The sequence below is a fragment of the Chrysemys picta genome, chromosome 12 (genome assembly GCF_011386835.1).
Source record: "Chrysemys picta bellii isolate R12L10 chromosome 12, ASM1138683v2, whole genome shotgun sequence".
NCBI lineage: Eukaryota > Metazoa > Chordata > Testudines > Emydidae > Chrysemys > Chrysemys picta.
The window spans coordinates 55,951,118-56,090,936 of NC_088802.1; the positions used below are offsets into that span (position 1 = coordinate 55,951,118).

At 50.4% G+C, this 139,819-nt stretch overlaps 4 protein-coding genes across 29 annotated transcripts in view; 2 read left to right on the forward strand and 2 right to left on the reverse strand.

Annotated features, from left to right (window-relative positions):
• Positions 1-1,566: 1,566 nt before the first annotated feature.
• GAA (alpha glucosidase) lies at positions 1,567-20,413 on the reverse strand. Of its 5 annotated transcripts, none has more exons than XM_005283000.4 (20): positions 20,274-20,413; positions 18,997-19,638; positions 18,581-18,726; positions 17,629-17,794; positions 16,697-16,793; positions 16,255-16,374; positions 15,659-15,777; positions 15,304-15,435; positions 14,408-14,518; positions 13,816-13,929; positions 13,552-13,636; positions 12,805-12,922; positions 11,520-11,653; positions 9,774-9,925; positions 8,113-8,261; positions 7,719-7,860; positions 7,259-7,357; positions 5,444-5,608; positions 4,044-4,196; positions 1,567-2,700 (listed from the first exon to the last, which is right to left on the reverse strand). In XM_005283000.4, exons 2-20 carry the CDS (start codon positions 19,579-19,581, stop codon positions 2,641-2,643), a joined length of 2,847 nt encoding a protein of 948 aa, XP_005283057.2. In that variant the 5' UTR covers positions 19,582-19,638; positions 20,274-20,413; the 3' UTR covers positions 1,567-2,640. The 5 variants fall into 5 exon arrangements, 4 of the variants coding, with proteins under 4 accessions (XP_005283057.2, XP_042696867.2, XP_065419856.1 ...); XM_042840933.2 differs by lacking the exon at positions 20,274-20,413 and adding an exon at positions 19,940-20,059; XR_010591939.1 differs by lacking the exon at positions 7,719-7,860.
• A 1,038-nt stretch (positions 20,414-21,451) lies between these two features.
• CCDC40 (coiled-coil domain 40 molecular ruler complex subunit) lies at positions 21,452-46,850 on the reverse strand. Of its 2 annotated transcripts, none has more exons than XR_010591938.1 (21): positions 46,585-46,850; positions 44,348-44,420; positions 43,147-43,275; positions 40,671-41,051; positions 40,024-40,195; positions 39,229-39,416; positions 38,607-38,690; positions 38,301-38,520; positions 36,945-37,102; positions 35,118-35,240; positions 33,506-33,627; positions 30,886-31,129; positions 30,564-30,746; positions 28,730-28,975; positions 27,753-27,966; positions 25,482-25,651; positions 25,035-25,126; positions 24,136-24,283; positions 23,261-23,449; positions 22,307-22,465; positions 21,452-21,777 (listed from the first exon to the last, which is right to left on the reverse strand). XR_010591938.1 is itself a non-coding variant. In XM_005283136.5 (21 exons), exons 1-21 carry the CDS (start codon positions 46,638-46,640, stop codon positions 21,529-21,531), a joined length of 3,573 nt encoding a protein of 1,190 aa, XP_005283193.4. In that variant the 5' UTR covers positions 46,641-46,850; the 3' UTR covers positions 21,452-21,528. The 2 variants fall into 2 exon arrangements, 1 of the variants encoding a protein (XP_005283193.4); XM_005283136.5 differs by having other exon boundaries at positions 24,136-24,256.
• A 1,229-nt stretch (positions 46,851-48,079) lies between these two features.
• TBC1D16 (TBC1 domain family member 16) lies at positions 48,080-89,930 on the forward strand. Of its 18 annotated transcripts, XM_042840934.2 has the most exons (13): positions 48,274-48,410; positions 52,915-53,021; positions 59,335-59,574; positions 61,600-62,230; positions 80,353-80,550; positions 81,418-81,565; positions 82,561-82,728; positions 83,409-83,557; positions 83,954-84,088; positions 85,276-85,462; positions 87,054-87,233; positions 88,199-88,345; positions 89,143-89,930. In XM_042840934.2, the coding sequence occupies exons 3-13, from the start codon at positions 59,397-59,399 to the stop codon at positions 89,386-89,388; spliced, it is 2,367 nt and encodes a 788-aa protein (XP_042696868.2). In that variant the 5' UTR covers positions 48,274-48,410; positions 52,915-53,021; positions 59,335-59,396; the 3' UTR covers positions 89,389-89,930. The 18 variants fall into 18 exon arrangements, with proteins under 18 accessions (XP_065419860.1, XP_065419862.1, XP_065419857.1 ...); XM_065563785.1 differs by lacking the exon at positions 52,915-53,021 and having other exon boundaries at positions 48,226-48,379; positions 82,564-82,728; XM_005283004.5 differs by lacking the exon at positions 52,915-53,021 and having other exon boundaries at positions 48,243-48,379.
• A 45,160-nt stretch (positions 89,931-135,090) lies between these two features.
• The window catches only part of CBX4 (chromobox 4), a 6,309-nt gene continuing 1,580 nt past the window's right edge, over positions 135,091-139,819 (forward strand). Inside the window, exons 1-5 of one of the 4 annotated variants that reach the window (XM_005283009.5) lie at positions 135,091-135,300; positions 135,419-135,462; positions 136,294-136,359; positions 138,081-138,147; positions 139,127-139,819. The exon at positions 139,127-139,819 is cut by the window's right edge and continues 1,580 nt beyond it. In XM_005283009.5, the coding sequence (XP_005283066.1) occupies positions 135,232-135,300; positions 135,419-135,462; positions 136,294-136,359; positions 138,081-138,147; positions 139,127-139,819 (939 nt within the window). In that variant the 5' untranslated portion in view covers positions 135,091-135,231. Of the gene's footprint in view, positions 135,301-135,418; positions 135,463-136,116; positions 136,360-136,469; positions 137,804-138,080; positions 138,148-139,126 lie in introns of those variants that run through there. The other 3 variants (XM_042840931.2, XM_042840930.2, XM_005283010.5) reach the window with 3 other exon arrangements.

Consider the following 139,819-nt stretch of genomic DNA (forward strand, 5'->3'; position numbering starts at 1 on the left):
GGGGGAAATATACTCCACAGGAAGCAGGATAGCTCAGTGGTTTGAGCATTGGCCTGCTAAACCCAGGGCTGAGAGTTCAATCCTTGAGGGGGCCACTTAGGGAGCTGGGGCAAAATCAGTACTTGGTCCTGCTAGTGAAGGCAGGGGGCTGGACTCGATGACCTTTAGGTCCCTCCCAGTTCTAGGAGATAGGATCTCTCCATTAATTTAATTTAAAAAAATTTAATCGGTGAAAAGCTCGGGCAGGGAGCCAAGGAGCCCCAGAGAAAGGTGGTCAGTGTTTTTTTTACATTCTTTAGTGCTTCTGCACAAGGGCAAATGGCAGGAAGTTGAGTGGCTGCACAGGAAGGATTTGGGGAACAGACTGGTGGCTGCTGTGAGTTCAGTGACCGCATGTGCATTACCTAGCTACGACTCCTGACGCAAATTCATCTCCGTTATTACACCCGCACCCCCAGCACTGTGCCTTCACCCTCCCAGCGAAGAACCCACGTCCCGGCAACTTCCATCCTCTGCGACCCAGGGTGTTTGTCTTGTAGACTAAGGCCCTTGGGGTAGGAACTGGTTTTTCTCTCCCTCTTCACCGTGCTGAGCACAACGTCTGCTCTGACAAATGAACAGGAACCACAGTACGGCTCCCACAGCACTGGGGAGAGCTTAAGGGGATATTTAACCAAACATTAGGAGCTTAGAGCCTGATCCACATTTGGCTTTGAAATATCAGATGCCCGGTGCTGCCAGCTGCAACACGAAGTTCAGTGCAGACTCTGGGTGGATGTGGGTCAGGAATGCAGCGAGCTGGGGGGATTTACGTGATGAATTCCACTTCTTCACCGTCAGAGCGAAGCACCCTCTGGGCTTTTGATCCTAACGTCCCTGTGTGTGTCAGCTCTCTGGACTGGACACGCGCTGCAGAAACGGCCCATTCGGTGAGAAACACCTTACCAGGCAGGAAAGGAACCTGTTAACAAGCATGGGCTACAGACGGCATTTATGTTTATCTTTTACCTGTAACCTTCTGTTGCCAAACCCTCCCACTTGCTTTTATTTAAATCTTTAGCCCAAGCTTTGGGAAATGCACGTCTAGTTGGGTTGACCGTAGCCCCGCCTAAGTGCCTTGTGCTAAGGAGGGTGCTGAACTGAGGCGAAAACACAAAGCTGAGCTGCACTGCTTCCATGGAGACAGCGGACCAGTGCACACTGCGGGTGTCCCGGAAGACAGGGGACGAGGCCCGCGGGTGTAACAACGTGGGGTGTGTAACGTGGTAGTCTGCAGGGGGAAAGAGCGAGCTCGCGGAGCGCCTGTGCTGCCAGCAGCCGGAGGCTGGGGAGCGGTTCTCCTGGTGGGCAGACAGGGCTCCCTCCTGCTGTGAGCATGGGACAGCGATTCACAATAGGCACCTTGGGTACGTTGAAAAAAATGCTATATGTGGGGCCAGCTAGGAGAGGACCGTCCTGGGGAGAAGCCAAGCATCTGCCCCAGGGAGCCTGGGGACCAAGTCACCTCCTGGCACCAATGAACCATCTGACTCCACACACAAAGTCCGCACGAGCCAAGGTCAAAAGAACGTTCACGGTGGCCCTTTATTAGCAATAAATCCCCCAAGAAGAGCAGGAACTCCACTGCACAGTGACGAGACCATCCACAGCCCGTCCGTCTGCGCTTCTCTAGGCCAGGCGGACTACGCCCCACATCCAACACCCAACGCACAGACACAGCAGGGGAAGGCACCCCCCCATTCACCCCAGCAGTGGTTCTCAACCTGCACCCCCTCAGCACACAGCTGTGGCCCACGTGACATCCCCAGGGCCATACAGGTAGTATATTGGCTGCAGCCCACAATGGTAAATAGCTTGAGAACCACTGCACCCCAGCAAGCATCCTCACAAACGCATTCTGGGGCAGGCCCTGCAGCTCTCAAGCCTTAAACCAAGGTGTCTCCTTTGCTTTCAGACCAGGAGACAGACCCTCCGCCTGCCCGCAGCAAGCTCCAAGCTGCACACCCCTTTGGCACAGTGCAAGTCCTGTATTAACAAGGGTCCCAGCTCTGCTATCCTCACAGGGGAGACAGTCACTGCCAAATGCAGCTGGAACCGCTGCCTGGCTCCCACACCGTGTTCGAGCCTCAGGAAGGTGAATGGCTTTAGAAACTGCAGCCGATTGTCTTCGTGGACGCTGAGCACTCCGCTTCCTTCCCTTAGCGCCTCTGCCGCCCACTTGGGAAGTGATTTGAAGTTTGGTTCCCCTCCTCCTCTAGGCCCCAGCCCTGCTCCATTGACGTGAATGGGAGTTCGGCCATTGGCTTAAGCAGTAGCTGGATCAGGCCCCCAGTGCAGAAGCAGCCAATACACCTGTGCAGCGCTTCTGGGGGCAGCTGTGGCAAGGAGCTCTCGGCCGGTTCTGCAGATCCACAGCCTTCATCTAAGCACCCAAGAGCCACGAACTTTCAGCCCCAGAACAGCCGAGGTCAGCTAGAAATGCGGCCAGCTCCCCCGGACCTCAGCCCTGCCCCCCGCGGTCACAGGACAGTCGGCTCCTACGGGGGAGGCAGCATGGAGCAATTGCATTGCATCTACTGACTACTTGTTTCTTTCACCAGGGTGCAGAGGAGCAGAAACAGGCAGGCGTCCCATCGTGGCTCAGGACCAGGTGACCATGAACTGCTCCCCCATTGGCAGAGAGAGCGGGATAACCAGGATCTGAGGAGACAAAGGGGAGCTCCCTGTCAGCGACAACACAACATCACAGCCTCCGGGGGCGGGGTGGCTGGTAACAGCTTGTTTGGGGACCTGCTCTCCATCCGCAACAACTGCACCAGGGCAATGTGAATACCCTCTGCCCCCAGGAGGGCACACCCCGAACACTGCCTTGGGGGAGAATCCTGGAGATGCACTATCTATGGGCGCAGGGGGTGTAATCGTCCTATAGAGTTCTAGAGAACGCGCCCTGTGGCACACTTCCAGCCCCTAGAGAAGGCATCTCATTCGCTGCCGAGATCTTCAAAGTGATTCCCAGAGAACCCTTGCTCTCATCCCCCTCAGCTCTCGAGGCCCCCTGTGACGAACTGGGACTGTTCTTAATGTGTTCTTTGAATGCTGAGTGAGGAGTATTGACCTGGGAAGGTTGCAGGGGAGTTTTGCTGGGACTGTCTCCATTGGGGATGGGAGACTTTCCTTGAGGGAAGATACCTGAGCACATAACATGAGAACCATGAGGGGGGTTGGAGGCCAGGTGACACCTCTGCCCGGGAAACTGGACAAAGGCTGGGGGAGGAGCCAGAGCGAGGCTGAGTAAGACGGCTGGAGGGAGTTTCAGTTTGGAGCTGGCTGGGAAAATGGAGGGGAGCCCAGATGGGCTCTGGCCTCCCAACGGGGCTCTGGCCTCTCTTTCCCGCGCCCCCCCCCCCCCCCAAGATGGACCTAACTGAGGGGGTCCTCTTGTCTGTACCGGCAAGACCTGTCTTGGACTGTGTTCCTGTCGTCTAATAAACCTTCTGCTTTGCTGGCTGGCTGAGAGTCATGGTGGATCGCAGGAAGCCGGGGGTGTAGGGCCTTGTCTCCCCCACACTCCGACAACCCCCCCACAAGGATCCCCACATCCCATCACTTCCACAGCAAACAGCAGCAGCAAGGGTGACCCCCAGTAATGACACAGCATCAAGACCGATTCTGCCACATGCTCCCTGGGATCTCCACGTCTCCTCCACCCTTTCCAGACCCCTCCCCTCCCACCGAGACTCCCGGGATTCAGAGCTGGAGGGGCCCTAGATTGTTCTATTCCCCTGAGCTTTGTTCAGGCCACTTTTAAAGAACTCTCCCCCACTGCACCCTCAGAATCCAGGCTGACCTCGCTCCTTGTCCCTCTCCCCCCAGCAGCAGCTCCAGCGCCAGCTGCCAGAGCAGGTGCTGCTCTGAGAGTGCTCTCCCGGTCCCCCAGCCAGAGCAGGCAGCCTCCCCTTTCCAAGGACAGGAACGAGACGTCTATTTTGCAGCCCTCAGAATAAGCACAAGAGCAACGAGGCAGGAAGCGCAGGTGTCTTTACCTTGGTGTCTGCGTTGTAGGAGAAATCGGAGACAGGGATGCCGTTAGCTAGAACCCTCTGGGGCGGGCCGGGGACACCCAGCACGGTCACCTCCTGCAGCAACAACCCGTCCACCTGGCTGTTCACCCGCACCAGCTCACTCAGCAGCGCACCCTGCAACAGAAGGGAGAGTTTGTCCCCCCAGGTACGGTCTCCAAGCCAGCTGACATTCCCCCCACAGCCAGGCTGGCTTGTACCGGGACTCCCTCCCCATCTGACGCTACAGCAAAGTTCTGAGGTGGAGCTGGTGGGTCTCCTGCCCAGGTGTCAGCGTGACATCAAACCCAGGCCAATTTCCCTGGAGAGTCAGGCAGGAGGAGCATGCCCTGATCTGTGCTATGTCACTCAGCAGGCTCCGCCTTCTTCTGGGCACAGACCCTCCTGGGGGAGGGAGGGAGGCCCACACCCAGCCCGAGAGGGAGGGATGGTCTCAGCAGCTACGCCATACGAGATCTCGCACTGGGGTAACATTGCTCCGTTCCCCCCATCACACAGTTTGTGGCCCTGCCCCAGGGCCAGACACCTCGTACACAAGATACCCTATTTATACGGCTTGCTGTAGGGGGCCTCATTCTCCAGGACGGGGACATCCCAGGGCACAGGGACAAGCCAAGCAGAAGGAGGCTCTATCACCAGGTACTTTCCAGGCGTCTCACTAACCTGTGGTGCTGGCCAGAAATGGAAGCCAGGGTCTGAAGTAGCCACATCCACAGAGCCTGCCTCCGGCTGTGGGAAAATCCCAGACCCGAGTCCAGCCTCAGCGGCTTCCTTTGATTTTTCTAGTCTGCAGGGCACAGCCAGCACCGCCGGGCACCGACTGTTCTGGGCTCTGCAGCCATTAGGGAGTGGCAGAGTCCTTCATCAGAGTGAGGAGACAGGCCGTGCCCACGTCCCTGCTGTGCCATTCAACAGCTGCCTTGCCAGGACAGCCAGGGAGACTCAGCACCCGGGTCGGGGAGAGGGGACCAGCAAGTGCACTCGCTCTCTGGGAAAACTCGAGAGAAACCACCTTCTGCTTGGCTGTGCCGAGTGCTTCGGAAGGGACGGCCCCTGCTGGGAACAGCCCCCCCCCCCCCTTTCCAGGTACAGCTGGGAGGCGCCAACTCTCCTGAACTATCATCTCGTTTGCCCAGGAGACTCGACTGCAGCACCTCGTGCAGAAAGCACAGCTCCCAGCAGGCAAGCCAAGGCTCAGGATTTAGCACTTCATGGTTGGGCTTCAGTCTCAGCAGGCCGCACCTCTGCGGTACCCCCCAGGAGGCCCTGGAAAGCTCCCTGGTTCTCGCTAGCAGCAGGGCACCATCCGCATCCCCCAGCACAGGGCAGACGTCACTCTTCGCATCCCTCCCCGCCAGACTCACGTTCGTGGCCAGGAAGAGGATTTGAGTGTAGTCGCCCTTCTCAAACGTCAGCAGGCTCTCACCGTCATCCCAGAACAGGTCGCCTCTGGCAACCCCAGCCACGGTCAGGGCCACTACCAGGGCCATGCCCTTCTTCCGGCTCTCGGTGGTCGTGAGGCCAGGCTCCTAGGGAGATGCAGCCAGCAGTTAGAGGGGTTCCCAGGGATGGCCTCAAGCAGCTGCCGGCCGGGTCCCGGATATAAATGGTCCATCTCCTGCCAGTCACCCCTAGGTGGGGGGTCCCTCACTGCCTGACCCCAACGCACCCAACTCTCCAGACGGGGCTAGTGTAGCAACAGCCCCCGTTTATAACAGGCACTTCGGGACTCCCAGCCTAAGGAAGCAGGGCAGGTCCTGAAGGTCAGGGCCAATGTACTTAGCAATTTGGTAGGCAGGAGGTCCTTGGGGCATGACCCGAACTGCATCCCCTCCTACGAACCCCCGGCATTGCCCCTCCGGAGTTCAGAGCTGCAACCTCAGAAAGCAGAAACGCCCTGGAGGGAACGGCCAATGAGGGGGGTGCTGCTCACCAGCAGGATGGGCGCCCAGTCCTGAAACCATGACACACTGGTCAGGATGGGTGTCACTAAGAAGCCGAATCCCTCAGCGCGGCTGACTGCCCGAGGGCGAACCTGCGGGCTGACACACCCTGCCCAGGGCAGCAGGCACAGCCCACGCAGCAAGAACCGATCGAATCGCATTCCTGGCCCATTTAGCAACTCACGCTTGTGCAGGGAACTCAAATCTGTGTTTGCACAGCTTATCCTGCAACCTGCAGCGTGTCACGTGGCTGACACGAAGCAGCGTCTCTACCCGGAGCTGGCGCCAGGCTAAGCAGCTGACATGCCCTTTCCTCGGGGGACATTTTAGAAGCTGGCACTGGGTAGTCACGTCATATCGCTGAGTGTGCCAGGTGCCCTGAATAACTTCCATTTTCCCCACGCTGGTACTAACAAGCAGTGTGACAGCAAATGGCCCCGAACAGCATTCCCGGGCCAGAGCCCACTGTCCCGTCAATTCAAAGGAAAGCCCGGGGGACACTCTGTCCCCAGTCTGGAACCTCTTGCAGATGCCCGGTCTTTTGTCCTCCATCTTCCATCGCTTCTCTTAGCCCCAGTTACACTCAGGCCTCGTGCACTCTGCCACCATGGAATCAGTGCCAGACCCTAAGCTTTCAATTCAAAGTTAGATGTTTCTAGCCTTCGTGGTTGCAAAGAGTTTTGGAAATGTGAAACAGAAAGCCTGAGTGAAGACAGATTGAAACCACAGCTGAGAGTTGTTAGCTGCCTCATTCATCTCAACAAGGTGTTGACTCTGAAACCTAAGGATGACTGCCATGCAAAAGCTTAACTATTTCATTAAGGCTCATTTTAGCAAGAAAGCCTTGGATATTTTTGCCTCACTGCCTTTTATGATACTAAATAATTCCTCCCTTTTCTCCCTTCCATTTCTTGCATGCTGGGATATATAGCAGGACTCCTCAGATTTAACTCTTAACCTTCTCATAAGAATCCCTCCACCTGTCAGGCCCTTTCTCTGACACCATTCTGATCCCTCATCTTCTGCAAACATCCCCAGCCCTGCAGTTCATAAGCTGACTGACGCTCGAAGCTGCGTGCACCGTCACCAGAAAACCTCAGACACAAGGTGCAAACAGGTGATGGAAGTCACACCACCTGTGACTGGTGCCTCAGCGAAGGGATTGGGGAACCGGGATTACGCTGGAGGGGGAAATGGTTACTTGTGCCACATGGCAATGGTTCAGAAGAGACTCACTTGCAGAGGTAGGATGTGTCCTGCCCGCACATGGACGTTAATGGTGTCCAGTGGAGCTGGTAAAAGGACCCATTGGCCCTTGCTGTGGATGACGGAGCCCTGAAGAGCAACAGATAGAGAGAGGAAGTCATTACACCCCATGGCACAGCTCATCAGCTAAGCCCAATCAAGCCAAACATCAGAGGCCTTGCGAACGCTATGAACAGGGAGGTACTTGGCATTCATGTGGGGATGGAGGTTCCCGGGAAGCCAGCAGCATGCAGGGAAAGCCAGGCCCAGCAGGAACTGCACTAACAGACACCTTCTGGGATGTGCTGGGGGAGCTGCGCAGTTAGGAACGGAGGGAGACGAGACCAGACCGGAGTTAGCTTACAGCGACGGCGACACACCCAGCTGTTTGCTGGTGGAAGGCCAAGAACCCACGTTATTCCAAAGAGCACTGGCTCTACCGCGTACTTACTGCCATCAGGTTATACCAAGTCTCTATGGGGAAGTAGCCGCTGACATTGGTCTTCCCTGCCTCTAGCACTGGCGTGATGAGGAGCCCTGCTCCCCACATGAACTGGCGGTCAACACTCAGGGTGTTCGGGTCTGTGGGAAACCTGCAGAATGGATCCGGGTGAAGCATGTATTCTAACACCGAGTACACTGCAACTTCAAAGCCCATCCCCCCCCCCGCCCAGGCATCTCCTGCTGGGGGACGACGACGACTGGAACAGTGGCAGCTGTGCTACGCCAACCCATGCACTGGACTGAATAGTGGCATGTGCCAATCCCCGTGCCATACCCCTGGCCCCCGATCAGACACCCAGACAAACCCATCCTCCCTGCTGTGGGCCCAGTAGGCTGCTCACTCCAGGAAGAGGGGTCGTGCTACCGTCTCCCCCGCAGAGTGGGCCTTGTGGAAGAGGGTGTAGAGATACGGCAGCAGCGAGTATCGCAGGACGAGGGCCTTCCTCATGGCCTCCTGGGCTGCAGGGCTGAAGGCGTACGGCTCCTGGGGCTACGAGAGAGGAGGAGTCCAGCTGAGAAACTAGGAGGGTGCAGGCAGATCCCACTGTAAGGATCAGGCCTTGTCCTGTAGCCATATTGTAAAGCCCAAGGCCTTTGTCTGCAGCCATGTTAGGAGAGCCGCAGCCATGAGCGGAGAAGCAGGAAGTCACACCCTCACATTCCACCTAAATTACATTAAAACACTGTCAGATCAGGCTGTTAGGAAGGAAATCCTGTCCCAATAGCACCTACTATCACCAGATACAGAAACAGAGCTTAAGGTGGTTAAAGAAAACTCAGTTTGACAGCATCTAAATCACTTATCAATAGTTGTGGTTGTGAAATCCTCATTTCTTTATTGTTTTGTCCCCTCTATCTATGGTTTTTCTGTATGGTCGGTCTGCTTCTTTGATTGTTTCTGTCGGTTACATAATTAATTTTGCTAGGTGTAAATTAATTAAGGTGCTGGGGTAGGATTGGTTAGAGAATTTTGTTAGGATTGGTTAGTAAAATTGTAGTAAAATGATTGGTTAAGGTACAGCTAAGCAAGACTCAAGTTTCACTATATAAACTGGGGTCCAAAAGGAAGTTCTTGGGAACTTCCAAGATCAGGACACAGCCCAGGATCAGAGCTGCCAAACCTCAGCATCCTGCTAGCACCATGCAGAAGCAGGAGTCCCCGGACGACTTGATCCTGACTGGCCAGCAGGCCAAAGCTCATCTGCCTTATTGGGAGTGGTGAGCATTGTGCATGTAGCGTGTGCAGTCTGGTTTGGTAATGGTTAATAAAGAGAGGTTTAGTAGAAGAATACTGTGTAAGGCTCTTTCACTGGTAAAAGATCCTGCAAACCCACAGAGCGTAAGGTTACCCCCTGAGCCCCAGGAACAGGGTAGGGGGGGTGCCCTAGAGCATAAGGTTACACCCTGAGCCCCAGGAACAGGGTAGGGGGGGTGCCACTAGAGAGCGCGAGTAACAGAGAATTTTGTGCAGGTAACAAGGGGCAGAGGCCCGTGTTGCCCAGTGGTCCGAGTGCGGAATCGAGGCCCAGGAGAGGGGCAGGGCCTCAAAGGTCACAGCACGTCAGTGACCAGGCCGGCAGCGGAACCCAGATCTCCTGAGTCCCAGTCCTGAGATCAGCATCAGTCCCCATTGGCTTCCCAACATTTAATGTGAGACTAGCATGGAAACACTCTGTGGAGGAGCCCTTCCGGGCGCCTTATCCAACAGAGCAGCCACACAGGGCAGCCACACAGGGCACAGCCCTGCACCCCATCTTTCCAGGTCTCCTTTCGGCCACACACATCACACACCTTGCCACGACTCGGTTCTGTCCCCCTCCCTGGTCACACACACACACACCCCCGCCCCCACCCACACACACACACACACACACTCCTCCAGCTCCCCGGAATCACCACTGGCTGAGAAGAAAGAACCGGGTTTTGCCAGAGGAGTTGAGCTTGGCCATGAGATTCCCTCCGGCGCTCCCCGCACAGGCCCCGGGCTCCTGCCTGCCCTCACCTTGCTGCCGTGGTCGTTGTGGTTCCGCATGAAGGGATAGAAGGCGCCCAGCTGGGTCCAGCGTACGCACAGCTCCTCAGAGGTGTCACCCAGAAAGCCGCAGATGTCCGCCCCGACCAGCGGCACCCCGTACAGGTTGAAAAGCAGCACCTCTGGGAAAGGGGGGACAAAGCCTCTGAAGCATGGAGAAGAACGCCGTGATCCCGGGCAGGCTGGAGGGGACTGGTGCAAATGCCCATCACTCCCCCTTCCCACAGGGGGACAGAACCAGAGATGACACATGTGGTTGTGGCACATCAGCTATGGGAATTGGCTGCTCTCAGCCACCATGCAGCTCTCCCAGCTGCCAGTCTATTAACCCAAGGAAGATCAACAGTGGGAACTGCCCATCTTGCTGGTCTGATGGTGGGGCTGCTGGGGAGAGACCCACCGTCCCAGGAAGGGGTGAGGGGAAGACAGAGAAGGAGATGGAGAAGCTGCAGACAGGGCCCCAAGCTCACGGCTCTAGCAGAAGGTTGTGTCACAGGAGACAACATTCTGGGTCTCCGGGCTGGCTGCCTCTGGCACGAGACACATCATGGGGCAGAGGGAGAGATGAGGATTATTGGGGGGCCCAGAGTTAGGAGAGGAACTGGCAATACTGAGTAGTTCCTCTCCTCCCTGCAGCCTCAGAGGAAAAACCTTTCATCAGGCAAATTCCCCTGCAGCCGGGTTCTCTGCATACAGCCCCAGTCCACCATGCCCAGAGGGTATCCATCATACACATCCTCTCGCTGACCCAGCTCTGGGATACACAGCTCCTTCCACATCCTCCTTCCCTGAACAAGATAGAGGGGATCCACCACGCTCTCCAAAGGGGCACATCACATCATGGCCTGGGAGGAGCTGGGATGGCCAGGGCCCCTTTAACCCCATCTCCTCCCTGGCTCTGGGAACACATCCTGCTTGTGAGAGCCCTCGGTGAGCTCGACCCTTGCTACGTTAGCACCAAATCCACAGGGCATGTCCCAGCCGCTCCGCCACGCGTCCCTGGGGCAGGCTGCCCAGTTCAATGGGAGCAGAGTGAATGGAGCAGGGACAACACCCCTGACCGGGAGTGCGAGGGGAAGGAGTAAGGACAGCAGCAGATCCCAGAGAGGGGAGGTTCTCGGGCGCACATCAGTGCTCGGAAATCCCAGTGACCAGTGCAGATTGATGAACCCAGGCAGCCAAGACCCTGTAGTCTAGGAGACAGGCTTCCCCTGGGACTTACCTCTGCAACTGAGCTCTGCTGTGGCAGGTGATTTCACCACATGCCCATCCCTGCCTAAACGGAAGGGAGCTGCTCGAAGGGTGCTCTCAGCCAGAGACCTCGGCTTGGCCTCACTTATTCTCTTGGCCTGACACAGTCCCATCTGCCGAGCCCCAGGGCATGTCACAAGTCCCCTCCATTTCCCCCAGCCTTCCTGGGGCAGGCAGGCCGATGGCAGGGGGTGGTGTGGGGGGGTTATGCTTTGGAGTGGTGCGCCCTGCGGAGGTTTACTGGGCATAGATGACTGCACCTGAAATGCAGCAGGAAGGCACCTAGAGATTGGTGCTAGGCAACATCAAGTTATTAAATGACTGCCGAGCTCCCTGCACAGGGCAGGAGGAGCAGGGGCTCCCGGACGCTGTCAGGGGGTTAGCGGACACGGCGGGGAAGGGAAGGGGCCTAGAGGGATCAGGGCAGGGCTGTGGCACAAGACACCTGAACAGTGACGGCGATACCTGGGATAGAGTAATACAGCTGCTCCCAGCTGCTCCGGACGTCCCCAGTCCAGTGGCCAGCGAAGCGGCCGTGACCCGCAAAGGTTGACCGCGAGATCACGAAAGGACGCTTCCCTCGCACCCTCACCAGCGCACTTGGGGAAAGGAAACAGATGAGTCAGGCCAGCAGCAGGAGTCTCCCAGCTCAGCACAAGCATCTGTCCCCTCCCAGCACCCAGCGCGGCTCAGCCGGCGGGGGACAGGGATTCGGCCACCTACAGCACAAGCCCCTGCCAATGGGGCAAACTTGAGACCCACCAAGGCAGACGCCCTGTGTAGGGCGTGCAATGGACTCACCTCTTATAAACCTGCCCAAGCCCCGTGGAACCCCGGGGTGCAGGCAAATGGCGCAGCTGCTTGCCAACAGCTCTCAGCCTAACACATTGGAGCCAGCCTTACCCAGGGCAGGGGATGCTGGCCAGGGGAACCCTTTGCAAGCTGGGCCCTTGGCGCTCCCTTCTGTCCATCTCAGGAACTCAGCTGACAGCTCCCCAGCCCTGTAGGAGGGCACAGCCTGAGCCCGCTGGCTCCAGCGGACGCACGTCAGCTCAGAGACAGCCAACGCTCTTCTCCACGGGCCACCGGCTCTGGGACTCAGGAGATCGAGTTGCACAGCACCCGAGAGGCTTGAAGCAGTTAACATGTCCCCCTAGTGTTGGCAACTCAGAGTGCACAGGACATTTCTGGGCCTGTCATGCCAGGGGAGCAGAGGGGCTTGGGCAGATCTCAAGGCAGGGCAGGCTGCGGGGGAAGCAGATCAGCAGAAAACCTGCACAGTTAAAACGAGGACTTCAGACACTGGGGGAAACTCTCCCAATAAATGGACCAGGAGGCCAGAGGGCTGGGAACAGCTCCTGCCATACCTCCACCCATCCGGCCTCCTGCCACACAAGGCCAGAGCAATGGGCCACAGGCCAGGAGTGGCCGGCAGCTAATGCTGCCGTGGGATGGGGAAGCACCCATAATGCATCTGGCCACTTGCACAAAGCTGCAGTGAAGCGTCTCTCCTGGGCCAGCTGGGGGCACATCACGGCTGGCTGCCACAGCTTCCAGTCAGTGAAAGGCCGCCGCTCGAACCAGTCGCACCTGCAGTCAGCCCTGCAGCAGCAGCCCCGGGAGCCCCCCGCCCCGAGGTCTCCCACGGGCTGGCCCCCAGCACGGAGCAGATTCCTAGGAGCCAACCTGCCGCCCGCCCGCCCGCCGCATTGTCCCCGCTTCAGGAGCCTGCGGTCAGTGCCAGACGTACTCGTGGGAAGCGACGGCCTCCGTCAGCCCGTACAGACTGTGGAGGTTGTAGTGCGAGGACAGGTACTGCTGGCTGGAGGCACAGATGGTCCCTGCCCGCAGGCTGCCCCCCAGGACACCTGCAAGGAGAGAGGGAACGGATGAGTCACAGGGCTCCAGGCAGCCTGGCCGGAGCAGCCCTGCGCCTGCAGGGAACACACCCTGGCGGGCTGAGCACGAGTCCTCAGCCCCCACGCCGCTTCAGGGGTGCCAGCACCGTGCGGCCTCAGGCCCAGGGGGCTCCTGGCAACTTCTGAGGGCAGCTGAAGGCTTCTCTGGCGCCCCGTTCTCCTGCAGATGGGCACGTCGCCAGCAGGGAAAGGGGAATTGACCGTCAGCACTCCTAGGGCTACAGCGGCGCTTTTGCAATGACTGCCCCAGGTCTCTGGGCTCAGCCTCCAGCTGCCTGAGCCGAGAGAACAGGAACCAGCCTGGACTCTGCGAGTCTCCCAGCTCAGCCTCCCCGAGACCCGAACCAGGTTTGCGTCACCGTGCAGCCTCCAGCTCCTTCCCTGCTCTTCTGCAAGGGACGCCCGCGTCTCCTTCACACACAGGCTTGGTGCAGCGCCGGAGAGCGGTGGGCTGCGTACTCGGACTCCTCCAGGACGTTAGTTCGATGGCAAGGTCAGCTGCTGCTGGGGTGCAGGGACTCCAGGCTCTCTTGCCCCCGCATTTGCCAGCAGAAGGCTCTTTGCCCGCAGTTCCTTACCTGGCACATAGGGTGGGTTTTCCAGTTTGTTGTTTGGGCAGCCGTCCAAGGAGCCCGCCACGAAGTTGGATGGCTCGTTCATGTCCTGGCAAGAGAAGGGACTCTCGTCTCTGGACCAGGATGCTGGCAGACGTGCAGGGAATCAGAAGTATTGTGGATCCAGCACCACACACCCCCACCCTCCCCCAGGGCTCTGGCTCCAAATCCCCAACCTGCTCCAGGTGCCCTGGGTCCCAGCAGGGCCGAGAGAGGGAAGCCACTCACAATCCACATGCCGTCGAAGGGCACCTGGTCATGAAACTCCTGCACCATGTCGTGCCACCACCGCTGAGTCTCTGGGTTAGTGAAGTCTGGGAAGACGGTCGGGCCAGGCCATACCTGGGAGGCAAAGGAAGAAGCAATTGAGGGGGCTCAGTTACTCACCCTCCAACCCTATCTCACCCCACGTTCCTGGACTCGGACACCACTGGAGCCACACTTGTCAGCATGACTCTGGTCATCTAGACAGTCTCCAGCCCTCTCCCTCTCTGCTCACTGACTGCTGCCCTCAGTGCCCCATGCACATGCTAAGGAGAGTGGAACGGGCTGTGGGGCAGGGTCAAGGGCCTCCAGGGATGGCAGGGGACACGTTCCATGAGTTCTGAGAGAGACTCCTCCTCCCTGGGGAAGAAGGTCTCTGCTTTGGCTGGGGACACTGGGAGGTGGCCAGGGCTCCACTCAACCCAGAACACAGACTGGGAGGTTTGACACCAGTGGGACATGGGCTCTGGGCTTTAACATCTTCATCCACCCCCCGGAGATCCCCTGGTTTCAACGCCGACATTGACTCATCTCCCGCTCCAGGCCCAGGACTCACTTTCCCAACCAGAGGCTGCCCTGTCGCATTTCGGATGAACACCCCTCGCTTCAGCCCATCGTCGTAGGGTTTGTAGCTGCCGGGGGGCCCCGAGCTGCTGATTGCTGGATCCTGATGGGGAAGAAACGTGAGCAGCTAATGGATCGGTGAGAAGGGGAATGAGAGAAACATCACGCTCTCGGAGAGAGACGAATGCGATTCCCCAGAGCCTGTGCGTCGGTCCCCAGGCGGAACCCAACCCTTGGTTACTGCACAGCACCGCCGAAGGGCGAGACAGGCGCTGGTGAGCAGAAGGCCCGGACGGAGCCTGAGGACATGGTGCAAACTGAACTCAAGGAACTGCTGAGCAGCAGGTTTCAGGGAGGTTACCAAGTTCTTTGCTTTACCAGGGTCACTGCGTGACTCACATGCCGCAAGCGAAGCACAACCCACGTTCCCATCGTCTGCTTTCCTTGCCTCGGCCTGGTCTTCAGAAACAGGATCAGACCAACAACTGAAGCTAACTCCTGCCAGCTACAACCACCCTCCACACACCCCGGGCACTCCGTGCCATGGACCAGAACAAGCAGCAAGGGAAATGGACTCTCAACAGGGCATGGGGAGAAGAAGGGGTATTTCAGAGCTGGTTTACTCCACGTTCTGAGGTTCCACTGGTCCCCTCTACAGGGGCATTCAACCATCCCCAAAAATCGTGTGTTGGTGACGCACCAGCCTGAGCCCTGTCAGCCAAACCCAAGTCACCACTCGGGCTGCGGCACCTTTGATTCCCAAATCCCCACAACTGAAGGGGAAGGTGGCAAAGGGAAGACACGGTGTGACGGGGCAAAGAGCAGAGTCCTGGGGCCAACCATCCAGAGGTGAGAGAACAGGGGGCTGGCGTTCAGGGCTTCACTTACCACGATCATGACGTACCTCCGGCCGCTTCGGTGGAACTCCCGCACCATGTCTGGATAGTCCTTGAAGTTGTTCTTGTTGAAGGTGAAGTCTCTCTTGGCGTCTGTATAATCTAGGTCGTTCCATTGCACATCCTGCAAAGGCCGAGACCCCAGTGTCAGAGAGGGACTGGGACGAGCCCCAGCCACACACCGCCTGGCAACCCACCCACCATGGCCACTCGGCGGCGTCGCCCTACTCCCCACCCCCTTGCTGTCTGGCTCAGCACCTGCCTTGAGCTGGCTCGTTTCATGGCTCCACAGCAAGAGGTGCTGCTGCCGGGGGACGCAGCCTGTCCCAGAAGAGAACCAGACCTACCAAGGGGAACCGTGCTGCTGTCATGTTCTTCACAGCCTGCCGGGTCGCAGCGGTGGAGGAGTAGCCCCAGCGGCACAAGTGGAATCCCAGGCCCCAGTAGGGGGGCATGAACGGGTACCCTGGAAGTTAGGAGGAAGCAGATTTGAGAGTAGCCCAGATATGTGGAAACTGATTAAACCCAATTCACTCGGCAGCCTCTGCTCCTGCTACCCTGAGAGCAGGGTCCTGACTGACGGCCACCCACTGGCACCTGCCTCCACCCACAGCAAGCAGCAGAAGGGACACAGTGGCCTTCAGAGCCAGTGATGTGGGCCCTTGCCCTCCCCAGCGTGCTCAGGGGAACAGCTGTCGGGATGGAGCTGGACTTTGCTTTAGAAGCCGAGGCCCCAGCATGGACAGTCCTGATGCACTGGGCAAAGGAGGCAGCAAACTGTTTACCAGCTGTGAAGCCGCTCGTGCCCTGCACAGGCTGCCCAGCCCAGCCAGGAGACTCGCAGCTCTACTGTTCGCTCCCAACAAAAGCAGCATCAGGGCAAGGCCCAGTTCCTCTCCCAGAGGCTAGAGGAGCAGGAAGGCGGCTCCTCCCAACACCCTACCGATGACATCCAGGTACTGCCGGACCACACTCTTGGGGTCAGGGCCCAGGAAGACGTAGAAATCCAGAATGCCGCCTGTTGTTCTCCACGTCAGGGCCGGGCTCGGCTGCAGCACCACATCTGCAAGGCAAACACGAGCAAGCTGGCTGAGAACACAGCCCGGGAGCATCGGTCCAGCCACGTCCAACAACAGGTGCCTTCCCCCCACAACCACGAAAGCTGCCGAGACCAGCAGCCAACCACACGTGGAGCAACTCCCACAAGTCTCCTGGATGTCTCTGCTCATCCGCACGAGCCGTGGGCAGGTGTAATGACACAGGAGGAAATGCAGTCCCTGAATCCAAGCCGCTGACCTCAAACCCCTCTGGGGGCTTGTTAGCCGGCCGGCTTCCCCCAAGCCGTTCACAGTAAAGGCAGGAGTGGCTGGTAGCAAGGCACGTACCCATGGCGTTGCTGTTCAGCAGGAAGACTCCATGGGCCAAGCCTCCATCCTCCATCACCAGGTAGAACGGGTGAGAGCCATAGAGATTGACGTGAGGCTAACGTACAGCAGAGCGTATAGTGTCAGTGATACTCGGGCAATGCAGCAGCCGGCCCAGCCTCCCGGGCACACAGCTGGGTAGCTTCACATCCCCGATTTTCAGGGCTCACGTGCTGGGCAGTCACATCGTGGTGACAAAGTCAGGGCACCAGTGCTGGGAGCTCCCATGGCGCCAGCCACACATCCTGCCCTTGGATTCTTGCTGCTCTTCAGTAGCAGGCCGCAATGGGGATTTATAGAAAGCCGAGCGAGCGCTCTGTGCGGACGCGGCTCGTTCCCCTACAGCCCCAAACCCTCCCTGCTGGCTATAAAACACGCTCTTAGCCCTGGCAGCAGGGTGAGACTCAGGGAGCGTGTGACACGCGGGACGGTCCCCAGGCTCCCTATTGTACACAGCTGGGTTGCTGGTAGGTGGCACAGAGAAGTGAGCTTGCCCAGGGAGAGATCCCCCGAGGGACTGGAACCAGGGGCCCCCAACCGGCTGTGAGAAGCATTAGGCTGATGGGGCCAAGCTCACCTGCATTTGCAGGAGAAGAGACACTCCTGAGTGTCTGAGAGCTGAATCCAGGGACCCTAAACCCTAACAGTGGGAACAAGAGCACCAGCATCCCACTGCCAGGCTGGGCGCCAAGCGCTATCCCACAGAGCTCAGGCTTGAGAGAAACTTAAAAAAATGTAACATTCATTTGAGAGTAAGAGACCTGGAAGTGGGGTCGAGAGAAACGCATGGAGCTGACAGCCCATATTAACACTGCAGGGACACTCACAATGGGCCTCCGGCCTTCCTGCCAGGCCCTGCATGCGAAGCTGAGTCATTACTAAGCAGGACTTACCGTGGGCGCCATGTCCCGATTCCAAAGGGTGACTTTGGTCCAATTGACGTTGAGGGCGAGTGAGGTCAGGTGCTCCCCCAAGCCAGAGATGAAATGGGAAGGCAGGGAGGTGGAGATCTGGAGGAACTGGTCAGCAAAGAAAAGGGGAGCAACTGTGGTGTTCAACCTGCCAAAGAGAAAGGGAGACTCCCTGAAGGCAGACAGCAAATCCCACAGGGAGCTGACCTAGGGAGGCTTGCTTAGAAGCAGCTCTTCCACCCAGACAGACCTTCAAGCCGCCACATGCTAGACACCAGGCAGAGGAAGGAGCCTCTAAGCCGGGGAAACGGCAGCTACTCGGGAAAGGAGAAAACTGAAGCTTCCAGCTGGAATCGGGTGTGATCACAGGCAGTGCAGTCATTTCCCCAGCTGTGAATTGGACAGGGGGAGCAGCAAAGGAGTGGGGAGCCAGGGCCCCAAACCCCAGCTGAGGCCTAGAACCACTGCCTCATCCCGGGCAAGGCATTGAGTCACCTGGTGCCTTGGTCAATACAAGCGATGGATTCAGGTACGATGAAAACAGGAAACTCACTGACAGCAAGATGCTGCCTCTGCTTCCATCACTTCATACTGGCACCTGGTCCACAAAACCCAGAGAGCTGCCCTGTGGGCCAGTTCCTGATGCCAGTGGAACCGCTTCTTCCCAGGGCAGCTGTGGGATAAGAGGCAGGTACGGCTGCAGCTGCCTTTCTGTCTCTTGCAGGAGAGTAAGTCAGGTGAGGTAGCGACAACACAAAGCCAAGGACCAGGTGTCCCGGGGGTGCAACGAGAAGGTTACTCTGATTATAGCTGGGCAGTAATGACACTTCCCACTTGTAGCTCCATCCCCACCTTTGGGGGTGGCTGGGCCCAGGCTCCGGAAGGGGGTGGGTCAGAGGGGAATATTTTGTTACAGGAGGGTGGAAGCACTTACAGAACCTGCCCGCTGGATTCCCTGAAGACCATCAGGCCAAAGGGGTCAGCTGAGAACTGCACGCGGTACAGTTTAGAGGCGATTTGGCCTCTCGCTTTTGGGGTTTCAAGTGGCACTTCATAGCGTTTGTTTGCTGGATCCCTGAGCTGTAAGAAAGGGAGAGACCGAGAGAGCTTCACAGACTGGAGCAAGTGACAATTCATTATAGTAAACTATGGGATTGACCCAATGGCTTGTAGGCGACCAGTCACCCCGAAGGGCAGAAAACCCAGCTCCGAGAACTGCTCAGCAAGGGAAGTAATGCTTATGGACTCTGGGCAGAAACTCACTGTTCTGCGCACACCCCTCACCCAGCACCACAGCTAGTGTCTCTTGCAGCCTGAGCCCCATTGTGGCTGGCTAAAGCACCTACTGACCGTGAAGTGGAGCCTGCCCTCCGTCTCAAACACCACATCCAGCCGCAGAACCATTATGTCTTCTGGGAAGAAGGTGGGCACAGTACGGGTCAGGCGGGCAGTGTAACCTGTCTGGGTGGCACTCAGGTTCTCCACCTTGTAACTGGGGTAGCTGGTTGGGAAGAAACACCAGGGCTGCCAAATCGCAGGGCCCCTAGAGGAAACCGGGACGTAGCAGCAGCCACGAGCCTCACACTCTGCTCTGGAGAGAAGCTTCTCAGGTGCACAGTCAAACCGGCTGTCTGGAGAGCGGTCACAGCGCAAGGGCCCTGACGCAGCAGCCCCTGGGCTCTCCAGGTGCCCTGCCCACCTCCGATACCACGTCCGCCCTTCTCCATTAGCGCTACTGGATCGGTGGGTTGTCTCTGGCCCCGGGGGATCTCCGAGGCTCGCGGCAGCCACAATGACTTCATGGACATTGAAGATGGTGTGTAGGGCAACTGTTGCGAGCAGAGCAGCAATACTGATGACAGACACCTGCAGCACAGTGCAGGAAGCCTGGCAGCTGGGGAAATTCTCTGCCTGCTTCAGTCTCACTGGGGGCATTGCGGGGCTGGTGAGCAAGTGCCCCTCCAGCACAGGAAAGCCTGTCCAGGCAGCCAGCTAGATGGAGACAGGGAGAAGCCCACGGTCAGATTTTACACATGAAGGTCTAGTGGGAGCCTCCGAGTGAACAGAATAATCAAGCGCCACCACATCTTCACACAGTCAACCTGTGGAACTCCTTGCCTGAGGAGGTTGTGAAGGCTAGGACTATAACAGCATTTAAAAGAGAACTGGATAAATTCGTGGAGGCTAAGTCCATTAATGGCTATTAGCCAGGCTGGGTAAGGAAGAGTGACCCTAGACTCTGTCTGTCAGAGGGTGGAGATGGATGGCAGGAGAGAGATCACTTGATCATTACCTGTTAGGTTCACTCCCTTTGGGGCACCTGGCATTGGCCACTGTCGGCAGACAGGATACTGGGCTAGATGGACCTTTGGTCTGACCTGGTACGGCCGTTCTTATGCTCTTATGATGCCAAGGGCCCCCGCACCAGGGGTCTCTGCCCCAAGTGCACCGGGAGGCAAAACGGCCCCGTGCCGGCAGGCGAGGGAAGACCAATGGAGGCGCCCCCCGCCCCACCCCACCCCTGAGCCCCCCCATCCCTGGCAGTGGGGGAGGGGAAGATGTCCCCGCTCCCCTGCCCCGAGCCCGGCTGGGCGGGGGGGGGGACCCCGCTTCCCACAGCCCCGTACCTGGGTCCGCTCCCAGCTGCAGGACGGGGACGGGACCGGAGCGCCCCTGCGGTCACGTGAGCAGCCAGTCAGCTGGTCCCCGGCCACGAGTCACATGACGGGGTGGCCCCGGCGCGCCAATGGGACGGGCTGGCTCCGCCCCGCCGGCCCGGGCGGTCTCACGGCGGGGGCGGGGCCTTGCCCCCGCCGCCCGGCTCGCGCTGATGACACGCAAGTCACATACCCCCGTGACCTCGCTGCCCCGGGTTCCCACGCGCGGCGCTCAAGAGCACGTTATCAAAGGCGGCGGGCCGCATCATCCACAGGGTGCAAGTGGGGAAACTGAGGCCCAGAGCGGTAGTGATTTCTGCACAGCCAAGCAGCAAGTCACTAAAACAAACACAACACCGTGCCAAGGAGATGCCAAGCAACCCATTGCAATGAAATGAAAGGGAAATCTGAAATGGCTGAAGATGCAGGGTTCATTGCCTCTCTTTCCTAGACAGGATTATGAAAGAAGCAGCAGTTAAACACAAGTCCAGTCCGCTTAGAAAAATGTGCATTTCCCCGCTGATGTCCCTCTGCTTATTCTGATCGGCAGAGGCCATACCTCACTGTTTCACCCTGTCATAAACTCCCTAATTTAGGGGCACTACCACTAAGCAAAGCCATGTGGATTTGGTTTTGCAACTGGAGCTCTTAAGTGACGTGCTCACACTGATGGGAAAGGCTGTTGGCAATTCACTAAAGAACAGTATTCTGTATAGAAGGGAAGTATGAACAAGATTAGAGGATTTTCCACGTCATTCAGGAATGTCTTTCTAGGCCCTGTCTGCACGCATCTTCCCTTTCCAGCAGCATTCATATTCCATCTTCAACTTTGATGCAGCTCAAACCTGGTGAGCTGCCCAGATTTGGCAGAAAGTGCTCTAGGACCAGTCTGTCTCTCTGTCCATGGAGAAGACTATGCGACTTAACCCCCTAAAGCTGGACTTGCACCTCTTTCCCATGTTCGAACACCATACACAATTATATCAGTGGTTGGCGCTAAACCAGCCTGTTGTCTTGGAGCAGACAGAAAAGCCAGAGACTGGAGCAGGGCACACGTGGCTGGAACCCAAGATCTCAGAAGCAGATTCCAACTGCTATTCATTTTTCTGTTACTCCGCCTCCAACATCCAGGAGAGTGACAAGAGCAGTAAAAGCTTATACTGTATTTATTTGTGAAAATATTTGTCAAAAGATACTGTATTCAGATCTGGCTCTGTGCTTCTGCCTATTCTGCTTCCTGTGACCCAAGCCTGGAGTCCAGGGCTTGGCTGAGGCAGCACAGCACCCTCTGGTACTGAGGGTACTCCTGCTGAATCTGATGGATAATGACATTAACGGTGTGCAGCCGGTCCTGCTGTTTCTGCTGCTCCTTCTGCAGGGCTTGCTGGGTGCGGCAGAGTGGGGTGTACTTCCCGTCCTTCACTGCCTGCAGGTGCTTCTGACGAGTCTGATAGGCCACAATTTCTGAAAGGTTCTTAGAAGAGCAACAATGAAAACTGCATTAAGGACACCTGACTGAATAAAAGGGAGCTAGGAGAGTAAGGAGGACTTAATCAAATGGGGGAGGAAAAGTGACTATCACATCTTGAAATGGGGGATTATTAAGAGGGACAGCTCTGTGAAGTCCTGTTGTAACTACTCATGTGGGCATCCCCCATGTTGAGTGTTATATATAAATGATCACAACATAGCTTAGTGAACCTCCAAATCAGACACATGCATAGAAGGGAAATCTTGCAAAGACAGAGCAATTCTGTGAATTTTAAAAGACAAGGGAGGTCAGTCGGGTCACACCACCCCCAGAGAAAGTTCTGTCTCCCACACAGATGAGCTTTGCTCTTATTGTTGAGACTTCCAGTTCTAGAGCGGAACATGAACATGGTGGTGCTCAAATATCCAGCCTGAGCTGGGTACATGTGGTTTGGGATGAGGTAGAAAGGCCGTGTGGGCTGGCAGCACAGGAAAATAACACATGCAATGCCTGTGTATTAAAGACACCTTACCCAACGTTTTTTGTCCTGAAGCCGCTCTATGTCTGCATCAAGGACATCAGTCTCAGCCTGCAAACTGGAGATCTGCTGCTGCTTTTCCAGAAGGCTGATGCTGAGAGATTTCTGGGTGTTCTCCAGCTCTGTGATGCTTCTGTTGCAGTCTTGAGCATTCTAATGAAAGGAAGGGAAGGAAACTTGAGATTCTGCCTCTGCAATGCCAACTGCATTGCCAACTGATCACCTGAGAACTTCTCCCTTTCTTGGACATTTCAAGGCTGTACTTCCTTTAGTAAGTATACTTTGTGGCCTGAAGGCTCAGACACTCACACAGCCAGATGCCCATTAGGCACACTGGGCATTCTAATGTTGTGCCAGGAAAGGTGACAGTCCCCTGGTGTTTCGCTGCATTACCAGGCAGTGAGTGTGTCTCCATGCCTGGGGGCACATTACTGCACTTTTCTTTACACTACCATGAAGAGAGGCAGATGGCACAGAATATGCACCAAGCACTTTCCTTCCAAGCACTTTGTATCCCAACCCCAAGCGATTAAAGAAAATAGGATAACTGGGGAATGAGGAGCAGTGTTGAGGTGTTTGAGTAAAAGTCCCATCAAGTTCTTCTAAGACAGAAGGTTAGTGGGTCTGGCACGTGATCCCCCTTCAGGCAATAGCAAAAAGCAGATGATCTTCAGAGCTACATGAGGAATACCATAGAATCCTGGAGACCAACATGAGTTTCACCGTGGCCTATCCCTAGTGTCCTCTTCCCCACTGACATATGTCCACAGCACTTGCCTTGCCATCTGGGAGAAAGGTTGGCTCAGTGAACCTTGCATGACATCCTCCTTGCATAGTCTGATAGTAGGTCATAAAGCAAAGTTGATGTCAAGCAGTATCTGACATGTTTCGAATTACAAAGCGAGTGCAGAAAAAATCAGTTCTTATGGCCCCTCTCTACCTGCTCACCTTTTGGGTTTCCTTGATTTTCTTCCGCAGCTCCTGTGTCTTGTGGTGGAAGTCGCTCTTGGTGAAATGTTTCTTATCCATTTTGCTCTGGCCCTCCCCCCGAATCATGATGGTCTCTCTGCGGGAGACAGCGGCCTCCATGTCTCGAATCATCTTCTCCTGCTGCTTTGTCAGCTGGCTGTAGCGGACCTGCCATGTGTGAGGAGAGAGAAACTCTGAAGATCCCCAGTGGTCACAAATTACATCTGATAGAAGACTTTCAGTGTGACAAATTCCAACTACCGAGACAGGACACATTTGACACACTGGCCTTGACAGCCCAAATCTTTCAACAAAATCCTGCGCCAGGTTTGTACAGCATGGATCTGGGGGGCAGCAGACTAATAACTGACTCCCTATCCGCTTGCCCAACACAATCTTCTGAAGATTTCAATGCAATAAATTCATCTAAATGCAATAATAAGGGAAGGAGGGTAGAAGTATCCTGTGGGTGGGAGAGGAGGTTGCTTTGGCAGAGAGAGAAACACTTCTCTGAATCGGTGCATTGGTGGATGTAGTATTCCGTAAGTGCTGCTGGGCCACCATGTAGTAAGATAAACACTATCCTGTAACCCTTCCCGGTCAGGTCTACCTTTTGCTGAGCTCCCCCATTGCTAGGCTAACGCAAGGAACATGGAAAGAGGTGTAACAGCATGCTGAGCTAGTTCAGTCGCTGGACAGGTCACGGGAAGACACCGAGCCCTGACACTTCCCGGAACCTTGGAGATAATACTTCCCCAAGTTATCTCCTATCTACTGTTCGATGTTTCAGCATCTCCTGCAAAGCTGGTTAATCTCCTTGTGAATCTCCGCTTCCCCCTCCCACCTTGGCTCACCTGCATCCTATGGATCTCTGTCCTCATGGCTCGGATCTCGCCTTGCCCTGCCTCTGAGTCCACTGCAGCACGCATCTCCTTGGCCAGCTGGATCTTCTTCTCCCATAGCATGATCTGATGCCTTCAAGGACAGAATGGGAGGGGATGCCTTTGTATGAAAAAGAAGGGGTCACCCTGCCGCTTGATTCCCTTGTATATGTGATGTCACACTATGGACCCCCATTCTGAGTCCAAACCTCAACAGTCCAGCAGGAAACTAAGAGTTCACTGTATGGAACATGACCCATTGGTGCCCTCAATGTGAGAGTCCATCAGGATTCTGCAGGTCAGAAGTGCCATGAGAATGGTAGAAGTCGGGGTTGGGATTGCAGCATAGAGGATTAATGCCAACATTTGTTAATTCAGCAGCTTTGAAAAATCAGGCCCTTTATTTAGGGGCCTACTGTGAAGTCCCAAGTTTGAGAATTTTGGATTATGTAGCTACCTTCCTCTGGACAGCCATTGGGCTTACATCACACCACTCCCTACTGAGTTTTCCCCTCTCCCCCACACACTCAACACTGGCAGCGTTCTGCTGACTAGAGGCCAAGCACTAGTGAGAGTGGAGACCACATTACTTCTCATTCATCGACGGGAACAGGTTGCTGTGCAGCAGTATGGGGAAGACTGAACAGCAGTTACTGTGACTGTACCTGGCCTGCAGAAAATAAATGATAGACCCTTAACCTTCTGGGTTACAAAAAGTTATAGGACTCGTCCCACCTTCCCATCCAAGGTAAAGGGAGCATGTCAATCTGACAGGACGCATTTTCCCCTACAGCATTAGGGCAGGAAGGATAATGCAGTTGCATGACAAGGGAGTTCAAACAGTGGCATAAAACAAGGTGTCTGGGTCTCACTCTGCTTCCACCAGGCTGTTTAGGAGTCTCTCTTTCTCCTCCTGCAGTCGGTCCAGCTTCTCCTGCATCTCAATCGACTCTCTCTCGGCTGCCTAGAGTTGGGAAGCAGAAATCAACATCACTGTGTCAGACTGAGAGGCGCTGGCAGGCTCACTGCTTGCCTCTGATCTTCCTGCCTCTTTTGGCTGACAACCCTCCCCACAACACAGGTAGAATTTCAAACCCTCCTGGGCTATGTAAAAGGAATCATTGTCTCTGCACAGGAACCTAACTGGGACAGCCTTTCTGTGCACAGCTGTACATTTCCATCTGGTTACATGGTCTGTGCCATAGGGGCAGCAGTTAGCAATCTCTGACTGTCCCCTGCAACACCGTGCCAGTGGGAGCTCAGCAAGATTGCTGTGTGTCAGGCTGTGTCTAGGAGACGAGGAGCAACGCCTTCCCTACCTTGAGCGAGCGGACAAACTCATTTTCCATGATGGTGTTGCCATGCTGCAGCTCCTCCGAGTTGTGGCTGTTCTTGTTGATTAACATGTTGAGTTTCATCAAGTCATTGGCCATGTTCCTCATGTGGCGTTCAATGTCTTTCTGCTCATTCTTCTCCTGCTGGATTTCATCTTTCCAGGAAAGAGATGGAAAAGATTTTAAAAAGTGAAAGCAGAGAGTTCTTACCAGGGCACTGGGGGGTGGGGGAGTTCTGACAGTGTAAACAAAGCTACACTTGTAGCTACCCACTCTGAAAGTCTCCATGGTCTCTGACAAAGCCACAAGCCTTTCCATAAAGCCAAAGCCAAAGCCAAATCCATGTTTTGAAAATGGTTATGATGAAAGGAGGACTGGGATGCTAGAATTGCTATAATCTCAGGGTTGGGCACGTACCAGCCATCTGTTAGACAAAAGGTAACAAACATGCTGAAGGTCTAACTGATCACCATATGTGGAGTCAGGAAGGAATTTCCCCCCAGGTCAGATTGGCAGGGACCTTGCAGGTTTTTCGCCTTCCTCTGCAGTGTTTGAATGTGGGTCACTTGCCAGGATTATCTAGCTATATCTTGTGACACCCTTACTCCCCAATATTCACCACTGTCATGTAATCAGGATATGTTTCGTACAAATTATGTCTTGTGAGGTATCATTCTAAAGGTCTTCATCTGCTAGATAGTAACATCTCGTTGGATTGTATGTGCTATTGTCGTGTGTGAAGTTGTGAAGTGTGGCTATGTATGTGTTACTGAAACATATTGCGAGGTTGAGCACCCCCAAGCAGCCTTTCAGGTACAACAGTGAAAAGGCCAAACAACGTTACTGGCTCATTGAGGAAATGCACAAGCACAAGGATTACCCCAGGAACTGTGTGCGACACAAACCTCTCAGAGATAGCTCTACACAAGGGGAACTGTTTGACCCAGGTCACAGCAAAGGAGCTTTCCAGCAAGTGGGAAGAAGATATAAAAGGGGGACAATGACATCATGAGGGGACCTCACTCTCCCTGCAACACCACACCTGGAAACACCTGAGGGGCCAGGACTCAACTGTGGGAAATGATGGTCCCAGGCTAGAAGGATCTTTAGCCTGTGTATGAAAACCTGGAAAAGCCAAGACAACTTGTGCCTTAAGAATCTGCCAGCCTGTTTATCACTCAGGGTGAGAATTTGCTAATTTATATCATATCTACCTAGTGTGTTAAGCTCAGTTTGCGGTTTTTGTTTATTTACTAAGGTAATCTGCTTGGCTCTGTTTGCTATCACTTATAATCACTTAAAATCTATCTTTCGAAATTAATAAACTTGTTTTTGTTTTCTCTAAAACCAGCTTGTGGAATTCATAACTGGGGAGGCAAGAAGCTGTGCAGCTCTTCCTCCACCTTGAGGGAGGGGGCGAATTTCATGAGCTTACGCAGTGCAAGACAATACAGTTTTGGGTTTACGCTGCAGAGGGGGAGTGCCCTTGAGGGCTGAGCAATTCCCTAGCTGAGTCTTCCCATGCAGAGCTGATTTCAGTGTCTGTGTCTTTCTGCAGGTGGGGGTGTCCCTGCCTGTGTGGGCTGGAGGAGGCTTGAGGGCCTGGCTCAGCAGGGCAGTGTAAGGGAGCCCAGGCTGGTGCAACACGCAGGCTCAGTGGTACCCCAGTACATCGGGTGGCACCCCGGAGTGGGGAGTAACCCGTCACATATCTCACTTCTTTGACGTTGTTGGGGTCTAGGGCACTGGTGCACCTCGGTCCCTCCTGTGCTCTGCCTGTGGCATATAATAGTCTAGTCTCCTGGAAGCCGTGATACTTTGGTCTAATTCAGTTGCTGGGTCTAGTGTGCAGGTGCTGGGTGGTGCTGGTGGCCTGTGATACACCAGAAGTCAGACTAGATGATCTGGTAGTCCCTTCTGGCCTTAACCTTTATGACTCTATTTCCTAAGAACAGTAACATATCAAGATGGTCACTTGGGGTGCGATCCCGCAACCTTTCCTCTTACCTAAGTACAGGCTGCAAGATCCAGCCCTTAGTGGGGATACCAGACTGCTCAAGTGGCAGAAGGTGCCTGGCTTGTAGCCCCAGATACACTGTATTGCTCATATGTGGCACTATGCTTGCAGATACTGGAAATGTTCTTTGTTGAGGGGTTCTAATATTACAAGTTATTGAACCTTCTCTCCCTTTGTTCTCTGGCAGTGCGTCCCGCTCGCTGATTAACACCGCCAGGAGGATTGAGGGAAACACTTACTTTCCGTGCGCACTTTCTTCTGTTGCATGATGGTGATCTGTTTCTTCAACATATCCAGGGAGGCCAGCTGCTCTTCCCGCTCCTGGGTCAGTTTGACCAGCTCTTTCTGCAGCCTGAGCCAGTACTTCTGCAGTGTCATCACCTCTGAGTTGTATTCATCTATTTGCTTGGTCAGCGTGTTGATCTCAACTTCCAAGGGTCCCAGTTCTTGGCCCTGTAAAGGAAAGAAGTTTAGTATTAGTCAGACAGAGAGGCTACTTACTGTGGCATCCCTGGGCCTTCTGGAGCGCAGCACAGGGATGCCTGAAATGCTCATTTTGCATGATGGAATCCAAATGCTTTTCCAGCACATGGCTGCATCAGCACTGCTGCTATCTGAGTTCTGGGATCATGTGAACAGCTTCGGGGGTTGCTTCTGGTTGTACAGAATTCGTTTCTGTCATGCATAAGCAGAGAGAACTGTGTATGGCTTCCCTATCTTTACCCTCCTCCACCCCCTTTCTTGTGTTTAGATTGTAAGGGCACACCCTGAATGGAAGTCCCTAAATGCACCAAGAAAAATCCTCATCCCATAGATTTGCTCTTAATCAATTGTTGGATTATTTCTTAAAATGACACATTGTGAAGCTGGGATTTAATTTTTGCATTAAAACTAATCATGAGTCTAAACTGGGGACTTGCTCACATCAGCAGCAGAATTCAGCAGCCAGAACTGGGGTTATCCCCATTTACATTTAGTCTGGCCTCCCAGGAGAGGTATTGACCAGGGCTGCTGCTTTGATAATTTTTTAGGGATACAGATAGTAACACAAAAATCAGCACAACAGGCATTCTGAGTGCATTGTACAGGATAGACACAGCCTCTCGTTACTCACCCATGTCTATTACCTCTACTACGCAGTTACCTTTATGAACCAAATTTGTAATCTCATCAAAGAATGAAATGAGGTTTGGGGGATTAAGCATAAGGGACGTACCCCCAACTGGGAAATCATCATCTCCATTTTCTTGTTGAACAGGTTGACGACCCCCTGCTTGCGCTCGATCAGGAGATTGCGCTTGGCGATCTCATTCTCACTGCGGTTGATCAGGTCATTGATATTTTTCATTTCCTTGTCCAGCTCAGAGAATGTCTTTTGGAGCATAGAGAGCCTGCAGTTGGTGTGAGTTGTGTCCAGAATGACCTGGGCTGTGTCATTCTCAACTTTGGAAAAATGCAGCTCCTAATAACATCAACATCAACAAAAGCATTGTCATTCAGCAGGAATCCACTTCTTAGTATTGTAAACAGGTCTGCAATCCTGTCAACGAAATATGGCTAAGAGAGGAGCACGTCTAGTACGTAAAGAATGGGACTGGGAGTCAGGAGACCTGGAGTCTATTTCCAGCTCTGTCAAATGTGCTATGGGGCTTTGGGCTAGTTACTTAACTTCTCTGCGCCTCTCTTCCCCCATCAGTACAATGAGGATAATGATATTTACCTACTTCCTAGGGATGATGGGAGGAGTAATCCTGAAGTTCTTTGAGGGAAGATGCTAGAGAAGGCAAAGTTTATCATCATCATCATCCCTAAAGTTATTTTCCCAACCTATATGCCTCAGTTACATCTGGCCAGACAGACACAGAGATGCAAATAACTACAGAAGATCCACTTGCCCTGCATCTATCTTGGAGTTGCCTGCATGTTTCACAATCAAAGGCAGCATTAAAGCTTTCCAGGAGCCCAAGGATTGCACCTGATGTATAGAAAATGGAGTAGAGTGAACAGAAAAACAGGGCCCACAGAAATACAAGTCTGAGCACTTGCTGCTACATTCTTGATGTGACCACTAGGTCACTCAACTCAGGACGGCACACTTCTTGCTGGAACTTGTAGTCTCTGTGAGCTGCACCTCTGTATGCTGATGAGGGCAGCCAGATCGTAAAATGTCATGCTCTGTGCTTTGGCCGCCTCTGGTTCACTTCATTTAGAGAGTGGGTCTGCTGTATTTCTCTCCACATGGAAGAGCATGCAGCCCTGAGTCTAAACATGCCCAGGGTGCATCACTCTATGCCATTCTCTAAGCCGAACATGAAGCCAGTACCTGCTGTACAAGATGGCAGTAATATTTCTGTGGCTAAATGATATTCGGAAATCCTGCAATATGATCCTCAAAAGGCAGCTGGGGAGGGAAGAGCTGTTAGGCACATCTGCACCTGGAGGGGAATTCAGAGAAGCAGCATTTTGCTTTGCAGGCCCTTCTACTTTTATGCTTAATAGGAATGTCCCCTGCCCTTTCCACAAGACCTGAAAACTTGATGAACAGTAACAGAGATCTCTCATATTTCTAGAGTACCTCTCATCCTGAAGAGTCCTAAAGTATTTCACAAACCCAGCCTACAGTTTACAAGGGCGTCACTTCACCCGCCGCTGAAATACAGCCACTTGTAGGGTGAAACTGCAATTTAACAGCACATGGCAACATAATGCAACAGCTTAGGATTGTAAGTAAAGAAGAATCCCAGCCATTTGAAACTGTACGAGAAATGTAATAAGGCAAAGGGAAGGACCCAAGATAGAATTTGGCTAGAATGCGACATAGTCAAGGACAAAGCCCTGTCCTCCTGGCAGTAACTGGAGCACTAGGAACACAGGGAATGTGATGGAGCGTGCTTTAAATGGGGTCCTTTTTTTTTTGGCAGGGGAGGCTATCTATTGGCGGCAATGGCCTTTGGGCCATGCTTGTAGTATCCTGGAGGGAATAAACACAGAATGTGTCTCTCTCTCCTACAGGTCAGCTCCCATCAATCACACAGAAACAGATGCCATACCAGATCCAGCTTTCTCTTATGAAGTTTAGCAGCCAGTTGGGAAAAATATTTTGCCGCTTTGCTGGACATCAGCTGATCCTGCAGCTTTGCCATGATCTGATTCTCCAACTCCTGCCTGGCTTCAGTCTCTTTCTCTATTTCCTTACTGATGGCCTGCAGCTCATTCATCCGAGCAGCTCGGTCCTGAGAGGAAAAACACGGAAACAGGGCTGTTAAAAATTGCAGGCTGTAGGGATTTGGGGAAAGTGGATGGAAATTTACAGGTGACAAAATATCAATGTCTGATTCAAAAAGCCTCTTCTCCACGGGTATCTGGTCTCACCGAGTTGGCCCTGCTGAGGGCTTGCTCTGTCTCATGTAGCGTGCGGGTGTATGTGCTGTATTCAACTTTCAGGGCATCCTGTTTGGCCGTGCACTGGGCAATCAGCTTCTTGCTCATGTTGGCATCATTCTCCGAGCGGTTCAAGATGCTGGCAAGCAGCTCGTTCCGCTCTTCCTCCTTCGTGACTGACTTCTTGTAGACTTGGATCTCTGTCTCTAAGGACTTGAGCTGGTGCTTGGACTGCCTGCAAGGCCAAGGAGAAGACAGGAGAGTGTCATGGGGATTGATTTACGCACTGGATAGTCAACTCCAAACTCCTGCTTTCAAACAGGCTGCTGCAGAAATGAGTAAGTGAAGAGCAAGAAAATCAGACAAGTTGATTCAGCACTGGGGCTATCTGTGTTCATTAAAATCACCCCACTGGAAATAAAACCAATGCACCTAATTTTTTGGATAATTTTGAATAGCTCCTTGTGCTCTAGATCTCCCAGTCCTGTTACACTGCGGTTCAGGGGATGAGACCTCCGGGCTTGATCTCAGCCCAAAACACCCAGGGCCAGTTCAGATGGGAACACAGAACTACTGGGGCACCAGTTCTAGGAGTGAGAGGACAGAAGCTCCCTGCATGGCTCTCTAGCACCATGCTCCAATTGGCCCAGAAGGGACACTGATGTGAGGAACTGCCTTCAGTCCTGCCTGACCAAAAGGATAGGCATAACACAGGTTCTGTTGGGGAAGGGGTCCTTTCAGGCCCTCAGGTACCCATTGGTATTGGAACAGGTATGCTCTTTTTCATGATATTTCCCCCTCTCTTTCCACCAAGCCCATGCTGTGATGACCCAACTGTTACTGGTGGCATCATGTCATTTCCTTGCCAATAAGCTACATTCCAGAGGATGTCCTTATGGGAAGGGTGAAGGAGACCCACAGCCTGGATACACTGGGAATGGATGGGTCACCACCATGCTGGGAAGTTACACTAAGGAGAGAGAAAACAAAGAAGATGCCAGTATATGGAGAGAAGCAGGCAGCTCTCTCACTTATGGGGAGCTGGAGGAGGTGGGAATCACAGATTTCAGCAGCTGAGAAGGGAGCATTTTTCTTCTCTGCTTGGCGTGAACTGCTTCAGCAAAGCTGTATTCTCACAGGAAACAGCAGTGTGTGATTCTGAGAGACATCATACATATTTACTACAGATTGCACCTAGTTGACTGCATGAAAACTAACCAATTTTGTCACAATTTAAACATATTTTGTATATCATCAGGAGTATTTTAATATACATTTAGTACATTTTATGAAATACTTTACCACATACTCTGTGAAAAACATATTCTGTTTCTGGGTGGGTTCTATCTAGCTGATGAGTGCCGGGAAGTAATTAACTTGGTGACAGTATTTCTCTCTTGTCTGCCCTGATGTTCTGTTGAATTCCTCACTAATTTCCCCCTCCACAGTCATATGGATGCAAGTCATGCATCTCTGCAGTTAAAACAAACTGCCTGCAACCCCACTAGTAGCCCGCAGGCTTGTGATAAATCAAATAATGTTTCACAAAGTTCCTCTCTACCTTCCCCACGCTGCTGAGCATTTAGCTGCCGGATGAACAGCTGGGTTACAGCAGACTGACCTGTCAATCTTAATAGGATCCAAATACTCAGCAACAAAGTCCATTTTATTCCCACTTCCATTCCATGTTTGAATACCGCCCCCCTCCCGACGGTATCTGAGTACCCTGAGTTGGGGATAGAATGTATTCCACTTCAGAAGCCCTCTCCGTTTCCCAAGTTCAGCCGTCATTTCCTTCCACACAATGTCTTCCCACAGGCACATTTCATTACACAGGTACCAAGCTACTGAAACTAGCAGAATAACCAACATCATAGTCAAGATGGAGCCTTATAAGTGGCTGGCAGAGATGGGTGTTTGACCGTGGAAACATCCTTCTCCCAAGCCTGATGTGGAGCTTAAGGGAAAGCAGACAGCGTCAGCATGTCTCCCTTGCTGCAGTGTGAATGTGACAACACAGAGCTCTTGGCAGATGGATGGAGAAACCAAAAGTCAAAAGGAAATGTGTCTATAGAAAATGAATTCCTTTCAGTTCTTCTCCCTATTCTCCTCAGGAAATCAGAGTAGAAAAGTATTTTGCTGATTCATGCTCCATTGGGCAAGTTTTAGGGCTAAAGAAAGAACGCACATTCCCTTCGACACCAAAGGTCGGGATTTCCTGAGGAATGGGTTCTTGCCGAATGTCATCACATCGTGACTGCACATGACCTAGGTAAATCTTTCCTGATGCCTCTTCTTTTGTCCTGGGAAGTCCTGCAAGGGATAGAGTGAAATGCAAACCAGAGAACTCTGCCTAGTTATCTATTTCATACCTTTGAAGGAAGATCATGCTGTGAAGGGAGAAAACACTAACAAAAAATGATGCTCCTTACCGTAAATGACCCTTTGCCTTTCTAAGCTCTTCAGAGCAACAGATTTATCCTTCGTTTAGCGGACTCTGTACATACAACACTATATTAACAATAACCTTGACAGCACTCTTTTCTCTCTCAGAATAACTCCCATCCAAAGTGTAGCTACCCTTTTTGTTGGCCCACTTTCAGAGCTATACCTTAGTGCCTCCTGCATGGCAGAGTAGGCTTCATCTCGTCGCTTCATCCCAGTCAAACTGCTATCCCACTGATGCATCAGTTGCTTCTTCTCCATGTTAATAGTTTGTATCTCCATACAAGCCTGCAGAGAGACACCACTCTGAGATACTGAATCAACACTGGGCTGGGGTCTCACACCTGCATTCCATCCTCACTGCCCACTTCATTTCACAATACAGCTGGGAAGAAACAGCTCAAAATATTCACGCTTTGTCTTCTCTTGTTTTCCTATGTCCCCTGCTCTTTCTTTGACTCTTTGTACCTTTACCCTTGTAGAGTAAGTGAATTAAACGCATTGGCTTACATCTTGTTTTCAGCAAACAGAACGAGGAGTACTTGTGACTAACTCCCAGTCTTTATTCAAGCCTAATTTAATGGTGTCCAGTCATTATACAAACTAAAAACTATTTCCCCATGCTAATCTTTCCCTTACTGTTACTCACACCTTCTTGTCAACTGTTTGAAACGGGCCATCCTGATTATCACTACCAAAGTTTTTTTTCTCCTGCTGATAATATCCCACCTTAATTGATTAGTCTCATTAGAGTTGGTATGGAAACACCCATTTTTTTCATGTTCTCTGTATATATATATATATATATATCTTCCTACTATATTTTCCACTCCATGCATCTGATGAAGTGGGTTTTAGCCCATGAAAGCTTATGCCCAAATACATTTGTTAGTCTCTAAGGTGCCACAAGTACTCCTTGTTCTTTTTGCGGATACAGACTAACACGGCTGCTACTCTGAATCTTGTTTTCAGTTACTCTAACAACTTCACTGTAACCAAAAGTGCAATTTATATCATTATGTACATGAACATTTTTTGCAACATTAAGGTCACAGACAAAAATTGCAGAAAGGAAAAGAAATGCAAAAGTCAAGGCCCCAACAGCAACATGAACTCAGCCTTGTCTCACATCCTGTGTGTCTTATGGGATACAATTTACAATGCACTGTAAATGGTAATGTATTACGCTCCAGATTGAACATGAGAATCCAGACTAGAAAAGGTCTATTGTGCTAGCACAGTTGGGTCAGTGCCTCTGTGCAGCGTATTGTGATGGACTGGTAGCACTATACAGCTATTTACATTGCGGTAACACTTAGGTGTAAAGCTAAATATAATCACTATGTAATACTTGGATATTGTGCTACTATGATGTACTGGAGAAAGATGTGTAATTAATATGTAGGAAAATGGATGTCAGAGATTGGACCTGGCATGGAGTTGCTCTGCTGAAGACTCATCCTATCAGTCACACCTGATGGGTCTGATTAGCCCCAATCCAGGAGCACAGAAGGGGTGTGTGTCTCCCTCCAAGGTAAAGGAACTAAGGGGGTGAGACAGGAGGTCTTGCAGGGGGAAACCCTACAAACAGCCAACTCAGGATAAGTTTTATTTGTTGTTGTTCTTAAGACCATAGGAAACCCTTTATTCACACAAAGGGCAGGGGTGTGAGATTTTGGACTCGGGGTGTGTGTACTGTGTTAAGCGCAGGGTGGAGGACTCTGGCCCATCACAACATGTAATATTAACCACACATGAAAAATATTGTCATCTCCTACCTCACTCACTGCTTTTCGTGTTATTTTGGTGTCTTCAGCCTGGGCAATAACTTGAGCTTCATACAGACCAATCTGCTCCTGCAGTTCATTGAACTTCCTTGTTAAGCGGTCTACAAGCAGATCCTACAAAAATCAGACCACAACAGATCAGCACAAATACTGCAAACAATCCCAACCCTGACACCATGAATTCAGCAAGAATCACATGGGGGAAGCAGGGTCAAGTGAGGGTGTTGCATTAGAAGTGGTGGCTCTCAGATCGTCACCATCCTCACTAGTGAGTGCAGTGCCATGTGACGACAGTCATCTCCATCTCTGCTGAGTGGTCAAGATTGCTCAGTCCATTGCACCACTCTGCAGAGGATTCATTAGTCCATTTATATTCATCAGTCTCATATCAAGGAAGAGCGTCAGGTCCAAAATGTCACCTAACTTCTATCTATCTAGGTTATTACACTGTGCCCATCACCATGGCATCTGATATCTTAAAAGGTAATAATTTAGAAGAAAATGCCCTCTAAATAGCTATCAAAAATCCACACTCCATTGCCACTGTTCACAGAATCCTACAATATTGATTCTGCTGCAAGAGGCAGTCATCTAACCAGCAGAGGGAGCATGAGTTAAAACGAACGGGCCAGCTATATTTTGTGTTGCAAAATCACTTTTCTGAACTCATCATTGTTCAGAATAATCCCCCCGGGGCTTGAAAATAAGGTGTCTCCTCACTAAACCTCACCTTCCTCCTTTGCATGTCTGGATACTGGGTTGTTACTATAGAGATACTCAAAGAAGCTGTGCTGTGGTTTTTGATTTTTTTTTGCTGTCAGGAAGGTTTCTGGGATTTTTTTTTTAATTTAGAGGAAAAAATAGGCGAACAGAATGTTGGGAATCATTAGGAAAGGGATAGATAATAAGACAGAAAATATCATACTGCCTCTATATAAATCCATGGTACGCCCACACCTTGAATACTGCGTGCAGATGTGGTCGCCCCATCTCAAAAAAGATATATTGGAATTGGAAAAGGTTCAGAAAATGGCAACAAAAATGATTAGGGGTATGGAACAGCTGCCATATGAGGAGAGATTAATGAAACTGGGACTTTTCAGCTTGGAAAAGAGACGACTAAGCGGGGGGATATGATAGAGGTCTATACAATTATGACTGGTGTGGAGAAAGTAAATAAGGAAGTGTTATTTACTCCTTCTCATAACACAAGAACTAGGGGTCACCACATGAAATTAATAGGCAGCAGATTTAAAACAAACAAAAGAAAGCATTTTTTCACACAATACACAGTCAACCTGTGGAACTCCTTGCCAGAGGATGTTGTGAAGGCCAAGGCTATAACAGGGGTCAAAAAAGAACTAGATAAGTTCCTGGAGGATAGGTCCTTCAATGGCTATTAGCCAGGATGGGCAGGGATGGTGTCTCTAGCTTCTGTTTGCCAGAAGCTGGGAATGGGCGACAGGAATGGATCACTTAATGATTACCTGTTCTGTTTATTCCCTCTGGGGCACCTGGCATTGGCCACTGTAGGAAGACAGGATACTGGGCTAGATGGACCTTTGGTCTGACCCAGTATGGCCGTTCTGATGTTCTTATGAATTATTTGATTTAGAAAATGCACATCTAAGGAACTACCTGGTATTTGCAAACAAATACAATCTAAGAATGGAAGAGGGCAGACCATATTTTGTACCAATCTTCCTAGAATATGTTCTTTTAGCATTCTATATGACAAGACAGCATTTCCCCAAGGGACTCTGAACTCCAATGACATAATTCACAGCCTCATTGTCAGACTTGATATTTGCCCTATACCTGTTTTTTCTTCTCCACCTCAGCCTGGTTCCTGTCTGCCTCAGCCTTCTTCACTGCCCGTTTCATCACAGAGATGTCGTCACGCACATCCTGGTCCATGTTCTGCATATAGAACAGACGCAAGGCCAGGTTTTCCACCTCGGTCTGCATTACAGAAACTGGGGAGATAGGTGGAAAGGTCAGTTACAGAAGAGGATTTCTGCAGCATGTACCATACCAGAGCTAAAAGAGAAAGAAATTAGGATGTGGACAGAGCAAAACCCCTAAACTTTCCCCACCCCCAAGTCATATGACCCTCTCTGAGGTGGGCATGGACATCAGTTCCTGGAGCAGAATTCCTGGGGAGAAATTCCCCAAGAGACTTGGTAAGTGCCCTCAATTCCCAGTATATCCTGTATCTCCACAATACTGAAATAGCCCAGTTAAGTTCACTTCCTTGACTGTAAGGGGTTGCCATGCAGAAGATCGTCATCTGATGCACCAGGCTGTCTAATCAACTAAGGATCTGCAATCTTCACCAAAGCCGCAACAGTCCCAGGCAGAGGCCTCAGACAAGTATAACTAGCCAAATGGTGGGAAATGAGCTGTGTTGAATATTGGAAAGCCATTGGAACAACTTACCAAACGTCCTGGTGAATTCTCCCTCACTGGCAATTTTAAAATCAAGAATGGATGTTTTTCTGGGAATGGGAATGATGGAACGGATCACTTGATTAAGCATGGATCACCTGACGATTACCTGTTCTGTTCATTCCCTCTGGGGCACCTGGCATTGGCCACTGTCGGAAGACAGGATTCTGGGCAAGTTGGACATCTGGTCTGACCCAGTGTGGCCATTCTTATGTTCTAAGAGATCTGCTCTAGGAATTCTTTTGGGGAAGTTCTCTGGCCTGTGCGATACTGATCAGGTTAGATGATCACAATGTGGCCTTAGAATCTATGAAAGCCTATTTGCCAGGAATGGCCTTTGTTCAAAGGAATCCTTTAAAGGGACAGAAAAGCATTTGTTTTATGACAAAGATGGGGGTTATACTGGTAGAAATTATGTCAAAACCAAGACAAGTATTAGGTACATCTATAGTGCTTTGAATATACATGGTGCTTTACAGATATAGAATAAAAAATGGTCCACACCCTAAAGAGCTTACAAACTAACCAATTCAATTGCCAAGCTATGCTACAGGAGGCCTAACTGGCGAGGCATACCAGGTATTCTTGGGTTGATCTTTTCAGTCAGCGAGCCATTCCTGAATGCTTGGGCTGATGTTCTTCAAACCACTGTTCGACTTACGCTCAACCTCATTTGTCCTTACGTGACTAGAATAAGGAAAGACTAAGCAAGAGCACCTTAGTCACCTTTCTTGCGTTCATCCTCAGTGCTCTGACATGTTTTCTTGTACAAATTTCTGATGTCCTGCAGCTCCTCCTCTAGCTGCCGACGCACCATGGCTATCTGAGAATATCGGTCCTGGTTCTTCTCCAGTTCCATCTGCAGCCGGGCCAGCTGCTGCTGGACCCCATAAAGGACTATTCCCAGATCCTCCCTCTGCACCTTACCCTGCTTTGTGGCCACCGTCTGCAGACACAAGAGGAGATGGGTCAATTCACACCAACTTGGACAGGGCTGGAATACTGTGGGAAATCCAAGGAAGACTACTATACCAGCTCCCGAAGCTCCATGGTCACTTTTTCCATCTGTTTACTAAGGTAATTCTTTAAGGCAGCTTGGAATCTTCTCATCAGGGGCTAGAGAGGGAAGGAAGATGATGATAGCATCCTTATAACACCTGCATGAATAAGTTATCCAGGAATATGTGTCAGGTATAACACTGCATTTTCACCTCTGGAGACTTGGGTTCCTGTCCTGAGCAGGCTGCAAGTGAAATGGGTTATGCAGATTCAGCCTTGAGCCTAGTGGACATTTATTAATATCATAAAACAACCACCTAGTTTGGCATCACTAGTCGTTTCTGTTTAGGTGAGGCCCAGAGTCTTTGGAGGTCAGAAGTGAAATGAATGGCAGAGCTGTGCGAGGGAAGCTTGGACAGCACTTGCACACCAGCTATAGGTCCTTCATTTTCATGAGAACTGAAGTTCACCAGATTTTCCCATTGCTCTAATTTACTACAGAGGGACCAGATACCATACAGGAGTCAGAACTTTTGTAAAAAGGATGTATGACGTATTTAACCTAGAATGCAGCTAAATCATGGCCCACTTTGCCTCCCACTTTTCATGGAACCCTCGATACCAGTGATGAGTCTTGAATTTGGACTTTTCTTACATGTTCCGGGTCCAAGACAATCAGCTGTGTTTCCTCCTCCGATTCCTCACTGCCCTCTATTTCAGCTTGCTCATCTGCATAATGTAGACTTTCATTCTCTTCCTCACTGCCAAGCCTGCTGAGGTGCTGGTTAAACTGCTGAAACGCAGCGTCTGAATACGGAGAGGAGATGGCTGCCCCAATGTCACCTGTGCTCGGACGACAAAGAGCAGGCATCACAGAATGGGAATTCAGTGCATTTAAAGGTATTTTAAGATTAGCAGAAGTCCTGATAAGGGGAAAAATACCTAACAGAGCCAGCTTTCTTTGGAGTTTTCGATTGCCTCACAATGTCACTAGCACACAGAAAATAAATCATAATAAAAATATACAGTAATTCTAACAGTGAGGAGGAAAGTTATTATGGAAAAGATTTAAGAACAGGCTTAGTAGTAGCATCATACAGAGGTTAAACATAAGGATTAAGGCTTGTCTACATGGAGACACGCAGAAAAATTAATCTGAATTAAAGGTGTGAATTTAAAGTGTGAATTAAAATAAACCAAATTAAGGCCACTTTAATTCTGAATAAGAGTGTCCATATGGGGGCTTCATGTTATTTAATTAATACACTTTAAATTCACATCTTTAGTTAATTCGGATTAATTTTTCTGAGTTCCCTGTGTAGACAAGCCTTTAGATTCGATAGTGTATGTCCAACTAGATTCACATTTATTGGGAGAGGAGAAAAAACTGGATACTGTATTTGAAAGCTGGCTGCCAGGATAGTACGATTAGTAAGACACTGACTGATACCTGACTCAGCATGAATCTCCGTGTGCACTGATAATGCAGACCTCTGGGTGCTAGCTCCTGAGGACGTGCGGGATCTGGTCCAGCTCTCTCTCACTGGCTGCTCCATGTCAGGCAGTTTGGGAGGAAGATTATCCACTTCCACTTGGTCTGAGGAAACCTCTTTGGCTTTTTCCTGGAACATAAAGGCCATCGTATAAAATCTGGGCTGTGAAAGGATCTTCATTTTAACACAGTTTGCTACTAAAATTCTGCTTATCTTTGTCATCACAAGAGAGGAACAATGTAAAAAAATAGTCAGCTATCAAAACAGTCTTGCTGCTTCCTGAGGAAGCTGGAAAGCAATTAAAAGGCTCTAAAGTTATCCCACTGATATGCCAGCAAGGCTTTATCACTCATGGTGATGGGCACTTTAGAAACGCATGCAATAATAAACTAACCCCTTGAATTTTGTCAAGAGTTTTTTATCCACCATGGCTGGTTACCAATTGTCTCCTTTCCAATTAGCCTCTCTCTTGCATGATTCATCCAGTGGTGTATGTTTACAGTACTAGAATTGGTTCAACAATTTGGGAATGTAATGTCACAAACACTGAATTGTAGGTCTTGTGAATGAGACACTCCCTTAGTTTAAATTCATAACCAATCACCTCTCCAAAGATGACCTCAGAGACCACCTGCTCCATGGCCCCCGCAACCTCCTTCTCTGTGGCCCCCGCGACCTCCTGCTCCGTGGCCCCCGAAACCTCCTGCTCCGTGGCCCCCGCGACCTCCTTCTCCGTGGCTCCCGAGACCTCCTGCTCCATGGCCCCCGCGACCTCCTGCTCTGTGGCCCCCGCGACCTCCTGCTCTGTGGCCCCCGCGACCTCCTGCTCTGTGGCTCCTGAGACCTCCTGCTCTGTGGCCCCCAAGATCTCCTGCTCCATGGCCCCTGAGACCTCTTGCTCTTTTGGGATGAGTCTCTCTCCTGGGTCCTCTGTAGGCACAGCCTCTCCCTCTTCCTTGTCATCACTGTTCTCTGGCTGCATTCCCTAGCACAGATCAAAACCAGAAAGTAGAACACAACAAAACAATATTATAATGGTCCATGTTCTTTACTAAGGACTATTACTACAGTGCTTTACAGCTGCTTTGCAGTGTCAGTGCACAGGAAATGAATCTAATCTGACCACATCTAGTATAACAGCAGCGCCTGCTAGGACTACAGTGGCTAAGGCCCTGTCAAAATTTCCATGAGAAACTTTTAATTTCCCATATTTGTAACTCAGAAGTGAAAAATCTCTCTTTAGATTTTACCGAAGAAGGTAGTTTTCAAAGTCACATTATACCCGACCGAATCGCTTTGTTTTCTTTCTGTCTGTCTCTTTTCAGACTGTTCCTTTTAACGAATGCTGTAAGTCACTAGGTTCTAAGATTGTTGCCCAGGCCTTTGTTATCACAAAACGAGACTATTACAGTGTGCTATAGCTGAGGATCCACCTTAGAGCCATCCTAGACTGAAGCTGGTGCAGAACACAGTGGCTCGCTTACCAAGTGGGGCATCTTACTGGAAGCAAGTGACACTGGTGCTCCAGGATTTGCACTGGCTGCCTGTTGATCTCCGGGTGGAATTTAAGGTGTGGGTTATGACTTAGAAAGCCCTAAATAGCTTGGGACCAGTCTGTCTGAGGGATCGCCTCTCTCCCGGGGCCAAACTTCCACAGCAGCTGTGATCAGCAGGGAGCCCAAGCTGGATCTCTCTGGTTATGAAGAGGTGGCAGCTGGCAGGGCATTTTCTTTGAGTGTTCAGGACTATGGAACTTGCTCCTAACGACTCTTACAAACAGATAACCTACGTAAACAGTTAGGGCCTGATTTTCATAACTGCTTGGTGCCTGCAGCTTGCATTGACTTTCACTGGCATCAAAGATGCTCAGTACTTCTGAAAATCAGGTCCTTAGAGTGGTTTTGAAAATAAAAGAAAACAAATCGGAGGATTCCTATGTGGACTGAGACAGCCCAGTAAAATGTCTAGTGTGAAATATCATTTAGCGCAGAAGATAAATATGAATAATCTGTACGTTCTATCTCCCCCAATAAGTTAATATTTACATTTATTTTCTTGCAGTCAATTTATTATGTATGTTTGTAACATTGTAAGCCAGGGGTAGGCACTCCAGCTGATTTTCAGTGGCACTCACACTGCCCGGTTCCTGGCCACCGGTCTGGGGGGCTCTGCATTTTAAATGAAGCTTCTTAAACATTTTAAAAACCTTATTTACTTTACATACAACAATAGTTTAGTTAGATATTATAGACTTATAGAAAGAGACCTTCTAAAAACATTAAAATGTATGACTGGCACGTAAAACCTTAAATTAGAGTGAATAAATGAAGACTCGGCCCAGCACTTCTGAAAGGTTGCCGATCCCTGTTGTAAGCTATATATAGGCAATGAGCCTGTTGTACTTCAAATAATCAATGGCTCCTATTTTGAACGTGGATTGTGGATGAAAATTCTTTAATTACTGTATTACAGTAATGAGCACTCAGATTTCCATACCAAAATACAACTCTTAGGGCCAAGTCCTGCAAATTTCCAAGCAGCAAGATGCTTGAGGTCATCACTTTAATAAGATTAGAGGCTGCTCAACACCTCACAGGATGAGGCCCTTACTAAATAAGAAAGCTCCATGCACAGATTTATCTTTATTTACGATGAGAACTTTGAAAATGAAAAGGCAAAATCTATATTCAGTGGGAAACTCAACTTTCACCCAACAGACACAAACTTCTCTCCAACATCCACCAAGCAGACAGGATCAGAGCATGTGAACCAGTTTCCCCACTGATAAATTGGGGATAATGGTGTTTATCTTTCCTTTAAAAGTGCTCCAAGATCTACAGATGAAAAGTGCTGTGTCAGAGATGAGTACAAGCTAAGTTTTACAAGACTCTCCTGGAAACTGGAATGTAGCCAAATTAAGCTTCCCGTGGCCCCCCTTTCATGTCCCCGATAAGATGGCAATAGTTTCTCAATTTTTTGCTACACTGGAATTGCTTCGTTAATGATTTGTGATGTCAAAGCATTGGACTGATTGTTCTGTAGATACCACACGTTCCTAGGGAGAATTCATAAACATCCACCTCTACAGTCGGAGGCTCTGGGGATTCAGGTGCATTGTGCTCTGCTGGGTTGAGTTCCATTCCTGGCTCCTCTGCTGAAACACCATCTGCCTCTTCCTTTCTGGTATGGCTCCTCTCTGGTTGCACCACCTAGCATACAGCAGAAAACATTGGAACAACTGACTGTCTCCAATCAAAGTTCCCTATTATGTACTGTACTACTCCTCACAGCACTTTACATCTAGTGTAAGGAAATGCTCTTAATATTGAAGCATCTGCTAGTGCTGCAGTCGTTAGAGATGTAGTAGTAAATAAACCCTTACATTCCTCCCAGCCTCTACAGAGATTTTTTTAAAAATGGCTTGGTTGTTTTAAAATGTAGCACAAAACCAAAATCCCTAACCCAAAAGCAACTTGAAATGATTATAAAAATTCAACATCAAAGTCCATAACTCAAAATCTGTGAAGTCTTATTCTGTGTTTTGTCTTGCTTAAGATTATGAATTGACTTGCTTGCAAATACGATATTTCCCAATAAATGTTAGAATTTTCTTTAGGAGGAGACCACTCTGAATATTAAATATATTATACCAATAGATCACCACAATTTCTCAGATGGAGGAAGTTTCTGTATTCACAATTTTTGAAAATTTAGAGGATATTTTTAGTGTGTTAACTATTTTAATGTTTTTCAGGCTCCAAAGTAAATGTGTTCCCACACATCTTTTGTACATCCTTATTAGTAAAGTGATGGGTACAAAAAAAATCCCCAAAGAAACATAAGGCTGGAAGGGACCTCGAGAGGTCATCTAGTCTAACCCTTGCCCTGTGGGAGGACCTAGACTATCCCTGACAGTTGTTTGTCTAACCTGTTCTTAAAATCCTCCAATGGGGATTCTCCCTCAGTAATGTATTCCGGTACTAAACTATCCTTATAGTTAGAAATTTTTCCAAAATCTGATCTGAATATTCTAGCTAATCCTTTTCAGGACAAAGGCACTCTGATCTCTAACATTTCTTGGGGAAATGTTTCTTTCCGTGGTTTGAATTTTTTGTTTTTTGAATGTTTTGTTTCAACATTTCTTGGGAAATCCAATATTTCAATATTAGTTGCATTTCTAGTGAACCCACCCACATAGTATCTGGGCACCATAATATGCGCTAATTCCAGTGTGATTCTAATTCCAAAGGTGCATAAAGTCCTTCATATTTGCAACTTTACCCCATTGCCTTCTGGATGCAGCTCCTCCTCCTCCTCCTCTTTTTCTGAAATTTGTCCAACACCTGATTCAGGGCTTAATTAAATTGAACAAAATTATTGAACAATTTTAAGCAGAATAACAACGTACAAAAATGAAAAGCTTGGCTCTAGGTCAAATACTGTACTAGCGCTGCCTCCTGGAGCATTAACAGGGATCAGAACCAAATGCAGGAGTTTGTAAACATGCGGAACCTAACGCCATCAGGAACACTTGCATAGTCTGTTTCAGTGTGAATGAAGACAGTTTATTACTTGGATTTGCTGTGTTTGCAACACAGTCACTGCAGCCTTGTGCAAGTGCCTGAGAACCAGAAACGGACATGGACTGAAAACAATGGAATGCTGGTGCAGCTGGAGGAGACAGAGTCTGGAAGAGAGCTAGGATTTGGGGGCTGGGGCTGGTCTGGAAAGGTAAGGTAAGGGATCCTCCTTCCTTGTCCCTTTCCCTCGCTGGCTCTTTTCCCCATCCTTGTTACTCTGAGCCCTCTACAGTTCCCACTAGCTCTATCCGCTCCTCTCCCCATCTCCATCCCAATTTCTCCCCTCCTCCCACCAGCACAAATCCAGATCCCACATCCTCCTCTGTGTCCTCCTCATCCCCTCTGGTGACATTAGCCCTAACACTGGTTATCCCCCATCCCCTCTCTACCTCCCACACTTGACCCTGCCACCATCTCCACTCCTCTTGTTCCATCATTCCTAGCCTCATGCCCATCTCCCGTTCCTTCTCCCCAGCTCTTGCTGTCTCTGGAATGCCCGTTCTATCCACAATCTCTTCCTCTCCCACTCCTTCCAGCTCCCAGCTCCCAGAGAGACATAGATCCCTTTGTTTGACTCTGCTTCTGCAGATGCCTTCTCTCACAGATGCCTCTCCTTCTCTCCTACTCAGTGTTCTGGATCAGACCATGGTGGGGGTCTGGACTTCTCTTCTTCCATTCCTGTCACCTCCAACCTCACCCTGCTCTCCCTCCCCACTCTTTCTCCTCTTTTGAACAGGTGAGAATGGTGAGGGGCTGGAGGAAGGAAGGGGTGAGGATGATGAGGGGCTGAAGGACGGATGGGGGAGGATGATGAGGGGCTGGGGGGTGCAGGGGGGAAGAAGGGGGTGAGGATGATGAGGGGCTGGGGGGAGCAGGAAGGAAGGAGGGGGTGAGGATGATGAGGGGCTGGAGGAAGGGGATCGGGGTGAGGATGATGAGGGGCTGGAGGAAGGGGGTCGGGGTGAGGATGATGAGGGGCTGGAGGAAGGAAGGGGGTCGGAGTGAGGATGATGAGGGGCTGGAAGAAGGAAGGGGGTCGGGGTGAGGATGATGAGGGGCGGGGGGGAGCAGGGAGGAAGGCGGGGGGAGGATGATGAGGGGCGGGGGGAGGATGATGAGGGGCTGGGGGGAGCAGGGAGGAAGGCGGGGGGAGGATGATGAGGGGCTGGAGGAAGGAAGGGGGTCGGGAGGAGGAGGATGAGGGGCTGGAGGAAGGAAGGGGGTCGAGGTGAGGATGATGAGGGGCTGGGGGGTGCAGGGAGGAAGAAGGGGGTGAGGATGATGAGGGGCTGGAGGAAGGAAGGGGGTCGGGAGGAGGATGATGAGGGGCTGGAGGAAGGAAGGGGTCGAGGTGAGGATGATGAGGGGCTGGGGGGTGCAGAGAGGAAGAAGGGGGTGAGGAGGATGAGGGGCTGGAGGAAGGAAGGGGGTCGAGGTGAGGATGATGAGGGGCTGGGGGGTGCAGGGAGGAAGAAGGGGGTGAGGATGATGAGGGGCTGGAGGAAGGAAGGGGGTCGGGAGGAGGATGATGAGGGGCTGGAGGAAGGAAGGGGGTCGAGGTGAGGATGATGAGGGGCGGGGTGAGGATGATGAGGGGCTGGAGGAAGGAAGGAGGGGTGAGGATGATGAGGGGCTGGGGGGTGCGGGGAGGAAGGAGGGGGTGAGGATGATGAGGGGCGGGGTGAGGATGATGAGGGGCTGGAGGAAGGAATGGGGTTGGAGTGAGGATGATGAGGGGCTGGAGGAAGGAATGGGGTTGGAGTGAGGATGATGAGGGGCGGGGGGGAGCAGGGAGGAAGAAGGGGGTGAGGATGATGAGGGGCTGGAGGGAGGAAGGGGGTCGGGAGGAGGAGGGGCTGGAGGAAGAGGCTCGGGGGGGGGGGGCTGGCACAGGCCCTCCCCGTGAGGGGCCATTTGGGGCGCGTCCCTGTCGCTCACCCGCTGCCCGGCTCCACCGGCTCCATCTTCCCGTTGCCAGGCGACACCATCAACATCCGCGATCCGGGAGGTACCACGGGGGAGGGGGAAGCCGGACTGAACCATCCCTTCCCCAGGGCGGGGGAGGGTCAGTCGCGCAGAGCAGGGGGATAGCGGGGCCGGGTCTCCTCGCCTCCCCCCCCCCCCCCCCCGTCCGCCGTGGCACCTGCTGGGGAGGGGAGAGCCCCGCGGTGGGGGGGCGATGATGGGGGTTGGATCCCCAGAGACTGGTGGGGGGGATTCAATCTGTTAAAATCCAATCAATTGGATTCAATGTGTTAAAATTTTCGTGCAAAGTCATTAGTGGGTGCAAAGTGTCCCCAACAGAGCCAGCCTGCTCCCCCTGCATGGTTGCAACACCATCAAAATGTGACCCAGCCACCCGTGTGCACACGCGGCGGAGCAGCCGGGCCAAGTGGCGCTGCGGCCTGGTGCACAGGGTCTCTCTGCTCCTGTACAACGGAGCGCAGGGGAGTCAGCTGTTAACTTGACTCTTCATGGCACCAGCTTCTGCACTTTGTAGATGAGAGAGGGGAGACTCCCCAATCCAGGAGACCTGGGGTCCCTGCAGGAGGAGTAGGGGGAGAGACCGCGGACTGTAACGGAGTCTGTGCTGGGTGGGAGGGGACCAGAATTTCCCGCCACACCCGAAATACCTGGATTGACATCACTGAAACTGAGCGACCTGGGCCAAAAGATGTCCCCTCATTCCTAGGTGCAGGAACTAGGGGTGCAGCTGCACCCCCGGGCTTGGAGTGCTTTCCCTGCTAGACAGGGGTTACCGTTTGGTTCAATGGCTCTCAGCCTACACACAATAAAATTGTTCTGGCCCCGCTGTCTGCATTCGTTGATGAGAATACATTTTTCCCATATGGCACCTCTCTGCCATCAGTGTTAAAGGTGCCTCCCTTGTCTGGAGCATGCAGAAAGCCAGGTGGACCCTGCCCCACGCTGCCAGCCCGCGACCCCCATGCTGGGAGCTGCGGATCTGCCCAGGGCAGAGGCTGTGGCTTCTTGTGCCCGTCCTTGGGGTGGGGCTGGCCCAGGCCCCCTTGAACCGGCCGTGGCAGCTTTCAGCAGGTGACATACAGGGGTGGGGCTGAGGCGGGCAGGGTGCACCGAGGTAGCTGGGCACACTAGGGCTGGAACTAGGGGTGCTGCTGCCCCCCTGGCTCTAAGTGGTTTCCATCTAGACAGGGTTGAGTTGGTTCAAGGGCTCCCAGCTCCCCCACTACGGCTCCAGCGCCCCTGCCCAGGCGCCCACGGGGGTCGAGGCTCCTGGACGGGCCCCGCTGGAACTGCCCAGGGGCCGCTCAGAAGTACCGGGGGCCTCCTCGCAGGGGCTGTCCCGCCGCGGGACCACGGGGGCCGGGGAGGGGAAAGCGGGGTCCCTCTTGCCCGTGGTAGGGGCTGTCTCGTTGACGCGGAAGTGGAACGGACACCGGAAGTAGGAGGGGTGGCGCGTGTCCCTCCAGCTCCCCGCTTCTCGCTGGTCCCTGCGGGACGACGCCCGGTGACGCCCGGGCCGAGCACGCCCCATAGCCCCGCGCCCGTCCGGGAGGGGGCGGGGCTGCATGAGGGGGAGGGGGCGGGGCTTCCCGTGTCCACGCCCCCGATGCCCCTCCCCCACCCCCTCCGCCCGGCCCGGCCTCACGTTGCTGAACGCGGCGGCGGAGGCGGCAGGAGCAGGAGGGAGCCGCTGGTCCCGGCCCTTGTGCCTAGGGCCGGGGTGGGTCTGGAGCCACCCAGTGCGGGGGTGAGGCTGCCGCCTGGGGCTGGCTGTGCTGGTGAGGGGCTGCCTGCCGGAGCTGCGTCCTGGAGCGGGGCTTACGCTGCGGGTGGTTGTATCTCGGAGGAGGGGATGGCGCTGTGGGGGTGGGGCTGCATCCTGGCTGTATCCTGGAGGGGGGGCTGTAAGAGGGGCTGTATCCTGGAGGGGGGGCTGCAGGAGGAGGAGGGGGAGCTGTATCCTAGAGACGGGTGAGGTTCGCACTTTGGGGGATACTAGGGTCCCCAGATGTCCCGTTTTTTGGGACTTTTTCTTATGTAGGCGTCTATTACCCCCACCCGCTGTCCCGTTTTCTCACAGTTGCTGTCTGGTCACCCTAGGGGATACTGGTGGCTGCACAAAGGGAGTAGTATTTTCTAGACTGAGGATCTCACTTGCAACCCTGTAGAAACGTGTCTCCTCCATAAGCATGCCTGATCCAGATGCTCTCGGCTTCTGTCTTCCTTTTGCCATTAAGGAGCACAAGGAATGTGTGTTTAACGGGTGCTTAGGCTCTGGGGCAAATGTTCTAATATGTTTCAGAGTAGCAGCCCTGTTAGTCTGTATCCGCAAAAAGAACAGGAGTACTTGTGGCACCTTAGAGGTATGCATCCGAAGAAGTGGGCTGTAGTCCACGAAAGCTTATGCTCTAATAAATTTGTTAGTCTCTAAGGTGCCACAAGTACTCCTGTTCTTCTTTTTGCGGATACAGACTAACACGGCTGCTACTCTGAAACCTATTTTCCTACTCTCCACTTAGTGTGAGCTCTGCCCTGGGGGTTTCTGAACACTTGCTTGTCTTTCTGTCCCATTTTCAGGTGCACATTTTATACTGATGATTATTTCCTTGTCTGCTTCTCTTTTTGCTACATATGGATTTTGGGTTTTTTTCCCTTCAGAGTAAGCAATTAAGATTCCTACAAACAATCTCGGGTACCTGCCAGGTACCAAGGAATTTGTAAAATTCCGTTTTTTACAAGCTCAGATAATGAGTTAATAATTAAAACAGTTCTATTTGAAAATAGAAAAACTTTGGGTTGGAATGAATTTGGGACTTTGTCCCATCTCTGAGTGGTTAAATGGGAGATTCTGTGCTCCCAGATTAGCTGGCAATATATAGCAGGTGCCAGTGCCCGGAGAGCTAATTTTTCTGAGGATACAATTCTGTTAATTAATTTCTAGTTATTTCTGTGTGTATGGATTTCTCACACACATTCTTTTTAAAACTTGTCTTTATTATGTCTACACTAACATGACATGACTGCTGTGAAAGGTTTGATTCTCTCTAGATGTAAATGTTACATTGTGGCTAATAAATTAGCATTTTTTTCTGCCCACTTGTTTTTTTAATGTAGCAATGCCATCAGTGCTGAAGGAGGGGATTATTATTACTATTGTTATTTTATTGTAATTTGTATGTGCTGAATAATGAATGTTAACTCCAGAGTCTATAAAACATTAATCTTGTAACTGTAACATGTGGTGTCAGCATTTTGAGATCCTTTTAATGTACATTTAGGTCTCTGGGCTCAGAAGCCAGATGTTAAAATGCATATTAATTACATGTTTTTTGTTCTCCTACCCCCATTTGTTCTTAGTGGTAAAGGTGATGGGAGGGGACAAGAAGTGAGCACTGTGTTCCACCTGGGACCTTGAATGTGTTCATTTTTATCCTGTTCTTTCTCCTTCCCCTCCCCACTCTGTCCCCTACACTTCACGTTTGCTGTCCTCCCAGTGGCTAGCTGATACACTCCACCGTGAATCCATCAACACTATTCCGGAGTCAGCCTGAGGGTCTCAGGATAACTTAGCAAGATGCCTTCCTGTCCCTTTTGTTGCCCTCAAAGGGTGTGAATGTTACTGCTGGGCGCATTCTGTGCCAAAAATAACACTACATAATCATGCCAGTTTCAATTACTCTGGTAATTTATTTCAAAATACCTGTTAGCTAGTACATCTGTAACAATACAGACACACACAAATTCCCCCAGGAGTAGAGAGTTGAAGAAATCCCTGTGAGAACCCAGTTCCTGTTTCTCTGCCCCTTCCTCATTTCCCCACCACCAGCCCAGCCAGGGGGTAGACACCCGCCCCCCTCCTCCCCAGAGCCCAGGGATCCAGAGGGAGCAACAGCCTGATGTTGGGTCCCAGGCTTGCATGGAGTTTCCTGCACGCCGCTGGGAACTGCAGCTGCCAGGATCTTTCTAGCTCCCCTCTCTCCCCCCAGCAGTGTCTTCTACGTGCAAGCTGGGTTCTGCCAGGTCCAGTAGCCCCTTGTGGCAACTAGCAGCACTGCAGCCTATTTCTGTGGAGGAAAGGAAATTCTGCACACACGTTCATTTCTGCAAAATTCTGCATTGCGCAGTGGTGCAGAATTCCCCCAGGAGTATATTCTGTTCTGCCTGAGGAGACAGAGCCTGCCCCACTCCTACCTCCTCAGAAACATCCCGAAGCCCTGTCCCTCCATGCTGAGTGTGCCGCAATAGTGAGCAAGAGGGACTGTAACTTTCTGTCACATGCATGACTGTCCCCCCCCCCCCCCGTCAATGATTTACATTTCTACCAGCTGCTCCAGGCGCCCAACCCCACCTGTCTGTGCTGCCAGGGAGGGGCATGTGACCGTTCTCGCGGCTTCCCCTGTCAGAAGTCATTTTTCTGCAGGGAAGCAAAGAAATCTGTGGGGGACATGAATTCTGCACACACGCAGTGACGCAGAATTCCCCCAGGAGTAGAATGTGCTGTCCCTGCATTCTTAGCAGAAGCTGAACTGGGAATAGTACTTAGACCCTCTCCCATGGCAGTTTGGAGTAGTAACTAACCACTGCCCAATCACTGAAATTCCCTTTTAAGTTAACTTGAAAAATATCGTTTTCCTCTGAATAGTCACAATACTTGTGACTTGACTTTATTATTCTTTGTATTACCGTAGTGCCTAGGAGCCCTGGTTGTGGACCAGGACTCTGTTGTGTTAGGTGCTGTACAAACACAACAAAAAATGGTCCCTGCACCAAAGAGCTTACAATCTAAGACAAGATAACAGATGGATATAGATGAGGGAGTATGAGACCGTACTGGTCAGCATGATAGGCAGTGATCTCAGCACACTCAGTTGCTGCAATTTTATCGTCAGCTAAGAGACAAAGATTGTTTTAAGGAATAAATATTACAAATTAATGTAAGTGCTTCAGTCTAGTATCACGAAAAATCTGTATGGTTTGAAAGCTTGGGGTAGGGGCTGCATGTGGAGATACTGCTCGTCATACTGTTGACACTCAGTAAACTAACTCCCCTTCCCCATCCTCCGTCTAGCTGTGTGTCTTTCCTCAGATTGTGAGCAGTTCAGGGCAGGGGCCATGTCTTCTTGAATGTCTGGGCAAAATCTAGCTGCTAGCACAAACAAATAAGTAGGTTAAAACAAATTGTGGAAGGGAAAGATAACAGTTGTGTTAAACCCACATTGTTTCAAATGTCACTGGTGTGAATCAGTGAAGCTTATCTAAATTGTGGCTTTTGACTAAGCGTTTATGCTCTACTTGGGAGAATTTCCTTCAGGAAGGAAATGTTTGTAAGGACGAAACCTAGCTCATTCCTATGGTATAATGCTTTATAGTGTCTTTCTTACAGACTGCATTCCCAAATACTCTATAGAGCTACCTAGCATAGTTATAAAATAAAAAAAAAAGTTGTTATAGCTAAGGAAGAGAGGAATTAAGAGGGGTAGGCACAGGGGTGTGTGTGTGTGTGTGTGCGTGCGCTGTGGCAGGGATAAGAGATGACAGTTGAAAGTGGAGAGTTGATGAGATGGCCAGGTCCAGAGAGGCTGATGCAGCAGAGGAGAAGGCTATTGCACTCACTGTGGTGAGATTGTGTGAAGAAAGGCTGTGGAGGGTGGCAGTTTTGACCAGTCTCCTGAAAGGAGAGGACAGCTAGTGGAGTTGTGTGAACATCATTCATTACGGTCACTCTTGTTCATGGGCGTGAGAAAGCACGTAGCAGTGTTCTTTGCCTACTGGAGTCTGGATGTGGAGAGAGAGTTAAAAAAAAAAAAAAAAAAGAATTGCAATAGCTTAGGCAAGGGAAGATGGGGGCATGGATGAGAATTTCAGCTTGGGTGGAATCAAGTCCACGGTGTGCATAGGAAACATGAAGAGTAGTATGTAACCATACAAGGCATCATGGTCTGAGCATGGGACTAGCAATCAGGAGCTCCTGAGTTTTAATTCTGCTTCAAATACTTCCTTGTGGCCTTGAGTTCATGAGTTAGCCTCTCTGCCTCGGTTTCCCCATCTGTAAAATGGGGGTGAAGCTTGCCTCCATCCAAGGGGGGTTGTGTAGATTAATGTTTGAGGAATGCTTTGAGCATAAGTGCTGAGTATTTTGTAGGTGTGGAAGAAACATTAAGAATCAAGCCAAGGTGACAGACAGTGGGAGGAAGGAGGACAAGTGGGAGGCCTGAATCAGGGAGGAAAACGTTGTGTCTCAGGATGCTTATCTTGCCTAAGGAAGGCACTTGTGTCTTTGAGATGTTTAGCTGCAGGAAGTTGAGAGGAAGTGGCAAGTTTGTTTGGTCAAGGCAGACTGAAGGTGGACAGGAAGGTGGCTTCTGAGTTTCTCTCTCCATTTATCAAAAGTGAGTGAATGCATTACTGTGCTCCAATTTGGGGTGTGAGGGAGGTTGTCCTAGTAATTAGCTTAGGGTCAGAGTCAGAGCTAATGTAATTTTGGGTGACTCCTTTGAAATCAGAGGGCTTAATCCAGGGCTGATTTTGACCTCCGGAGGGTTTGACAAAGATCTTTGATTCCATTCACTCAACATCTCACTGTGTGAACAGTCTAACGGAGACAACCTGGGGGAAAATATTGCCTTTCCTATTCACTAGGGGAGTAGGATCTTGCTAGGCCTGTCCCTGTCTTCTCTCAGCCTGTCATGTGATAAGAATATGACTTTCAAACAATTACTCTTGGCTTCTATCCTCTGCTCTGATGTGCGTAGCATTAGGGGAAGAGCTTTGAAATTGGCTTATTCGTCTAGTGATCAGAACACACTGCTGGAATTTTTTAGATGTTAATGGTTAGGACAGAAGACCAGTACGGAGTAGTTATAAGGATATGGCTGGCAGGCACTTAAAAAAAAAAGAAGCTGTCAGACATTAACAGCACATTGTACGAGTGCTGCATAGTTCAGTATATGAAATGATGCCTAGCCTGGGGGCGGAGGGTGTGTGCATGTGTGGAGAGGCGCATGTGTTACAAATGGTGATTCAGTTACTGTGCTGATATCGGAAGATCCAGCTCTGATGCAGAAGGAGTGCGGTATTTTAATGTTTGCTTTTTGTGCCACGGCAGGTGGGGCAAGGAGTGAAGAATGGGCTCTGGTGATAGCTTCTCCCTTCTCTTGCAGCTAACCCTCGGATGCTGGGCCTGTCCAAGTAGGGCTGAACCTCTTACCCCTCTTTCTTCTGGGCTGAGACGCTTTGTCACTTCAGGTGAAGTCTTGGCCACACTGAAGTCATCTGGAGTTTTGCTCTTGACATCAATGAGGCCAGGATTTCACTCTGATGCTAATAACAGCTGCTGCCCTTCTCCTTAACTGTGTACGTGGCACACTGCTGCTGCTGCCAATAGATAGAAATTAAAGATGTGGTGGGGGGGGGCGGACCTAGTTCATTCTCCCCACAATCCGGGACTCATTCAGATGGCTCTCTACAGTATAGCTTTCAATAGCGTTGGCTAGACTAATTTTAAATAGCTCAAGCAAGTTGCTAGTAATCTGTTTTTTTCACACATCTCAAAGCACAAAGGAGGGGTAAATGTCAGTGTTCTCCCCATTTGACACATGGGGACCCCGAGACTTGCTCAAGGTCATACGCACGATAGTCAGGGTTCCTGTTTGCGGTCACTGAGTCACTGCATTCTCAGTGTTGCCTTTGTCCAACACAAACTAACACTCCCCTCTCCCATGGCATTTGAGAGGATAACCTCTGCAATAGCCCTGGGATCTCTCCTGTGGAATAAGGTGTGCTGACATAGTATTAAAGTCAAATTCAAGTCGATTGGAAGAGATTCCCTTGATCAGGAAAATGCAAAATTCATTTATAAGTAGATTGATAGGTAGATAATCTGATCCAAGTGTGACTCTAGTGCTGGTTTTTCCCGTTTATCCACAGGACAGCCTGGTCTCATTTCCAAACCCTGTTGTTTGGCTCATATTACTTTTAAGTATTGTGTTGTTTTCTTTGATTAACAATCACCCCTTGGATCCAACAAGATCCATTGCTGCGCACAGAACTGCTCAGCAACTTGGTCTCCAAGCTGCTGCCTCCCTGCTCCCAAGTTTGGTCTGAATTTGTCTATCTAGACTAGGGGTCGGCAACCTTTCAGAAGTGCTGTGCCGAGTCTTCATTTATTCACTCTAATTTAAGGTTTCCTGTGCCAGTCATACAATTTAATGTTTTTAGAAGGTTTCCTTCTACAAGACTATAATACATAACTAAACTATTGTTGTATGTAAAGTAAATAAGATTTTTAAAATGTTTAAGAAGCTTCATTTAAAATTAAATTAAAATGCAGAGCCCCCCGGACCGATGGCCAGGACCTGGGCAGTGTGAGTGCCAATGAAAATCAGCTCGCATGCCGCCTTCGGCACGCCTGCCATAGGTTGCCTACCTCTGATCTAGACTGTAAGCTCTGTGATAAGGAGCTTTGTCACCTTGTGTGTCTGTAAAGCACTGTTGTTACTGCACAAACCCAAAAATACATGCTGAACCCCCTGCCAGGGCCAGGCAGAAACCCTGCACTTCTCTTCTTTATCAGAGAACTGAAAGCTTGTGCAAATGGAGCCAGCAGAGGTTGGTCCAGGAATATCTGCCAAGTTGAGGGTGTGATCTGCCAACACTCACCAGGATCTTGTTATTTAAGTTTGTGAAAGGGGAAGGGCCTTTCTAAACAAGGCGGCTGGCTGTCAGAGCTATCTGAGACTGCTGGCTGCAGCTGTGCTTGGCTTCTAGTGAAGAGGACAACAGAAGTAGGATTCAGGGGGTTAGCAACTGAATGACTGCTGGCTGCATGATGTTTCTCGGGGGCGCTCTGCTAGCTGGGGAGCCCTGGCATTGGCTAAGAAAGGAACCAATGGCTGCATGAATGACCCCAGCAGCTGCAGCAAAGGGGTCTGACAATAGTTGCTGAGTGGAGCAAGCAAATCTTTTCTGTGTGTACTTAATAAAAATTGGCAGGCAGTGAGGGCTTATCAGCTAACTCAGTTCTCCAGCTTCCAGAGGGCAGGGTGGGTGATCTGGTTCCTGTTGGCATGTTAGCTGCTGCTACGTTGGAATAATCTCCGCTGTCACAAAAATCACAAGTTTAATCTGAAATGTACCACTTTAAAAAAAAAAAAAAAAAAAAAAGGTCAAACTCTAATGTTGACTTGCCAGCCCTGGAGATGGAATTCATCTTTGCATCCCCGGGATTGTGCAAGGCAAGGAGCAGTAGTACTGTAGTACCCCACCCTTGGGGCAGACCCTCCCAAGGGGAAGAGAGGTCAGTCTCCACGGTGCATTCGGTCCTAGCCCTCTTTGCTGAGGCTGCTAACTGTTGGGCTGCTTGTTAATTTCGGTGATGGCAGTACCTGTCTGCTGGGAATCAGACTGAGACTCCCCAACCTCATTTCATGTAGGACACGGAACAGCCAGTGGATAACGCTTGATCACTGCCAGTGTGGGCTAGAATTGAGCCAGCAACCTGGAAGTGAAATAATCTCTCTCTCCTTCCCAGTCCCCTGAACCATCCACTCGCTGTATCTGAAAGGCAGCACTTCTGCAAGGCATGCCCAGTGCACCAGCCCAGATTTCCTTAGGAGCCAGTGTTTCATGTTGTCGAGCCTTCCACTCCCAACAGACGCCTGTGTGCACAGACAGAGCTGGGGCAGTAGCCGCAGCCTAGGATCAAAGCAGCTCTTTTGGTTTTAGATCCTTTTCACTTCCCAGGGAGCAACTTTTGATCTTTGGTTGATGCTTTATTCTTTCTGAGCTAGATGGAAGCTAACGAAATGCAGCTGCTGCTGCTTTTCATTGGGAGAAGGCCTGGGCCTCTTCCGAGATTCCTGGGGGGCCCCTTGAGAGCTGCAGTGGTGCTGGATGGGAGCTCCTGCTCTGTGCGTGGAGAAGTAGCCTCTCTGTGTCTGTTGCCTCCAGCGGGAGTCCTCTCCCTTTATTTCTCAGATGCTTTCACCGAATCATAGCTGCCTCTGCCTTGATCTCATATCTCACTCAAACAGGTTCTGAATCTTTCAAGTGGTATTTTGGTGAGATGACTGATGCAGCTAAATCCACTCTCTCCGTAGTACACGCAGCGAGGAGCAGCCTATCTGCCCCAAGACAGGGTACAAGCTGTGCGGACTATTACATTGCTGTGATACAGGCTAAGTGTCTCCACTCCGGAGGTGTTGGCGCTTCGGGGCCTGTGATAAACAGGCAGGTTGCTCAGTGTCGCCAATCGCCATTGCTGTGAATTCCCTCAGCCTCTTGTGTTGAAATGTTATTTTGTAACTTCTTACAGAGACAGTAGGGGAAATTGCTCCAGACATCCCTCTGCTTCCTATTCTGGGCTGGGGAGGGACTATTTTTTGTTTACGATTGTTGCAAAAGGCTCTTCCCCCTATCGAGAGTCTGAGCCTAGAGTGCTGTGTTCTAAGACAGCCTGGAGAAGAATCAGTCCGGAGAGCCCCAGGCTGTGTTGTCTCTTTGAGGCTTGTGCCTGACAGGTGTGTTTCTGAAGGTGTGCGCAGCACTAGGGTCAGGAGTGAGCCTACGATGAGGCCAAAAAGTAAAGAAGGGCTTGCAGACCGATCCCCTTCAGAGCCGCGTGGGCTCAGCACGGAGCAGGGTTGAGCCATCTCGCTCAAGTCCCATTGATGACTGATGGGCACAAGCTGCCTTTGCTGAGGTCATGCTTCCAGCAAACACAAGTCAGGAAACTTGCAGTTCAGGCTTATGGCTTTTCCTGTAAAAAGGGCACTGTCAGCTACTCTTCGGAGCCATGTTTACTGTCTCTTGTGACGAGCTCTTAGAAGCTGGAAAACTGTATTTCCTTCCCTGCAGCGTTTACCCTCCCGTTTGAGACATGCTAGTTTTTCTTTTGGCTCTGTGTTTCCAGTGCAGAGAACAAGCCGCTCCCTTTTGTTCACTTCTTTCAAAAACCAGCATCGCTGGTGATGCCAGTGTAGCATCCCACTACTCTGCTGCCTTGTCTGCCCAGACTGGGAATTGGACATCAGTTTCCTGCGTGGCCATTAAGCCCCCAGTTTTATCTTGGCAGTTCTCCCAGCTCCTCCTGGCCCAGGTGGGATTTGGACTGGAGTCTCCAGCAGGCATGATTGGTTAAATCATTGTAGACAGGCCAGCTTCTATGCCTTCTTTTTCAGGTATTAACCAGTGAAGCTGTGTTCAGAAGGGCGAGGGCTGTTCAGTATTAGGTGCTCTTCGGGCCCCAGTGGTGTTTCTAGTGCACAGAGTGTCTCTGCGAGTAAGGGGGGTGGAGGGGTTCTCACTGACCTGTAACTTTTTCTTCTTTCTGTTCCTGGCACATCCTTTGCTTGTTCTGTTGGTACGTGGAATGTACTAACTGATCTCTCCAGGTCTGCACCTGGGCCCATGGAAATCTCTGGTGCGTGCTGGGTCAGGTTGGCCTGTCCATTAGGGAATAAAGAGGTGTCAACAGAAAGGAACAGCTTTGTCTCGGAGAGAACTTCATGGCGGTAGCTGCTTTCCCCTGTCCGTCAGGTGGAACGGAAGCTGGAGCTCTGCCTTTGTGTTTCGGGTTGTTAGTGGGATTGCTTTGTGCCTGCTCCGCTCCGTGTTTCAGCACATCAAGCGCTCTTCCTGGCCTAGCTGTTTAATTATGTATAGCCTGCACATCCCATCTGGATTCGGGATCTGGCTTCTCATTGACAGCGCCTCATTTTCAGTACAACGCTTACTTGGTGGTTACAGGGGGATCATATTCCACAGCTAGCTTAAGTTACCTATTGACGGATGAGATGCCCCACACGTGGCCCAGGGACGGCGTTCCATATTCTGTTCCAGAATCCATTTGCCTGCGGCGTGTTGAATGTTTTCTCCCTCTTCCCATCCCCCCAAAAAGCCCTGTTTAAATAATGTCAAGGTTATGCCAAAAGTCAGGACTCCAAGTGAATGGCCTTTTAAGCTGTACTACCATCAAGGGATCAAGCAGAGGCCCTGATGCCAAGGCTGGAGGTTTCTGCCTCCACTTTCATTTCCCTGCCTCGTGTTGGGTCGCCTCATGTCACAGCTTTTGTTTACTTCGATTTTGGGTAGACCCTGCAGGATTCCCCTGCCTGCCACATGGCCGTCATAGGAGAAACATATCAGACACTCATAGTTGGGGTTTTTGAATGACATGAGTTGCTCCTTCACCTCCTCTCCCGCATTATAATAACAATACTTAGCTCTTCTCGCCCCCCAGGGAGTGAGAGCCTGGGACCAGGACTTAAACCTTGGTCTCCAACGCTGTAGTGCAGGCCCTGCCTACGCCAGGCATGCTTCTCTGGTTTCTCACTTGCTAACACCAGCAGAGCTCCACCAGTGTGGGGCAGCTTAGGGTGCATGGCTCACCAGCTGGTGCCACGGCTTAAGCACCATGTCAGTCTGACCTGCTTTGAGTCTCTCTGGACCAGTTGTGGCACGACTGAGTCTCTTCCCTTCTCTGTGCCTCAGTTTCCCCATCTGTGAAGCGGGGATGATAAGACTGATTCTGAGTGGTTGGAGATGCGGGGATGAGGTAGCAGCTGACGGGAACCTTGCCTCTCTGTGAGGGTAGCAGCGTTGTCCTCAGTTGGTGGTGGTGGTTCTCACAGCAGGAAGTTCTCGCTCTTGTCTTGCAGCTGTCATGTTGCATTTCTCCTAACGCTGTTTCTTCCCTCTTGGCAGATCTTTTGTCTGAATTGGGCTCTTGATTGAAGTTGACGGATAATGGAAACATTCCCCTGGCAATGTCTCTGGGGCGACTCCTTCGACGTGCCTCTTCGAAAGCCTCTGACCTCCTGACCTTAAACCCCGGTGGTGGCGGTGGTTCGTCCTCCATACTGGATGGGGAGATTATCTACTCCAAGAACAATGTATGCGTCCACCCTGCCGAGGTGCTCCCAGGTGTCGGGGAGCATCACCCAGGTGATGGGGTGCTGCGCTTGCTGCTCACTCTTCTTTCTGTCTCTGGGAGTGTCTGCGTGTCCATGTCTGCACGGGGTTGGCATGCATCTGGGTCTGAGCACTTCAGGGGTGTTACCGTGGGGAGTGGGAGCTGAGGGACTGAGGAAAGGCGTCCGCTGAGCCGCCACGTGTTCTCATCAATGTATCTGTTGTTTTCCAAGGAGCTGTTTGGTGGTTTGAGCAGGGGATGGAGCAGTGGGATTCCTGGCTCTGCCACTGCCTTCCTGCGTGACTGTGCACTGATCACGTCACCTCTCGAGGCGTCAATGTCCCCAGCTATAAACCAGGGCAAATGCTACTTGTCTTGGTTCCCCGGGGCAGTTGGGTAATGAGGGTTATCGTTAATGTCTGTAAAGTGCTTTGAGATCTCCAGAGAGGGTCAAAGTTGACATTTAATGTGTAACACTTGGTCCTTCCCTCCCTCAGCTGCACTCTGGGAGGCCAAGTGCCATCACACCACCCTGATGGAACCAGCAGCCCCTTCAAGCATCCGGGGACAAGAAAAACCCTGATATTGGCTTCACTGGAGTCGATATAGGGCTTATCTTTTCTTTCTTTCTCCCCATTCTTGTCTGCTAGTGGCACCCTGTGTAGCCTTGTAAATGGACACCCGGTACTGGCTTAATATTGCAAAATAATTATTTTGCAAATATTGGTTTGCGTTAGACTTGTGTGTGTGACTATTTTGGGTTGGCTTTCCAGGAACCTTCTAGTGCCCTAGCTATGCTAGGGCAAATACTCAGGAGTAACCAGTGTTTAGCGCCCACATAGAATGGGGATAATTAAACAGTGCAAATCTGACATGAAAGTCTGTAATTCAAAATTCACTCTTGATTAGTTGCATAACTCACCCAATCGGGTTGAAAGGAGGGCATGTGATTTCTGTAGCTACCCGGCCCAGAAGGTATTTGGCAGATGAAATTCAATGTTGATAAATGCAAAGTAATGCACGCTGGAAAACATAATCCCAACTATACATATAAAATGATGGGGTCTAAATTAGCTGTTACCACTCAAGAAAGAGATCTTGGAATCATTGTGGATAGTTCTCTGAAAACATCCACTCAGTGTGCAGCGGCAGTTTAAAAAGTGAACAGAATGCTGGGAATCCTTAAGAAAGGGATAGACTATAAAACAGAAAATATCTTATTGCCTCTATATAAATCCATGGTACACCCACATCTTGAATACTGCCTGCAGATGTGATCGCCCCATCTCAAAAAAGATATATTGGAATTAGAAAAAGTTCAGAAAATGGCAACAAAAATCATTAAGGGTATGGAACAGCTTCCGTATGAGGAGAGATTAATGAGATTGGGACTTTTCAGCTTGGAAAAGAGACGACTAAGGGGGGATATGATTGTATAGACCTCTATCATGACAGGTGTGGGGAAAGTAAAGAAGGAAGTGTTATTTACTCCTTCTCATAACACAAGAACTAGGGGTCACCAAATGAAATTAATAGGCAGCAGGTTTAAAACAAACTAAAGGAAGTGTTTTTTTCACACAATGCACAGTCAACCTGTGGAACTCCTTGCCGGAGGATGTTGTGAAGGCCAAGACTATAACAGGCTTCAAAAAACAACTAGATAGGTCCATCAATGGCTATGCCAGAAGCTGGGAATGGGCGACAGGGGATGGATCACTTGGTGGTTCCCTGTTCTGTTCATTCCCTCTGGGGCACCTGGCATTGGCCACTGTCTGAAGACCAGATACTAGGCTAGATGGGCCCTTGGTCCAACCCAGTATGTCCATTCTTATGTTCTTATTCATAAGCCATTTGCAGATTCAAGGGATTATTTGCAAATAATGAATATTTGAGAGTTTCACAGTCTGTTTGCAGATGGAGGAGAAATCTGCCAAATGACTGGATTGCTTTAGCCCAGCTGTATTGGCAATGGAGGGGGGCAGGGGCTAAAAATGGCTGATAAATGTCCTGAGAATACAGTTTAAGTCCTAACCGGTTGGTCCTGTGCTCTCTTGAAGGCTATTTATGCTTGTACATGGAGAAAGATGAGCTCCTTGGTACCACGCTTATCCTTGCCTGGGTCCCAAACTCCCGTATTCAGAGGCAGGATGAAGAAGCCCTGCGCTATATCACCCCTGAGAGCTCCCCGGTCCGTAAAGCTCCCCGCAAGCGTGGCCGCCACACTCAGGGGTTTGGCACCGTCCAGCAGGCTTCCCCAACCGATCAGAAACGAGCAGTAATTCCGAAAGACGACGAGATCTTGGCTGTGTCTCAGCTTGTCAGAGATGTGGCTCACCTCGGCTCCCCTTCTGAAGAAGGGGAGAAGCTGTCTCAATGTTGCCTGGCAACTGACGGTACCCACAACTCCTCACAGCCTGCCCACAGTGACTCAGGAATCTTATCGACAATCAGTTCTCAGGAGGAGCAGAACAGATCGGAGTTGTCAGTGGAGGGGACAGAGGAAGGGCTGGACTGCAGGCTAGAGCAGGGGGAGGACGAGGGCTCCTTGGAGCTGTTTGCTGATGATGTGAGCAGGGATAGTACTTTTGACTCTGATTCTGATGCCTTCTCCTCCCCGTTCTGCCTCTCTCCCATCAGCGAAGCCCTTGGGGAAGGCAGCAGCTCTGTGTTTCTGGATAATGAAAGCAGGTGAGTTTGTCACATTTTTACAGCTTCCTGGTGGGTGGGGTGGGGTGGAGGTGAAAGGAGGCTGACGGCTTAAGAACATAAGGAAGCTAATGCGCTTAAAAGAGGCATTGAGCTCAGTTTAGCTGCTCTTGCATTGGGTTCGCTTTAATCCCCCTTCTCAGTGTTTTATCCCCTTCCTTGACATCTAACTTGTAAAGCCTTTGGGGAAATGCCCTGAGTTGGCCAGTCCCCGTTCTGCTTATTGGAACCTTCAGGCTCTTCCACCCTTCTGTGCCCATAAACTCATTCTGCAGGCTCGCACTGAGTCACCTGGCGCGTGAACCTGCCTGTCTGCCGCGGGTCTGTCGCTATGGGAAGGGGTTCTCACAGCAAATTCTTTGGTGGCCTCAGAGTGCGGCTACCAACTCTCACCGGCGGCTGCACTGATGCTTTCCTAAAATACTTCATCAACTTTAGGAAAAACAATTAAATGTGCACAGATTCACATCCAAGTCATTGCAATGTATATTTGTAGGGTTTTTTGGCAGATTTGGTAACAAAAATAATGCTGCCTCCCCCTTTGCCCCCCCTCCAGGGCTTAGTGGGTCCTGGGGCTTGCTGAGAGGTGATATTTGTATATTTGTTAATATCACAGCACACTTAGTAGCACTGGGAGCCTGTGAAAAGTGATATTAACAAGCATGCAAGTATCACTTTTCACAGCAGACTTGCTAGCTGAGGCTAGGTCTACACGGGGGGGGGATCGATTTAAGATATTCGCGTAGCTGAATTCGACGTATCCTATTCAACTTACCCCGCTGTGAAGACAGCGGCAAATTGACCGCCGCGGCTCCCCCGTCGACGGCGCTTACTCCTCTTGATGAAGTGGGAGTACGCGCGTCGATTCAGGGATCAATTTATCCGTCTAGATGAGATGCGATAAATCGATCCCCGAGAGATCGATTTCTACCCAAGGATCCGGGCGGGTAGTGTAGACTAGTCCTAAGTGATACTTGCATGTTAGTTAATCACTTTTCTCAGGAAGCCCCAGGACCCATTAAGTCCTGGATGGGGGGCAAAGGGGGAGGCAGCAAGGGCCTGGTGGGATGGATGTGGGGCCGGGGAAGGCAGCAGGGGCCCGGGGCGATGGGGGTGGGTGATGAGCCCCACTGTTGTGTGGCCAGAGCCAGGGCCTGGTGTCTGCTGCCATGTGGCCAGGACCGGGGCTCAGTGCCCGCAGCCAGAACCCGGAGCTGGGGACAGGAACTGTGTGGCTGGAGCCAGGGATTGGAGCCACAGCTGGAGATGTGGGTCAGCGCCCAGGGCTGGTACCTGCTGCTGCACGGCCAGAACCTGGAGCTGGGTGCCAGAGCCCAGGAGTGCGCGGCTGGAGCCAGGAGTCAGCGCTGCCGCTGTGTGGCTGGAGACAGCGCTCACTGCCATGTGGCCAGGGCAAGGGGTCAGCACCCAAGGCCAGTTCCCACTACCGCGTGGCCGGAGCCCAGGACCAGAGCTGTGGGTCAGTGCCTGGTGCCGCACAGCTGGGGCAGGGGTCAGTGCCAGGGGCTAGGGCCATGTGGCTGGAGTCCGGGGCCAGAGGCCTACTGAAGCTCCGCGGCTGGAGCCGGGGGCTGGCGCCCAAAGCCCCGTGTTTGGAGCCAGCTGCCATGCAGCTGGGACTGGGGGTCGGCGCCTATGGCCAGCACCTGCCACTGCGTGGCTGGAGCCTGGGTCTGGAATCAGAGGCCGGAGGCTGAAGCCTCACAGGCAGAAGCCAGGGTCGTGTGGCCAGAGCCGGGGGGGAGGAAGAGGGTCAGTACCCGCTGCCCCGTGGTCAGAATCCAAGGCCGCATGGCCAGGTTGCTGAAGTCCCGCTGCTGGAGCCTGCCACCCAAACCCCCTCCTCCAACGTGGGTCAAGAACTCACCTTGCTCTTGCAGCGTTGTGCCCCCCTCTCTCCAGAGGCAGTGCAGGGCGCCGCATCCAGGAGCAACAAGGAGGGAGGGGCCGATGCTTCTCCCCCATCACCACCCAGGAGGCTGTCATGGGTGGACGAAAAGCCCCTGGTGGCCACGTGCAGCCACGGTGTCCACATTTGAGAAATGTTGATCTAGATGGGATCCGGTCCTCCTCAGGAGTGCCTGTTTGGGGATGAGGAGGACACCTTGGCACTGAATTAATGACTTGAATGCTCCTGCATCCTTGCTGTACATTGCACTAGCACTGGACAATATTTCATGTCTCTCTGGCCTGTATTCTCTGTAGTCACTCCCACCCTTCAGCCGTGGTGGGGCTGTATGTGCCACAGTCTCGAGGCACAACTAGGCTAATGTAAGGATACCGCTGTGATTTAAAACTGCCCTGGAAACTGGGTTCACATCATCCTTTGTCTCTCAAAAATGCCCAGAATTTATGCAAACTTGTAGGTTGGACAGATTTTGCCACTTTCCTTTATGGGATGATCTGAAACCCTGAAAACAGCCAGGGCTTATAAAGGAAGTGTCACGTCAATTGTAAGTCTAGCTGCACTCCCAGAGCCACTGCGTGAAGATCCAGTGGTCTGAGCAGTTCATGCGCACTCTGCATTTGGTCTGTACCGTAAGTAACTGCAGGTCTCCAAGGTTGTCCGGGATGGAGCTGTAGATTGGATCAACGGAATGTGATTAAATAAAAGCTCTAGAGTAGTGCAGCAGCATGCAGCTGTCTGGCATGTGTGATCCATCCTGCTGGTGAGGGCACCTTCATGTGGCCACAGGGTTGTACTGCATGCAGGTGCATGACCTGCCCAGAGCAGATTTAGCGTGGTTCTTCAGGTCACATGGAAGAACTGGGTTAGTCTGAAAACTTGTGCATCTTCACAGGGTATCCTGCACTGTCCCTTGCCCCTTTTGACAGTCAGCATGTTGTCGGATTTCTTACGCTACATACAGTATTTGGGATTAAAATGAAGCTGTTAAACATATTTTGAAAAACACTTCCCCTATTCATAACACACACAACACTTTGGATTATTAAATATCACCATTTTTAATAATCTAACTTGGTTCTGTACGTTTACTCCATGTCCTTCGCTCAGCTTGAATGATGAAAATAGATTTGTTGGCTGCACTTGTTATCAGGAGGTTTCCAGTTATTTTCATGTTCAAGTTCTTTCACCCTAGCACAGTGCTGCAATGTCTAGGATTTTACATGCGTTATTGCATTTTCTTCCATTGGGGGCGGGGGGGTTAAAGTTCCATAGTCTTGATGGGTCTTAAAAAATGGAAACACCTCAGTTAGTCTTGAACGTGTAACAGCTTCTTTTTAAACAAAGCCTACAGCTGTCAGCTGGAGCCTATAGGAACTGGCTTTGCCCCGTTGAAAGAAGTGACGCTACTAAGATGACATTCCAGTTTCTCTTTTAGAAAGCCGTTTTCTGTCAGGACAATGTCTGCATAAACCTATGAGGAATTTGCATTTATTTTCAATGCTTGTAGTCACTTGGTGATGACATCTCTGCTCCTGGCATTACACAGAACTGTTGCAAAAAAACCATCATGTTGTAAGGTTGCCCAGGCCAAATCTCGGTTGAATTTGGCCTAAAATGTAGGCTTCTTAAAAGCAGGTTCTCACAAAACCTAAGTTCAATGAAAGTGCATCCATTAATACTTCTCCGTTTCAGTGGAAAGTTTTAAAAACAAAAAATATTTCTTCAATTTTACCTGTTTAATGTATATGCTCTTCTGTAACACTCATCACTACAGTACGTCTTCCAACAATTATTGACTTAATCCCACAGATTGAAGTAGGAATGAATGATCCCCGTTTTACAGATGGGGACAGAAGTACAGTGAGATCGTGTTGCACCCAAACTCTGAGCCCACAGCTCAGAAATCCTGATCCAGTGCCTTAGCCACAAGACTGTATTTTCTAAACAGAGCTGCGTTTTGCTAGGGCTCCAGACCCTGAGATGAAATTGACTAGACAGAGACCACAAACAGTTAAAATTTCACCTCCCAACTGAAATTCAAAAAATAAACAAATAGTGAAAAGTCAGAGTTTTCAAATTCGTTCAGCATTAGTAATCTCAGGCAGAGATAGTGATAAGGAAGGAAACATGATTTATTTTAACTTTGTTTTGCCTCTGAATTGCCACGGCATTTCTTACAGGGCCTGTCAATTAATCTAGCTCGCGTGAGCCATCTGGTGGCTAACCCAAAGTACTTCTGCCGATCGTTCAAAAAAGCAGTGGCGACCTTTTAAAGACACTGCTGAAACAGGCATGTTTCCTTATCTGGCACTGATTTAAGAAGCCTTTGGCAATGCAAGTGGCACTGGCAGGTGACTTGCAGCAGATCAATAAAACATGGATATTTCATTGTTTGGGGTTGACAGGCTTCTGTCTAATCCATCAGTTCGTATGGCACCTTGCTCCTCACTGTGGCACTGTCTTAAAGCACACTCCCTGAAAACTGCTAACTAAAATTTTCCATGGGAAACTTTTTGAAAATCTTGTTAGGCAGCATTCTCCTGTGTGCTTCCTGCATTTGCTCCCTGTTTTTGTTCCTAGAGTGTCATGCATGAAAATGGGCTCCTTGTTTCTGAATTTCCTCTGCTTGCTGTTCCCTATCTGAGTCAGAATGAGAGTGTAGATAAAATTCCCATTGTTGGCAGACTCATCCTTTTCTGAAGAGGAATAAATGTCTCCCGTTATCTTTTTTTTTTATTTTTTATTTTTTCCTTCCCTTGGTTTTGGGTTGTTTTCATGAAGATTCTGTGCCTTTCCTGAGATCACTTCACAAAGCCAAAGGGATACATGTCACAGGTTCTGTCCAATCACAGTCCCCCCACAGCAGTCAGTGAATGTGATGTTGTTTAGGAGAGGTGTTAGGAATAAGCAGCAGGTGCCCCCAGACTCCTTAGAACTCTGATGAACTAGGCGAAACACTTGCTCATCCAGAAGTGATGGGTGTGATGCCATAATTATTGGGTAAAAGTCTATGGCCTGTGCAGGAATTACTGGGCGAGGTTTTCTGGCCTGTGTTGTACAGGGAATTGGACTGGGAGAGCACAGTGATCCATTTGGGCCTTAAAATGGATGAAACCCAGAGAGGGTGGGAGGTGGGTAGTCTCAGAATGTATAAAGTGCACAGGCTGGATGCATTCTGGGGAAGGATCGCTTCAGGAGGTTTCATTGAAGCGAAGATTTAACAGAAGAGACGGAATCTCCAAGTCATTGCAGAGGCTGGGCAGAACACGTTTCACATAAGGAGTACAGTGCATCTTTCAAATGCAGCCGCCTTAAAGCATGCAGCCTGGAGCGTCCCTGTGATAACACAGCCTCATGCTAAGGAAGACCCTACAGTAACGTGCTGGTGTGTGCAGAATGGGAGTGGGGAGGGAGAGGAATAGGTTAGAGGCATTTTAGCTTCAGCGTGAACCTTTAAACAGCAAACTGATTTTTTTTAAATGACTGTAAATTAGGAAAAGTGCCCAGTGTTAAATAAACTGTTTGCTTCTCAGTTTGCAGAGCTGTCAGGAATCCCATGGAGTGGTTGATGCTTTCACCTGAGTTGCAAAATTCCTCAGGCTAATAGTGAGGGGGAAAGTGGACTCCTTTCTGTACACATTCTCAGCTCTCTTTTGGTGGAGCCTGGCACCTGCTCTTGTGTGAGGTGCTCTCGTGAATTTGGGGAGCTGCTCTCTGCTCAGACTGCCAGCGCTCTCCGTATTCACATGCCTACAGGGAGATGTTCAGTGCAGGAGCTGCCAAAAATAATGATAGTTCTTTAAGGGACTTCATTTGGTGGTGGCAGCATTGGAATTGTTTTTAACTAGTTCTCTTCTTCCTTTCCTCCCTTGTTCCTCATACCCTGCCACTCCACCATTATTCCTGGGTTAGATGTCGGGGAATGTTGTCTCATCTTTCAAAGGGAACTGAGTCAGGACTCCTGGGTTCTGATCCGAGCTCTGCCCTGACTTATTGTGTGGCCATGGGCAAGTTACTTAGCCTCCATTTCCCTGGCAATAAAGATGGGTTTATTGTACCTCCCTTCATCTTAGTGGTTGAGTTGCATTTGACTCTTCTATACAATGTCTTTTAGCCAAAGTTCTCAATGTTGCTTTAACTGACGGTTAGGCCAGTTCTGGACTGTTGAGTTGTTACTGGATTTTGTGCTGTGTGTTGTAACTGGGATTTTCTGTGCCTTGCCACAATAACTCCCAGTTAACAGCAGGTTCCCCTAGTAATGGATGGCAGCACTACTAGAAAATTTCCACACTTGTGATGAGCTGCAGTCACTGGAGTTTGCAAAGGAACTTGAAACTGGTTGTGGGGACAGTTGTTGGCCTCAGTTCTCACTGACTTAAAGATGGAGTGGCCATACTGTGGAATTGTCTCCAGTGGATTGCACGGGTGGAATTCAAGGCAACAATTAGCTATGCAATTAGAAGTCAGTTACCAATTCTGCTGATGCATGAGCCGGAATATACTCCAGTTCACCCTTCCATCGCTGTGTGTGTGTGCTGTGCAGGACTGGCAAAAATATCTAGTGTTCTATGTTAGCCACTGAAAGCAGCAGATCTGACTCTGATACACACCCATCAGATTGCATCTGTAAGAAGCTGCCGTTTTTACACAGCCAGTTTTCATAGTAGAACTGCGCTGTAGCTTAGTTCTCGGAGGTCCTAGACAGACATAAGTTCAGAGAGGAAACAAAACTCTTCTCTCAGACAGTCTGGGGGGAACACACAACACAAGGAAAAGGCTCCGCGGGAGTCCTGCTTGATGCAATTTTTACAGATTTGTTGCACATCCTGTTGTTAAGCCTCTTCCCTGGGATTTAATCAATACGCTATTTGGTGAGCGGGGGAGCTGCCGAGTGACTGAGGCCAGCTGCTGGAGCTGGTGGTAACAGAGTGCAGTGTTGCATCATGTTGTTTTGCCAGCTCACCTGAGAGGCTTGTTGCTGTTCAGGCCTCTGCAGAATAAAGCAAAAGCAAAAATTACAGGACAAATGAGCTGAAATGAATGAGAATTGGCGGAATTTCTGAAGTCTGCAGGGGGCTGGGCTTCATCTTCCTGGATTGGAGCCCCAGCCTCACTGCTACAATTTCTTACAATTGTGGGGACTGATCTCTGTATTCAAACCCTCCTGCAACCTATTGCAGCATCTTGTGTCATGGATGTAAGCCTGGGGGATGAGCCTGTGGGGAAGGACAGCTGGCTGCCAAGCTTCCGCTGCTTTGGGCGCTTCTCGCTCCCCAGCGTGTCACCCTGGAACTTGCTGGAGTTTACAAGTAAAACCTCCGTCTGAAGAACAAGTAGCTCCATCCCCACTCAGGACCTCTGCAGAAATATCCAGAAGCTGTTGCTCCACTGAAATTACAGCCTTTTTATTTTTCCCTCCCTTTGATTTGGAGAGGTGTTGAACAGAGTCAAGTGCTTGGAAGAGTTTGGCTAATAATAATAATACCAGCTCTTCTAGCGCATTTCCTCCATAGATCTCAGAACCCTTTAAAAAGGTCAGTCTCGTTATCCCCGTTTTACAGATGGGGAAACTGAGGCACAAGGCGGTGAGGTGACTTGGCCCCGGTCACTCAGAAGGTGAGCGGCAGAGCTGAAAGTATAACCCAGATCTCCCAAGTCCCAGTCCAGCGTTCTAGCCACTAGTCAACACTGCCTCCCCACTGGCTAACCAGCAGCAATTAGTGGTGGTGCTCCGGGCAATAACACCAAGAAGGTGGGACAAATCCAAGAGAGGGAAAGGCTAGAAGGCTCCATCTTGCCCTGTATAAATATTTAAACAGCAGGAGGATTAATTTGGGTAGACCTTTTTTCACTTGGCTTTGCTGCCGGATTTCTGTGGAAGAGAATAGATTGACAACTTCTAACTGAACATCATTGAGAGAGGGGAGGGACTCTTAGCTTGAGACTTTAGTTAAGGAATGTGCAGAAAGAGCAGATGAGCTCCTAAGAAATACAGGTCCTGTGCACATGCCAAAAGCCGTAATAAAGCATCGGGCAAGAAGAACAGAACCCCGAGGAGATGCCAGCGGACTGCCTGGCATGCCTTCCAAAGCTTTTCCGGAGATGTCAGCAGCTCATTTAAAAATAGCGCTAACTCTGGCTTTGAAAATTAACTTTGTCTCTTCACAATTAACACACTTGCTTTGAATGAGCAGATTGTGTGGTGACCAGGTTTTCAGCCCCTTTGTGTTTTCCCTCTGCCATCTTTGTCCCAAAGGCTCTGCTGAGAGGCAGTTCCCAAGGAGACACCTCACTCACCGAGGGCATCTCTGGAAACCAACCAGACTCTGCCCCAGCCCTTGGCTCTAAAGTTCCCTTGGCCTTGGCGGTTAGCCCTGACGGGTGGAGGGAATTCAAAGTGTCCATTGCCAGTGCCAGAGGGTCGAATGCACATTGCGTGTTGGCGAGCACGCTGGCGAGTTCTCGGCGGCGCGGGGGAGGGTGGGGGGAGCATGTCGATCTGCTGCCCTGCACTATAATCCCTGTCTGCCCAGAGTTTGGCAGCAAATGCCAGCCTGTGCCTAAAATAATGAAAACTAGTGCTTTATTTTTAATGGCCCTTTTAAAAAAACAAATACTGCCCCTGTAGGTTAGCTGTAGAAGTCAGCAAGCAGAGGTCTTTGTGTGACCAGCAGATGGCAGACTTTTCCCAGCACAGCCAAAGCAAGGTGAACTGGCTTCTGCCTGAGATGTGCCCTATCTGCTCAGCTCCTCCCCACACCTGCTTCTCTCATACACGGAAATGTAACCAATATGATCATTTGAGAGGCAAGAAAATGATGCGTGTCACTAGAGTGGGGCCAAGCAGGCGCCTGTCAGAATTAGGCTCCAAGTTTTAGCTACCTTCCAGCATGGCCCATCTGCTGCTTACCTTTGTTCTCAGCAGCTGGAGGAACATCATGTCTCACTCTCTGTGTAACCATCACTGCTGCTCACATCCACCTTCGAACTAATGCAGAGAGCTGGCCCTGCCTCTCCGTCAGGAAGATCACCTGCACACACCATCTCTTGGTGGATCAAAGAAAACCTTGCGTAAAGTGCCTAGCATGGTGCTGCTGCTGCAGAACCACGTCTCGGGGGACGTGGCCTCTGACCTTTCCCCTTCTGAGAAACCAGGACTGAGAGATCTGAAGCATCTGGCTGCCTTCAGATCAAGGACAAGGGAAAAACATTGGCTTCCTTTCTCTCCCATAAGGCACAGTGGGAGGACACACATGACACATCTAAAGGTCTTGGCTTTTAGAAGTGTAAGATATGCATTTAGGTACCAGGGTGCATTTTGAATGAGTATAGTGTACTGTTCTTAAAGTGCAGTTCTTACCCCTCGCGTCTGATGTGCGGCACCTGCTGCTATTCCGGTCCTGAGTAGAAACCGCCACTTGGGCCAGATAGTGTTATGTGAACAAATGACCAAATTATTCACTTCCATAGTACAACTGAAATGTTGAGTTCCAGTATTTGTGTTCTAAAGCCCCATGTCCTCGGAGTGACAGGTGCCTTTCCCACATGTTTGGCATATCCTAGGAAGTAAGAACCACTTAAGGAGCTTTGCTTTTCCTGCATTGCCTTCTGGCAAAATAACCTTTCCCCGGGGGCAAAAGAGATGGTTTCCTATAAACATCTGAACAGGCTCAGGGAGATGTGCAGTTCTTCTGGAGTCCAAGCCATTCACGCCATGGGTGCTTTCTTCAACAAACAGCTAATCTGTAGGAGGCATAGGTGGGATCCCACTTTAGCTAATGAAACTTCCGGCTTGTCTACATACAGCTTTTGTGGTGCTATAACTATACTGGCTTAGAAACACATTGTCATTATGAGAATAAGCTCTAAGCTCTTGCATACTGCTATAACTTCATCCACACGAGGGAACTGCACCACTTTAACTGTATCTGTTTCTAAAGTGATAGAGCAGTACAAAAACGGTGAGTAAACTACCCCTTACTAAAGCAGATCCATGTTTGTCAGCAAAAGGAGCAAATTTGGATCCCCTTGAGGGGTCCAATGGGGCCATGTGCACAGTTGCCCATAGGAGGAGCGGAAACCATGTGGTGCTATTGGATCCCACAAGGATGTGCTTTGAGAAGCCGAGCCTGCTAGGTGGGATTAGGAAAGGGCAGCTGTACCAGCTTGTTGTAAGAGGCCTTACAATAAAATGAGTGTTTCCAGGTAATTGGTGGTACTATGATTGTTAGTAGTGTTATGGTGACACCCAGAGACCCTAATCTAGACTGGAGATAAACTGGTCTTGTGAGGGAGGATTGCTTTACCTGAGCCAGAACAACAAGGGTCCTTTCTAAATGTACAGCGGCAACGTAGCTATCACCTTGGCTAGTCCTTGCAATAATAACAATATTAAGCACTTACAATAGCCCTCCACAACAACCTTTTAGTCAGCTGTCTTCTCCCCCCCCGACCACCTCCCCTTCTGCCACCTCAGAGAAACGTTTCCCCCTGGGAAGTCGCTCACATTGTTTTGTAATGGCAGTAAGATTCTCTCCGGGTGAGGCTGGCTGTGCTAACTTTGGGGCAGCCGCAGCACAGAGCCTGGAGAGTTGATCTGTCAGTAGAAAGTCCTTCTGAATTCCTATTTCATTGCTTGGAGCCAAGAATATAAGAACAGAGATAATTTTCGGGGCTTTCAGGGGGCTGGGGTTTTGAAGGCTTGTTTGTAATTAGCATAATTAGTTGACAGTTTTATTTTTGCCTGGATGGAACTGTGGGGGGAAAAAAACCAACACCAGAATAATCCATTGATTTAAAAACAAAAAAAAAAACAAAAAAAATTCCTAAGAACTCTCCCCTTTTCCAGGCTGCTGTGGGCTGAAAGGTAAACGTTCTTCTTTGGGCTTTGCTGAGAAATCACTTTTTCCATCTCAGGAACTTTGTGTTACATTTTGATTAATTTATTAATGAGTTAAAGCCCTGGCCTGAGGTGCCCCTACTCTGTATGGAATGTTGGCAAAATCTGTCATTCAGCTTTTGAAATACTTCCCTTTAAAACAAAGGTAAAGTTTACATCACTGAATAGCATAAATTATTTGTTATGTTTGGTTTTTCAGGTACTGTGTGTTTTTTTTTTTATTCCTAAACATCAAACTGTTAGCCCTGCCACTATTACCCACTACAGAGAAAGTCTTTGCTTTGGTTTTACCTAAGCAGACTTCACCTGTTCATCAGTCTGATCTTTGGAAAAGGTTACTTGTGTTTAAGCGTGTGTATGTGTATATTAAATTCTGCAATGTGATTGGATCCACTACAAACTCCTGATGTTTTTTCCTTCCCATTTAAATTCAAAACCATTAACTCAAGAATTGTCAATTTTTGTCTTCCTCTTGTTTATTGTATAGTAGCTAGGAGCCCTGTTGAAGATCACCCTGGCTGGTCTCATAATGCCCATATTGCCAGCCAGAACCACTCTGCTTCCCTCCAACTCACTACTAGTTCATCACAGTAAGAATTAGTAGGCAACAAAGCCTCCAGTGTAGTTAGCCCTCTTGCTCGACTGTTTCTATTGCGCTCGGGCAGGAAAGGAGCACCCCTGTACTGCTGTGGAGGGAGCTGCTTTCTCAGCCTTGCAGATTTGCTTTTACATAAAAAGATTCTGGGTGATAAGGCACCGGCTGCAATGTGTGTTCTCCCGAGCTCTGGGCATTCTGCGTGTTCAGAGAGGAAAAGCTGCTGGAGAGAAATGTGCACTTAGACCAAACTAAACTGTTTGATCTTTGCTCCTCAGGAACAAACCTATTGTGCTGATCAAAAGGCAGAGTGGCACAGTCAGGTTTCCTTTCGTCCTTTTTGCTGCACTGTACTGACACGCTTTGTCATGCTTGTGTTCGTGGTGTTTAACACTAAGGCAAAACCCCATCCCTGATCTTACTGCTAGGCTTTGACTACACTACACAGCTGTGTCGCTAAGAGTCGGGCAGTGTAGCCGCTGTTCGTCGGCACTTTTGCCGACAAAATACTTCCACCCCCAACAAGTGGCGTTTGTGTTGTCGACAGGAGAGCGCTCCTGCAGACAATGCGCTGTTCACACTGACACTTGCCACGGCAAAACTTTTGTCTTTCGGGGGGCGGGGAGGCTTTAGCACCTCTGAATGACAAAACTTTTGTCGTTCAATTGCCAGTGTAGCCCTAGCCTTAGTGTCTCGTGGGCAGAGGAACGGGAAGGGAGACTGTAAAAGCTGCTGCCTTCTCCTGTGGTCTGTGCAGATGAAGTGATCTAGTTGCAAGGCGTCATTCTTCGTTTCTCTCCCTGTTTGGTGAGGAGCAGATGCCAGTGTAGTCAAACTATAAACGGCTCGTGCTCTGGACCTGTTTAATAATAACACAGCTTTTAAAAGTGGTGTTGAATCCACCCCCTGGCACTGAGTTTCAATGGGAAAAATTATTTTTCATAATCATTTATTTTCCCTTTACGCTGCGCTAAGCAAAGCCCATTTGTCAGTAGTGTCGGGCTCCAACTTGGTCTCCGATGACCTCTGCAGCTGTGATTGGCAGCCTCTCTTGTCAGGAAAGAACTTACGCTTGTAAGCTAGGACTGAGCAGAACAAATGCCATAGGACAGCTTCAGCTCCCTCGAGGACAAAGGCTAAAAAGGTGAAAGAAGTGCAATTACAGGAGGTTTCCAGCACAGAAAGTTAATTAGCTACTAAATAGCATTTAGCGCAGTTCAGTGTGGGGAAATTTATGTTTCGAAAGCAAACAGATCAATGGAAAGCTTATGGAACAAGGTTTCAGAAAATCCACGTTGGCGTTTGAGCACTTTGCTGTGATGTCTTATGAAGTCTCTACCAAAGACCATGTGGATTTACCTAGTGAGTGAGAGACTGACAGTCTGCTGTTTCCCCACATGCTCACATGTGTGTCCTTGTGTGTCTATGTATGTTTATTTTGACATAAACTTAAAAAATCACAGTAAAGAAAATAATTATTTATTTTAACCATTTGCAGAGATCAGTGTGAACTGAATCTGCACAAGTGTTTTGAGATTATGCAAAGCTTTTTGGATCTGTTCCAGATCTTATCAGCCTAAGGATGACCTTAGTGCAGGTTTTAACCTAGTTACTACTCCCTGCCAACCAGGTCTGAATGAATTTTTAAAAAATTGCGGAGACACTGTCTTGTGGCTCTGTTTCAGTGAGAGAGTTTTGTGACAGTTTTAGCATTTCCAGAACAGTGTGCCCATCACAGTTCTGGAGTCCTTCCTCTGAGCACTGTTCCCAACAAGCAAAAGTATGAAGTCAGATCTGATTCGTTTCTGATTACTAATCTCTCCCCACTGCATATCTCGCATTTATAATTTCATTAACAATTTTTACCGACTTGCCACTGTATCGTTCATAAAAGACACGTTTTATCAGAACAGTTGCTCTTGGGTTCCTGGTGTCTGAGGCCATTCACCTGGGCTTGAGAGTTACTACATCCAGTCTTTGGAAGTTGGTTCAGGATGTCTGGGGGCTATTACTAGTAACTGGCTGATTTGCAACGATAGGTACCATAGACATTGCAGCCAGTGATACTGCCACAAGATTCTTCACCTCATTAGAAGGACCTAGAGAGCAGGCTGGGGAGGGAGAGGAGCCGGTAGGCAGAGCCACCAGATACCTTGGTGGGGATTGGGGATGGTTTTACTCAGATCTGCCACCAGACACTCATCTGTCATGATACTCCCCTCATGTTTGGAGCTGACACTCCACAAGGAAAGTTTTAGGCTAGAGGGGTGGGGATGGGTTGGACGCCTACAAGAAACGAGCCATCCAGAGATTGGTCGTAACAAGAGAATAGATTGGAATCCAGGGGTGCATTGTGTCAGCCTCTGTAACCACACAATTGTATTACTGTAACCTCTGTCACCCTTCCCTCTCTGTTACGCTTGTTACACCTTTAAGTTAGCCCCTGCCTCAAAGAGCTTATGAACTATCTTCCTGTGTGTTTGTGGAAGGCCTTGCATAGTGGGGCCCTGATCCTGGTTAGGAACTTCGGGTGTTACCACAACAGAACTAAATCTGGCTTTATATCACACTACGCTGTCGGTGTCTGTGTGCTTTACAAGACGGTGAGTAGTGGTATGTTCTGCTGACATCATGTGCCCAAAACTAGCTCATGCGTAGCTTTGGACTGGGTGGTTGCCTTGCATAGTCTGTCCCGAAGGGTTTTGGACACAGAAATGGGTGGAATGTGTACGCAGTTAATCACGAATTACTCAAAATAAAATATTTGTGGCAGTGCATCACCACCTGATATTTCTAACTAACAAGAAGGAGGCTTGTTTTGAGGCAGAGGAGCAAAGAGACTTAAGGAAGGAGAAGAAGCTTAAGTGAAATCATGAATGTGTCTGTTCCAATGGGTTTCCTGCCTTAGGTTTTGCTAATGCTGCTGAAAAAGTGTTTGGTTTTTCTCCAAGTCGTTACATTTCATGGATCATAGCACTGGTTTTGACTTGTTTTGACTGCAGTGTGTTGCAAATCAAGTGTGTCTCTCTAATTATTGGATCCTATAAGCTAATATCTCCCTGGAATGTTTCTTCAGCTACTTGCTTGTGCTGCTCTTGAAGAGGACAGTCTGGTGCAAGGCTCAGATCTAACAGATCTGGAAATTCTCTACTGACGTCCATGGCTTTTGGGGGTAGTTATAGATGACTCCCAAAAAACAAACTAAACTAACACTGTACCTCTAATATTCAGTCACTGCAAAGGAAAAAAGCAGTCTGAACATTAGATCACTGTTCAAATTGTTACAAAACTGTGACGTCTTTTCAGATGCGTTCATCATTGGGATGTACAAAGGGGACACCATTTATGCTTCTAAACATAAAACATGGAATTGTTTTTTTTTAATTACTAGTCATGTATAATCTGAATCGTTGTTGAATATTTTTGGTATTTTATATACAGTACATCATCCATCCTGTCATTTGTATTAATGTGTGCATTTACCAGCTCCTCTGTTCTCTCTTCGTAGAAGGGGGCTGCGTGTGAGTGTGTCTCCTCATTACTGTTCATATTCTAAAACAGTACAAACATTTCAGAGTCTCCCTTGACTGCACACTTTTGCTGCATGTTGAGGCTCTAAATTGTTGCTCGTTGGTTTTTGTAGTCCAGAGGTGGTAAATCCACACATGCTCTCTGCTTCAGGTCTCCTTTACTGAAGTTGGTTGCATGTTCAAAGTTGTTTCCAGCTGAAATGCCTTCTAAAAACCAGTGACTAATTGCTGTTTGTAAACACTGTCTCTCAGGGTACCTCTATACTTACCAGCTGGTTCGGCGGCAAGCAATCGATCTTCTGGGATCGATTTATCGTGTCTTGTCTAGACGCGATAAATCGATCCCAGAAGTGCTCACCTCCGCCGGTAATCCTGCTCCATGAGAGGAGGAGGCGGAGTCGACGGGGGAGCCTGCCTGCCGCGTGTGGACCTGCGGTAAGTACCTTTAAGTTCGAACTAAGATACTTCGACTTCAGCTACGTTATTCACGTAGCTGAAGTTGCGTATCTTAGTTCGAACTGGGGGCTTAGTGTGGACCAACCCTCAGAAACAATGCCAGAAAATGTGGTGGTGCCAATAGCTATATTTGCAACCAAGATCTCCAGGTGCTAAGTTTGGGAGCAGTTAATTGGATCTCTGTCACAGCAGGTTTTGAATAGTACAGGTAACTGCAACCGGCAGTGCCATGCTTTTTGTATGTGACTTATGATGTTTCTCCAGTTTAGGAGCAAACAGGATGCCCCGTACACATAGTAAATGCTGCATCTCAGCATTGGAGTACTAAGCGTTGATCCTTTGATACTGATGTGTTTGAATGTTGGGGGTTGTTGCTTCTGCAATAAGAAAGCCACACTGGAAAGTGTCTTCATAGTGGCAGGTTCCATCCTCTTGTCTTACTGACCAGTTCATCTTCGCAACGGTTTCAGAACACGTGGTTAGCTCTGCTTAGTTTTTAAACTGCTTTGTCTCATTTCTTCCAGGAAAATCCTATGTAATCAGCTGTGGCTTTAACTGAGTTGCTGCGTAAACACCAGCTGCTTGTTGCAGGCAGTCCAGGGCAGGGTGTCTTATGCCAGGACTTCTTTGCATTGATGTGTGGTATTGTATTTCTAGGAAGCAGTCCATGACACAGATTTATCAGATAAAATAACACTGGATTTTCACAAAACCAAATACCATTAAATCAGGGAAAGCTGCTTGCAGCAAAGGTGACTGTCTCTACTTTTAAGGTAACACTGGAAGGAGCCAGATGCCTTTCTCAGAAACAGTGCTAGCTCCTGAAAAGTGACTTCTGTCAGGGATGGTGCATTTACTTCAGTGAAGACATGTTATCTCTGCTCACGTGATATTGCCGCGTCTTATCCTAAGATCGCAAACCCCCAGATTGGGACAGATGTTACTTCTGTTTGGAACCCTCTCTCCAGGAGTGTTGCGCTGCAGAACATACGTGAACGAAGTAGGAAAGCTCACTCGTCTGGCTAAGAGAGAACCGATTTTATTCTGTAGCCTTATTTAAATACAAGACGAGCGAAGAAGCTGTGGATTGATTTCCTGCGTGTGGGCACTGAGGTTTCGAGCCATACGGTTGAACTAGGTTGCTCATTAGGACTCTGTTCAAAACTGAACCCACCGCTAACTGAGCTGTCCAAAGACCTGTGCATTGGAATGCAGCGACCTGACCCACTGGTGGCTGGCGACAGTAAGGCTCGTCCAGTGGCCCCTGTGTAAGGAGCAGTGGAGCTGGGCTTGGGAAGCGGACTGATGGGCTGTACTGCAGAGGCCTGCTGAGTGTGTGATTTTTTTCAGCGTTCAGCGCCTACATTGTTAGATAAGCGGATTAGAAAACATTGCATTAAGTGGCATGGCAGGGGGCTGGCTTTATACCTGCCACTTGCCTTGTTTTGCAAACCATGATTTCACAGTGGAACCCATTCAGGGGCCCCCTCAAAGACTGTTCAGATGTATTGGCCTTTTTAAGAGCCAAGGGGTCACAGCTTCAGATTCACTTAATTCCCAGCAATGATGTTTTTCTTTGGGGCTGGGCTGGATCGGGGGTGGGGGATAGTTAATCTACACCCAGGCTGTCCTTTAGGCCAAATACATTGTTGACTCAGCTAGCCTCTTAGCTTGTGAGAAAGCATAGTCTGACTCACTTTCTCCACTATGAATTGGGTTAAAGGGCTTGTCTGTAAGTTACCACTTCACTAGCCAAAGTTTCAAGCATGGACGTGGAAACCATTTTCCAAAGTCTGCATACATGAAACTAGGCTTGGTGGGCCCCCTTGTAAGTGGGTAGCAGGAAATGTGCCCTAAGCGAGGGAGGCACTGCCCCAGAGTTGTATGTATTCGTTACTTTTTTTTTTCCTCTTCATCATCATTCTGGCTACAGAGAAAACATAACAAATGAGCTCTCCAGTCAGTGATGTCTTCTCAGTGTGCCCACAGATCCTGTCCCAGTCAGGGCTCTGGGCAGCTGGACGCTGTGCTGAGGAATTCTCTAGGGCTGTGGGGCAAAATGTCCTTTCCCCCTCAGACCTTATCCGCTCTGTGCTAGTGCAGCTGCTGCAGTCACCTGCCAAGCATCTGTGCCCCGTTACCCGGGATGGAAAAACAGGGGAGCCATCAGCCGCCATGCACAGTGGTATGGGGGCGCTTGCAGATCTGAGTTCCATGACACATGGTGGGGAGGGGAGAAAAGTGCCCCTGGATTGGCTCTACAAACTGCACCTATCATGCTACAGTAGACATCTGCCTCTCCGCAGAGAATGGGCAGGATTTCCCTCCCAAGGGGGTTGAACTGCCTCCATCTCAAAGGGTTAAGCCTCTATCTTAATTTTGCCATTCAATACTGCTGTATTCCTGGGAGACATGGACCGTCTCCACCACCTTCCAAAGCCTACATGCTCTTTGAGCACTGGCTGCAAGTAGGGTGGCTCTCCTGGGACTGATCTTCTGGATGATGCACTTTAAAATCCATTCTATTTGGAGTAATATTTAGTGATTTCTCAGCACTGCATAGTGTTCTGACTTCATAGCTCTGTTAGCAAAAGCAATTTGTCTGCCAAGAGAGACTGAAGTTACTGTCAAGTGATTGCAGAACCTAGATCTGTGGTTAACATACTGCTGGCTTTGCCCCTCTCTGTCGTGTAGGGAGACATGTGACAATCACATGACCTGTTCAAACAGCTCCACTTCCAGCCTTGACACCAGTGCCCAATTCCAGGAGAATAACAGGCAAGCTCAGAACACCAGATGGGACGAACAGCAGAAGGTGTTTGCCCTGGAGCAGATCTGTGGGGTCTTCAGAGTGGACCTTGGACAAATGAGGTCCCTTCGCCTTTTCTTTAGGTAAGAAATGTAGTTCTTGATCTTCTATCCTTGTTGTTGCCTCCGCCCGTTACAGTGACGTGTGTGTGTGTGTGTGTGTGTGTGTGTGTGTGTGTGACTTGTCAGGTTAGTGGGAGCTAGGTTGTCTGGAGACCAATTGTTTCAGAAAATTTCTTCTGGAGCCTTTCTCCAGCAGTGTTCTCCATCTGAATCCAAGTGGCAGCCTGCTGAACTACCTTACCTCCATGCAGAATCCTTTCTGGCCCTTTAGGAAATCTCTGAAGGTGCCCAGGGCTGGTCTTACCTGTCTACAGAAGATCAAGAATAGCTTGAGAGTGAGGGAACAGCTATCTCTTCAGTACCTCCCCTCCCCCATCTCCTCTGTGCTCTCACTTCTCTTCCCTCTTCTGTCTTCTTCCTAATTATAAATGCGTGGCTTTTCTCTCCCCAAGCCCTTTGTGTTGGACCCTCAGAGGGTGTCATTTGCAACCAGAGTTCCCCCATCCCTAAGAGCCAGCTCTGTGCATACTGTCCGAGTGTTCCTAGACTGGGTTCTGTCCCCTAGCACCTGGCAGGAATTTAGTTCCTTCATGTAGTCAGTGTTTTGAACTGAAAGGGGAAGGGTTGGGAGCAATGCTACCAGGTATAGACAGAGTCACTCTTTAACGGTCGAGGGCACAGAACATCCCCTGCTGTCACTGGGGCCACATGAAACCTCATTCCCTATGCTGCAGAAACATTCTGCCTCTGTCAGCAAGAGGCAACTGGGTGTGTTTGCTCTGCGTTGTTTCCTAGTCTAGCCTGCTGTCCACCCTCACCCCAAGTTCTCGTGGGGCATAAAACCAGCTCTTAAATGTGCGTTGTTCTCCCCCTTTGATTGCCCTTCAGCGATGAGGCATGCACCAGTGGGCAGTTGGTTGTTGCTAGCAGGGAGAGTCAATACAAGATCTTCCACTTTCACCATGGTGGCCTGGATAAACTGTCTGAGGTGTTTCAGCAATGGAAATACTGCACGGAGACCCATCTCAAAGACCAGGTAACCAAGCAAGGCCTAGTAAGGCAGAGATGTCCCAAAAGATGGAGGGTCTATCTGTGAGACCTCTGTTATTAGGCAGGGGTGGGCTAGGGCTGATTAAAGTGGTGTATTAATGCAACAAACCCATTGTTGCTTTCTGGCGTACTTGGACAATTTTAGGAGATGAAAGTGCAGACCAAATGGCCACTCGCTGATGCACACGTCTGTTCTAGGGGGAACGATTATCCAAAAGGCTTGCTTAGGTGTCTGCCTTCCTAGAGGCCATAGCTAGATGGGCTGGTGGTGTTAGGCCACTAGATGGCTGGGAGATCAGCAATATTCGATCGGCAGTTCCGTGCTTCTCCCATCCATTTTGTGAAGCCGGGCACGCTGCATTTGAAAATAGTGTTTTGACAAGTCACCTTGCCATATTTTGCTCAATCTACATACAAATGTGATAAGAGCTCTTTAATTATCTGTTTAAGATGGTGTATGTGCTTATTAGAAAGTGATTTTTAAATTCCTTCCTTCTCACTGGGCCCCCTGCTGCTTGCCTTATTACAGTAGCATGGGCTCACTTTTGCAGTGAGCAACCTTTGATTTTTAAATTAAATGTCAGCTGCAGTTTCGCACTGGGATCATGAGTGCCCTTAGCGAGAGCCTGGCAGTGCAGCTCTGGCTTGCCTAACAGCAGCCCTTTGTCTGGCCAATCATATGTAATTTATCGCAGCCATTCCTGGCAGAGTGAAGTTTTGCTGTAAGCAGCATTAATTCGGGATACGGTTGGGGGAGGAGTGGAAAGAAACTGTTTTTCTAAGTGAAGCTGTTTTGTAGCTCTCTGATTTTTAATGGCTCCAATTACTCTTGCTGTTTTAATGGCTGGTGTTGTACAGAAACTCCCCCTCCCTCCTGAACGTCGGGTCTTGGCTTTAATCCTAAGGGAGCTGTGCTAACGGGGTCTCCTGCTTTAAAGCATTTGGTTTAGGAACTTTGCTGTGGTTCTGTCTCCCATTCAGCAGCTCACTGATGAGAAGACATGCATGCAGTTCTCAATCCGCCGCCCCAAGCTGCCGTCCTCCGAGACACATCCAGAGGAGAACACGTACAAGCGTCTCGATGTCACTGCCTGGCTCAATCACCTGAATGAATCTGGACAGGTGGAAGAGGAGTACAAGCTGCGCAAGGTGAGGGGTTTGGCAGCTGCTGCCTTGGTCTGCTTGCTCTTTTCTTCGAGGAAAGAAGCTGAAGCAGTTTGCGTTGTGCTGTGGCAGGCACTGGTTATCTTTATACTGTGAGACTATTATTTAGTGCTTGGTTGGAGATGTCGCTGGGACTGCAGTCAGGTCAGCTAGAGGCAAAATAATGGAACATCTTTCTGAGCAGAGAAGGTTTGCTGTCCTGCCTCTGCCTTCTGCCTGCTGGAGTAAGTGGACTAGTGTCCAATCCCAGACATGCTTGTACAATGCAGTGTGAACAAACCAAAGAAAGCAATCAAGGCTCCTGTGTAAAGTAATTCAAGGGTTTGGGGGAGTACTGTGTCCAACTCCTTAGAGAAAAGTGTGCAGAGAAATGCAGCGTCTCCAGGATTGGGGATTAAGCTGTGACATGAGAGCGACACGTTAATCGTAGAGCTGCTCCGGGGGTGGGGTATTGACATTGAAATGAGCCCGATTTGTGTCTCGTATGGGAATAGAAGGCCAGTGCTTTCCCTCTAAACATGTGCAAATTGCAGGATTTTGAATCAAGGCATCACTTGTCTGGCGGCTTTGCTGCTCTCTCCTCAGTGCAAGGGCTAGTGGTTTCTCAATGCAGTGTTTGGAAATTTAAAAATGGTATTTGTTGCCACTTTTGCACCTTCCTCCAGGCCATTTTCTTTGGCGGGATTGATGTGTCTATCCGAGGTGAGGTCTGGCCCTTCATGCTGCGGTACTACAGCCACGAGTCCACGTCGGAGGAGAGAGAGGCGCTGAGGGTGCAGAAGAGGAGGGAATACTTTGAGATCCAGCAGAAGAGGTGACCAGGGAGAGGCTCCACCTTACTCTTCTCATCTCTCTGATCCTGATCAAAAATGTACCAATACTGAATGACAGCCCTGCCCTGCTAGGGAGGCATGACTAAGAGTGATGGGTAAAGGGAACTTTCTGAGCACATGGAGCTGGTGCCATCTCGTTCGTGTCAGGTCATTCGAATTCTTTGACGCAAGCTTGCCCAAAGCGGCCGTTGTAATCGCCTGGGCATTGCTCAGATGAGCAGCTGCTCCAGGCAGACTTGGCAGTGGTGAGAGATGTCTGGAGAGGGAGGGACCGGTCTCTGCCCCCAATGTAATGCCCAGAGTCTTTCCAGATTGGGCCCTTTATTCCTTGTTCACTTGGGGCTGTCCGGTGCACTCAGTTGCTGCTTAATTTTCAGGCTTTCGATGACTCCAGATGAACACAAAGAGTTTTGGCGTAACGTGCAGTTCACGGTTGACAAAGACGTGGTGAGGACTGACCGCAGCAACCAGTTCTTCCGCGGCGAGGGCAACCCAAATGTGGAAACCATGAGGTGACGCTGCTTTAAGCTGGACAATCTCTTTCCCCAGCACCCTAAGGAAGGAACCCTACTGACTATGGGGAAAACTCTGTAAGGAGCTCTGTAGCCTAGGGAGAGCGGCTTCGAAGCACCTGCCTTGGGAGTGCTAAGGGATACCATGTGTAGGGCAACCTACCCCCAGTAATGCACATGGGGCCCCATTCAACCCCGTCCCTGCTTCCCCGCCCCTCCCACCTCTTTCTGGCTGTGCTGACCCTGCCTAGACCCATTTGGACAGAGAAGCCAAGAGGTGGGAGCTGAAAGGTGAAGGCAGCCTGGGAATTGAGTTGCTGCTGCTGGAGTGTGACAGGAGATTGGATTTTTGTGGGTGGCAGGTTGTGTGCAGTGCCCAGCTTCTCACTGGCCAGGTGGAAGGCTGAGCGCTCTGGTACCTGAGCATCGGCATATGACCCTGTGTATGCCACCCCCTGAACATAGTGGATCTGAGCATCGCAGATGGGCATGGGGGCACCCTTGCCCCTTGGGCTCCTCTGTTCTTTACCACTTCAGCTCCTATTCTGACCTTCTCTCTTTTCCTTTCTCTCTCTCTCTCTCTCTCTCTCTCTCTCTCTCTCTCTCTCACATTGTTGCTGCACACGTATGCCCTCATGCGCTCCCATTCTCTGTCACCCCACAGCTGCGTGGGGCAAGGAGTCTCTGTCCGCTGGAGTTTTCTTGGAGCCAGGCCAGGAGTGCTTTCACAGCTGAGCCTCTTCATGTTGCTTTCCCCATCCTGAATGCGCCTCTCCTCTGTCCCGCCTCTCTAATGTCACCAGCCCCCAGCTTGAGAAATGGGGGCTCAATGAGTTCTGCCTAGATTCTGATTTCTGATTACTGTCCGCTAACCAGAGACCTCTTCTGAACCAGCCCAAGATAACCTAATCCCCTAGGTCTGTGCCCTAGACATGGTGCTTTCACTAGAAAAGCACGCCACAGACACCATTAGATGCATCTGTATGGGATGCCATGTCTTGTTGCACTGCTAGGGTCATTTGTTTTCCAGATTCCAGTTGTGTCCTTAAACGGCAAGAGATTTATTGATCTTTTACATCTTGTCTGACTCCATATGTGGGTTGGGGGTAGAAAGGGGAGGGTGATGGAGGTCAGCTGTGCCTGGCACCCCCTGGATCTCACCCTCTCCTATTGAATGTCTCCTCTAGGAGAATCTTGCTGAACTATGCAGTGTATAACCCTACCATTGGCTACTCCCAGGGGATGTCCGACCTGGTTGCCCCCATTCTGGCAGAGGTCCTGGATGAGTCAGACACTTTCTGGTGCTTCGTGGGTTTGATGCAGAACACTATCTTCATCAGTTCCCCCCGGGATGAAGATATGGAGAAACAACTGGTGAGCTCTGAGCAGTGGGCTCTCTTTGTTCCCTTCCTGAACGTCCTCCGAGCCTCCTCAAAAAATGCCATAAAACAAATACCCAAAACCCATTAGCTAGGCAGCTACTGTGGCTCCCAGCATGCCAAGCCATATTCCAGGGAGAGTAAATGCACAGAGGGTGACAGGCACCCTGGGTGAACCAACCTGAGTTAGTGGCAACTATTAACAGGATGTTGTAAGATGAAAAAATATTTTTAAAATCCCAGATTCCTTGTAAACCATAAATGGTTCTTAATTTATCTTTTACACTCTAATATACTCTGCTCTGGGGCTACAGGTCGCTTACCCTTTGCACTTCACTCAGCTTGGACAATGGAAACCCACCAATCCGCTTCACTTCCTGGTTCCGGGATGGTAGCATAATTAGACTCATAGACTTTAAGGTCAGAAGGGACCAGTATGATCATCTAGTCTGACCTCCCGCATGATGCAGGCCACAAAAGCTGACCCACCCCCTTTCCCTTGACTCAGCTGTTGAAGTCCCCAAATCCTGTGATTTAAGGACTTCAAGTCGCAGAGAATCCTCCAGCTAGCGACCCATGCTGCGGAGGAAGGCGAAAAACCTCCAGGGCCTCTGCCAATCTACCCTGGAGGAAAATTCCTTCCCGACCCCAAATATGGCGATCAGTAGAACCCCGAGCATGCAGGCAAGATTCTCCAGCCAGACCCTCATTGACCATTGATATTGTTTACCAGCGATGGCACGCTGTTGATTAATTGACTAAAATCACGTTTAATTCTGCAGCATTCAGGTTTCAAACATGGCAGAAGAAAGATTCAGTGCAAATCGTAAACTTTCTCACTGGCAACTTGTTTTAAATCTACCAGGAAAACATTTTTTAACTTGAAGGTTTATTTTTATTTATTTATTTTTTATTTTTTATTTTTTTACAAAAATTTAGGTGTTGGGCCTAATCTGTATAATGGTTCATTTTGAGAACAAGAGCCTCCGGACACCTCTGACTGCAGAGGGAATGCTGAATCCTTTCTGGTTAGCGTCCTGGGCAGTCCCACCATTTCTCTCCCAAACCCAAGGTGTGACGTCCTGGTCACCATGGCACCATTCAGCTTCCATCTCACTGGTCCAGACTTCTCTGGCAGTGACTGGGGACATGTGACAGCTCCAGGCTTCGCTAACATGCTGAATGGGTTAATTTTGCAAAGTCACTTTCTCAGCGTTTAGTCTCAGCTAAAAGAAGCTACCAAAACCAGCCCCTCCTTCCTGGGTTTCCAGCTCCAAGCTCTCTGCCTCAGCCCAGCTCCCAGGCTTCCTTTTCATTAGCATCATTAAGATAAAACCTGTCATGGAGATTTTCTTCTCTCTCTGCTCTTCCTTCCTAAACTTCCACAGTGGCCTCAAGCCCCTGTCTCCACTGACAGCATAAGCAAGTCTGGCCTGTAACAGCAAACGTGGAGGGGAAAGGATGGGGCCTGGTTCCAGTGACTCCAGTGGGAAGGCATAAGCTGCTGCTGTGCTCACGGGATGGGGGTGCCAGGGAGTGTCCAGGCCTGTGAGGTCGTGGCTCCACTGAATGACATGTGTTTTCAGATGTACCTACGAGAGCTGTTGCGACTCATGCACCTGCGCTTCTATCAGCACCTCGTCTCCCTGGGGGAGGATGGCTTGCAGATGCTTTTCTGTCATCGGTGGATCCTCCTCTGTTTTAAACGCGAGTTTCCGGATGCTGAGGCTTTGCGCATGTGGGAAGCGTGCTGGGCTCATTATCAGGTTAGAGCACAGACGATGGGTGCAGGACATAATGGCGGGAGTGTTCCCTTTGCCGCGTACCACTGGCGTGCTAGACGCTGGGCAGAAAAGGAGCCAGTGTAGGTGTGGCTGCAGGTATCCAGCCTCCCTTCCGCTCCCCCCTCCCCCATCTGACTATGACACACGTAAAGCATGATTTTCCAGTCTTGACAATCTGTTGGGTTGATCCCCTGCCGCTTGCCTCAAAAGTAACTTAAATGAATGCAGATTGCACCCTGATTGGCTCATTACTAGGTTTGTGGGCTGGTCTTGTGGCTGTCACAACTGATCGGTTTGAAGGGTTGCTGCGTCACTGAAAGTTCAGCGCAAACTTTTTTCCTCAAGTCCTGAATTGCGGTTCTGAGGATTTGCAAAGCCTGGTTTCCTGCAAGACTAGCCAGAGGACCAAGTGGCAGGGAGAGCACGAAACTGAGCTCCTCTCTGTCCCTGTCCTGGGAGCGAGGACCCTGACAGCTGGACTGCTTTCTTCAGCAGGCTGCATGACGGGGTGTTCGTTTCTGTATTGACCTGCAGGGGGGAGGGGCAGGGCATGTGTGTGAGAGGGACGGGGGGTTTAGGGGAGTATCTGCCTAAGGGGACTGTTCCTCCTGGACTGTCACGTGCCATCTGGAAGAGAACTCACCAGGCAAGCGGTGACAGAGTGGTGACAACTCCACAAGCCTCACTCCTAGCATCAGGACTGTGGGGCTTGTTGGGTGCTGGTTGGTGGTGCGGTCATGTGACTGTCACCCCTGTATTACCTCTCAGTGGTCCATGATGCATTCTTCCCCTTTCCCTCTGTGCAGAAACCAAGCCAGCATTGAGAGAGCAAACGGTGCTCCTTTGGGAAAGAGGAGTCTCTCCGTGTGGAGCTGGCGGGAGCTCTAGTTTAGTCAGTCCTCCACCTTCCCCTCCTGTAATCCCCAACTCCTGCTTTCTCCTTGCAGACGGACTATTTCCACCTCTTTATCTGTGTGGCCATCGTGGTGATTTACGGCGATGATGTCATTGAGCAGCAGCTGGCCACTGACCAGATGCTGCTGCATTTCGGTAACCTGGCCATGCACATGAATGGGGAACTTGTACTCAGGAAGGTAAATGCCAACGTGCTGACGGCAGCCACAGAGACGTGTCAGCCTTTCAGGAGCACCAGGGGTTGACACTACAGCTTTCTCCCATTCCCTCATGTCCTTCCCCTCGCCCTGCAAGACTTGCAGATGTTGAGGGTGGGATGGTAGGGTTAGCTTGGAGTCCATCCTTAGGCTGCACTTGTTGGGAGTCCAGTGATCGTTTCAGGGGGTCTGCGAGGCACTAGCCCTGTACAAGAGAGCGTAATTAACACAAACTCAAGGGTGTAGAAATGGGGGCCCTGCTGCTCAGCTTGGTGTCCTGGCTCCCAGTCCAGGAGTGACAGCAGATCGCCTGACACTGATGGGGGAGGGGTCAGGTCAGTTCCTAGTGATCAGCCAACAGCAACACAGTTGGGACTAATTACCCTCCCGCCCCCACGCATCCATCCCCCGCTGTTGGCAGCTTCAGCAGAAAGGCTGGGGAGTCCCTCCGCGCAGGGCTGAGGCAGGGCGGCAGGCAGGATGAGGGAGACTTGCACTGCACTGTGATTAACGACAGTATTTCAGCATCCAGGGCCAGGAGCCTGGTGCTGCTAACGAAGCCTGAATTCCTAGGCTGGAAACTCTCCCTAAGCCTCATTTAGCTTTCGTGCATGAGCCTAGGATTTGTGTTCCTCTCATGGCCGGGTTATTGTAGATCTTGAAAATACTTAGCACTTTCAGTGTAGCTTTATGTGAGTGTTACACAGGATGGGCCATTGGGTAGCCCAAGCTCTGGCTGTCTGTCTAATGGGTTATATCCTTCTTCTCTCCCACGCCAGGCTAGGAGTTTGCTTTATCAGTTTCGCTTGTTACCCCGGGTCCCCTGTAGCCTGCATGACCTGTGTAAGCTGTGTGGGACTGGCATGTGGGACAGTGGCTACATCCCTGCTGTGGAGTGTTCTGGACACCACCCTGAATCTGAGAGCTGTCCTTACGGGGGGATGGTGGAAGTGCCTTCTCCCAAACCAGGAACTGAAGGCAAGAGGGGACCGAAAACACGGGAGGTCTTTGCTTTCCGCAAATAGCTCCCGCTGAAGATGGGGAGGCAGCGAGAAAAATGGGCTCGTTTGGAAAGGCGAGGTTGAGTACATGGAAAGAAAAAATGAAGTGGAAGTTTATCAAGACTCCTGAGAAGGCAGATGGGAGGAGAATGGAGATACTTCACAACAGGAAGCAAATTCCATTGCACTGAGTCCTGGAACCCGAATGAAACTTAACAAACCAGGAACAGTATCCGTGTGTCTCTTCGTTGGGTTTGGTTTTATGTGCAGAATGTGAAGTATTTATAGATTTCCCAAGGCTCTGCCCATTGGATCAGAATCACTAGCAGCCAAGAACTTTCTCACTCATTGCTAGGAAACCAGAACGCTAAAGAGAACCGAGTGCAACCAGTAACATTTGTGGGAAGAGTAGCGAGAGCAGAGCCCTGGCGCAACCTCACTCGGACATCCCTCCATCCTGAACATACATACTTTGCTTCAACCAAAACACACAACTCAGTGGCTTCTGTTTAAATCCATGATTATCACTTTGAATATATCTGCCAAAAAATAAAATTGCAAACTTTTGGGATTGTGGGGTAGGTATTTCATTGGTCAGTGTTGTGGGACCAGTCACCCAGAGATCTTTGTTTTGCAAAGGCAAACTTGAGTGATCTTCCATCTGTCCTGAATCCATTCTGCTGTAGGTCTTGCAAGCACTGCTTGTCTGTATTCTGAGTATGTCACAGTTATCTTTCCAAGGGTTCACTTCCTTGTCCATCACATTCTTCAGCAAAACTTCTTCCTCGTTCTGATAGTTGCAGACTAGAGACATTGGCTTTTAAACATCTGTTTCCAGTGTGTCTGGCCCCAGGTATCTGCAGGTTTCCAGGTGGGCTCATGTGCTTCTGCACCCCCCAATTGTTTTATGTCCATATCCCGGTCGTCACTGTGGGCTGCAACACCCTCTCTAGGTGGGCGTTTTGTACGCCAGCTGGTGCACGTGAGGTACTCCGTTTCTTCAGAGTGAAAAGTGAAACAAACCGCAGTGCAGCAGCCTGTGCTCAGGTCCGTCTTTGCCGTCAGTTTTTGATTCAGTTTTTCAGTAAGGCGCAAGTTTCTCCAGTCCTACTCTCCAAAATCTGTGTGTCAACTGCAGATACTGGGGTGGAGCGGGGCACCTGGGAGGTCCTTAACAAATCCACTGGACTTCCAAAAGTACATACTGGGGGTTACAATGTGGCCTCTGTAGAAATGTGTGCTAGAGAGACACGGGAGAGTGGCTAACCTGGGAGTGTAAAGAGAGTCCCAGTGTGAGGACAGGTTACATGGGGCTCCCGCCTTCCAAGCACGTCACTACTTATATACCTCGGTCTGTAGGCTTTTGAGTCTTTTCCCAGTTGCTATCTCTTCCCCTTCCTTGTAGTACAGTCTCTGCTGTGTCACTGAGCTGGGCTGGTAAGTGGTCTGGCAGGGTGCGGAACAGGGAGACCATTTTGATTTCTAGGCTTTGCCTGTTGTGTGTGGGGTTTTTCCCTAAGTTAATTTATTTTGTGATCCATATTGATACAGGTGTGACAAACTCTGTCCTCCAGGCTGGGTCATTTGGGGCTGCAGTAGCGACACACCCACATGACAAGCAATTCTTTCCATTGTGTTTGCTGCAGAGATCCTGTTTGAATCCTGCTTGGGGCAGCAGCAGTCCTAGGTGTGCTCGCTGAAGTCTGGGGAGCAGGGCTGCAGTTAGAACCTTACACGTAGCCCGTAAATGTCCAGTGTTTGACTGCCTTTGTAAGGGGAGGGAGAGGACTAACCCCTAAGCAGGCTGTCCCCCTGCTGGGAAGGCTTGGCTGTGCCGAAGCAGCTGGGAATATTCGGCCACACTTGTTGCTCACCTGCCTGAACTGCCTCCACATCTTTTGGGTGAGGTCTGAGCCTTCATTAAAACAGCCACAAAGCCCATGCTAGTGTTATACACTAGTGATCCCAACTCGGCCCGCTTACGAGGCTTACTGCCCTTATCAACATAGGAGAGCTGCACAATTACAAGTTTCAGTCTCTATGTAATACGCAAAAAACCCGTTGCGTGCTCATGGCTGCTATCCTCGTTTGATATGTAAGGGCTGTCTCCACAGGCAGAGGCTGGTGGGCTGCTCTGCTGGGAAGCAGGGAGTTCTCCAAAACTTGGTAGAAGCTTCAAAGAAATAGTAAAGGTTCGACTCTGGCTTCTGCGGACGGGGTGTGGTCAGACCTGATGCTGCACCTTCTCTGAGAGGCACTGCAGAGTCTGGTAGGCCTAGGCAGTTTGCTGAGGTCTGGACTGATCCCCCAACTCTCAGAAGAGGGACTTGGGTGCAGGGCCAGCGTTAATGTGGGTGGCAGGCTGTGTTAGACGAGCATCATCTGCATTGCCCTTCAGCTGTGATTTCAGGAGACCCCGCTGGCATGTTCATTTAGCTGCAAGTAGTGGTGACTGACTTAACGTGATGTATGCAGACTAGTACTAGGGAGCCATCTGCCAGCCAGCTTCCCAGCACAAACAAGACTGCTGTTTCCTATTGAGGGAATAGGAATAGAGCTCCACCTGCTGTCTGCATTTCCTATTACACCACTTTATGAATGACATGAACCACAGCTGGGCGCTTGTGCCATGTACAGTTTTAGCCAACATTCAAAAAGCGTGGGGGCGTCAGCTGATGTTCTGAGTTGCTAGTGACTGGGTAGCGTGGGCAGGAGCTCTAGATACCTGTCACTTGGCACCACCAAAGGGAAAGCCTGATTTACTCACTAACACAGTAACCTGAAGCTATCACAGGCCACACCTACCAAAAGACCCAGAGCAGGTTTTGCTGCAGGAATTGTTGTTCCCAGCCAATAACAGTAATGGGAAGAGATGAAGTAGATAATATTTTAAAATTATAGTTTCCCCTTTCCACCATTAAAAGGCCATTCAGCAGTGGAAATCATTCAGGGTCATTTGGTTCACACTCTGATGGAATTTTCCATCACATGCAAAGAGCTGTTTTGTTTTTTTTTAAAAATCACACACTCCCACACACTTAAGTGACATCTGTGTGGAGGAGCATAATTAAACAAGCAGTGTGTGTTACCTGCCCAAGAGCATTTCCATGCCTGATGTTACCTGCTGGCCTCATTAACGTTGAATTTTCAGGTGTCCCTTTGCTGCGTGTTGTCCACAACTTGACCATTGCTGATAGTTTCTCTTCTTATAGTGAAAAACCTAACAATACTGAGAGTAATAAAGAGACTATTACTGAGATGCTTGCTTGGGCTGCTTCCTGTTTGCCAGGAAATAAGTGTATCCTGGGTTAATTCGACTCCAAGGTGTTCATTAGCTCTGGCTACCATTATGGTTGAATTCACAGAACACCCATAAACTCTCAGTGCAAGATATGAACTCTGTAGTGATGGGAAGTGTTCCCCTGTTTGCAGGCAGTGAGGGCAGCAGCAAACCGAAGTGCAGGGACTTGCATATTACATAGGCTGAAACTTGTAATTGTGCAGCTCTCCTGCATTCATAATGGTTCTGTCCCATTTCAGTATAATGGTAAACACCCAGCTCCAGCATCTGCAGGCGTGGTGCTCAGGTATGCTGTGCTGCTGGCACTGTCCCTGCGCTTTCACAACATGTTGTACAGCCTTAGAACTCCACCATGCAAGCAGTTTGGGAGAATAGCGCACCGCGAGTGTATGGGACAAGGCCAATGCAGGTGATCGTAAGGGCTGGCTGAGGCCAGAGGGCAAGCCATATGAGGAGTCCCAGCTCCTGTCATGTGCTCAGTCTGGATGTGACAGTGAATCCCTTGGGTGTAGGGGGATGAAATAGCCCAACTCGCATGTGTGTTGCATGGACATTTTAGTCTCTATCCCCCTGTGGGCTCCAGCTGAATCTGGCTCTCCAGCTAAATGGAGACTTAAGGGATCTCTTTGTAGCAGCCCTGAGTGTGATGCCAAGTTGCTTACAACTGAGAGGCATGGAAGGAGCTGGCTTGTTAACCACCCCGGCAGTGGGGGAGCCCTTGGATTACATTGGGGGAGGGGAGTGGCCCTATTTTGGTTCACTACAAAGAGGCACATTTCTGTTCTGAACAGTGACTAATCTAGCTTCTCCTCCTACCTGCCTCTGGGGGGGGGGAATCCAAAAGCCAAGAAAGCTACAGTCACCAGAAGCTGCCCCCCTGCATCAGTACCACACACCTGTTAGGGTTTATATGGTAGAGACTGGCACCACCCCACTCCTGAACTGTCAGGGGAACTATCTGGCATCAGCCCAGTCTTGAACTAGCTTGATCTGCTGGAAATCTCCCATGCTTCCAAACTGGCATGGAACGAGAGATAAGAGCTGAACGGAAACCCTTCAAAGCTGCTATTCTAAGAAGGAAGATTTGGAGCATTGCTGTGATGGGAGGCTGGGGAGAGCAGCAATCCAGAAGCTGCTTGGGCAGCAGGTAGGCTGACCAGATAGCAAGTGTCAATAATCGGGATAGGAGGTGGGGAGTAATAGGTGCCTATGTGAGAAAAAGACCCAAAACTCCAGACTGTCCCTATAAAATCGGGACATCTGGTCAACCTAGCAGCAGGTGATATGCAAGGAGTAGGGAGCACTGCTTGTGAAAGTGAAAAAAGAGGCATCTCAGCTAGTAGATTGGGGGCTGGGCTGGGAATCCTGACTCTTGGGTTCTTCTGGCTCGGCCACTGACTTGCTGTGTGAATCGCCTCAAATCATTTCCCATTCCCAATGAGGATAATGGTCCCACCCCTCCTTTGTAAAACACTCAGTGCCCTAGCAACAGACATTGCAAAGTATTAAAAGAAACCTTCAAAATCTCTAATTAAAAACCAAGCAGTGGCTGGGCGCATCCCTGGGCCTCTTTGCTCTCCTGCTTGCTGGAATCCAGTTGGTATATGTGACGACTTGCCTATTATTTACCACCCCTGGATCACTTCCCTGTTCCAGTGCATTAGCCACAGTTCTATAGCATAGGCTGCAAGTCAAAAACAGGCCCTGGCAAAGGTAAACACCGTAAGCTTCTTTAAACTGTGTCCTGAGCTCACATATCCTCCCCCCTCTTGGTGTGGGAGGTGTATTGAAAAGGGAAAGGAAAATGAACCCCCCAGCACTCCTAACAGCAGTAACATTATGCTTCATAATCCCAGCAAGGAACATGATCTCCCTGCACCTGGAAAGCTAGGTAGACTAGTGTGTATGGCACACGTACCTGCCAGTGCTGAGAACGTGCTGGACTGGCCTGTCCCTCCCCAGCGATGACTGCGCTACTTGTGTGTACTCTGGGGCAGCTGAGCCAGCTCGAACCGGGCATGATGTGAAAGATCAGAGCAATGGCTCCATGTAGCTCTAGCCTAGCGTGACGCACTAGCCACCCTTGCTAGCTGTGGAGCACGGGCCATATGGAACTGAACCATTGCCGAAGGCTCACAGATTCGACGTTAGCGTTGGAGAGGGGCAGGGAGAGATTCATTTGATCCCGTCACGAGGGCTAGTGGGGTGTGTGTTAGGACATGGTGTCTCGTTAACAACATAAAACTATCTGTCAAGTGAAAAATGAACAGTTTGAAAGAACAAAGCCCCTCACCTGAGTGATTACCCAGCTCAGAGTTTAAAATGTCACATCCCTTTCACCCTTCTTTAGGCTGGCTGATTAATCTCTGCCTGGGCCGTGATAATAGACTAGTCAGTCTGGCTTTGGTTTATGGGCCCTTTCTGGGTCTCATGCACTACTGGCACATGCTCCCGGGGAAGGTGTAAAGATAAACCACCCATTTTTCATCAGAAACTTTTTAAAATTAAACTTTTGCTCCTAGGTGGTAAAAACCTCATTCAAGTAGAGCTTGGGCCCAGGGCTGGGGGCGGGAGTCCAGTTGAGATCTTGGTGCATGTACCGTAATGAGCTGCTGCCATAAGAGGGAGATGGTGAGTGGAGTAAAGGCTGCTGAAAGCCCTTGGGCTGGAGGGTGAGGCCATTCAGAAAAAGGCATTTGACTATGAGTGTGAGGTTCTTGTTTGAGAATCATTTTGACTGCTGTGCAGGAAGAGAAGTTACAGCAGGAACGAGGAGTGGCATACTAGTCCCCAGAGAGCCGAGGGGGATGACTGATAGCCTGGGGAGGCCTGTGCTGTGAGTCCATGTCTTGCTGAATTCTGCCCTGCACTGGCTGCTCCACTAGCGCAGAGAGCTTAGCTACCTGGGAACACACATGCTGGCTGCACACCCAGACTGGCTAGGCTGCTTGTTGCTGTCTCAGGAATTGTAGACAAGCTGGCTGGCTACGTTTTTGGCTATTTCTGTATACTTGTTTTATTGCTAGGTAGCAAATCTGCAATAAATTACACTCCAGCAGCTGTTGCACCTAATAAGATGCAGCGCAGCAGGATGCTTGCCTTGGTTATAATTAGACAGGGAATCGCCTTTTTCCAGCGACACTTCCAAAGGAGTCCATGGGCCGGTTTGCCTGCGGGCAAGTGGGCATCACTCCTATTGACATCACTGGGAAGTTGTACCAGCTTGTGCCAGGCTGGCTGTAGTCCCAGGGCTGCGTTTCTAGCCTGAAACCCTAGAAGAGTTCCCACCTGAATTGCTGTACGTTGCGCCCATATTCCATGCCAATGAAGGGATGGGTTTCAATGGCTCGTACTAAAAGGGTGTGTGTCCACTTGTTGGCTTTGGTGCATATTCGCCACCTGAGCTAAACTGGATGCAGAAAAGGGGAATGATCTTATTTTGGGGTCTGATCGCTCCAGCATAATGAAAACATCTGAAAATGGCCACCTGTTCTTGTTGTTCAGTTTGTCCTTCTAGTTAGAGGGAGCAAAGCTCTTTCTAGGCACAAACTAAGTTGCTGTGGCTGAGGGTCAGGCTGCTTTTGCTTTGAAATCTGTACAAATCGTACACCTGAGATCTGGGCTCTGGCCTCCACCAGGCCTCAGTGCTTCTGAGCCACGTTTTCTACAATGTGCCAGCTCCATTCCCGTGGGGGGCAAAGGTTGCATTTGGCCTTTCTTTTTCCTGTGGACTGAAATTTTCTAAACAAAATGCAGAGTCCTTTCAGAGTTCCTGTTCTCTGCCCAGATCACTGCTTATTCCTCGTGCCACCATTTCAGGGAGCTGGCAGCCCTCTTGGTTAGATGTTCCTGTGCACCGTGTGGGGAGCTGAGGCTGCTGACTATTGCTCCCCCAAAGAATGTTGCTTTGCCCTTTGTGCTTCCCTTAGACTGGGGCAATCGATGAGACAAAAACAGTCTGACCAATTAAAATGATTTGAGAGATCCATTGAAACACACACACCGCACCACACCACACCACTCCACCACCTTCAGTAGGGGAACCAGGTTCTTGTGCTCTACATTGCATGGGGTTTCTTTGTTAAAGTAGTAAGGGTCCAATACAGATCCAGCTTGTAGCGTAGGTGGGGGTGTGAATCCAGCTGAGATCTTGGTGCACACGCCTTAATGCGTTAAAACTCTGAGCCAGTCCATAACCAGGTCCCTGACATTACTGTTCACGGATTGTATTCTAGACAGGCCCTATGTGGTCAAAGTCAATTTTTCTTTTTAAAACATTTCTGTTCTCTAGGGCTAGCCTAGCACCATTCGCTTTGCAAGCATGTATAGAGTTCATTATAGCAGCACTAACTCCACAGGAGGGTTATTATGGGATTGCAACTCTGTCTGCCTAAAACAAACACATGAATGGGTTGAATTCATAGGGGAACCAACAGGAGAGTCCACATCCGGGTAACTTCCATTCAGATTAGGTGAAAGAGATTTTTAAAAAGGAAAAACAAACTATATTTGGGGCAGCGGGTGTTTTATCTTTATGCAGAGGATCACCTCACCCCTCTCTTACACCATGGCAGAAATGCGCTGGGAACAGCAAGCACCAGCGTGTCAGCTGGTTGGTATTTCTGGAAGTAAACTTGCGAAGGGGTGCCAGACTTAAAAAAGGCACATGGGTTAACATGGCTTGTGTGGGATCTCAGCAAGGAAAATGGAACCGGTGTCTGTCTGTCTCTGTTCCCTGTATAGGCAGGTGAAGGCCTTTAAAAAAGATGATTTTCTATTTTAGGACATATCCAGAGACTTCAGCGGTTCCAAGTGGCTGCATCCAGCCCCATTACCTCAGAGTGTGCCCACCCAGGAGCAGAAGGAGAGGGTTTGCTTGGATGATTGTTTGCTTTTATAACAAAATATTTGAATAAGGTTGTTATAAAACAGGTCTTACTAATGAACCCAACAGGTTGGTTTGGTTTTGATGTGGGATGCTTTAACATGCTAGGAATTTATCTGGGGTAATTTCTTCTAGATGACCTGTAAAGCTTTTGTGGAGGGCCAGGATTTCTGATGCAGGAACAGGATTGATTACGCTTGTAAACAGATACTGGGAAGCTGGTGTTTCCTTCACTTGCCCAGGAGCATTCAGTGATATAAAAGGAATAAGCTTAAAATGATAATAGGAAATATTTTTCTAAACAATATTCAGTGAAACTCCCTGCCACAAGATTTTAAGGACAAAAGCTTAGTAAGTTTAAACAAGGACTGGATACTTGTATGGAGAATGAGAACGTCCAAGTTACATTAGATGCGGGAGAGGGGTTTGAAATGCGGGAGAGAAGAGAAACCCTCCTACTTCGGGGCCTAAACTAGCCTCTAACTAATGGGGTTCGGAAGAAAATGCATTCTCCAGAGCTACAGGTGCTTGCCATGGCCTCCACTGTTTGCATGGGATCCTGAATCCCTGACTTGGCAGGTAAATTAGGGAGCTGAATGAATTTCCCTTTGTTTCGACAAGTTGTTGCCAGTATTGAAACACTTGAGTTTTGCAGTTTTCCTTTGAGACGACACATCAGTTGGACTCATGGGAAGGGCGTATAAAACAGGCTCTTTCCATTTTCCTCCCACAAACCACTGCATTTTGTTTCTTTGAAGCAGCAGAGTATCTTCTCCAAGACACAGCTCTGCTAATGAGATTTGTTACAAAAACCAACTGGGGCTGTCAGTGGCTGTGTAATGTGTAAGTGGCAAAAAACGTCAAATTGTGTGTGTTGGGGGGGAGGAACCCTGGAACTCAACCCGTCCAGTCGCTATTTTGGACGCATACCATGTAAACTCTTATACATTTTGTTGCACTTGTAGGGCTAGAATTACTCCCCAAAGTACAGTCAACCCCTCCAATAAATGTGCATTATCAAACAGAATTAACCAAGTGACTGTCCTTGCATGAGGCCTTCTTGACAAAGGGAAAATTAGCTTTTGAAACTCAGTGTCTGTTCGTGGTTAAACTGAAAAGGTTGAGCTGTCCGCTTTCCCTGGGGCCTGTTACTAATCTAATAATGGCAGGTGTGCTCCAAATAAATATTAATGGCCACAATGATAAAGCCAATTTAAGCAAATCTAATAAGAAGGACATAGTGTAAGTTGGCAGCATTTATAAGCAATTTTTCCTGAATGAAATTAAGGGCAAAAGAAATTCACAAAACCCTCCTGGCCTCCTATCGCCGCTGTCAGCGGAGGAATTCCACAGAGCTCCACGGAGACGGTGTTTAGTCTGTAGGAGGTGAAGTGCACAGCACAACAATCCTTGGTTCTTCCTGCTTTGTGTTGTGTACCAGCAAGAATGATGTTGAGATGGAGGCAGCATAACGAGTGTGCCCAGTTTTGCCTTTTAGGAGCCATAAACTAGTTCCTCTTCTTTTCCTTTTGCCTAGCGCTTTTCTCGGTGTCTCATGTAGCTGGGGAAAGGTTTGGTGATGATGGAAAAGGCCAAAGGAGTTACAGCTGCTGCAGACTAGAGCTGGTGAGACTCCAAAGGTGGCTATCTTGCACCCAACAAGATGTTCAGCTAATGAGATTTATTGGGCACTGCTAACATTTATTAGGCACTTTAGTGCTTTGCAGATATTAACAATCCCTCCCAGGGCGCTTGGGAAGTAAGTATTATTGTTCCATTCTACAGTGAGAGAAACTGAGGCAGGGAGTCTATGACTTGAGCTAGGATTTAGGGGTCCCTGGCTCCCAGGCCTATGCTAGGCCAGGTCCTCCTCATGGAAAAAGTCGCTTCCTGACAAATGAATGTCTCCATTTCATGGCCAGCGCTGGCTCCCTTTGTACATGAAATTCTTGTTTGTGTTTCCGCCTTTCAAAGGCCTGCAGGGACCAGGAAGATGGTTTACAAAATAAAATAAAATAAACTGAGGCCCGTAGATCTTGGCTGTCAAAGTCAGTCGTTCACAAGCTTTATTTGTGTTCTCGGTGGGAGTCGATGGCATTGTTTAGACAAATCCGTGTCCGAGAGCTGATGGGACGGAGGGGGTTGTGCTGAGCTCCCCAGCGCCTCAGCCGAACTAACGGAGCAGGAGCAGCAAGCAGCTCTGAGCATGCGCCCAGAATTACTTCAGGGCTGCACTGTCACCTGTCCGTGCCTCACCTGCTCCCCTCCCCAGTGACTGAGCAAATGGGATAGTTTCTGCTGTGTGGTGCCTCACTGACTGGCTGAGAATATCAAATCTGCTGTCTTCTGATTTGTCTGACAGGTGAACCTTTCTCCACTTGCTTTAAGACGTGCAGAGCCTGAAAGGAGGGGGAAGGAGTAGGCAGAGGTGCCTGCAAATGACTGATTGGACTTTTAGTGCCTTTTATGCAAAAAGGTCTGTGACAGCATCAGTGCTGGGGTTTCTTCTCCAGGCCCCTTTGGAACCAGACAGTGTTTCTCCTTTCTGGCAGCTAGAGAGATGGGCTGTTTAACCATGTGGCTTATGCAAACCCAGCTCTGGGGCTCAGAAACCATCCCCCCACTCAGGGTAAGGTCTGTTCTGACTCTCTCCTCCACTCTGTACTTGGGTCCGAGTTGCAGTGAGTCTCTTGTGCCCAGCCCTTGCTAACCCTTTGCCAGGGGAGCCTGCTATCTGCCCAGCCAGCCGTTTGCTCTGCTTGCCAGTTCACTGAGGCAAAAACATTCTCTTCAGGGGTAAAAATGGGTTTTATGGAGGTTGGGTTCCTTGAATTACATCAACCCTTGGCCAACTCTGCACCCTGTGTCTCCCTCCGTTCTTGTGTTAATGGTAGAGTTGGAGGATTCTCCTTGTATCAAAACCCTATTCTCAGATTTTTGCTTCAATGGAGTTTTTATCAATTTCATCTTAACTCCAGAGCCCCCGTTATGCACAGTAAGAGCCTAATCCAAAACCCACTGAAGTCAACAATGCACTGGGCCTTGTACAGACTGGTCCCTGCCCTCTCTCCCAGTTGGATAGACGTTAATAACAAGTGTTTTCTTTTGGCTCTGAGGTCCTGCGGTTCCCACGGAACTGGATCCAAACTGCCTGCTATCTCTCCTCTTCCATTTCTTTCCTCCTCCTTTCCGGAGGCTGCCCTCCCTGCACGTGCCCCAGACCTGAACGCAAAGGAAGGGGAGGGGAGGGGAAAAACCTCTCAGGGTATTTTTGAAAATATTTTTCCCCAGTGTTTTCCTTTTTCTCTTTATAATCTGGCCAAGCGTGTCCATTCCAAGGTGAAACACATTGGATCAGTTAGTGACCTCATGGCTAAATCCAGCCTGGTGTTTTGTCTTAAGGAACAAAGCGGGGACTGGAGCCGCTTTGAAGTCATTAACTGTCCCTCGCTTTCTTTTTGTATCTAGCAACACTTTTTCCTTTGTGGCAAGCAGAGAATGGGAATACCCTCTGACTGGGTTTTAACCCTTTCCTGTCCAATGACTGGTGTATTCGGGTGTCAGAAGCAAGTTGCTACTATGTGTTGGCCACTATGCACCAAGGATAGGCTCTTCCGATGGTCTCGTCCTCATTGTGTTTGCTCCATTACTGCTGGTTACTCAGCGATGTGTGGAAATAGAAGCACTATGCTCTTCTTCTCTTAAATGTATTCCTTGACCCATAAAGCCTGAGCCCGTCAGGCTGCTCCATCCTTCCCCCAGCGCAGGTTAACCCCAGGGCCTGCTTCTTTCTAGCCCAGACCTGGGCACTGCTTTCCTCAGCCCGTGTTCATCCTGCTGAAGAAGGGCCTGGGCTGGCTTTTGGGAGATGATGCTGGGACACTTGGGTCCCTAGGGATGAGGGAGGGTGGCTGGTTGGTTGCCATGGCAAAAACTGCAAGAATTATTTTAGTTCATACGCTCAAAAAACACTGTGGGCCCCAGCATTGTAACACTTGTTTTCTGAGGGTAAAGTGTTAGCCAGGGTGCCAGCAGAGAGAGGGGGAAGTGTCTAGTGAGAGGAAGGCACTTGCAAAGGGGAACATATTCATGGCAGGGTCTGGCATGGAAGGGGGACAGGCGAGTGTGAGGAAAAACCCTACAATCCTGGAAATCTGTTCATGCCCCTCCACCCCAACTGAGAACCTGTGCACCATTGGATCCAAACCTGCAAGCAACCTCTGCCTTCCCCATGCCCCTGCCTGAATGTTTGGAGGCTACTTGGCATATAGGGGGTGGGTATGTCTGAGAAGAAAGGGCTCTCAAGGCCCAGCTGATCTTTGCAGTTGGTTCTTTGGGACTGTTGGTTTTTTTTAATCCACCTCTCCTGGGTGTCTAGCTCGCTTGCTGCTGCTGTTGCAATATCTTCCACCTCCTGCTAGGAACAAAGATAACAAAGCAGCACTGCTGTGACACTATACAGAACTGTGTTTCTGTTGGAGAGGTGAATTATGGCTAATCACTCACTGCACAAACCACAGAGAGCAAGTGCAGTCTCAGAAACGGTGGGCTGTCAACAGGTGAGAGCCTGTTCCACCCAATGAGGGCTTATACTCTGAAAGCCAGTAACTTGGTAACTGTTCTCCCCTGGATCCTCATCACCTACCAGCCCTGGAGCCCCCTAAGCCCCTGCCTTGACAATGAAACGCACCATGAACTCTGTCCTTAAATGTGCATCCTTGACAAGGAGGCTGTGAGCATAGATCTGCTTGATTGCCCATGCCCTGTCTCAACCGATACCTCTAAGGGCCAGGTGGGGAACATTTTACTGTATTAGAGGCTGCTAGTGGAATTGTTATTTACTCTTTCTCATAACACAAGAACTAGGGTGAAATGAATAGGCAGCAGGTTTAAAACAAACAAAAGGAAGTATTTCTTCACACAGTGCAGAGTCAACGTGTGGAACTCTTTGCCAGAGGATGTTGTGAAGGCCAAGACTATAACCGGGTTCAAAAAAGAACCAGCCAGTTCCTGGAGGATAGGTCCATCAATGGCTATTAGCCAGGATGGGCAGAGAGGGTGTCCCTAGCCTCTGTTTGCCAGAAGCTGGGGATGGATCACTTGATGATTCCCTGTGCTGTTCATTCCCTCTGGGGCACCTGACATTGACTACTGTCGGCAGACAGGATACTGGGCTAGATGGACCTTTGGTCTCACCAATGTGGCCATTCCTATGTTCTTAACTCCTCTGAGTTTTGGGGGAGCAGTTGTCATTCTGCTGTTGCTGCCCACATAAGATGTTATCTTCCTTAGGTTTGAGTGTCTTAATGCTTTGCCTATAAATAGCCCTAAGGTGCCTGTTGCCCCAGTATCTAGATCCCCAAAGCAAGTCTAACACAAAAGGAGGAAAAGCCACAGGGATGAAACTGCTGCCTGCTGTGCGCCCAGCCAGCACTGGCTTTTCAGTACCAGGCTCTGGAATAAACAGTGAGCAAAGTTGCTGTCTGCCCTCAAATGTTTCTCTAGGTAACTGGCCAGGCGGGGCTGGGTGTTTGTGGCTGCAGACCACTTGGGCGGGAGGGGCATGAGACACCACAAGCCAAGGGGCTCTTACTCGGGCTGAGAATCAGAAGTAGCTCTGCAATATGCTCTGGGCTTTTAGTGCTCATTCAAAAAGGGACTCTCTCGACTGTGCATTTACAGGCTGACACTGACCCTGGCAGCCAGCCCCTGAGCTCTCGCCTCTTTTCAACTTACAGGCCACTTCAAGTTTAATGTGCTTCACCCTTTCACTCCCTCTGTGACCGCAGCATGCGCTACAAGCCCTGAAGCCATTGCTGATTTACAAAGCTGCTGGCTCAACCCTTTGAGAGGGGCAGAAATGTGCTCGCTTTCCCCAGCCCAAGCGCGGATGGGCCCCTGTCCCCGAGCAGAGAGGAACTAGCACCAGCTAGCATGAAGTTGTATTGTCTGACTCCATCTGTGAGCAGTGGGGCAGGGATGGCCCAAGCAGCCTGCCAATGCTAGGATGACCTTGAGAGAAAGCTGGTCTTGATGTCCTGCTGTCCCATGTAGACATGGCCTGTGAGTACCCGAGAAGCCTGGCTTTGCCTTAAGCTGCTCCGCTAATCTCACAGTTGGCAGTTGGCTCTGGAGAGAGGGTCACTGATGACAAGGTGGGCATAGCTGTGGTTCATCTAAACGTTAGTGCCCTGGGTAGTTTAAATGGCACGGGGGAGGGAATGAGGCAACAAGTCTCTCTATTTGCTTCATGTAACGTCCCCCGTGTTCCAGTGACCAGCTGCTGCCGTAGCTTCTCCTGCCCCCTCCTCCAGGGAGCCGTTGATGCAAGTACAGTTCTCGAAGGGGCCTTTGGTTGCTATGTGTGGGGAGGTAGCGGTTTGTACGTGGTGGGAGGTGCGCACCTTTGTTCCAGTGTGAGCCAGCCTCTTGCTTGTCTTTCAGCTAATAGGACAGTGGGGATGGGGAGGGGTAGCTGGCAAGGAGCCAGGATGGAAGCGTTGATGCTGGGTCTCCCAGGGCTCTGACTGGGGCCTGCTCAATGACGCAATGGCAGCTGTGAGTTACGGGGGCTGTGCTGTTACTGCTGTCTAATTAAATAAGCAATTGGGAGGGTCAGCAGGGCACCTCCCTTTCCCCTTTCTGCCCTTCTAGGAAATATGTAAAGCACACACACCATGACAAGAGGGAGCAGCCTGCCTCGGGGTGCAGGTGCTATGTAACAGCACGTGGACCTAGGGCCGGTGCTACCATTAAGGCAAACTAGGCGGTTGCTTAGGGCGCCAAGATTTGGGGGCGCCAAAAAGCGGTGCCCCTAATTTTTTTTTTACAGTGTTCCTACGCCCCCTCCCCGAGCGCGCGGTCGCCACTCCACTTCTCCTGCCAATCAGCTGTTTGGCGCCGCAAGCCTGGAAGGGGAGGAGAATTAGAGCGGGGGCGGCGTGCTCGGGGAGGAGGCGGAGCATAGGTGAGCTGGGGTGGGGAGCTGCTGCATGGCTCCCGGGGAGGGGAGCTGTCGTGGGGGGGGGGCTGCCGCAGAGCTTGGGGTGGGGGGGCGCAAGGTGGAAGTTTCGCCTAGGGCGTGAAACTTCCTTGCACTGGCCCTGCGTGGACCCAGACCAGACCTTAGTCTGTGCAGGGCTCTATAGGCAGTAAAATATAAGGCTGCATCCCGCTTCTTCCCCTTCCAAGGGCAGACCCCTGTCCAGCTGCCTGCCTCGGCAGGCCCCCCCCCTCCCATTTTCAACCCCTCAGGACAGGGAGAAATCCCTCCCTCTCCTCTTTGTGAGTTCCTGCCCCTGGCCTGGGCGGTGAGAGCGCAGGAGCCAGTGGAGGGCAGGTAGGGAATTCATTGCCAGTGTCCGAGTCAGACCTAATGTATTGTTTGGGAGACAGAGACTCCTAGGAGTGCAGGGCTTTAGGGGGCCTTGGGAAGGACAAGGTTAGTCAATTACTGCAAATGCTTTCTCACAGCAAACCCCCCAAGTAACAGCAATTGGTTCAGGGTGGAGCTGGACACCCAGGCCGCAGGCAAGGGTCAGAGCGCTAGGCACTTACACTGTGGCGCATAGCGAAGCTATGGGGAACCTGTGTAGTGCTGCACCTGGCCAGCAGGAGGAGTCTGTGGGAAACAAATACTAGGCTGTATTTATTTATGGCTCTTTAGGTGAGCAGGAGGTGTAAGGGTGGGGCCTCCTGTAGCCTCTGCAGCTGCTGGACTCTGTGCACTAGAGGGCCGCGCCTCTGCCCACAGCCTCCAGACAGAACACCCAGCGTGGGCATGTGCAGCGTCCATCCTGCCACCTGCACTGGCCAGTCCTCAAGCTGGCTCCACCACCCCAGCCCCCAGGTCAGGAAACCAAGATTCCCAGACTTTGGAGAGGGCTTTGTGTTTGCAAGCGTTCAGCAGCAACTGGTACCCTGGTAACTGCCCAAACCCAGCCTGGCCTTCAGGCCTTATGCCAGGGGTAGTAAATCTGCCCCATTTCTAGTCACCTTGCACTCCTGCAGTCTGAACCACAGAAGGGCATTTAGCAGGTCTGGCATAGCTGTGGTGATGACTTACTGCAGGCTGAGCTGAGGAGGGGCTCCATTCCAGCCAAGACATGTAAGTACCCCAGCTCTGTGCTGGCCCAGACCTGACAGCGGGGCTCTGTGCTGCCAGACAGAGCAGCCCCTGCTGGGCCTCAAGTGGCATTTAATCACTAAGCTGCCAGCTCCTTGCAAAGAGCAATGCTCAAAGGCCGCTGAGGCTCCTCGGAAGGGGCACTCAGTTGGAGGCAAGGCCCCAGTCTGCCTAGCACTGGTGGCTGATCAGTACGGGGTCCCCAGAACTTTGTTTTCTGGAGGAGGGATTGATCCAGATGTCCCAGATGAGTGGGACAAAGGAGCTGCTTCCTCAGGCTGGAGAGATAATTCTCTCCCCCATCCTCTTTACTCCCCACCCACTCCCATTCTCCTCCTGGGCGCCAGCTGCTGCTTGATGAAGTCAAGGCGACACTGACACATGCTGCAGGCCTCACTCCTTCGCCCCCCTGCCCCATTCATTCAACGTTGCTGTCTCTGTGTTGTCTGCTGTTGGAGGAAAGGGTTAAAACACAGCCCCAGCCACTGTGGCAGGCAGGAGATGTGCAGGTGAGCCAGGCCCATAACACACACAAGCTGCAGCACCCAGGCAGTGGAGTGGGAAGGAACTGGGAAGCTTTGTGGAGTATTGGAAGCTGGAGAGTTACGGCACATGGGCAAGAAGTGGCACTGAACCTCTCTGGCTCATCTGAATAATCAGTTCTTCCCCCCCCATGCTCCTTATTCTCTGCTCCCTGCTCTCCAGCCATGAGGCTGGGTGGGTGAAGGGTGCATAGGAGCAAAATAGCTCACACCCTTCCCTGCCCCCCACAGGTGCAGAAATTGAGGTCAGGCTGCAAATTCTAGCCTCAAAGACTGAAGGAGCCTATTTCTGTTTAGCACTGATGAGAGGGCCTAACTCAAGAGGGTGGGAGTGTGAAGTCCTCTATGTCCACAATGGGCCGCAGGAAAGCAAGCTTACTCCACACCGGGTCCTGCCAGTGCAGGGGCAAGCAGTGAGAAGGCTGATCTGTCTCTGCCCAACTTCTGCCTCCAGTAGGAACAGGACTGAGACAGACTCATCTACTGCAGCCATCACACCATTGTCAGCTGGTCCTGACTTCAGACCCTCCCCTCCTGGGCCAGATGTGAGCCCGGAGCCTAGTGAGGAATGGCTGCTGAGCGTATTCCCAGCCCCCTGGCATCTTCTATTCCCACCTTTTTTCCCTGCTACCCCCATCTTCCCCAGCAGTCATCCCAGGGCTGGCGTCTGCCTGTCATTTGTTTGGCCAATTCATCCGCCTGAGCCTAGTTATTGTCATCGAACTAGGTGTGAATGGCTGTCAATGGGCCATGGCCCAGCCCTCCCTCCACAGATTGCCCCCACGTTATGTTACAAGGACAGTCTGGGGCACCTAAAATACTCCACTAATGGGGCATCATGAGGGCAATGAAAGCGCTGTGGTGGAGGGCATGTTCCCCCAGCCCCTTGCCGTGGGAGCAGAGCGGGAGGAGAATCGATTAGACCTGCACACCCTGACCTTTTTGTTCTTGAAAAATTGCTCTTCAGCAGCTCAGGCAATAAAATTTAATTGATTCAGAATGAACAAGGATGAAATTTGTGTCACAGGGAGGGAAACTGTCAACTGTAAACGGGTGATGTTGCCGCCACGCCAGGGAGAGCCAGGACAGAGCCTGCACAGGCCAGCCCGAACCAGGGTCTGCGCCAGGGGCGAAATGGCCTAACGCGTCCGAGGTGAGGTGACTTGTCTGCAGGGAAGTAGCCTGGCTCAGGAGGGGGCAAGGCGGTTGCCACTTTACGAGGAGGCAGCAGGTGGAATGTTGGCACCTGAAGATTCCATGGCAGTTGGAAGTGGCAGTTGGCCGGAGCAAGGGGGAGGGGAGCCTCAGCCCTGGCCCAGTTTGGGGGGAGGGGTAGCGTCCCCTCCAGGGCAGAGAGATAAGGGCAGATGCGTGGGGCAGATGCGTCAGCAGAGCCCCAGCCTCCAGGAAACGGATGGGGCAGCCCCAGAGCCTGCTGGAGGAAAGAGGGGGTTTCCCCCCATCGGCTGCTCAGTGCTTACCAGAGCAGAGCTGGGGATTTACCTCCACCCGGCGTCTGCCAGGGCTGGGGATTTACCTCCGCCCGGCGTCTGCCGGAGCTGGAGGGATCTGAGCCTTGCTGGGGCACGAGGCACGATCCAATGCACGCTAGGGTGACCAGATGTCCTGATTTTATAGGGACAGTCACGATTTTTGGAGCTTTTTCTTACATAGGCACCCATTACCCCCCACCCCGTCCCGATTTTTCACACTTGCTATCTGGTCACCCTAGCGCAGTCTCACCGGAGCGGCTGCCCACTCGGAGCAAGGGGCCGTCTTGCCAGTGCACCAGGCAGGTCTGACTCAGGAGGCACCGGGGGAGCAGATAGGAGCATGGGGATCTTTTCACTGAATCACTCTTGTGGCCAGCGCTGCTGCCCTTTAAAGACTCATTTAGGAAGTCAGGCCCTATGGAAATATAATGGGATAATCAACAGCCTGTGTTGTTGCTGGGCTTAATTTAGCGGGCTGGCCATTCGGGCAGCGACGTAAACAGTGTGACACTGCGTAAGCAGAAGCCCAGGAAAGAGATGAATCAGCCCTGAGCCCTCAGCGGAGGCAGGAAAGGCTGAGCTGGCACAAGCAGATAGATGAATTCACCTGCTCATCCGGGCCCGGGAGATGTTAGATACTGGCAGGGAACAGTTTACCAGGACGCCGTTTGCTTGTTTAAGCCCAGATCTAAAACTGCTGTAATTGGTTTTAGTGCCTCCTTGGGATATTAAACATTTCCATTACCAAAAAACAGGGCACTCAAAATTAAGAGTTAGGAGGCCCTGTGGGTGTACAGATTAGTACACAATGTTCATTGGATATGTCCAGTGTGTGATGTTCAGGCTGCGTCCCAGAGAATAAGGCAAATAGTTTGTAAAAGTAACTACTCATTTTGACTGGGAACTGGTATCAGGTACAGTTCATAGACCCATAGACGTGAGAGATGGGGAGTGTCTCTTATTGGGGTCTCTCTCCTTGGGCTAGGGCAGGATCACTTCCTAAAGAACACTTTCTAGTCTTTTGTCAGGCCCATTAAAAATGTCCCAGGCAATGGGTTTCCAACCCTGCTTTTCGAGGAGACAGCCTGATTCACCGCACCAACAGGAAGCTTTTCCTCATGTTCAGCCTGAATTTTTCTTTCTTAGTTTAATCCCATTGCGCCTACTGGTACCCACCCCTGCACCACCCTAAAGAATTCCTTTTCCTCCCTGCTGTTGATCTTCCTCACATACTTTTAGACTCCTCTCATTTCCCCAATCCCCATCCTTAGTCATCAGCTGGCCAAGCAATAGGAATGTAGCTAGTCAGAGCTTTCCCCATAAATCACATTTATCTACTCATCTCTGTTGCTCTTTTCTGGATTCTCTCCGGTTTGTCAATATCTTTCAGGTCATTGGACACCTGGAAAAGAGCACCACAATCCAGGAGGTTAAACCAAAGCCACACGCCCAGGGACTATTCCTTCCCTTCTCTTCAGTCCAAAATTGTACTGCCTTTTGGTTTCTTTTCTGTCTTTTAGATAAGGCAGGGTGTGTCTGTACAGTGTGCACCAGACTGAAGCCCTGACCTAGTCTGGGCCTTTTATTTGTATTACGGCAGCACCTAATTAATATCTATGATTTGTAAGTACGTGTACCATGCTCATCCCCATAGCATCTACAAACATATCACATTCCAAACCCCTGCCTTTATCTTTCACAGCCATTCCATTTCCTGCTCCCTACATTTCTCCTTCCCAATCAGTTTTTGAATTTCAGATTATTCTCTCCACATGGATTAAAAGCATTTTCCCAGACTGCAGCCCATTTTGCTATTTCCTTCCCAGGTTATCAGGCTGTCTTGAGCTCTTTCTGTTATTTCTATTTTGGTGTTTGCAACAAATACCAATTGAGTACCAGCAGAAAATATCCATAGTGTACTGTATGAGACCACTCCCATGCCATTGAAGATGTTAAATGAGAGCAGGCCTACCTTTTATGGGTCCTGTAGAACATACAAGAAATTAATCCAATTGCCTTCTTTGGAAATGTAACAGGGTCCTACAGAGTTCAGTAGAGAATGAGATCCTGTCCATATTTCTTTTAAACTATTTTGTAGAATTCTATTGAAGGTATGTAATTCTCTAATGCCAGAGGATGGGTAAAAGAACCTACACTAAGGTTTATCATCTTCTGTTAAATTGTGTAGGACTTTTCTATAAAGGTAATGCTGATCCATACAGCTTCTCCACAGCCAACTCTCCCAAATCAATACTTAGCTGTTGAATACCCATTTCCCTTTGTAACAGCCCTTCCATGACAGGGCCCCTCCTCAAGCCAATCTGAATTACTTTGAGAAATAAGAGGGAGACTCCGTATCCAGTGCTTGAGTGAACTCCAGTTAGATCCCAGTTCCTGTGCTCTGCTGCATGCACACACTAGCTATTTCCTCACAGGAGGTCATGGGTTTGGCATCTTGCTATCACTCTGGCCTCACCTATGTAAGCCTGTGATGTGGAAGTGGGACAAGTGCAGGGAACTGAGTCAGGGAAGCTGGGTTCTCTTCCTAGCTTTGTGACTTCCTTTAAGTGTGATTTATGGGCAAGTCACATAAGTGTTCTGTACCTCTGCTTTCCCCTCTGTAAAATGGGAATAACAGTGCACACCCCCTCCTGCCTCAGGGACAAGAGGGAGGCTTACATAATACTTGCAAAGTGCTTTGAGATCCTTGACTGAAAGACACCACACTTGGGCACAGTATCCTTCTGATTTAAGTTTACTCTTTAACAACCAGGCCGTTTCCATGATGAACAACAGCTTTGTGGAGTGCTGGGCATGTATGCAGTGTTGTTGTAGCCATGTCAGTCCCTGGATATTAGAGACACAAAGTGGGTGAGGCAGGCCCTATCTTTTATTGGACTAATTCCTAGTAGTGAGAGAGACCAGCTTTCGTGCTGACAGGTCCCAGTCCCTGAGGAAGAGCTCTGTGTCCGCTTGAAAGCTTGTCTCTCTCACCACCAGGAGTTGGTCCAATAAAAGATATTACCTCACCCACCTTGTCTCTCTAAACCTGCTCTTGGGCAGAGAGATGCAGTTACTTTTAAACTCCACTAGATGTCCTCTATCAGTAACTCCTCTTGTTCTACATGTTGTATTTCAGGACCTTAGCTTAGCACCAGTCCCTCCCCCACCTCTTGCCTTTTATGGTCCTAACGCAGCAGTGGCCCAACCATGGGCCATTGCAGAGGTATGCTGCTGAGGCGTGTTGAAGAGAGACCCTTCCCCCTTTCTGCTTATTCCATCCTGCTCTGCTATTTCTAAACACCGCAATATAAGACCTGCAAAGAGTGATTTCCGGCTGGGGACGGCTCAGGGCAACTTCTTGTGGCTCGGGCAAAGTGAGATGTTTCCTAGCTCTGGCTAATTCAGCAAGGTTCCCACTCTGACAGCCATCTCACCCTTTCTCACCTGGGAGAGCTGCTGTACCACAAGGCACCTAGTTCCGTTCCCATCCGTGGTGACATGCAGGATGTACAGGAAGCATTAGAGAGTCTCTGCATAGCTGCCTTTCTCTCCCTTCCTGCACTTGTTTGCTAGTGAGATCATGCTCACAGCACCTGCTAATCAGCTCCATCACAGCGATTTAGTGATTAAAGGCACAGTGCCTCTTCACCCGTCACCTTCACCCTTCCAAAGCTGCAGAGTCCTTGGACAAATCTAATGCCACACTTTGCCTCTGGAGTGACACAGCATGGCCTGAGAGGAGAGGCATGGTGCAGCAAAGGCACAAATGCCCATCTTCTTCACTCACATTAATCCAAACGAACAAGCAGTAAAAGGTCATGCCAGGAGGCACTGGAATAATTGTAATGCAGCATGATTCGTTCATGTCCCCATCAGTCCTCCACACAGTCCAAGAGGCAGAGAAGCTGAGCACAAGGGGATGATTGGTACTATCTCTAGGATTGGGGATGTGTTAACTACACTATTAGAAACCCCAATCCCAGGCAACTCCAGGAACAGGATCGCCTTCTGTGGAACAACTTTGTTTCCTTCCTTTTATGCTGTCTGAAAAGAATAGTTGGCAATTTTCAAGTAACAAAAGCCCAACTCCAATCGATGCAACGGAGCTACCCTTTCTGAGGCACGGCAGTGTGAAAAAGTTGTGTTTATCTGAAATTGTGCATTCACCTAGAACATTTCTTGACAGCCACAGTCAATACATCAAAATAATCAGTTGCAAATCAAAATATTCTGCTCAGTGAGTTTATTTTTGTAAATTATAGAAATTTACAAAATTTACAAATCTACAAAAGCTGTTTCTTTTTACTTGTCTGGCTGTTAGCTGCGAGGAGAAGATTAATATCTGATGGCATCATGGTCATAGGTCAAATATTAGACCTTATCACAGATTCAAGGGTAATTACCTTTCCAATAAAAAGAACAGGAGTACTTGTGGCACCTTAGAGACTAACAAATTTATTAGAGCATAAGCTTTCGTGGACTACAGCCCACTTCTTCGGATGCATACAGAGTGGAACAAATATTGAGGAGATATATATACACACATACAGAGAGCAGAAACAGGTGGGAGTTGTCTTACCAACTCTGAGAGGCCAATTAAGTAAGAGAAAAAAAAAAAAAACTTTTGAGCACCACCCACAATGCCTAAGAGCCTAGAAGGAGTTCAAGGCTGGCTACCTCTAGCTGGAGAATCCTAAACTATTGGACAATATATGAGACAAGACCGAGTGTTTCCATTTAGTGTGTAGTACAAACTAGTCACTTTGAACATTTGGCAAAACAAAATGAAAAACCCAGGAAACAAATACCTTCTCCAGTGCTAGTTTCTTGAAGTGTGAGGATCAGCACCTGGAAACGCATGGAGGCTAGGTCCATCAATTGCTATTAGCCAGGGTAGTTATGGATGCAACCCGATGCTCTATGTGCACCTATACCTCTGACTGCCAGAAGCTAGAACGAGCTGACAGAGGATGGATCACTCGATAAAGTGCCCTGTTCTATTCATTCCCTCTGAAGTACCTGGCCACTGTTGGAAAACAGGCTTCTAGGCTAGATGGACCATTGGTCTCACCCAATATGGCCATTCTTATGAAACCAGGAGACCCCCCCTGGAGGGTTCATTACATGCCACTAGCTGTCTGGGGTTTGGTTATGCTCACCCATCTCAAAGTTAGTGTGGTTTATCACTCATTAGTGAAGGCCAAAGATCACTGCACAGAACTTCTGTTACTTCTGTTAGTCTTAAAGGTGCCACAGGACCCTCTGTTGCTTTTTACAGATTCAGACTAACACGGCTACCCCTCTGATACTTGCACAGAACTGAAATCCCCCACTCTTGTAGGGTGGCTTCTTTACAAATCTGCCTGAGGGCTCTCAGCTAATGGGTTGGAGTTGGAGTTATTTTCCACCGAAGAGGTGTGACTGAGTCTAACTGGGGGAATATTGATGTTCTACTGAGGAAATTCTTCCCCCGATCGATGCTGCGACAGAAGTGCACCCAAGGCCTCTATTGAAGTCCTAACATTAGTTTTCCTGAGTTCATCTGCCTGCTCTTGCAAATTTTCAGCATGGTGTGGTCCTTGGAGCAGGAGAGGGAGTGAAAAGGAATGGGGAAAAGCCTGGCTTGATTGTCTGCTCCATCTACTGCAACAAGAGAAGAATCCAACTGAAAACCTCTGTTTTTACATCTATTTCTAAAGATGGAGCAAACAACGTTGAGCTCCGACACCTTCAGCCAGGGCCGGCTCTAGGTTTTTGGCTGCCCCAAGCAAAAAAAATTTTGGCTGCCCCCCACCCCAGCCCTGGGCTCTCACCCCCCCCCCACCAGTGCCCTCCCCCACTCGCACCCCCTGCTGCCCTAGCCGTGGGCGCTCTCTCTTCCCTCCCCCTACCCACACCCCCTGCCAGCCCAGCCCTGGGCTCTCCCCCTGACCCCGATGCACTGCTGCTGCCAGGGCCGGCTCTAGGCTTTTGCCACCAGAAGAAAAAAAAAAAAAGATGGCCGGAATGCCGCCCCTGAAAATGTGCCGCCCCAAGCACATGCTTGGTTTTCTGGTGCCTAGAGCCGGCCCTACCTTCAGCTCAAGTAATCTGAGGAGACCGTGACCTCTTACTGCTGGCCGTAAATCCTCTGAAAGTAGAACCTGAGTGAGTGAGCTGAATGACTCCCATGTTGCAGTCACACTCCTGGCCTTCACTTCACTTGTTCTGCATGGGCAGCACTCTCCCTACATGCCGCTAGCACATTATGATTTTGGAGACTGTTTGGAATATTTTAAGGAGAAATCATTTCTCTCCATTTGCCTGACAGGACGTATTTCTAGGGCTGCCCAGAGAAGGTCTCTCCAGCTGCTGGCTGTGATGAGGAGGGCAGGTCCAGAACCTCTAGCACTATGCATACTCTCTGCAGCTGTTCCCTGGTTCAGATGGGAAAGCTGCTTGGGCTAGCTCCTTTCACACGTTTTCCTGAATCTTCCCGAATGCCATAAACATTCACAATGAGCAGACACATCAAGCAGAACAAAAGGTCCAGCCAATGTAAGATCAGCTGCCTTCCTACAAGGTGACCTCTAGCTTACCCAGAAGTTATGGGCTGGATGCAAGAATCACTTGGTGAAATTCTGTGTTGTGTTCTACAGGAGCTCGGAGAAAATGATCAAAACAGTCCTTTCAGGGCTTAAAATCGCTGTCTTTGTGAATCCTGCTGGGGCAGTCAGAGAACATTCCTTGGCCAGGGTGAGTGACCTGCTCAGGGTGTCTCTGAGCTGCAGCGAGCTGTCCTGAACACTACATCTCCCAACTCATTTGAGGTTTTTTTAGTGAGGGTGAAAGTCAGAGCTGCCTTTGAGGGTGACACTCTCATTCACACAGACAATGACCTCACATTTTCAGCATCATGCTTAGCTGGTGTCTCTGAAAACGGGACTCACCAAACCTGAAAGTGGAGCGGAATGTGCAAAATCTCTCTGGGAAAATAGCATCAAATTTGCTAAAATAGCAAAAATATCACAAAACTGCCAGGAATGTAGCAAAAATCCCAGCAGTTAACTGAGTTCCTCTTCACCCAAAGTTCCAGGGCTATCTCAGGTTATGTCCTGAAGTCATCTGGAGCAGGGGCAGGCACACCCAATCTGGGGTCCACATCAGGCCCTCTAACAATGGCATGGCTGGAGGAGTTGGTCTTGCCCATTTCCAGAGCCCTAGCGCTGCAGCAGGAGGGGGAGGTATGGGGAGATTGATTGTTGGGGGGACCTCTGTGATTGCTCTTGGTGCTGGAAGAGGCAGAATTGGGATGAGTTTAAAATTTGCAGATGGGGAGACCCCAGGAAATGAGGTATCTCACTCACTGCCTGAGAGACAGCTGGAGTTCCCAGAACCTGCTCAGCATCCCCTGGGGAAACCAGAACAGCAAACGACAGCCTAAAAATAGCTGACCAGGGCATATGTACTCATGACAAAATGAGAACTGAAAAGAGATGGTCTAGAAGCTTTCCATGGAACAGCCCCCCAGCCCAGCCCTTTGTCACTGAACACTTCAGACTAAGCTTCCATTGAATTGTGTCACGTAATGAAGGGAGGGATCCTTCCACTCACTCTAGGACAAGCATTTCTTTCCTTTTTAAAACCAAAATCCTTGGGTTTTTTCACAAACTTCCCCTTCCTAAAGTTAAATTATCTGCTATGCACAGTCCAGCTCCAGGACTTTTCTCAGGGATCCCTCTCCAGGGTGTTCCCAGCCTTGCAGGGAATTAGGGATGTCTGATCTCTCTATTCCAGGGCACCCATCACTGTGTTTCAAGTGCCAATGTTATCCAGCCATTACAGACTAAACCCTTTTTACAGAGGGTACCTCATGGAAACCATAACATTGCTCTGTTGTGAGAGAATCATGTTCCTCTCTCCTCTCTTCCACCCGCCCCCCTTCCCTGGTTTGTTCTTCTCTGGGACATTCACATGGAAATAATATCTTTGTTTATGCAAATTCCCTCTGCTTGTGACATCATCACCAGCGTCAGAGAAACCACTTGTGATGTCAAGCACAGAGGATTCTGACCTAAGCTGGAGGAGCAAATGAACTCCTAAGAGACACTGTTTCCATACAGATATCCATAGGAATGAAAACCAAGAGAAGAGAAGTTGCAGATGCTGATGGATTTCCAGAGAGCCCAAGCAGAATTTAACAGGCAGTTTTGGCCCAGTTGCTGGTCTCCACTGAGGTATCAAAGTTCCCCAGAGCCAATGGCTCATCAGGCTGATGCAATTAAAGCACATGGATTTCCTAGCCAATGGTACGCAAGGGAGCGATGTGGTCAGCATCACATCTGCTCACCTTTCACTGCTGCAACGCAATGGAGCAGGTACCCACTTTGCAGCTTGCTGAACTGGAGATGGCCTATCAGTGTGAGATGCAAACCCACACTCTTCAGAATTGTAGTCAAGCACCTTAACCACTCAGCCACCGCACCACGAGGCTAGGAGCACTCTTTAGTTGTTAGGTCTGTCGGGTTTAGCTTTCCCCCCGCCCCTTGTGGTTTTTACCTGTTTAAATGGAAGCTTTTTCCTTCTACAGACTCTCCACCTTAATACTTAATGTGCAAGAACCCTTTGTTTGATTTTGAGGCATCTTATGCAGACTGTCAGCTCCAGGGTGGGAAGGGGCTAGATCACCAGTGTTGTGTGCTGCAGAATCACAAAGCACCTACCTGGATTCTCTTAGCAAATGCTTAACTTTTATATAAACAAAGACTGGTATTTCAAGGAGGGGCAAAGATCAAAGCATCCAGTCTAACCAGCTCAGAGACCAGCATGCTTCTCACTAGTCATTCTCACTCTGGACTTCCGTGCAGCTGGCTCTAGACTAATCAGTTAAACACAGGTGTTGTCTAGATCATTAGTTGCAATAATGTAGCATATTTTTGTCTGTTCCTGGGCTCTTCTAGCAGAAGGAGTAGAGCCTGGTTAGCATCATACTTAACCCATAGGCATGAGACATGGAGATTATTAACTGGTTAGTTCGTGGATTTAAATGGTGTGCAAATCACACTTCTAACTGCCAGGCCTGGGGCTGCAGATGAGATGCTTCCAGTGCCAGAATGAACTGTCAAGGGAGGTGCATTGTGGACAGTCGGCTGTTCACCAGCTTCCTAAAAGAACACGTATACCCCAGGTAGGAGGAAGTGTGGGAATTAAACTCGAACTTCCAGATTCTGGTTTAACTAACCCTTAATGCTGGTTTAGGGGAGGAGTGTTGAGGCCAGAATCTCCCACGTTCCACTACAAAAACAGAAACCCACCACCCACTCCCAACACTTACACTTTCTAATGGAGTTAATGGAGCTGGCCTAAGCAGCTTTATAAGAGAGAACTTTCTAGCGACAGTGTGATGCACGGAGGGCCGCCGGCGCCAATGCACCCAATGATTCTTTCCAAAACCTCGGAAAACATAAATACTTGATGTAATCCACTGAGAGGATAAAGCTTCAGGGCAGTTCCTGGGCTGGTGAAGTCATGTTGCAATCAGCCGTGCACAGGCGCTGGCTGAACCTGTGATGTGATGCTTGAGAGAGCTAAGTCAGCGGAAGGAAGCTGGCTGGGCTCGCGCTCAGCAGAATGCTGAAAGGAAAGGCTGGTGGGGAGCTGCATTGCCGACTGATTCAGGTGCAAGGAGGAGAGAAACTGCCTCACCACAAACCAGAGTGCTTGCTTCCTCCCTCTCTCTGCAAAGAGAAAAGAATGTGCACATGCAGGGAACTCCCCTACCCCTATATTTACATTGACTGTGAGGTTTATGCCTCCCTGGCACCCCCTATTGGAAGTAGATGGCATGACCCAAAAAAATCTGAAACTGGGCAGCAGCATTTTTTAATAACACCAAATGGTTCTGTCTTGTGAATGAGGCAACACCCTCTAATTCCATTCGAGAGAACCCTACAATCACTATCTTTTAGGGCAATTGGAATCATCCCAGAATCTTCCACTCAGGCCCATTGACATTGTGTGCCTGGATCAAGGGCTGTTCTGGCTCTTAACAGAGTACAGAACTTGAACCTGAATCTGAGCCCAGGTCTGGAAACCAGCTTTCTTTAACATCCCCTCCTACAATCTAACACCATAGAGCAGCCCAGCTTATTGTATGCCATAGGACTTCCCACCACCTCCCCCCGTATACCGGAGCAGTCCACTCTCTGTAATTGTGAACTGTCTTACATTTCCTCTGCACCTTTCATGCAGAAAGATCCTCAGGTGTTTTAGGGACTGGAAAAACTGCTAAAAAACAATGCTCAGGGACCACTTCACCTCTGAGCTGGAGTGTGGCACCTCTTTATTAGTCATGTAGCCACACAGCATGACAATGAAGGGAAGAGAGTAAAGAAGAATTGAAACTGCAGGGAGAATACAGAGGCTCTGAATAGAATTCCGTGAGATGCAGCTGGGCCAAGCCACAAGCGCCAATACATCAACTCTTAAAGGACAGGGAATTTCTGATGACCACAAGAGGTGCTCAGGCCCCAGGTTTGCAACTTTTCCAAGAGATGGCAACCGTTGTACAGTCAGTGCCCAGCGCTATGCTGGGGCATTGGCATTTGTAGGAAAGAGCATCACCAACTGACTCACCCAACCACTTCCTGCAGCACCAATGTGTCCCATGGAGGTTTCCTCATCCAGAACTGGCTCAGTCCAACCCCATAATAATAATTTGGTTTGTGTTTCTGTTATCTCAGCAATGTGAGGTCCCGTCAATGGGAGAATTAGGAGAGTCTGCTCTGGGTGGCAGAATGTTACTCGTGCTGTATCTGATATATGACTTGTCAGCTACAGCCCAAGGGCTGTTTTCTCCCCTACCTGGCAGTTGCAACTGTATCTGTTGTGCAGGCCAGTTGTGTATTTTATTGTGTATTTATATTCCCAGGGCCCCAACCATAATCAGTGCCCTGTTTCACAAACATAACTAGGCATTTTAGCGCCCAGGGTGAGCAAGCATATTTGTGCCTCCTTCAGGGTTTGGGGTTTTTTGTTATTTTTCTGCCCCCGCAGCTGCCCCACTTGCCCTGCCCTAGTTACGGCCCTGCCTATTGTGCCAGGTGCTGTACAAGCCCATAGGAAGAGATCATCCCTATCCTGAAGAGCATGCGCACGGCTAGGGAAGGGTGATGTTTGGTGCCCCTAGATGGTGTATGTCCCTGGAGAAAGCCCCACTCTTCAGTTCTAGGACAGGGTGAGCCTTGGTGTCCCCCAGCGGGGCCTCATGTTCACTCCCCCCACTACTGCCTGGGGCTCCTGCTGGGAGTGAATCTCTTATGCTGTTGTTGTGCCTCCTTCCTTCCCAGCCTATCTCCTGTTCCCATCCCACTCCCAGATCTGCTGCGCGTCTCCCTGGCTAAGCACAGGCTTTTCCGCTTTATTTTCAGTCTTAGTAATAAATAAATAAATTAAATAAATCTCTGCACTTCAATAGCTTAATCAACCATCTTGGCTCCCTTACAATTGGGTCAGGCCTGGGATTGACTGAGGACTCGAAGTCTAATCCTTCACCTGCCTGTGAGGGAGGATTTGCTTGTGTGGGTGGGAAGCTTTAGAAGTTTGTGCACATGACTTGAAAGCACTTCTGCTCAGCTGCATTCCTGTGGGCCCTGCCTGGAGAGACACAGTCACCAAGACGTACCTCACTGGATAACACATTGAGCACCCCACTGTAATTCACCTGCCATGATTTCCTAAAGCATGCTACCTCGAGGAGGAGCCCACAGCAACAACTATGCTGATTTGCTGGTATTGGAAGACAAGAGGGACTTGTGGGAGTGATCTCCCTGGTCATCCGGTCCCTGAGTTTTAATAAGACATTAGATAGACTTAGGCACCAGGTTCCACGGGGCTCTCATGTCCCAGGAGAAATGAACATAGGGGTTTGGCCTACTCCCAAGAAATGTTTGCCTGTATTGTAGAACAACTGCAAAATTCAGCGAGATTAGCAGTCTCTGCTCAGGAGAGGCCCAGGTCTGGAATAGCAGGGAATGCTGCAAGTCGGGAGTGAGCTGCATAAGCAGAGCTGAATGGGAGTCTGGATCTAGGAGTGTTGCAGGAGGATACACTTTAAAAGTGCTTGAGCAAGAGTGGGGGAGGTGGGTCCAAGTTTCACAGCAGTTGTAACAGCAGCAAACATTATAGGCAAGGCTGAGATGGTGCTTTCATTCTTTAGACTGTTTCTTGAGGGGCTGAAGTTTCCTATGTTCAGTATCAGCCCAAAGGTGACATTTTAAAAGAAAGTTTGTATAAAATCAGCTCAATCTCTTTTGAGCTATGGGTACCAAAGTGTGAAAGTAACACCTTCGGTGTTGTGTATGCACAGTTATTAAGAGATACAAAACCCTATTTGGAAATATTATTAGCTGTCATTGATACGGATGAATCTTCAGTATCTTGTAGACCCTGCGCCTGCAATTAGACCTCTGTGGATATGTTTGCAAGCTCAAGGCTTTGTTTGTACTAGATGGAATATCTTAGTTTGCCTGCATGGAATATGATGAAGACCTAGGAGGTCTGTGCTTTGACTACCTTTCTTAGGAGTAGTTTGTCAATTTATTTTGGAAAATAGTGTGTGATAAGAAGCAGGGCTTTGGTGTTTGATGCTATGGTGAAATATTTTGCCTTGCTGCCTTTGACCCTTCCCTTTTGATGAGAAATGTGTTGAGTGTTCTCAGCCTGGCACCTAAGGGGAAAGTGAGCTGGGTGAGGGAGAAAGCCCTAGCAAGTGACAAGGAGAGACAAGGGGGATTTTACTTTCTAAGCCTTAAACTGGTGGAGACAATGAAGCATTTCACAATCCCAAAGGGATCATTTCAGTTTCTTTCCCAGATCCCTCAGAGTTAACACACTAGGCGGCCAAGGGCTGAGACAGCGTATTGGTGCCTGCTCTGCACCTACACAAGGGAATAGGGGAAGGGGAGGATGACTTGAAGGGGAAGGAAATCCAATTGCCATCTCCAGCTCATTTGGGGCCAGATGGGAGCCAGCCCCCCACTCAGTTGTGTGGCTTTTGTTGCTGATGAGCCTTTGTTGACTATGTTCTGCTCAGTGTTTTGTGTCCAAAATTAAATCTGACTCTAGCAGCCCCTTGTCTGATTTTAGAGCATGGCTAGAAAGTGGAGTTTCTGGGCTTGTAGTAAGTGTTGGCACCATGTTTATTTTTTGATGGAAATCTTTGTGAATCCAGTGGATGGAGCTGATTGGAAAACCCTGTGCAAAACACCCCAACCCTTTCACAACTCACTGAGCAGCTGACTGGCTTCCTGCTGCTGCTGCTGCTGCTGCCTGTGCAGTGTCTGCAGAAGACGTGTACAGATGGGTTTCTGAAGAAGAAAATCTCATAATTATACTCAGCTGGCAACAAACTGTATCAGCTTAAGTGATAAGCAGCATATCAGAGCCCAGCACCCACCCCTCTCTCTAAGGCTGCTTTATATCCAGAGAGACATCAAGGAAGGTGCAGAAGGGAGAGAGCAGAAGCCAGGAGGCTTTCAGCTCACACAGACAAGCCAGCTTCCCAGTCCTTATGACATGTGGGGAAAGAGAATTCCCTTAGCTCCTCAGACTTATACTTTCCCTCCCCGACCTCCATAGTAGGGAAAGATTCCACTTGCTGTGAGAGCACTTTTTCGTCATTGCTTAGTGTCCCATTGCTCTGCTTTGCTGGAGTGGTCCCCAGGTTCCTCCTCCAGACCTGGCATCCTCTCACATACCCCAGCGTAAGTCAGGAGAGACTCCACTGAAGTCAATGGAGGTAATACTGAAGGATGTGAGGAGAGTCAAAGCCTGGGTCCATAACCAGACCATCATGACAGGGACTTAGCAGATACTGTGTCCCAGATCTGATTTTCCTGCCCTTTTCCTGATTTCATTGCCAGGTGTCTAAGAAGATTAAAGACAGATCTTCTCTGGGGCCCTTTAATGGCTCCGCCTTCCCCCCCTAGTTAGGAATGGAGGGATAGAGAAACATGACCCAGAGCTTTCGGGGACTGGGGATTAGTCTCACTTGAGTCTCCCAAAAGAAGATACTCTCTCCTCCCCCATCCACATGTGCATGGGTCTCCCAAGATTAACAGCATTTAAGAACATAAGAACGGCCATTCTAGGTCAGACCAATGGTCCAGCTAGTCCGGGATCCTGTCTCCAACAGTGGCCGATGCCAGATGCTTCAGAGGGAGTGAACAGAACAGGGCTGTTTTTATCAAGTGATCCATCCTCTGGCATACACGCTGAACTTCTGGCAGTTAGAGGTTTAGGGAGATCCAGAGCATAGGGTTGCATCCATTGTCATCTTGGCTAATAGCCGTTGATGGGCCTATCCTCTATGAACCTATAATTCTTTTTTTAACCCAGTTATACATTTGGTCTTCATGCAGAGGTGCTGAAACTAGGGGTGCTGGGGTGCTGCCACACCCCCTGGCTTGAAGTGGTTTCCATCATATACAGGGTTTACAGTTTGATTCAACACTTTTCAGCATCCCCACTATAAAATTTGTTCCAGCACCCCTGCCTTCATGACATTTGCTGGCAACAAGTTCCACAGGGTGACTATGCGTGGGGTGTAGAAGTACTGCCTTGTTTTTTTAAAACCTGCTGATTATTAATTTCATTGGGTAACCCCAGGTTCTTGTGTTATGTGAATGGGTAAATTACATTTTCTAGTCACTTTCTGCACACTAGTCCTGATTGTATAGGCCACCTTTATCATCTCACCCCTTAGTTGTCTCTTTTCTAAGCTGTATCGTCCCACTCTTTTTAATCTCTCCTCATATGGAAGATGTTCCAGACTCTGTACTTTATGCCCTTCGCTGTACTTTTGTTGACCTTCTTTGTACTTTTTCAAATTCTAATATATCTTTTTTGAGATGGGGCAATCAGAACTGCACTCAGTATTCAAGATGTGGGCATACCATGAATTTATATAGTGACATTATGATAGTTTCTGTCTTCTTATCCATCCCTTTCTTAATGGTGCCTAACATTCTGTTTGCTTTTTTGACTACTGCTGCACATTGAGTGGATGTTTTCAGAGAACTAGCCACAATGATGCCAAGATCTCTTTCTTGACTGGTAACAGTGAATTTAGACCCCCATCATTTTGTCTGTATAGTTGTGATTATGTTTTTCCAATATGCATTACTTTGCATTTATCAACACTGAGTTTCATAAGCCATTTTGTTGCTCGGTCACCCAGTTTTGTGAGATTCTTGTGTAACTCGTCACAGTCAGCTTGGACTTAACTATCTTGAATAATTTTGTGTCATCTGCAAATTTTGCCATCTCAATGTTTACTCCTTTTTCCAGATCATTTGTGAATATGTTGAACTGCATTAGTCCCAGTACAGATCCTCTCCACTGTGAAAACAGACCGCCTATCCTTTGTTTCCTATCTTTCAACCAATTATTAATCCAGGAGAGGACCTTCCCTCTTAGCCCATGACTGCTTACTTTACTTAAGAGCCTTTGGTGAAAGACCTTGTCAAAGGTTTTCTGAAAGTCCATGTACACTGTATCCACTGGATCACCCTTGTCCATATGCTTGTTGACCCCCTCAGAGAATTCTAATGGATTGGTGAGGCATGATTTCCTTTTGCAAAATCTGTATTGACTCTTCCCCAGCATACCATGTTCATCTATGTATATGATAAGTCTATTCTTTACTATAGTTTTCAACCAATGTGGCTGGTACTGAAGTTAGGGTTACTGGCCTGTAATTGCCAGGATCACCTCTGGAGCCTCTTTTAAAAATTGTCGTTACGTTACCATCTGCCAGTCACCTGGTACATAGACTAATTTAAGTGGTAGGTTACAAACCACAGTTAAAAGAACAGGAGTACTTGTGGCACCTTAGAGACTAACGAATTTATTTGAGCATAAGCTTTCATGGGTTACAGCCTACTTCATCGGATGCACCACCACAGTTAGTAGTTCTGCAATTTCATATTTGAGTTCCCAGAACTCTTGAGTGAATTCTGTCTGGTCCTGTTGACTTATTATTGTTTAATTTATTGATTTGTTTCAATACCTCAGTCTGGGTCAGTTCCTCAGATTTGTCAACTAAAAGAATGGCTTACTTGTGAGGATCTCCCTCACATCCTCTTCAATGAAAACTGATGCAAATAATTCATTTAGCTTCTCCGCAGCAACCTTGTCTTCCTTGAATGCTCCTTTAGCATCTTGATCGTTCAGTAGTCCCACTGATTGTTTGGCAGCCTTCCTGCTTCTGATGTATTTTTTTTAAATGTTGCTGTTTGTTTTTGTGTCTTTTGCTAGTTGGTCTTCAAATTATTTTTTGGCCTGTCCAGTTATACTTTTACACCTGACTTGCCAGAGTTTATGCTCCTTTCTATATTCCTCAGTCAGATTTGACTTCCAAATTTTAAAAGATGTCTTTTTGCCTCTAACTGCCTCTTTTACTCTGTTGATTAGCCATGGTGGCATTCTTTTTGGTCCTCTTGCCTTTTTTTTTTTTTAATTTGAGGTATGGATATAGTTTGAGCCTCTGTTATGGTGTTTTTAAAAACGTGCCATGCAGCTTGCAGGCATTTCACTGTTGTAACTGTTCTTTTAATTTCCATGTAACTAGCCTCCTTATTTTTGTGTAGTTCCCCTTTTTTAAGTTAAATACTGCGGTGGGTTTCTTTGGTATTTTCCCCCCTGAGAAGAATGTTAAATTTAATTATATTATGGTCATTATCACCTAGCTGTTTAAATTCTCCTCTTGGACCACATCCTGTGTACCACTTAGGACTAACTCTAGAATTGCCTCTCCCCTCATGAGTTCCAGGACTAGCTGCTCCAAGAATCAGTCATTAATTGTGTCTAGAAATGTTATCTCTGCATTCCGTCCTGAGGTGACATGTTCCAAGTCAATATAGGGATAGTTGAAATCCCCCATTATTATTGGGTTTTCTGGTATTGTAGCCTTTCTAATCTCCCTGAGCCTTTCACAATCACTGTCACCATTCTGGTCAGGTGGTCGGCAGTATATTCCTGCTGCTCTACTGTTATTATTCAACCATGGAATTCCTGTCCATCGAGATTCTACGATACAGTTTTAGTCATTTAAGATTTTTACTATATTTGACTCTATGCTTTCTTTCACATATAGTGCCACTGACCCATCAGCGTGACCTACTCTGTCATTCCTATATATTTTGTACCCTGGTATTATCGTGTCTCATTGATTGTCATCATTCCACCAAGTTTCTGTGATGCCTGTTATATCAATATCCTCATTTAATACCAGGCCCTCAAGTTCACCCATCTTAGTGTTTAGACTTCTTGCATTTGCATTCAAACATGTACAAAATTTGTCAATTTTATAAGAAGTCTGTCCCTCTCACACTTACTTCCTACCAGGACCCAAGTCTCCTGCATTGACTCCCTGCTTCAGAGAGCTGAGCTGTCATTTCTCTGCTCCTCCCAAGTAGCCTGTTGTCTAGTAGGAGAATTAACAGGAATAGAGAGATGAAATGTAGTCATCTCAAAACAAGGAATAAATCCTTAGAACATCACACCAACTGGGAGAATTTAGGAGCTTTGCCTCGCCAGATTTTTACCTCCAAACTGCCGCACCCCATCTGCAAATTCTGCACTACTCCTCTTGCAAATGGTACCATGTATGTTTTGCCTCCCAGCCTCTCCATCAGCCACATGAAAGCAAGCTCCATTGTGCTTTGTTAATCTGTCTGCAAAAGTTCATTGTATGCGTCCCACAAGTATCTCATTCTTGTGGATTTTACATGCAGCCAGGGTGAGAGTTTTCTCTCCCAGCTCACTGAGAAACCAGTACAAGAAGACAGAATTTACTTTAACTGACCGCAAAAAGAATGAGGAGTCCTTGTGGCACCTTAGAGACTAACAAACTTGTTAGTCTCTAAGGTGCCACAAGGACTCCTCGTTCTTTTTGCTGATACAGACTAACACGGCTCCCACTCTGAAATTTAACTGATCGGTAGCTCCCAAAGCCAAGGAGTCTGACTTAACAGGCAATTTAAGCTTCAAACTTTCCTTATAGCTTGTGAAGTTGTTTCCGTTTACAAATGATGCTCACACTTGACCCAATTCTCAATGGCTTTCTCTACACTAGCCCTTTCCCCCTATAATTTACCACTGTTGCTGCCACTGGTGCAACTCCATTGATGATAACAATGGTGGGAGTTCCAGCATGGACATGGTGCTAGTAGCCACCAGCATTGTATACCTGTGCCGTCTAGATCTGCTGTTTAAGGCCAATGGCTGGTCTACGCTAGCACACGCGCTCCTACAATTGCACCCACTGGTGGACAGATCCTTGAAGGGGAGTGGGCTTTTAATGGGGCCAGAGTGAGGGGAGAACGATGGCTTTAGCTGCAGAACATTGGATAGACTCAAGAGGAGTGGTGGGAGAATCAGAAGGCCAGAAAGGAGGAGGTTGTACCAGTCAAGGCAGGGGCTGTAGGGCATGAATACTGGGTTCAGTAGGAAGAATGGAGAGGGAAAAGCAGCTCTCTTGAAAAAGGAGATATAATTTTACAGTCCATGTTTCTGCCCATGACTATGCTTTGGCCTTTCTGTGCCTCAGTTTAATCTCTATAACAAAGGGTATAACAATCCTTGTCTACTACATGGGTATGTTGTGGTGAATAGGTTATTTTCCAACATGCTTTGTGCCTCCACCAAAAGGTAAAAGTGAAGGGCAAAGTGCTTATGGTCCATAACATGGGGGATGGATGGGTGTCACTTTAGCCAAAGGAGCTGTGGTGGGGACACTCCCCTGGTTTGTAGGAAATGATATGGGTTCCAGTATGGGATTTTGGGTGAATTCCAGCTGTTGTTCTAGCAGGAGCTCTCTCTTTTCTCCCCATTGTGAATCACTCTCTCTTGCTGTAGCTGAGCCCAGCAGTGCTAACATTGGGGTTGAACTGTGAGGCATAGGGAAAGGTTGTATTTCGAAAGAGACAATAATTGCAAGTCAGATTTGCTTGTTCAATACTCTATTGACAGATTTGCCTTGGCAACCTGGAGCAGGGTTTCATTGTGCGCGTCTTACCTCATGGCATCCTATTGATTTTTTTTTAAGCCTACCTACTCATCCTTTCCTTGTTTCCCTCTTCAGCCTGGTGTGTGACCCAGGAAAGGGGATATTATCACCCACATTTCAGACTGGTCCAGGCTTCAACAGCAAAGGCAAGCCAGGCCTGACAAAGGCAAAAAGGCACCTACACAGGCCTGACTCCTTGTGGGAATGAATGGGATCTAGTGAGAGCTGGAAACATCCCCTCCCCCAGGCCTCCAAGAACACAGTCACAAAGGCTAGTTGCAAAGTCCAAGCCCTGCTGGTTTCCCATGGAGGAAATATTGGAGCTCTTTATGAATGACAGTAGAACCTCACCCTTTGGGAATGGAGGCTGTTCATAACTCTGAAATGTTCATAACTCTGAACAAAACATTATGGTTGTTCTTTCGAAGGCTTACAATTGTACATTGACTTTATACAGCTTTGAAACTTTACTATGCTGAAGAAAAATGCTGCTTTTAACCAGCTTAATGTAAATGAAACAAGCACAGACACAGTTTCCTTACCTTGTCAAATCTTTTTAAAACTTGCCCTTTATTTTGTTAGTAGTTTATGTTTAACATAGCACTGTATTGTATTTGCTTTGTTTTCTTTTGTCTCTACTGCTGCCGGATTATGTATTTCTGGTTCCAAATGAGGTGTGTGGTTGACCGGTCAGTTTGTAACTCTGGTGTTTGTAACTCTGGGGTTTTACTGTACCTTCCTGTTTTTGCCTTCAATACCATATGGTTCCCAAGACCTCACCAGCCCTTCTGTAGAGGACAGAAAGAAAATCTGAACACCCATACCATAGCCTGGGTGTCTTCTCTGGGGGATTCGAGGATTAGAGTTTAAAAAATAATCTGTTTGAACTGTGGCTATTGATATAGTCTAATGAGTGACATGAAAAATGATTGCATATGTAATCAGTGCTGCTTGATAGCCAGTGTAGAGCAGGTCTGCAGAAGATATTGGTATGGTAGGTGGAAGAGAAGATGGTACATCCTTTCTTTCAGAGAGACAAAATTCAACCCAAAATCCATCACTTATGCCCAGGTCTTTTTCAAGATAAACGTTTATAAATAATAATTAAAATATTAAGCCCAGATAGACAGCTGCGCAGTGGTAGAAGGAAGGAACATGGCTTGAAAGTATTTGAACAAAGTGGCTTTTGGCCTGATTCCTTAACACCTGCAGGAAATCCATCTGTCTCTGGCTATTATTATTTGTATTGCAGTACCCATCAGAGACCCTAATCAGGATCAGAGCCTCATCGTGCTGGGCTCTGCACAAACATCAAATACAAAACAGTCCCTGCCCTAGGAGTTTCCAATCGAAATGGGCTCCTACAATCAATTTCTCTATCTATTTCTGTCTAGTTGCAGTAGAGTTGAGGGCAGAAGCTTAGATTCTTAAAATGAGCACACATGTACATTTACTCTGTTCTACAGATAAATAGTAATCGGAATAGCTCTTTGTGCTGGGGTAGTTTAGAGACAAATACATTTTCACATTTTTGCTGTATAGTAAATAATAAATAAAATGTGTTTTATTAAATTACCATTATTCTGGTATTTGAAAGGCAGCAACATCTCTCTCACTTCTTTACATTTGAAAACCTTTTTCTCTCTCACACACATTTGCAATATTCCCAGCACCTGGCTACGAAGAGACAGCCGTTAAAAATATTCAGAAGAGCCAGCTCTCTTTATTTGGGATATTTTATGTGGTTCACTGTCTATGGAATGAAATAAGGCATCATTTTTAGAAACTACAAGGGAAAGGATGTATCAGTTCATGAACCTCCACTATTTGAGTGAGGCAAAAAATACAAAATCACCACTATTATAATCATTACTGTCAAATCATGTGCAATCAGCCTCATAACAGAAACCAGATGAGCATCCTGCAGAAATCTATAGTGTCAGATCTGGTAGTGAACTATTTGAATTGTCAGAAATGGAATTATTAAAATGATTTTAATGCTGGTTCTCACTGTGGTTTCACCTTTATATTTTAGCAATAGCTTGCATCTTGCACCTGAGGCAGATTTCATGAAGATGCAGAATAAATCTATTAATGTGTTTAGAAAAATAGAGAGAGGCGGCTTTGGACCCTTTTATTGTCTGTTCTCGGTTGTGCCTGAAGAAGAAGCACTGAGCTGTTCAGAACACATCCAGCCATTCAAAGTTCTGGGAAATCAGCTTGGGATAAGTGTGGCAAGACTGCTGAGATGCCCCAATTTCTCTGCTGTGTTTCTAACTGCACATGTTTGAACACATTTTCCAGTTCACCCAGATTTGAGGGGGTTGCATCACAGCGTTCCACTCCCTTGGCACTTAGTTTTATTGCAAACATTTGGTTTTGCTCCACTTGTCTTTTTTGGCAATAGCGGAAGGTTGGCATGTCAAAGGGGGTTAACAAGCTGTAGGGGCATACATGTCAATGAAAATATAGTTTAGGAAAATTGCTCTTTAGTTAAAAAAAAATAAAAAAAAATCCTTCCAGTATGTGCTTTATTTCAGCTGCTATTCCCAATGGATAATAATTCTTACATTAAGCCCCTTCAGACCTCCAGGGAAATCAAAATTGTAATATCAGTTTGCTTTTTATTGGCTCAGTTGTGTGATAGCACAGGCACTGTCTTTGTTGTGCTCTTAGACACAGGTATTTATACACTGAGACATTCAGCACTCCCTTTTGTTATACACTTACATTAAAAAGTAGTCCTCCTGTAAGTGACAAACCATTTCTTTGTTCTGTCATGTTCTTTTCTGCTAACTGCTCAATGAAATCTTCTAACTAAACTTCACTTCGAGTTTCATTGTTTTCCCCCTTAAATCTATGGGGCGGAGTGATCTGCTCACCCACTTAGGAGCAGGACCCCAATCGGCTCTTATTTACACCAGTGTAAGTCTGGAGTTTGAAGTCAGTGAGTCTGGGTAGAGAGCCGGCACAAGGCTTTCAGGACTTCAGTGATGTCTCTGGCTTCTACACTCCTCAGGGCAGGGATTCACTTTACTCTAAAGCTGAGGCGAACCAGGCCTGTCTGGGAGTTTGCTGATCACGAGAGGGAGTGGGCAGCTGAGGCCCTGTGGTAAGTGACTATTGGAAAGTCTCTTCAAGGTTGCAAGGACAAGAGCATTGGTACGTTAGAGATCATCTCAACTAGGCAGCTGCTTTGGTCACTGTCCATTTGTTCCCCAGGTAGAGTCAGGCAGCCAGGATTTCAGGGAGACCTGGGCTTTGCTAGCTGTAGGGAGAGGGGATACTCCCACTTGTGACCACGACTCGGGTGGGGGAGAGGAATTCTGTTGAAGGAAGGGGGTACAGCGTTCCCTGGCAGCCAGATCAGCCCACTCTGCGTGTCCACCTCTCGCTCTGGCCTGGCCACCTGCTCTCAAGCCAGGGCACTCTGGTTGTGACCCCGCTCTTGACCCCCTGTTTGGCCAGGGCTCTGGTGGGAGGATGTTCTCAATAGCAGCCATCCGGACAGTGAGTTTCACATGGAGGCCCCACCTTGGGGAGTCTTCTGGTCAGCTCCAGGTGGAGGAGAAGGGTGAGCACAAGTGCCTTGTGCTGCCTAGGAGCAAAGCCTGCTCGCTATACCCCGCTCCACTCACTCCAGCCCTGCCAGGCAGCTGGGCCCTGCCCCCAGCAGTCACCCCGCCAACTGCCCCGGAATGGGGCGCTGGAGCCTGGGGCGAGGGAGGGTGAGTGATCAGCTGGGAGAGCGCGCCCCCTGCCTTGACCCCTCAGATTGCTGTGGGCCCGCAGCGCCGCTCTTCCGTTTGCGCGACTTCTCCCACCTTTGCGCTCTGTGCGCAGCTGCAGCTCCTGCGCCTTTTCCTTCTGCAGAAAGACTCGCCCCCGCCCTAAAGCGTTACTATTCCATCCTGGCCTCTTCGGCCGGCCCTCGCTAGCTACCTCCTACTAGCTGCCAAAGTCCGCTTTGTTTCCGCCTCCCTCCCTGTCCTACACGGGAGCTGCAGGGAGATGGATGGGTGTCAGGCGCAGAAGAAGGGGCTCATCGATTGTCAGTTGGACAATGAATGGGCATTTGATTGCCTTCCTCCCCCACTCACTAGCAAAACAAACACACCTCTGTAAGGAAGGCGGGAGGGCTGAAAGCCCCTCTGGGAATTGCAGGCGGAGGCTAGGAGATGGGGGCGCTTTTACATCCTTCCCACGGAGAACCAGGGCAGTCAAGATCATTCCACCCCGGTGCTTCGCCGGACTCACACGCGGTTCGCGCTGAAGATCCCCCCGCATAAGGGAAGGCTGGAGACAGGAGCAGAGAACTCCTCCTTGGCTGCTTCCAGCCCGTTTCATTGCCGCGGCCGGGACTTGCTAATGGGGCGGGCGGGGCTGGGGCGAATGGCCCGTCTCGTTGTATCTTGGAGCTCCGCTGCTCTCCGCCCAGGCACCGCACTTCACACGTGGCCTCCAGCGGCCTGGCTGGCGTCACCAAACCCTGCGGGGAGTCCCTGTGCGGGGATGTCCGGAGATCCCGTCTCTCCCCCCGTGAAAGGGGCCCAGCCCCCCGCCGTGCGATGGCCCAGTGACCATCCCTGCTCTGCTCTCCCGAGCCACGGCGGGCCCTGCGCGCTTGTCACTCCCCCTCGGCCCCCAGGAACCCGCCTCCCAATACAGGAGCCGCCTGAGGCTGAGCGGGGCAGAGACCCCTGGGACTGACTAACCCAAGGGAGCCTCCCCGCCTGCCCTGGAGCTCCCCTTGCGGTCACTGGTCCCTCGGAACCGGCCCCCCGGCACACCCCAGGGGAGTCTCGCAGCGTGTCCGGCCTGGGCAGCGGGGGCAGCTCAGGTCACCAGCCAACCCCCAGCTCCAGCACCTCGGGGCGGGCTCTGGGGCGCCCTCCTGGGCATGTTAAGGGAGGGGGGGTTTCAGCCTCCTGCTGAATCGTTCACTGGTCATTCCCGGGTGCGGTATCTGCGCGGGTCCCAAAGCGCCTCCACGCGCCGAGAAAACCCGCGTGGGGAAGGTAGTTTAATTAACTGGGGGGGGGGGGGAATCCTGCTCTGTGCCGCCCGACTCCCGGGGCACGGCGCTTTCGGGGAGATGTCCCCTCGGACTCGCGGCTGGAGGGAGCAGCGCAGCCGGGCCCCTCGGTAACCGACTGGCCGGGCCAGTGGCTGGCAACGCCGCCCCGAGCGCAGGCAGCGGCGCAGGCTCCCTGCACGGAATAAAGCCGAGCCCCTGCCAGTTACCTGCAGCTGGGGGCGGGGGCAGCCCCCGAAAGGCCTCGAGACACGTCCGAAGCTGCGCAGAGCCCCAAGACTCTGTTGACATTTTCCTGCCTGCCTCGCGCTTGCTTCGCTTGGCTCTGCAGGATTCACCTGCCAGCCCCGCGCTCTGATTTGCTGCTTTCTTCTGAGCCTCCCCTGGCGAGTCCCCGGCCGCAGCTTCGCCTCGGCTTCAGGTGGAGACGCGACTTGCTAAATTGTATCCCCAAGGGGGAAAGGCGCGAGCCCGTGCGTGGGGTGGGCAGGGAAGATGCCCACGAGCCCAGCTCCCACTGGTGTCAGAGGAAGACTCAAGCCGGCTTTCCCCGGACTTTTGGAGAAGTGGTTTGGATCCGCAGAGGCCTCCACCCTGACACCAGTGGGGAAATCGTCCCCTGGCCGGAAAGCCCGCGGGACTCCCCGAAAAGCAATCTCTGTGCTGAGACGGAGCGAGCGCCTCCTCCGCGGTTCCTCGCCAGCCCCAGCCCAGGGCATGTCACTGCTTGTCACTCTCCGTCCTCCCGGCTCTCCTGCTCACACCTCCGTCCGTCTGGCCACGCAGCTCAGGGGGGGGGGGATTGTCTTTAAATAAAAACAAGAATCAAAAGTCTCCCCCTGCGAGGAAATCTCGTGCGATTGTTTCCCCTCGGTATTAGAACCGGCTCTTCTCTGCCTCCGTTTGCTCCCGCGAAGGCTCCGGCTGCGAAGAAGGGAGGCGAAGGGCAATGACAGCCGCGGTCCCCTCCCCACTGGACAGCCCCAGATGCGCTAGCCCTGGGCCTGGCGTTACGCACAGCCCGCGCGGTGTATTTCAGTCCAGGGGCGGGGAAGGGGCGGCAGGGAAGGGCTCTCCTGGGACAGAGAAATCCGGCTCCCCGGGGAGCTCCCCACGCGGGATCCCCAGCACTCGAGTCCGGAGATGTGTTTCCCAAGGGCCGGATTAATCGCGCTCCAGGGAGCGGGGATTTCACAGATGCGCTCTGGAAATTCTCCCCCCACCCCCTTCCCAGCTGCCCCGCGTTGTTCTGCGGCCGGGTGAATCCCGTTGTTGCCCATCGCTGGGGGACCTGGCCAGTTCCACTGACCGGGCGGCCCGACGCTCCCCAACGGCGCAGGTTCCACGCTGGACTCTGGCCAGTCTCCTCAGCTCCAAGTCCCACCCAGGCGCCCGGGGCTCTGCTAATGTCCCAGGCCGACCGCCTCTCTAGCAGCCGCGCAGGTGGGGACACGGAGAGGGGCGCGCTCGCCCAGGTCCCACTCTCCCGGGGCTGTGCACCCGGGAAGGCGCCGCTGCGTTGCGGGGCTGGTTTCTCACGATCCGGCCCCCGCTGGCCCCGCACGAGCCTCCGCTTGTAGATGGGAAATAAACAGCGATGCACCGCTCTGCGAGCTGTTCAAAACGGGCGGGTCCGGAGCGCGCAGGATGCGCCTTCCCTCCGCCCGGCGAGCGGTACAGCCCCTTTCCCCGAGATTCCCGGGTCAGCTTCCCGTGCTCCCTCCGCACCCCGGTTCCCAGGGCAGGGCTAGAAAGGGATCGCTCGGCACTGTCCCAGCCCTGGCACGTTGGCTTCCCTTAGGACAGAAAATAAGTTGTCACTCTAGGTCTGCACCTGGCACCGGGGCGCGCGCAAGGAGATAATCAGACCCTGCCTCGCACTTTGCAAATGCGCAATCAATTATTGACCAGGGAAATCGTTTCGCCCCTCTGGAGCGATTCCTGGATCCAGTGCAAACGGGCGGGGCCTCTGCAGCGCTCCGTTGTCTCCAGGCCCCTGGGGCTTGGGGAATTCCCTCCTGCTCCGCTCGCTCCCCTCCTCCCCGGTCCGGGTCTCGGGGTGAGCAGGCAGTTGCACGCCGCGGCGTGGGGGCAGCGAGGCGGCTGACGGGTGGACAGGCGGCGGCGGTTGCGCTCCCTCAGCACTTGCCAGGAGCTTCGCGGGTTGCATGTGGTGCCCACCTGGCTGGCGCTGAGCGCGGCTCTGCCAGCCCTGCTCGGCGGACCCTGCCTCGGGCTCTGCTGGCAATGTGTTCGTTAGGGACGCGGTGGATTCGGACAGCAACGGGAGCTCCCCAGCCGCGGGCTGGCCTGTGTCCATCGCTTCCCTTCGAGGCCACCATTAAACCCTCCAAAGAGCAGCCCCCCTTTTTGTGCAGGGCAAGCCTTTCCTCCCCGGGATCCCGGGCACGCTGCAGGGGAGAGGCCAGGGCTCCTGGGCCTTCGACTTCCACAGCTCGCCGCCCTCCTCTGCGCTCTGCCTCCATCCTGCCCCCTCCTTTTCGTCGGCTCACTCCCCGGCTCCATTTCTCGGAGTCCTATTTTCTCTCTCAGCCCCTCCATTCCCCCCACCCCCCGGTCAGGTTCTCGGTACCACGTGGGGCCTCCTCCCTCCATCCCCTCCCAGCCAACCTGGTTTAGCTCCCGGCCCATCCTCTTCTAGTCCCAGCACTTCTGGTTCCTCCTCCCGTCCCCTCCCGCCTTTCTCTATAGCGCCCGTTCGTTCGCATCAGTCCTTCCCTCCATCTTCCCGGCTCCTGCACGTCTCTAGCCCTGCGCTCTCCCTGGGCTCCCCTCCTCTTCCATCTCCCTCCCTCCCGACCCGTCCTCCGGCGGCGCCTCGGGGGTCAGGCGGCATCGCGCCCGCCGCCCTGCAGATCTCCAAGCGCTCTGCCCGCAGCCCGCGCGCAAGGGCTCGGGGATCCCCGAGCCGCTATTTCGGAGGACTCGGGAATGCGGGATCGGACGGAACCCGGGGCTGGGACTATTTCTGCACCGAGTGTAACATCCCCCCGCCGCTCCTTGCCCCTTTCGCCCCCCCCAGCCCCCGCTGGCCGCGGACGGGGTGGGGGGCAGACACCTGCCCCCCCGGTCGCTCTGCTGCCCGCTGCTGGAAGCGCTGCGCGGAGCCGGCGGGACACGGGGCCCCTGGCTGAGCGCTGCCCCCGCCCGCAGCGCAACAGCCCCCAGCTCCCCCCCCCATCCGCTGACCCCGCCCCTTTCTCAGTCTCCTCCCCCTCGCGCTCCCCGGCAGATCTGCGCCAATCCGCGCGCCCCGACTCCCCTTGACGGACAGCCCGGCCCGGGGAGGCCCCGCCCGCCTGACGTCTCCGGCCGGGATTTGCATGAGTTGCGGTGCAGCGGCGGCTGGAGCTCAGTGTCTGCGGGCGCAGGAGGCGGAGTGCGGCGAGCTCGGGCGCTCGGACCCTCCCCAGCATGGAGCTGCCCGCGGTGGGGGAGCACGTCTTCGCCGTGGAGAGCATCGAGAAGAAGCGGATCCGCAAGGTGAGGCGGAGCGGGAGGCTGCAAGCGGGGAGTCGGGGGGTGCGGGAGGGAGGGAGGTCGGGGCTCCGCCGAGGCAGCGGGGCTGCAGCTGACGCCTTCCCTTTTCCCTCCCCCCCAGGGCAGAGTCGAGTACCTGGTGAAATGGAGAGGCTGGTCCCCCAAGTAAGTACCCAGGCGGGGAGCGGGGCTGCGGGCGCAGGATCCCCGGCCCAGCCCGAGCTGCAGAGAGCCCCCCCACCCCGATGCTTTCTGCGCCGGGAAATGCCACCGCCAATGCATGCTCCAAGAGAGGCTGGGGAGAGGCCAGAGGGGACCGGGGAGCCCGGCAGAAGCAAGGGGAGGGAGAGAGAGGCAGACGGTGACTGATGTGCAGCAGAAAATGGCTCCTTCCCCCTTTCCCTCCTCGGGAGCCAGGCTCCATATTGCAGAACCGAGCCGGGGGGAAATAATTTAAAACACGAAATAAAACGCCCCGCCGGTCCTAAGCCCCCGATCCTGGCCGAGGAGGAGGCAGGGGGCTGCCACCGGGGCGCTGCCACGGGGCGGGGGGGAGGCAAACCCTGCCTCTGAGCACCGAAGAGAAGGAGATGTTTGCGGGTGGCGGAGTAGTTGGGGTTTGCATGACAGTGTCTTGCAGGGAGGGGCTTGCATTGGCTCTGGGGTTTGGACTCTGCTGCTTAGACCCTGATCAGCACCACGGGTGTCAGTGGGGCTCGGACAGGGGCTTTGGGAAATCGCATCCTGGCATGCTTAGGATTCTTCGGGAATAACAACTGCGCTAAATAAACACCCCCGCCCCTCCCCCTCTCCGGGTAGCTGGAGTTCCAAACGCGCCCTCCGCAGTGGGTCCAGGTGCGCGTGGATTCAATGTGCCTAACCTGTAAGATGGCCCCTGGCAGCTCTCCGGCGAGGGGAGACCCCACCCCCCGTCTCCCTTGGGGGGGGGGGGAACCCGGTCTGTTGCTCAATGGAGCTTCTTCTCCCCCTTGCAAGATATAACACGTGGGAACCGGAGGAAAACATCCTGGACCCCAGGCTGCTGATCGCGTTCCAGAACAGGTGAGCGCTGCGCTCCTGCGCGGACCCGGCCTGCAGCGGGAGGGGGGGGAGGCAGGCGCAGAACCCAGGCGGCGCTGCTGGAGCTCGCGGGGAGGGAAGGGGCGGGTGGCAGTGGGGCCACTGCCTGGCCTGGGTTTAGTGGGGGAGGACTAAGGCAGCCCGGGTGGCGCGGGGGCCAGGCCTTGCAGGCGGAATGCCCTGCGCCGAGCTGGGCACTGGCGGCCCCGGCCCCCTTGCAGAGCCGAGCCGGAGCGCAGCTCGCAGCGAGCTGGCATTGTGCAATTGTGAATGCGTCACGGAACTTCACTTAACCCCTTCGGGGCCGCAGGTTGGCGGGCGGGCTCCGGGCATTTCGGCTGCGGGGACAGGGCAGGGGGTGTCGCGTGTGCAGTAGCGGGGCGATGGGAGAACCGGCCCTGTCCGGGACGGAGATTGCACCTTCCAAGGGACAAGCTCGCGAGCTGCAGGCCCGCCTGCCCGGAGAGCTGCTGGGTGCATGACCCTCGGCTAACGGCCCCAGCCTGTCCCTGCAGCCCCCCCGCTCGCTCGCCTGCCTGGGGAACTGGACGCCCCCGCGTGGAGGCGGCGGCGCTGCTGCTCCCCGCTCGCGTTTGGCGCATTATTTCCTGCGGTGTTTTGGCGCAAACTGTAGACTCGAGCCCGTGGCAGGCAGGCGGCTAGCGCCGGGGACCCGTCTCTCCGCGGCTCCGGAGCGACCCCGCCTGGGCGCGTCCTGCCCGGCCGAGTGCTAGGCGCTGCCGAGGGAGTTCACGGCTCCGCGGCCCAGGCACCGCCGGGCGCACTGGCGCGGAGCAGATGCGCTGATTGCAGCCCTGCAGCCGCGGGCCGTATTGGCGAACCGCTCCCGGCCCTTCCCCGGCTGCTGGCTAGCGGGGCCGTGCCCAGGGCCCGCTCCCACTTGGCCCGCCCCCCGGCGCACGGGTCGGGGGGCTAATCACCTTGAAGCCCCCGTCCGGGCAGGCAGCGAGCGATGCTGGCACTGCCCAGGATCCGGCCAGGCCCCGCGGAGCCCGGCGCTCTAGGGGGGACGAGCCCCGGCCTCCCCCCCCCTGCAATTGGCTGGTTCAGCCCCAGCGGCCCCTCCCCCCGCGGAGACATTGGCCTTTAAGGCAGCGATTCTGAGTGACGGCTGGCGGGGCTCGTCCTGTGAATCCTAATGAGATCATTAGCTTCGCCGCCGCCGCGCGGGTCCCGGGCGGCACATGCCGCGCACAGCTCGCACGGCCTCCCGTCCCAGGGTCCCGCCTGCTGCGCCGGGGGGCTCCGGCTCCCGGCCTCTGCCCAGCGCTCGAGTTCGTGGCCCGCTATTGCATACGATGCCGTTGTCACAGCGCTGGGCTCCAGCATCCTCTGGAAATCCCGGTGGCTTTTTGTGTGATCTGCACTTGGCTGTGGAACCGCAGCGAGGGATTTGCTGTGGCTGGTTAGTTTTTTCGGGGAGGTCTTTAGTGTGTGCGGGAGGGAGACTGGGCGGCTCGCTGGCGATTCCCAGGACAAACCAGTCCTGCTGGCTCGCGGGAAAGTTCCCCTACGAGCCTCAGCAGCTCGCGTCTTTGCTTTACACACTGTTGGCCCCTGTTCTTCATTGTAATGTGCCTCTATCTAAGTGATGTGTACCGAGAATTAACGACCCCCCCCCCAATTCTCCAGCGTGCTGTAGGAAAGTAATTGCATCGCGATTGATTTTTATGTTCCTGCAGGGAGCGGCAGGAGCAGCTGATGGGATACCGCAAACGAGGACCAAAACCGAAGCCGCTGGTCGTTCAGGTGAATGCAATGAGCCACAATGTGTTTTTTTCCTAAGGAAAGCCATTTTTAGGAAAATTCACACTCCGGAAAGTAAATGCAATCTCTAAATGGCGATCTTTCCAAATAGACTGATTAAAGCCACTTCGTTTTGTTTTTAATATAAACTCCCTTGTTTCCTCCCATCTCCAGGGAGGAGAATTTCATCTGGTTTCATCATGCTCAGGATCAGTGTGTACATACAAATCCCTTGTTAATTTTAAATGCCAGATGAAGCTCCTCCCACTCCTCTCCACAACCAACCACTCCCCCAATCCCAAATCTGACTTCATCATTCAATCAAACATGCACAATATCTCAGTGTAACAATGAGCATAAATTGGGACAGGCCCCAGAAACAGAGAAGAGAAGGAGCCCATTGCTGCAGGAATACACTTCCTGGTGGCTACCTTGCAGGGGAGTTCCTGGGTATTTCTTTCCTGGCAGATCTCATTCCCCATCTCGTCATTGTATTTGTATGGATCTGTCTCTGGTTATAAACTTAGCTTCTGCCCCATGTGACAGGAGGTGGCAGTAACATGCGGTGCTAAGCCTTGCTGAAGACTTGCTTTGGCAAGAAGAAGGTGGCTGTACACACAGTGCTTTCTTAAGCTGTGCTGACGCTGTTTGCATTTTTAGCTGCCCCTCTCCTCAGCAATCTGTACTCTTTCCTTGGGTGTATTTCACCTACGATTTACCCTTGCCTAATAGGGACAACTGATTGAAGGGTACTTTTTACTGCCTCTAATTAATCTCCAACAACATGGAGCCTTTAGGTCAGGAACAGGCCACCGCTTTTTATGTTCAGGCCTAGAGTGTCCCTTCCTGCCAGCTGCTGTGACTGCTTTGTTTTACTGGGTGTGCATAAGCTGGTTGCATGGACTCCTGCAGAAGTGCTGATCTCTTGTCTGAAGCAGCCCCTTGACGGGCTCTTGCTAAACGTGCTGACTTTGTGTTGCAGCTCCCTTCGTTCGCACGGCGCTCCAATGTCCTCACTGGGCTACAGGACCCTGCTGTGGACAACAGGCCGAAGCTCGAGCTGAACTCTTCCGGCAAGAGCCAGCAGCATCAATACGAACTCAACAGCAAGAAGCATCACCAGTACCAGCCCAATGGGAAGGAGAGCAGCATGAAGCACCAGCCACACAGCAAAGGGAAGTATTACTACCAGCTGAACAGCAAGAAGCACCACCACTACCAGCCTGACCCCAAGATGTACGAGCCCCACTACCAGCCCAGCAGCAAGGAGCCACAGAGTCAGGCCTGCTTGGACCACAGCAAAAGCCCCTTGGTCACCCATCCAGACAAATGGGCTCACAGCCCAGCCAAGAGCCTGCTGAGCCCCGTCAAGAACCTGGCTACAGAGGGCAAGAATGGAGCAGAGAAGAACCTGTCTAGTGGCACTGGGCCGCCTTCCCGTGATGGCGTGACCAGCAACGGCATTGGGGGCAAAATGAAGATTGTCAAGAATAAGAACAAGAACGGGCGCATTGTGATCGTCATGAGCAAGTACATGGAGAATGGCATGCAGGCCGTGAAGATCAAGTCTGGGGAACCGCCCAGGAAGCGGACCACTGAGGAGAGGACTCCCAGGAAGGGCGGGGAGGAAAAGCAGGAGGCCTGGCGAAAGCATGGGGAGGAGAGGGTGGCCGGC

Bases quoted from the DNA above. Each gene is read 5' to 3' on its own strand.
- GAA (XM_005283000.4), bottom strand. From the start codon at position 19,581: ATGCCCCCAGTGAGACTGAAGCAGGCAGAGAATTTCCCCAGCTGCCAG. The intron at 15,436-15,658 runs GTAGGTCTGGTT...CGGCCTTTGCAG, and splicing joins CAGCAGCACGGTTCCCCTTG to GATGTGCAATGGAACGACCT. The intron at 7,861-8,112 runs GTGAGCAGCCTA...TCCATTCTGCAG, and splicing joins GCACGACCCCTCTTCCTGGA to GTTTCCCACAGACCCGAACA.
- CCDC40 (XM_005283136.5), bottom strand. From the start codon at position 46,640: ATGTTGATGGTGTCGCCTGGCAACGGGAAGATGGAGCCGGTGGAGCCG. The intron at 41,052-43,146 runs GTGGATGTTTAT...GATCTGTGCTAG, and splicing joins CAGAGCCTCCGACTGTAGAG to GGAATGCAGCCAGAGAACAG. The intron at 24,257-25,034 runs GTGAGACCCAGA...CTGTCCTTGAAG, and splicing joins AACAGCCTGGTGGAAGCAGA to GCATCAGATCATGCTATGGG.
- TBC1D16 (XM_005283004.5), top strand. From the start codon at position 59,397: ATGTCTCTGGGGCGACTCCTTCGACGTGCCTCTTCGAAAGCCTCTGAC. The intron at 59,575-61,599 runs GTGATGGGGTGC...GCTCTCTTGAAG, and splicing joins TGTCGGGGAGCATCACCCAG to GCTATTTATGCTTGTACATG. The intron at 81,566-82,560 runs GTAACCAAGCAA...TCTCCCATTCAG, and splicing joins AGACCCATCTCAAAGACCAG to CAGCTCACTGATGAGAAGAC.